At 53.0% G+C, this 141,732-nt stretch overlaps 2 protein-coding genes and 1 non-coding gene across 3 annotated transcripts in view; 2 read left to right on the top strand and 1 right to left on the bottom strand.

Moving 5' to 3' along the window:
• Positions 1 to 61,234: 61,234 nt before the first annotated feature.
• Positions 61,235 to 116,348, top strand: PMEPA1 (prostate transmembrane protein, androgen induced 1). Its single transcript, XM_036824726.1, has 4 exons — positions 61,235 to 61,843; positions 110,298 to 110,452; positions 114,989 to 115,042; positions 115,507 to 116,348. Exons 1-4 carry the CDS (start codon positions 61,732 to 61,734, stop codon positions 116,053 to 116,055), a joined length of 870 nt encoding a protein of 289 aa, XP_036680621.1. The 5' UTR covers positions 61,235 to 61,731; the 3' UTR covers positions 116,056 to 116,348.
• TRNAP-GGG lies at positions 98,243 to 98,315 on the bottom strand. The gene has a single exon. It is a non-coding gene; the product is annotated as a tRNA-Pro (tRNA).
• Positions 116,349 to 132,790: 16,442 nt separating the features above from the next.
• The window catches only part of ZBP1 (Z-DNA binding protein 1), a 10,460-nt gene continuing 1,518 nt past the window's right edge, over positions 132,791 to 141,732 (top strand). The window contains exons 1-7 of the mRNA XM_036826717.1: positions 132,791 to 132,871; positions 135,781 to 135,990; positions 136,588 to 136,650; positions 137,062 to 137,235; positions 138,424 to 138,585; positions 139,729 to 139,932; positions 140,972 to 141,184. Coding sequence (XP_036682612.1) covers positions 132,838 to 132,871; positions 135,781 to 135,990; positions 136,588 to 136,650; positions 137,062 to 137,235; positions 138,424 to 138,585; positions 139,729 to 139,932; positions 140,972 to 141,184 — 1,060 coding nt within the window. The 5' untranslated portion in view covers positions 132,791 to 132,837. The remainder of the gene's footprint in view (positions 132,872 to 135,780; positions 135,991 to 136,587; positions 136,651 to 137,061; positions 137,236 to 138,423; positions 138,586 to 139,728; positions 139,933 to 140,971; positions 141,185 to 141,732) is intronic.

The following is a 141,732-nucleotide window of genomic DNA, read 5'->3' on the forward strand; positions in this document are numbered from 1 at the left end:
CATTGTCACACGGGATCATCCCCACCCCTCCCCAGCCTCTGAGGCAAACATTACCATTTTGGTCCCCATGACAAGGGCAGGGAAACTGAGACTCAGAGAGGTTGAGTCACTCACTCGAAGCCACACAGCTAGCATGCTGGGGATTGAAAGCTCGCTCCCTCACACCCTGCCCCTGGGCCCGTGTCGGCCCCGAGTGCTGCCTCCCACTGGCTCACCCCTGGCAAGGGCCCTAGGCTGGCCAGACTCAAGTTGTTCCCCGGAGAGGCCAAGCCACGCATCTCTTAGAAGCAGCCCCAGAGCGAATATTTCCAACTGCTTTCTTGTTGGGGAGGTGGAGTGGAACGCCCCCAAACCTTTAAAGTGGCCGCGAGCTAGTCCAGGAGGGATTCAAGGGGGTGTTGCTGGAAGATTTTTCAGAACCTGGGAGAGATGAAAGTTTGTGGGAAGGGAGGGGGATGCAGACCAGGGAGAGAGTGCCGGCTCTGGATCCTGGGGTTGAGGAATGTGTGTTCAAACCTTGGTCCCCCTGACCTGGCCCTTCTAGAACGGACTGGCTTGTCCCAGTGGATGCGGGGATGCTCTTCTCCGATGAGAAGGCCAGCTCATCAGTGCAGGAGGAAAGAGAGCATTAGCGAAGTCACCATGTGCAACTCCCGATAAAATATTCGGCAAAGGATCATCAGTGGATACTAAAACCAGGAAGTGAGAGGTTGTTGGGAGAACAGAGGCCTTGCGAGGGGCCAAAATAATCCCCTTCAGAACCATTCAAAGCGAAAAGAGAACTCATCATTGTGGAAACGTTAGTGGCCACCATCTTCTCCAGGCGACCCCACTTAGCATTGCTGAGAGCGGGACAACCTTCCGTTATGTGTTTATGGGAAATAGAGGAGAGAGAAGAACAAGAGAAATCCAGAACATGGGATAGTCCACAAGATAGCTTGATCTGTTCACTTCAAAAAGTCAATGACATGGGGAAGAAAGGTGGAGGGAAAATGTTCTAGGTTTCAAAAGACTCAAGAGATGAGAAAACTAAATGCAATGTGAGAACGTTGTTGGATCCTGGTTCAAAAGCAAAACAGCTAAAAGGATATTTGGAGGATAACCGGGGAAATTTGACTGTGGCCTGCTCGATAGAGAGTACTAAGGATTTATTCTTAATTTTCCTGGTGAGAAAATGGTGGTGGACATAAAGGAGGATGACCTTTTTCTTAGGAAATGCAGCTGAAGTGTTTAGGGGTGAACTGTCACGATGCCTGCAACTTTTAATTAATTCACACATATGCATGTGCACGTGCGCACACACACACACACACACACACACACACACACAAAGATACAGCTAACTTAGCCAGAAGTTAACTTTTGTTAAATCTAGGCGGCAAACATATGGGCATTCACAGAATTATCCTTCCAACTCCTCTGTGTATTTGACAATTTTCATAATAAAAAGTTGGAGTAGAAACCCAGCCCCATCTCTTACTATGGAGTGACCTTGAGAAAGTGAGTCTAGGGCTGTGACTCTCCACTTCCTCATCCATCAAATGGGGACGATGATAACCAAACATTCATCAAGCTCTTGGAAGCATTCAATGAGACAATCCATGTAGAAATCTTGCTTTTAAGGCTTGGCCCCTAACAGCACTCAGTAAATGCTAAATATTAGCATCATTAGAAGGCAATTAACCTAAATAGCCCTTGCTCTAACCCCAAGACCCTAATCCAAATAAACTCAGAAAGCACAGAATAATCCTCCAGGACAGGAAACCAGTGTTTTCCGTGGTCTCACCCAACCAGTGCATTGACCCAAATTCAATACTCCTGGGAGACAGGCTGCATAGGACCACAGTAGAGCCAGGCCCCCTGGAACCCATCCCTCTTTGATCATCTCCTAGGATCTTGGTTTCTATGTAGGGAGACAAATGTAGGGTTATACTCTTTGCAATAACACACTGTGGTTATGTGTTCAATCAGCAAAGATGGAAAAGGTTGATCACCTTCAGGGTTGGTGACAAGTGGGCCCTCACACCCACTCCCGGTGGACGGCAGCCTGGCACAGCTTTCCTGAAGGGTAACTGGCACCGTGCAGCAAAATCCCTGGGAACACGCATGCCCTTTAATGCAGCGAATTCAGTTTCCAGGAATTCATCTTAAGGAATGAAGGAGACAAGCCCATAAAAATATACAAGGACATTCATCCCTGAGCCCATTTGTAAGAGCAAAAAGCAGAAACTACCTAAATGCCCATCAATAGGGAAACGTAAAACAAAATAAGATCCATCCAAACCATGGAATAATGTGAAATCACTACAAACGGTGATGTGAACAAACATGGATTAACATGAAAAGATGTTCACTGTAGATTAAGGCGAAAAGAAAGAGTTAACAAAGTCATGTGCGTAAAATAACCTGACTATGGCTTAAAATGTGTATGGGGTTGTGTTTTTGCATGAAAAGAAGTATTAGGAAGATTGGTTAAATATGTCATGGGCAACCATGCGATGGAATATCATGCAACTATTTTTAAAAATGGGGGACCTCTTCTAAGTGCTGATGTAGGAAAATCTCTAAGACGTAATGTTGGTGCGACCAGTAAGGTGGACAAAAATATGCATAATATTACACTTTCTGTGAATAAAACAGGATTAAAGTACATATTTGTATTTGCCTGTAAACTATGTACAGATCCTTACCACTAAACTTATAAAGGATGTCACCCGTTGGGTATAAGGAACTGGGCCAGCGGGCACCAGGCAAGGAATAAAACTTTATAGTACATGCATTCTGTGTTGTTTTTGTTTTGAACCATAAGAATATATTATTTATTCAAAACTTTTTCTTCTTCTTTAATGTATCATAAAATAATTCTATAAAGACATATGTTAAAATGATGTTAGTGGTTGTTTCCAATTAATAAGATTCCTAGTAATTTTTATTTTCTTCTTTACGGCTTTCTAAATGTCTGCCTCTTTTTTTCACAATGAGCATGCATTATTTTCATACCTAAAAACTTCTCAGACATTTCCATTCTAAAATAAAATTACAAAAACAGCCACACTTGCTTTTGTTTCTCCTCCATTTCCCAGTTTTAGCAAGCCCCCCATCCAAATCTGGTCATCAAACCCTCCCCTTAGCACACACAGGCACGTGCACGCACACACACACACACACACACTCACACACACACGTTTTCACAGCTTTATTTCCTGACCCCTTCAGCTCTCTATTTCAGGTCTATTTATTTATTCTCAGGATTTGAACAAGACCCAGCAAACAGCTGAGGGCTCCCACACCCAGGGACAAAGCTAGAACCATTTCACAGCACAGGGCGGAGAGGGGGGGAGCCAGACTAGATGGCCACAGGCCTGCAAAGTAAATAGGAAATGATCTTCTCCAGACAGAAAGTAAAATCAAGTCCAAAACCATGACAGCTGTGTTCCAGAAACTAATCACAATGGCAGCTTACTTTAAAAATAGGAGAACGACTTTTCTCCGTCAAAGTGAAGAGCAGCTTCCCCTCAATACTCAACCACCATAGATGGAGTCAGAGAGAGAGAGAGAGAGAGATGTTTGGTTACCTGTCTCATCTAATCCTCACCGCAAACAAGGAAAGAGTATTAGAATCCTCATTAAAAAAAAAAAGAACAGTAATAGCTAACATGAATATGGTACCTAGTGTGTGCCAGGCACTAGTCTAGTGTTTTAAAATATGTTAACTTTTCTAATCTGGACAATTGTGATTTTTCTTAATGTATAGGTAAGAAAGCTAGGCACAGAGAGCTTTAGTAACTTGCCCAAGGTCACACAGCAGCTGAACAGCAAAGCCAGAATTTGGCCCCTGGCCGTTTGGCCCCTCTTCCATGCTGCCACCACTGACCCACACTACCCCACTGCCCTGGGGAAGGAAAATGGCATGAAGATAATCTTCAAAGCTTGCCCAAGGTCTCAGAGCTGCTGGCTCATGGGGCAAAGATGCAAACCCAGGCCTGTCTTACCCAAAAACCCAAGCACCCTCCTGCCACATTATCCCCCCTTTCTGGTCCCAGTTCCTTCCTCTGTTAAGATATGGGTGACAAGACCAGTTCACTTCACAGGTGCACACAGCACCCTGGGATGTATTTGGAATTGAGATCACTCAGTTTTATACTCTCTTCCCCTATTGCAACAGTACTGAAGAAAACCTGTCTTCACCGCTTTTAAGTAGGGTCAGGCTCTGTTTCTGTTTCTCTTTGACAGGACCCCTTTTTTTTTCCTGAAGGGAAAGCTCATTGCCTCGTCCACTGCAAATACACTGGAATTCAATCACCCAACAAGCAGGCAACCTCCCTGAGGGCAAAAGACTGGAGTGAAATTTGTCTCCCTGGGCTGAGAACACCACTGGTTGCAGAGGGACAGGTGCATGGATTGCACTGAGGCCAGAGCAGATGGGACTCTTAGGAGGGCATCGTTTACCCACCCCGCCAAGGGCCACGGCTGCTGGCCCAGGGTGGGAGCCTGAGAAGCTTGTCCTGCTCTGTCTGTCCCTCTTGGCCTCGTCAAACTCCACGCCTGGGTCCGTCTGTCCATCTGAGAAGGCAGCAAAGCCCTAAAGCAGGTTTGAAGAGGTCCTTGTCACCAGCTGGCCAGGTGGAGCATCTACACGTGAAGTCGACACCCTCCTAAGATCCATCCTGAGCTCCAAGGGCGTCCCACTGGGACAGGCCCTGGGGAAGGAGAGAGGCAGCCAGTGGCACAGACTAGAAAAGCCCACGGCTGCAGAGCAGAAGGGCCCAAGTTCAAATATGAGCTGCAGAGCTGATGCCCATGAGCCCTCACCTCAGCTCACCGCTCTGAGCCGCTGCTGCACGTGCAGAACGAGAGTCCACACATCCGGGCACACCTGTCCCACCCCAGCGATCCCTGGGAACTCCTGCACTCTTCAGGCCTCTGGTTCTCAGGGTCTGGCCCAGCAGCGTCAGCATCCCCTGGGAATTTGTCAGATGACACAAATTCTCAGGACCCACCCCAGACGCCCTGAATCAGAAGCTCCGGGGTGGGGCCCAGGAACCTGGTTTGAACAAACCTCTAGGTGATCCTGATGCACAATGGAGTTTGAGAACCACTGGTTCAAGGAACCCCTCAAGAAGAAAGAAGGTGAAAATGCCAGCTCTGCACCGTCTGGGCAAGAAGAAAGAAGATGAAAGTGTCAGATGTGTGCTGTCCTGAGCAGACACCGTACATCTATCCATCCTCAGTCTCTGTATCCCACCCCTCCTCTCAGTTAGGATGATTTTGGATGCAAGTTACAGGGAACCCGGACTCAAAAGTGGCATACATAAAAGGACCTGGGGTTCTCTCACCTAACAAGAAACCCTGCGGCAAGGAAGCTCAGGACTGGTCAATATGGCATGGTTATGAAGGACTCGGGTCTTATCCAAACTCCCTGATGCTCCATCTACCGTCACACATTGGCTTGGTCCTGGCTGGTTTCCTCCTGGTCCCAATATGGCTGCCATTGCCCCAAGAATCACATCCAGGCATGACTACATATAATGAGAGAAGGGAGACTCTTCCTCTGGTGCATCTCTTTTTAAGAAGAAAGATAACTTTTCCCAGGATGGATCCTCTTCACATCTCATTGGCCCCAACTGGGCAAAGCCCAGCCCCAGGGAAATGGGACTACCTTGATTGGTTAGGCTGCTCAGGACCAGGGCTGGGGCTGGGGCTGAAGTACAGACCACTGGGAGGAGGGTGGATTCCCTCAACAAAGCCAGGGCTCTGTAGAAGAGGAGGAAGGGAGCAATGGCTGCTGGGAAGCAGACAACCATGGCTCTGCCCCCTTCCATTTACCAATGGGGAAACTGAGGCCAAGAAGGCGAAATGAGTGCAGGGATCCTGACCCCCGCCGGCACGTTTGTACACCAGCCTAAGCCCAGCCAGCGAGCTCTGGTGTTGGGTATTCCAGGCGAGTGGTCTGGGCTCCAGAAGATGACAACACAGTGGACCCCTCCCCCTGTGGCCCCCTGGACAGGGCGGGGAGGGGCTGGGCTGGCTTTCCATGCCTGCAAATGCATACAGGGCACACACATGTCCCCGGGCCATGGGGGCCCCCAGTGCCCTGGTTTCATGCCCTAATTAATCCGTTCTCAATCAGAGCTTGCAAGGATCTGATCTCAATCCGATCTACTGGGGTCCAGCCTGGGTTCCCCCAAATTACATTGTGTTTTTTGTGCACCTGACTTGGAGGCTAACAGCGAAGAGGCGGAAACGGCCTGTTTCCTGAAGGTCAACAGCATGGCTAGAGGACGGTGGCTCTGCTCTCAGTGTGCCGGGCACCACGTCCCCCTTTCTTTCACAGCAGAGACACCCCAGAGAGCTCCCTTTGCTATGCCGGTGACATGGGCATCCCAAGGCACCATCCCTCTGACGAGGAAAGGCATCGTGGCCTGAGGTTGGACAAGCTGGACAGTCCAGCGCAGGCTCTCAACCTCTGACCGTCTAGAGGAGACGTTGCCTCCGGCTGGGCCTTAAAAGATTCCGTGAGGCACTGTACCATCTCCAGGTGGAGGCTGGGACTCAGAGTCAGGCCCTGCTACTCCCCACTTCAGCCTGAACTAGGACCCCGGTACTTTTCACAGCCCTGTCGTTTCTCAGCACCCCACACCATCAGAGTTACAGACCCCGCATTCCTCCTTGTCTCCCCACACGTGTCCCGTGTACCCAAGCATCTTTCAGGCCCAGCACAGGGCCTGGCACGTACAAGGATCAATATTTGCTCCATCAAGTGACTAGAAAAATGAAATAAAGAGGATTTTGAATCTCCACTAAGTAGGGAGTGGATGCAGTAGCAAAGAAACTAGGCCACGCCATGGGCTCTGATGGCCGTGGACCCCCCCAAGCAAGCCCAGTCCGGCCCCCTCGGTTGTGAACAAACACCTTCTCCTCGGGCTGCTCCCGAGTGGAGTCAGCTGGAAAGTACTCGTGCCGGCCCCTCCCAGTGACTGACATTGGAATCACTTTGGCCTTAGAGTTTTGAAAGAGGTTGATTCTGATAAACTGACCTGAATGTTAAAGGCATGGGAGTTTAATTTGTATTCAGACGGGAAGAGAATCAGCCACTCGGAGGAGACGGTGCTGTTTAATCAGGTCTAGTAGTTAACTCAGAATAAAGGCAACGTGCCGCCGGGAACCAGGAAGGGAGAGGAAATCTCTCGGGAGCTCACAGACGTCAGAGGAGCTGCAAAATAAGGAGCTAGTGGTTTAGAAATGATGGATTTGCTTCCTGAAAGAAGCAGGCTCTCAGTACAGCGCCGAGGGTGCTTGCCCTCCTGGCTGCTGATTCAGCCAAAACTGAGGAGAAAGTAACTAAAAATGTGCAGGTCAGGACTCAGGTGTGTGTGCAGGACATACGGGTCCACGGGTCCAGTTTTTAATACCAGCAAGACAAACCCCTTCTAATGCTCACAGCAGCACATTTGGTTCATAATAGCCAAAAAACTTGGAACACCTCAAATGCCCATCCACCACAGAATGGATGAGTCATACGCTAGACTACTATGCAGCAACGAAAAAGCACAAACTCCCGCCACGCACGAGAATGTGGACGAAATGCAGACAAATAATGAGGAGTGAAAAGGATGCCACCAAAGGTCATACACCGTGTGCTTCCATTAATACAAAGAAGAGAAAATACAAGAAAAAGTAATCTACAGTGCTGGGAGGTAGACGAGCCCTTACCTTGGCAGGAAACACAAGTGGGTGTTGAAAATGCTCTTATCTTGGTCACAGTGGAGGTTAGACAGGCATGCGCGTGTGCAAAGTTCAACATGGTTACATGCGAGGTGCAAGAACGCTTTGAGCCGCGTGTTTGGTAAGACCCGAGCACGGCGCTGTATGTATGTTAAACCTCAATTTAAATATGTGTATATTTAAAGAAAACCCTATTCTAAGTAACACGGCAGCTAAGGCGGGCTTCTCTGCCATGGCTCTGCTTGGTGTCACACTTCTGACACGTGCAAGCTCGCCGCCCTCGTCCCTCCCCACGCAGCCGACAAGCACGGTTCAAGTAATGGGAGCGATTATCCTCACAATTATAGGTTGAATCCTTTGCAGTTGTCTCTCCAGTTTACAAAATATATTATACATCTTCCCTGCACTGTCTTTGCCCACATGGTTTAATCAAGTGGGGAGACTTGGCACTTCTTGCTTTTGTTTAAGGGCTCCAGGCGGCAGGGAGACAAGAAGACACTGCAGATTATGAACTGCTTTGCTCCTCGTGAAATTATACGGTAAGTGTGAAGCCGTCCCCATGGCCACGCAGGCGCAGGAGGGAGAAATGAATTATGCCGCAAAGTTATAAGATGTGAAAATTGATTCGGGAGTGCTAGCTGTTTTCAATTTTATATTGCCATTTATTTTAAGAACGCCCGGGCTCTCCCAAACAGGAGTTTATAGGCGGATAGAAAACATAATTAACACCTAAAGTGACACTCCAGGTCTCGGGGAGGTGGCCGTTTATGCTCTGATCTGCATAGCCAAGGCAAGTGGGATTCCAAGCAGCCTTAAACGAGGAAACTATGAAACGGCGAACAATCAATAAAACATTAAAAATCTGCTGCCTTTTTTCAGTTTCTCCTCCCTATTCTGTCTCTCTCTGAGCTTTTATGTGGCAGCTTCTCTGAGAGGGGAAGGAAACAGTTGGTGAGACAATTCCAGGGACTTTCAGATTCAGCGTTTGAGAGGAAACGGATCTTGTGAAGCTGAAGTGCCCAAGAGAGACGATTTTGTGTGCGCATCTGCAAAATGGGATCACGGAGTGGCAGGGAGGTCATGGGGTTAAAGACAGAAAGATCTGCATCCCAGGATCAGCTTGGTCATGTTCCAGCTTGCACACAGCACTCCATCTCTTGAGCCTCAGTTTCTTCATCTGTAAATTGGGGGTAACAGCAGTGCCCGTCACCTAGGGTTGTTGGGAGGATTAAACGAAGTGATTCATGCTAAGCAATAGCAGGGCATTGGGACGAGCAGCCAGTGCTGGCTCTTTTCATCATTACATCCTGTTGCCTAGTTTCCAACAACAAACAGGTCAGGGGCCTGGTCACAAATGCCGAAAAACCAGGGCCCTGCTTATCACCTGGAGCAGGGCAGCTACATAATTTGTGGGAGCCAGTGGAAAAGAAAAATATGGGGCCCTTCTTCAAAAAGCAGGGGAAAAGCGCCATTAAAATTACTACGCTACCATCCTTTTTCCTTCCTTCTGCAGTCTCTCTACTTGTTGTGGTGTTTTCTATTTGCCATTCGTAGTCATCCTAAGTAAAGAAAAAACTGTTACATCATTAGCATGAATTTTATCATTCACCTTTATATTATGCAATGCCAGTTTCAAATACAAATATATGAGTGTTTAACTCATAGGCAGCCTCACTGAGGTGACACAATTTGTATTTTGTAGCTCGTACAGCACACGTGTTTTGTTCTAACCAGAACGGAAGAAACACTGCACAAAACTAACTCGACTGTTCTCACTTCCCTTCTTGGTACGCACGTATTCTGCCGACACTCCGTCTCTGTCTGGCTGATGAGAAAGGAGCTGGGGTTGCCTTCTCTCTCCCTTTCTCTCTGCGGTGTGGTTTCCAGCCTACGTGTCTGGCTGGTGCAGGGAAACAGCAAAAAAAAAGGATATGGTGGGTCACTGGTGTCTCTCAGAGCCACGTTGCCTTCTCTCTGCGTCAGGAGCAAGTCCTCGTTCAGGGGGAGAGCCTTCGGGTGTTTGCCGTGGACGGAACACGCTCCCCTTGAACTTGCTGAGTCTCGCTGAGTTCGCCCACATCTCGGGCCCCCAGAATCCAGCCTTGTGTGGGGGTCACCGTGAGGGCTACGTGTGGACGGGGCGGCAGGAGACGAGGACTCACGGACCGTGCGTGTTTCCTCTACTCACACACACTCTCCATTGCCCCACGGACTTCACTTACAAAACACAAGTTCCAAGATAAAATGATTCCACATGTTGAGATGGCAACGACAGCAGAGCGTTGATCCAGGGTGTGATCGCAAGGGGTCCCCGCCTGTGAAGGCCCCTGTCCTGGGAGGCTTGATTTGCACTTGAGCGAAAGCCTCAGACTCCAGACCATTGAAGAGCATGGATGCTCAGTGCAAGGGCCGGGGCTCTGGGCCCAAGGTGGGTACAATCATCATCCCCAATTTACAGACAAGCAAACTGAGACCCCGCAGGTTGTCTTGCCTAAGGCCCCACCTCCAATAGGGCTAGAAGTTGGGCTGGAACCGCGAGTGTGCATCCAGAGGCCCTGCTTGGCTCCCCTGGTCCTTTCTTCACATCTTGGGCCCCGTCTTGAACGGCCCACGTGTAACACAGACATTGGCCCTGAGGTCAGAAGACATGCTTCCTCCCTCCCTCCCTCCCTCCCTCTCTCCCCAACTTCCTCCTTCCCTTGCTTCCTTCCTTCCTTCCTTCCTTCTAGGGTCGGGATTTGGCGGGGACAAGGAGAGGGGGCAGGACGATGTCACAAAGGGCCTCAGACATCCTGTCCTCTGGGACCAATTGGCTCATTCTTATGTGGTGACGGGTTCAGCTCCTCCAGGCCCTGGTTTGGTGTTTCCTTTTCTCCTGCACCTTCCGTATGTGAGTGAAGGGAAGGGAGGTCTCCCCTGTGAGTGGGCCCATTTAAAGACATGGGACCTCACACCCTGCTCCCCAGTAACTCCCCCCCTTGGGGACCCCTGCTGCCCTTGTCTGGGGAAGGAGTGGAGCCTGCAGGACGGATCTCAGGATGCGCCCCCCCCTTGCCTCCCCATCTGCCTGGACCCCTCCCATTTACCACCCAGCCTGGAAGAGGAAGGAGGCTGGGGTGACAGGAGCCCTTGAGCCCCCAGGAAACAAGCCCAGAGACACTGCACTCTGTGCCCCGCAAGCCAGCCATGAACCCCCAAATCAGTGCTCACTCCACCCCACCGGTCCCCCTCACTCCTGGAATTCTGCTCATGAGCTGCCCTCTGGGGAGAACAAGATAAACCGGGCCTGCCTCGGCCGTTCATCTGCACGACCAGCTCCTGAGGACGCAGATTCTGTTCCCCATTTAACAGAGGGGGAAGCCGAGGCCCAGAGGGGTGAAGTCCAGGCTGGAAGTTCACAGCCGGGAAATGGTGACGGGAGACTCACTCGGAGCGGGGTCTCTCCAAACCCTCGTTTCTCTGCTCTGGCACCAACAGAAAGGCATGGATACGCTTTATTTTCTACACCTCATGCTGCTACTTTTCCTGACTTGAAAAATCCTAAAATCCTGTTGTCACAATTTCCCACTGCTGTTCCTTTTGCTCATCTTTTTTGAGGTTGTATTATTAAAAAAAACAAACAAACACAAACCCTTTTCATCAAAGGACTGTTATCCAGAATGCATATAAAAAAATCAAGCCAATAAGAAAACGCCAACCAATTTGTAAAAACTGGGCACAGTATTTGGATAGACACTTCACCATAGAAGATACACAAGTGGTTGGAGAACAAACAGCCTCTGTTCCCTCCTGTGTAGGGGAAAGCTGGCTTCTGGGGTGCCCTTCTTGCAGTCTCACAGGGTCCCGAGATAGGGACCCACACACTTGGTTTAATGTTCAGCTGTTGCTCTCTTGAAGTTCTCAGTACATTTTGAACAAGGGCCCCAAGGTTTCATTTTGTGCTGGGCTCTGCAAATTCTGTAGCTGGTCCTGGTGTGGCGGCTTGGCCACAGTGGGAAAGACCTTTGTTCCTGTCTGTGTGGGGATTGACCACAGTAATAACGACCTCTGCTCTTGGCCAGGTCATAACAACTTCCATTTATTGGACTCACTGCCTACCAGGCCCTGTGCCAACAGCCCTACAAAATCATTCACTGCATTCTCACAACATCTCTGGGATAGATGGCATCCCCATTTTATAGATCAGGAAACTAAGGCTAGGATTGGTGAGAAACTTGCCCAAGGTCACAAGGCCAAGAGGTAGCAGACAAGATTGGAACCCAGATCTGGTTCAAACACAACAGGATTTTGAGTTCTGTTTGTATTCCATCACACCATCAACATTCCTGATGTGATACTGAAAATTAAGAAGCAGGACACCCGTGTAGGAACTAGAAAAGGAGCCTAATGAGGGTGGGGAGGCAGTCCCTGGAGGCCTGATCAAGCCATTCCTGAACTCCCACTTGCACAAGTTGTGCCCTAGGAGTCTCCCCAGTCTTATTCCTCAGAAGAATTGCTCCCAGGTGCTCACAGAGGAAGCTGGCAGGGACAGTCAAGTAACCCATGATGGGGCTGGCACATGCTGGGCTCAGCCTCAAGCTCAACCCAGAGCCCAGGACTCATGTCTTTATTTTGGGAACACATGGGAGAATCACAGAGAACAGCCAGAGCCTGGGTCTGAAGCTGGCAAAATCAGGGTTTGCACCTTGGCTTTAGTGCTTAAGTCTGTGGTTTGGGGAAGTTTCTTTACCTCTCTGAGCCTCAGCTTCCTCATCTGTAAAATGGACTAGGACTTCCCTTGTGGAGCCTTTGGGGGGATGAAAAGAGTATAAACAAAGCCCTCATCTCTTGTCTACCAAATGCTGATCACTCAGTCCTATGCAAGAACTCCTTGGTCTCGGGAGCCATGCTGTTCTCAGAGGAGAGGTCTGGGGCAAAGTTTCTCAAAATGGGAATGTGACACACCCCATCCCTGATGACTGACAGCATTTTCCTGCTGATAAAAAGATCAGTTCAAGGCTCAGAGACTGACTTCTTGCTCATCAGGATTCTTTTGTTTTTCTCTGCTGAGGAATGTTTTGCTTTCCCCTCTTTCTCCTGGGGGCAAACCCACTTCCCTCTCCATATCGCAGGCCACAAACCAGAAGGGAAGAGAAAAGCATGCTTGGTCCTGGGGGGTCCAGGACCTGGGGGTTTATCGTTGTAAATGCACAATTTAATTATCTCCAGTTGAAAACTGGCAAGCTGTTCAGGATCTTCCCTCGTTGAATGTTAATGATGTTTTAGGAAACCTTTAAGCCACGCTCCCAAGGAGAAAATGGCTCCATGTGGTGGGGAGAGAGGAGGGGGGGGCGGCTACCTGGGAAATGATGGCTGGATTCACCACTGTGGGTTCTACACCCTGACGCTGGCTGAGCACGCACTCCCTGCAAGGCCCTCTCTCAGCTCCTTGCGTGTCCCAAGCACCCTTCCCACCCCAGGGCCTTTGCACGTGCTGTTCCCATGGATAGAGCACTCTAGTTCCAGATGTCCTCAGAGATGCTCATCCTCATCTCTTCAGGGAAGCCTTTCCCAAGCCCCCTCTCTGACGATGGCTTCCCACACCCTCATGCACACACGTTTGCTTGTTTGTTTCCTGCAAAGCACTTACCTCAACCTGCAATAATTGTAGGTGCTTGACCTGTTTACTCATCTTGCCTGCTATGATGTGAGTACTTGAGGTCAGGGCAGGGTGTCAGCCTCACTCGGTGCCCCTGAGGCATAGCACAGTGCCTGGAGGTGGGCGGGGCGGTGGCAGGTGCCCAATGAATGAATGAAAGTTGAATGAATGAACAGATAGACTCAGTGTTTGGGAAAGAGAGCGACAGGGCAAAGAAAGAGTGGGCGCCTTCCCCAGACCTCAGTGTCCCCCGGGCTCACCTGCTTTGCGCCAGCTACTAGACGCCGTGCCAGTGTCCTCTTCCCCCACCACAAACGGCCTCCCCGCTCCTCCCCAGAGTGTGGCTGGATGGGCGGATGGGTGGATCCAGGGAGGGGTACGTGAGTGGGGACGGGCTGCGACTTTCCTGATTTGGTTTCCATGGGGGGAGACAGGCATCCCCGTGCCCAGGACAGTCACACAGCAGGCATCTCCTGGGCCCTCGGCAGCTGCTCACACTTCCTCCCAGCCACGCTGCAGCCCTGCACTCGTGCCAGGACACACTTCTACCTTCACTGTTTCCTTGCTGAGGTTTAATGTCAGTGTTTCCTCCAGTAACCTTTCTCTTGCCTGGGCCGAGCCCCAGACAGCTCGGCTGAAAAGGCACCCTCGGGGCTTCCCTGGGGCAGGGAAGCCTGCTGAGGCAGAGCAGGGAGGGGCGTCGTCAGGCCCTTCTAGGCACATTGAGGCTGTCCCCGGGTTACTGGTTCTCACTTCTCTCAGGCCAGAAACCCAGAGACAGCTTTCCAATCCTACAGGCAACCAAAATTTCTGAGCGAGTAATCTGGGGGAGGGCAGGGCTCAGTGACTTGCCTTTGGGCTGCAGGAGGTCTCTTCATTGAAGCTGTGACTGAAGCATCCTTATCAGCTGAGTTAACGCTAAGTGCTCTTGCTAGGTTTTGTTCCCATCTCCGCAAAACGGTTGAGATTTTTCTCTTTCCCATTACAGATCAAACAAAACTTCTGTTTTGCATTTTATGCATATGATCTCATGCACTTGGTCACTTTCTTCGAGCTTATATCAGCTGCAAAACCACTGGGGAGATGGGGCTGGGGTTCCCCGCCTTTGCGGTGTTACACTCACAAGTCGCAGCTCCACAGGTAAGGCCCACAGGTACCCCCAGGTGGCAGGCAGCGCTGCCCCCAAGAGAGGGCTCGGAGCCCAAGGGCGGCGCCCTGAGTGTGCAGAGCAACACGCCCTTTCCAAATTGCCACCCCGTCACCTCAACTGCTTCTCACTGCAGCCCAGGAAAGGAGGAGGGACATTACACGTGAGGGACAGTGGGGCGCCGGGCGGAGGGGGGAAGGCAGTAAGCATTCACATCTGCTGAGCGCCGGCCCTGGGACCCGCCACGCGTCCCCGCCGTCGCAGGGTCATCGCTCATCTCCTCTCCGCGCATTCACGAAGCACCAACTGTGCGCCAGGGCTGCCTGCACGGTACCGAGAACGCAGCAGAGAGCAGAGCAGACCAGAGCCCCGCCCCACAAGTGTTCAGTCTCCAGTGGTGAACAGACGAGGAGCTCCGGCAAACCAACAAAAAAAGCGAGAAACCCCAAAGGGAAAATGGACAAAAGATATGAACAGGCAATTTGCAGACAAGGAGACTCAAAAGCTGATAAGCACAGGAAGAGATGTTAACATTCCTCAGCAGTGAGAGCTATGCAGATGACAGCAAAGTCCGGCAAGAGTTTAAAAGGCAGCCGAGGGCTGGAGGGGCACACAAGGGTGGCCGGGGGCATGCAGTATCCAGTACGCTTCATGGCATTTCAGCAATTCTGGATTCTGGGTGTAAATGTCAAAGAAATGCTCGCCAAAGTCCAGAGAATGAATGAGTTTTTCATCACTGCCTCGGTGCAGGGCCCCTGGCGACCAGCTGGCATCCTTTGTGAGGGATGAAATCCACGGGCAGACAGGAAGCATCTAGAAGCAGCAGCCCGGATGTACACGTAGCAGCATGGATGTGCTTTACAGCAGGATGCTGAGAAAACAGAAGAAACAGTGAGATCCACAGGCTTCTATCGTTTCCATAAAATAAAACACACACACTCAGAACAACAAAAGGACACACATCAACACTGAATGACTGCGGGAGGGGTGGGGTGGGAGCGCTGAGTAACTGGAATAAAACAAATAAAAGAGAGCGTGACAATGGTGTTAGCTATTGTTACACATGCTGCTCAAGGCTGGTCCAGGGTACCGACTCGCCTGGCTGGGAGGGGTGGGCTTTCCCCAGAAAGCCTTGACTTTGGTGAGGAGGAATGTCAGGGGGGCACATTCTCCCCACCTCAGCCAGGCTGCGTGAGGGCCGCACTGGGAGCCTCGGGGAAAGAAGAGAAGCCCACTCCCCTTCCCACCCCGGCACAGCCCACCCACCTGCTGGCAGCAAGTGCCTGAGCATCGTTCCTCTGTCCACCCCCAGGCCCCGGGGCGCTGAGTTGTGCACGAAATCATATATTTGGACCAGCTAGGCCTGGAGTCAAACAGCCCCCGAGCCTCCTGCCTCAGAAGTGAATCATCACCTCCCAGCTCTGCCATCTGGACACCGGGTCTCCCCTGCCACCACCAGCTCCTGGGCCCCCAAGGTCTCTCCGTTTCCCCTTTGACTTGTCCCTTCCTTCCCTCTCCACTGACCAAGGACTGAGTCATTGTGCATCCAGGCTCCATCTCCACTCCATCCTCACACGACCCACACTTACCGAGCACCTGCTCTGAACCCCAGAAGTTTTACACTCGGCAAGCTGTCCTCAAGCTGGGAGGTTCTTGTGTTATGATACCCACTTTGCAGATGAGAAAACTGAGGCCCAGAGGGGCACAGAAACCACCCCAGTTCACAGAGCTGTGCAGAGAGGAGCACAGGCTCTGTCTTCTTCTGCCGCTGGCGACCAACAGAGGGAGTTTGTGGGGCCAGTGTGGAACTTTCCAGAAAAGCAGCCCCTTCTTCAGAGCAACATCCCGACAGAGCAAATCTGTTCTTTCCTGGCGTCCCCTCCACTCCCGGTCTGACCTCCCCGTTGCAAGTCTGAGCCACGAAAGCCAGCTCACGTTCAGAGGATCTGAGGTTTCCCAAACACCCCTCAGGCCAGGAACTCCTTAAGGACCAGCCTGGGTCTAGTTCCCCTTTGCCTCCCCACACTCAGTCTTGAGCAGAGGAAGGTGTCTGGAGTCAGATAGACTGGGCTGAAATCCAGTCCCCCAGGCTGTGTGACGTGGATCAGGTCCCCTCACCTCTCTGAGCCTCCGGGGTCACGGGGGTCATGACTTCTGCCACGGGCCTGGCCCCCAGCCGGCGCCCACGTTCCACTTGTCAGCACGGATTGGGCCTCATTCTGGAAGGTATTTGCAAATGCTTATCCACCCTGGACCAACAGCCCCTTGGGGAAAGGAAGGGAAGGAGAAGGGTGACATCTCCCCCACAGGCTGGGGTGCCTGAGGCCTGTGGCCTCGGTGAGCTGGCCAAACAATGCCCCAGAGGATGGAGGGCGAAGCCAGGATGGGAGACCACATTCCAGGGGGGAGAAACCATAATTCCAGTGGGTGCCACAGACTAGGTGAATGCCCCTCTGCTCCCAGCGACCCCGGTCTTCTCTTCAGGGTTCAGTTTCTTTCAATTAATCCAATTATTTCTGCCACCAGCCCCAGAGGTCTGGAGAGCTGGGGTTCCTGTCACCACAGGCCCAGAGGGGTTAGGTGCAGTCTGGCCGGAGTCACACGACGTGAGCAGAGCAGGACCCAGGGACCCACGTCCAGCCTGGCCCGGTGCCCTGCAGGACCCGCTGCTACAGCCCCTACTCCGGAGGTTAGCTCAGCCAGCACTGACTGAGCCCCTGGCACCGTGCAGAAGGGGGAGACCTGGGAGACAGAGGGCCGGTGGGCAGGCTCCCTGACCCCACCCGCTCAGTCTGGGGCAGGAGAGGCTGAACAAGAGGATGTCTGATGCTTAAGAGGCGTGGTTGATGGGAGAGCAGGGGGGTGGTTCTTCCAAGGAGGAGGCCCTGGGGTGAGGGGAGATTTGAGACCCAGACTACAGGAAGGTGACAGACAGAGAGAGAGCTGGAGGAGAGCACTCCTGGCAGAGGGGGCGGCAAGTGCAAAGGCCCTGGGGTGAGAGTGTGCTGAATATGCTGAGAGAAGGAAAGGGGCCCGCGGTGCAGGGAGGTGAGCGGGGTTGGGGGGTGGTAAAGGGGAGAGCGACGTGCAATTCGAGGGAAGGTCCCAGGGCACAGATCACTAGAGCCTTGCAGGCTGCAGTGAACAGTTTGCATTTGACCCCAAGTGCCCTCGGAAGCCGCAGGAGGGTCACAAGCCTGGCAGTGACACGACATGAGTCTCCAAGGGTTGAAGTCTGAGCTGTGCCACCCCAGGAGGCCACCATCCCCCTGGGCTCTGTGTCCCCCCGACAGGGTCCCTGAGATCAGCCTGGGGCAGAGCCGGGCTCTGAGGCCTTCAGCCTTATAGCTGTGATTGTGGGCTGTAGATTTGGCATTTTTACTTTTTCCAGCATCTTCTGCATTGCTTCCCACATTGGCTGTGCCCGTTTCACTCCAGCCACAGTGGGAGAGGGTCCCACTTTCCCCACACTCTTCCAAATATTTCCACACTTGCCCGGGTGATGGGAATCACAGGGGTCCCTGCTGCCCACTCAGCCCCAGGCCTGTGCTCCTCGGGGGTCCTGCTGAGGGGGCTCGTGACCTCTGCAGGCCCCCAAGAGCCCAGGTCACAGAGAAGCCGTTGTCTGAAGTGCCCATCCCCCCACTCACGGTGCATGGCCAGCATCTTCTTCCCTTCCCTGTTCCATTTCTATATAGAAAAGGCATCGACAGGAGCCCACCGTGGCCGCCTCCCACCACCCGGGAGATGATCTGGACAGCGTCTCACCCACACAGATGGGGGAGACCGAGGCCCGGGGGGGCAGAGACAAGTGTCCAGGGTGTGCGGGTAGATAAGTGCCCCTTCAGAGAGTGCCCCTGGCTGTATGTCGCTGTCGGTTACTGTCTTCGTGTCTCGCCATCCCCCTCCTGTCCCGGTGCTTTAGCTCCACGACTAAAACAGGTTTTGGTGAAGAGGGGCCTGGGACCCAGGGGCCAGGAGGCAAATGTTCAAGCCTCCCTGACCTCCTGAGTGCAGCGGAGAGATGACCACAGCTCTCACCCAGGAGCTGGGAAACCAGGTGGAGGTCCCAGCTTCCCCCAAATGCCTCCACAGGACACTCAACTCATCATAAACTCCCAGGGCTATTCCTGCTCCATGTTAAATTGGATAATAACTCCAGCTCTTCAGCTGCATCATGGGCTCTGAGAGCCTCGAATGAAATACTGGATGATGATAATGAGAGTGGTGATGATGATGATGGCGATGATGGTGAAGGCAGCGATGCTGATACTATGCTGCTGCTGATGGTGGTGATGATGATGATGGTGAAGGTGGTGATGATGATGATGATGATGACGATGGTGAAGGTGGTGATGATGATGATGATGGTGAAGGTGGTGATGGTGATGATGATGATGATGATGATGGTGAAGGTGGTGATGGTGATGATGATGATGACGACGATGATGATGGTGAAGGTGGTGATGGTGATGATGATGATGATGATGATGGTGAAGGTGGTGATGGTGATGATGATGATGACGACGATGATGATGGTGAAGGTGGTGATGGTGGTGATGATGATGATGATGGTGAAGGTGGTGATGGTGATGATGATGATGATGATGGTGAAGGTGGTGATGGTGATGATGATGATGATGACGATGATGAAGGTGGTGATGGTGATGATGATGATGATGATGATGATGGTGAAGGTGGTGATGATGATGGTGATGATGGTGAAGGTGATGATGATGATGATGATGGTGAAGGTGGTGATGGTGATGATGATGATGATGATGGTGAAGGTGATGATGGTGATGATGATGGTGAAGGCAGTGATGCTGATACTATGCTGCTGCTGATGGTGGTGATGGTGATGATGGTGATGATGATGATGGTGAAGGTGGTGATGGTGATGATGGTGATGATGATGATGGTGAAGGTGGTGATGGTGATGATGATGATGATGACGATGATGAAGGTGGTGATGGTGATGATGATGATGATGATGATGATGGTGAAGGTGGTGATGGTGATGATGATGATGATGATGATGGTGAAGGTGGTGATGGTGATGATGACGGTGAAGGCAGTGATGCTGATACTATGCTGCTGCTGATGGTGGTGATGGTGATGATGGTGATGATGATGATGGTGAAGGTGGTGATGGTGATGATGGTGATGATGATGATGGTGAAGGTGGTGATGGTGATGATGATGACGATGATGATGGTGAAGGTGGTGATGGTGATGATGATGATGACGATGATGATGATGGTGAAGGTGGTGATGGTGATGATGATGATGATGATGGTGAAGGTGGTGATGGTGACGATGATGGTGAAGGCGGTGATGATGATGACGATGATGATGGTGAAGGTGGTGATGGTGATGATGATGATGATGATGATGGTGGTGAAGGTGGTGATGGTGATGGTGATGGTGATGATGGTCTTGCATTTGAATGAGGGGATCGTGCAGACGGAGGCTGACTTTGCCTAGGGTAGCCTCAGGGAGAGACACCCCACCCAGCCTGGGGAGAGGCCCGCAGCGTACTCTTGCCTGGGGTGGATGACTCATTTTTTAATTATAAAAACAAACTGGGTGTAAGGTGTTTGCCTGGGCCCAGCAGCAGCAGCTCTTGGGGGGTGGGGAGGGGTGGTGAGCAGGGTGATGGCCGTTAGGGGCGTGAGGCGGGGGTCCTGGCCTGGCCGCTCGGGTCCTCCTGCATCCTGACCACCCGTGAGTAACCGCCCTGCGGCATCGCGCCGCTTCCCTCCCAAACAGCTGGTGGAGAAAAACAGACACAGGGAGGTTTCTTCTCCAGTGATTTCTGCTCCCTGGAGCAGAGCTGGCTGTGAGAAGCATTCCGATACAAGCCTCGGTGCCCGGGGAGGGTCTCTCCTGGACACTGCAGTGGCCTCCCCTCGCCTCCCCCCACCCTGGCCCACTCCATCTGCACCCCCGCGGCAGCCAGCTGAGCTCATCACCCGGCCTGGGTCGAGCTGCTCCCGGCTTCTATCCTCCTGGTCTGAGAACAAGTTCCTTGCGTGGTCTGCAAGGCCCTGCAGGTAGGGTTGCCAGATAAAATACCGGACACCCAGTTTAATTAGAATTTCAGATAAATAACGAATAAGTTTTAGTATAAGTATGTCCAATACAATACTTGGGATATACTTACATTTTTTTCAAATGTATTCGGCATTTACCTGAAATTCAAAGGTAACCGTGCATCCTGTAGTTTTATTTCCTAAATCTCAACCGTATTGCACACCTTTTAACGAACCCTCCCCATCCCCCTTGCAGCACCTCTCCCAGTGTCTGTTCTGGAACTTACCATGCCCCACCCACCACAGGGCCTGTGCCCAGGCTGCTTCAGCTTCTCCCACTTGGCCTCATCCTTGTTAAATTCCACTCATCCTTCAGACCTCAGCTGAAATGTTACTTCCCCAGGCAGCCCACCAGCCTCCCTGAGCAAATCAAGTTCGTGTCTTCTGCACACACAGCTCCCGCCCCGTCCATACCCTTTGCACATCTGTGGTTTACACGTGGGGATGTGATGCTTGGACTCACGTCCAGATCTCTGACCAGACGCCCATCTGTACAGGCAGGATCGTGTCTGCCTTGTTTGCTGCTGTGACCCTGGCACCCCGCACAGGGACCGACACACCGGATACTCAGTGAACAAGAGTGCAAAACACAAATGGACCAGGGCCGCAAAGGTCGAGTGAAAGCCCACGCAGGCCCAAGGCCTGATCCTGTCACCGTGGTGTCCTGCATGGGGGTCGCGGTTTTGCTGCATGCCAGCGGGCAGTCCAGCGCCCCTTGTTTGCGTGGATAAGGACTCAGGAGCAGTGTCTACTTAGCAGAGCTGGTTTGGGGAAATAAAGGGTGGAAATTCTGAATTACAACAAATTCTGAATTACTGCAATGCATCATTTTTTTTTTAAGTTTTGTTTTCCTGGCAGGAAAGAAAGATGACTTTTCCAGAGTTAATATGGAAGAACTGACAGGGCTTGAAAAACTGGCCAGCACCAGCTTTGTGTTCTTCCACGAGCAACAGAGAGATGCTTGTGAAGATAACCATGAGACCAGCCTTGGGCTCAGCACTGTAAAAATACACATATTTTCTCATTTACCCAATGACCCAGTGGCGTAGGGCTTACAGATTAAGAAACTGCCCGAGACATGCAGCTAGGAAGTAAGAGAACCAGCTAGAAACCAGTGCTAGAAACATCTGTCTTCAAAGAACCAGGTAGGAGATAAACAGACACTCACTCAAAGGACCCCAAAATTCAACCAGAGGACTTCCACTCCTGCTAAGGACTGAACGAGTCCCTCACAGAACCCAATAATAAAACCAGAGCCTGATGCAAGTACTTGTCTTCGCAGCTTTCGGCCTGAGGCTAAGTGCAGGTGGCACAGTACAGCCACAAGGCAACAGGACACCAGGGGGACTCGGTCTCTCTGGACCAAGAAACCAGAAAATGGAAGCTGGTAAACCATGACTGTTGACGAGAACAGGGGATTCCTGGATGGGAAAGATTCAGAGGAAATCCCCCCCAGTTCTGTCTACCCGCACCTCTGACGGACCCCTGACCACTCCTGGAGCAGACCCAAAGCAGCCCAGGTAAGATAAAGCTGTGAATGGGGCCGGAATTGCCACCCCAGATACAGAATTTGAAGTTCAAATTCGGCCAACATCACTGCTTGCTAAAACACAAGAAACAGCACTCATGGGATAAAAATAACAAAATCTTTGAATCTTCAAAATTTAACATTCATTATATCCAGGTGTATTCATTTGCTATGATTTAACAAATTCTCGGGAATTCCCTGGTGGTCCAGTGGTTAGGACTCAGCACCTTCACTGCCAAGGGCGCAGGTTCGAACCCTGGTCAGGAAACTAAGATCCCCATAAGCCTCGCAGCATGACCAAAGACAAACAAGCAAAAAACAAATTCCCACAAACTTCGTGCCTTAAAAAACACACAGTTATTATCTCACAGTTCTCTAAGTCAGGAGTCTAAATTCGGTCAGCAGGGGCTGTGCTCTAAGGGGAGATCTGTTTTCTTCTGCTTTTCAGCTTCTAGAGGCTGCCTGAGTTCCTTGGTTCATGGCCAAGGTAAGTGAGGAATAACTTTTTGTCATATTAAATCACTGCAATTCTGGGATTATTTGTTACCACAGCATAACCCAGCCTATTCTGACAGATACACCCTGATATCCATGTTAAATAGGTCATTCTGGATGCTGTTTGAAGAGAAGATTGAAAGGTGGCAGGACCTGTTAGGGGAATCTTACAGCCATTCAGGCAAGACCAGGGCAGAGGGAGTGAGAATCAAGAAAACTGCACTGATTTGAGGGCTTTTTAGGAGGTAGGATGAGTGGGGTTGGGGGCTGGATTGCATGTGGGGTGCCTGGAGGAGGTCGATGACACCCAGGTCTCTAGCTCAAACACCATGAGGACATAGGAGGGGACCGTTCACCACGAAAGGGAACACAGCAGACAGTACCGTGGGGGCTTAGATAAAGTAGCCAGCCGAATAATGGCCCCTTCAAAGATGCCTGCACCTTAATCCTCAGCTCCTGGACTGTGTCAGCTCACGTGGGAAAAGAGACCTTGCAGATGTGATGAAGGGCACAGACCACAGCTGGAGAGAGCAGCCTGCATCAGCTGGGTGGGCCCAGGCCAATCACAGGCACCTGAAAACCAGGGGACCTCTCTTAGCTGGGTCAGAAAGTTAAGATGATGGAAGAGGCTAACAGATGCAGCTTGAGAAGGGCCCCAGCCGTCACTGCCAGCTTTGCAGATGGAGGAAGTGCCATGGGCCCAGTAGGGCAGTGGCCTCTAGAAGCCGGAAAAGGCGAGAAATGGCTTCTCTCCTAAAGCCTCCAGAAAGAGGTGCAGCCCTGCCGACACCTTGATTTTAACCCACTGAGGCCCTTGTGGGACTTCTGCTCTCCAGAGCTGTAAGATAATGAATGCGTGTTGTTTTAAGCCACCGAGTTTGTGGCAAGTTGTTACATCAGCCACAGAAAATGAACACAGAAGGCGAGTTCACATTTGGACACGCTGAGCTTCAAGGGCGTGGGACCTCCGGTGAGGGATCAACTGTAGTTAAGTGAGGGATTTGTCAGTGCCCTGCTGACCCCTGGGGACACCTTGCGCCGCTTCTGTTACCTGTGGCATCTCTACAGCGCACTTCCCCTGGGCCACTGGAGCCAAAGTGCCTGGAAGTTATGGTCCCCTATGCAACAAATCATCACCAACGCCTGGCCGGTGCAGGGGGACAAAAGTCCAGCTCTGCGCCTCCAAACAGGACAAGCTCAGAGGCACGATTTACACGCCAGACCCCCAAGGATCAGGCCGCTGGTCCTCCCCTGGGGCTGCACCTTTTCGCCTTGCTTGGCGTCTTCTCCTGCCTGTCCTGCTGCCCCTACCCATCCCAGTGCCTCCTGGGAGCGCTTCCCTAATAAATCATGTTCACGTGTATCCTCACTGCTGGGGAGCCCCACGTAGGTCCAGGTACTTGAAAAGGAAGGTCAGGGACGCCACTCTGCAACACGGTCGCCACGAGGCACACGTGGCTGTTTACACTTACACGTAAATGACTTAACATTATATGAAACTAAAAATTCAGATTCTCAGCTGCAAGCTCTCAGTAGCCTCACTGGCTGGTAGCTACGGTATCAGAGTAGAAAGAACGTTTTCATTGTCAAACGGTTCCATTGAGCAGTGTCGGTTTAGAACTTAGGAAAGATGTCAGGGCTGGGGGCGGGGAGGGGTGGTCATCGGGTCTGTAGATGGAGAAAGAAGCCGAAGAGACAGGTTGAGCTCCCAAATGCACACAGCGCAGCACTGGTTGTTCCTGGCCATTCTGGACGTGAAGTCCAGCCACAGCGCGCCTGTCTCTCTCTGTGAGCTTGGTACCCCTGCTTCTTGCCAAGATGAACTAGATCACTGGGTGCTCCATGGAAAACCGGGAGGAAAGATGTATCATTTCCCCCTTCGGCCTGTCAGTCACATCGTTAATATAGAGGCGGTGAACGAAGGCAACCTCTTTCTCGTTGCCTGTGAGCTGCTTGAATACGCATCCGCAAGCTGACAAGCAAGTGCTTTCCCGCTGCTCCCCGCACATCTGCATCCTGCTAACACTGTCAATCGGCACCAAGTCACAGCTCCAGGTGATGGGTGACGAGGCCGCCTCGGGGATGACGGGCCACGAGCTGGAGTTGGCGTTTGTTGATCTGCAGTTAGAAGCATGGGGCTTGGGTCCAAGGCGACCTGGAGAGAAGTCAGTAGCTGCAATGCCATGGGCTTATCACCTGATGCCTTTGAGACTCAGTTTCTCCTTCTCTGGCAGGGGTGGAGGTGGTTCTAGAAATCCCTACCTCCCTGGACCACTGCCGTGAGGACTAGATGAGATGATGCAGGAAGATGGTCTCACAGGACGTCGTACAACATAAGCCCTTAACAAACAGTAGTTGTTGTCAACATTGTTTAAATATGGAAGATGGTCCATGAGTGGCCTGTCCCCTCTCGACCCCCTGAAGTCAGAAATATAACAACACTACTTTGAATCAACAAGCGCAAATCTTCTAGGAGATTTTCCCCTAACCAAGAACTGATGTAAGAGGGAGGGCATGGGTTTAGTGTCACACAGACCAGGGGCCCCTGGGTGGGCCATCTCACCTGTGGTTCCCACTTTCTTTGGTAAGAGTGACAATGCCTCCTCCGAATCGGGTGTGGGGATCAACGTGCAAATCACTGGGGAAAGGGAGGTGCTTCATTAAAGGATTTCTCCAGTGCTTTCCTGCAAGCAAGAGTTCCCTACTGGAGAGGAGAGTTGGCCTTTTGGCGAACGTGCGTAAGAAACTCTCCTGGGGGACCCCATGGAGGGTCTAATTCAGCAGAGGTGAGATGTGGCAGAAAACTCCTCAGCCCAGAGGAAGTGCTGGGCTTGTGTGAAGGCTGGATGTGTGTGCCAACACCAAGAACATGCAGATCTGCTCCGTAGACTTCAGCATGGAGAGAGTTGAGAGGTGAAGAGTCTTGTGGCTTTAAAGTATGTCCACAAGTTCTCCCTCCTTCAAGAGGTGGAGCTGCGTTCCTCTCCGTGGGGTGACAGCTGGATTTAGGGACTTGCTTCTAACAGCTGGAACATAGAGGAAGTTACCAGGGCATAAAAGGCACTGCAGCATCCTCTTTGCTCTTTCTCGGATGACTCAGTCTGGGATAAGATGCTGCCATGTCCTGAGGACACTGGAATAGTCCTACAAAGAGGTCCAGGTGGCAAGAACTGAGGCCTGTGCCCACCTCCGTTGTGTGAGCCAACCTGGAAGCAGGTACTGCGGCCCTGGTCAAGCCTTCAGATGGCACAGCCCCAGCCAGCATCCTGTGTGCAACCTCAGGAAGGACCCTGAACCAGACCTACCAGCTCAGGGTGACCATGGAAACTGTGAGATTAAAAAAATGGTCATTGTTTTAAGTCACTAAGTTTTGGGGAAATTTGTTACATAGCATTAGATAACCAACACAGGCTTTCACTTGATTATTTGAATGAATGGATGAATGTTGGTTTTATTCTTACTTGGTAATGAGAGACAGGACAAAGAGTAATACAGTGATACTATTGGTTGCCTACAAATAACCATTGCCCTTTCCTTCTTTCCCCCCAAAATTTTAATTTTGTTCAGGTATCTGCCCTTCACAGGCACCTCTGTAACTGGGGAAAACCTGACTCCCTCCTAGAGGTAGTAATTGGCAGGTCCCTGATTAACCTACCTAAGCCAGTCATGGTAATCTCATCTGCCTTGCTAGGAGTTGGTTCAGTTTAGCCAGTCAGTTCATAGCAATGCCTAGGCAAATACTCCCGTTTAAATAAGGGGCATGGGATTTAAGTTAACCCAATGAGACCCAAGAAAAGGGAGGCTTATATGCCATAGGTTGTTATGAACAAGGAAGCCTGCTGCTGCTGGCAGCATCTTGTGATGTGAGGGAAGCCAGCCTGAGAACAAAGCAAACACATGGAGGAGGGCAGAGCCAAGAGACTTGCAGCACAATGGAAGCAGAGCCTTGATCACAACATGCCTGAAGCCCTCCCTCTGGACTTCCTATTATGTCAGATAATAAGTCTCCTTTTTTAAAGTCTTCTTTTTCAGAATTTCCATTTTTATGCACGTTGTTCACCTGTTTCTTTCCATCATTTAATGAAGATTTATTGAGCAACTACTCTGTGCAGGCATGGTGATATTCATCACTGAAGAAAACAGACTTAGGGCCTGACGTCAAGAACTTGTAGTCCATGGGGTCCTAGCTGACCTTCAACCTCTTCAGATATAATGGAGAGTGGGAGACCAGTGATGGTTATGAGGATGACCTAAGACCAGAAACACCCTTATTCATCTAACAAGCCCATACTGTGGTGGAGTTAGGGGCATAGATGTAGACAGCCCCTGAAAGCCCCAAAGGGAAGGATGACAGTGGAACTGTGAAGGCCCCAGACCCTAACATCTGTAAGATGAAGCTAATATTAGGATCGACCCCATAGGGATGTTTGGAGGATTAAATAAACAATTTAGTTGAAAGAGAGGGTGGAAAAGTGATCTGTAGAGCCTGAACGTGGGAAGTGGGCTTGGTCTCCCACCAAGACGTATAACAAAGGGGGTCCCTAAATGTAAGAGAGGGGTTCAGACTCCGGGTGGCCAAAAAGTGACACATGCCTGCAGCCCAGGTGTCTGGGACAAAAGCTTGCGCATTGAAACATACTTGTGGCCCAGCCACTGAATGGCTAAAATGAAAAGGACAGACACTACCAAGTGTTGACAAGAACATGGGGTAACTGGAGCTCCATACAAGGGGTGAGGGTGCACGATGGCACGGCCACTTCGGAGAACTGCTTCGCAGGATCCACTGAAGCTAAGCCTTCACCTGCCAACAATTCCACTCCCGGGAACACGCCTGGGACAAATGCACCACAATGCACCAGAGATGTGTGCCAGGTACTCATAGCGGCACCATTTGTTAGAGGCGGAAACGACCCAAATGCCCATCAACAGCAGGGGGATAAATGAACTGTAATCTACTCATACAATGAAACACGGTAGAGCAGGGCTCCCAGCTTCAGCACCGCTGACATTTTGAGGTAGATCTTTCTTTATTACGGGGGCTGTCCTTTGTATTGTCCTCTACCCACTAGTTGCTAGTAGCGTGTTCTCCCCAGCTGTGATCATCAAAAATGTCTCCAGACATTGTCAAATGTCCCCGGGGGCTAAATCACCCCCAGTTGAGAACCAGTGCTGTAGAACAATAAGAAGAAGGAAGAAAGGAAGGATGGAAGGGAGGGAGGGAGGGAGGGAAGGAGGGAGGGAGGGAGGCACAATCCCACGTGCAAACACAGGAACACATCTTCAAAACATTGTGTTGAGTAAAAGAAACTAGACACAAAAAAGTGCCCAGGGAGCATGTGGTTCCATGTACACAAAGTTCAAGAACAGGCAAAACTAACCAATGGTGATTCCATCAGAGCAGTGGTTATCTAGGGGTCGCTGCCAGATGGGCTTGAGGGAGTCTTCTGGGTTCTGGGAGAGGCTTATACAACGGACACTCACGTACAATTTCATCAAGCTGTACAAATAAGAGTAATTAAGTTTACTCTAGGTTTGTTAGATCTCAGAAAGTACTTGAAAAATAGATGTGCCACTCTAGCCATCTGTCTCCTAGGGCCCCCTCGTCATTCCCAAGCCCTCCCCCTGGCAGAGAACCCCGGCATCACCACCATCACTCTAGCTCCTCCTCTCCCCCTTCCTCACTCCCGTCTCCCAGGGAGCCGCGCCCCCTACACACACACACACACACAGCAGCTCAGGGCTCCCACCTGACACGGGTGCCGCGGCAGGGGGTGGACCACATCTCCAGCTGCAATTCTCTCCCAGGAAGCCAACAAGCTCTGTAGAGCCCACCTTGGGCCTCCGGCTCCAGTCCGCCCTCCTGGGGGGCGAGAGGAATTTCTCCCTCTTGTTTCACAGTCCCAGACCAACCCACAGCTGACCCCGACCCTGACGGGATCCAGCAGCGTTGGAAGAGCCTCACGCTGTGGCCTAGGGGTTGGCAAGCAAAGCGGGCTCTCTGCATTAACCGAGGTGCCCTCGCAGAGTCTGGGATCAAGGGCAGATGGCCCTGTAACAAGACTCGCCCACCCTGGAACGTGAGGGCGTCCAACTGCTTCACTGGACGCATGGAGCCGCAGGAAGATGCATATCCACAAGGAACCCAGCCTGGACAGAGGACCAAGAAGAGCCCTGGTTTACGCCCCCATCCTTCCAATTCAGCTGAGAGGCGTGGAGTCTGAGTCCGTACCAGTGTCCGTAGGAGGCGCAGGGGATGCAAAATTAGTCACTTCTCCAAGGTAGGTATGCAAATAGCCAGTGAGCACATGAAAAGATGCTCCATGTCGTTAGTCATTAGGTTAATGCAAACCAAAACCACAGTGAGACACCACTGTACTCCCGCTAGGATGGCTGGAATCAGATAAACGGGCAAGAACAAATGTTGGTGAGGATGTGGAGAAACCAGAATTCATATGCTGCACTGGTGGGAATGTAAAATAATTCAGCTGGTGTGAAAAACTGGGGTGGCGATTCCGCAAAAAGTGAAGCATAGAATCACCACAGGATCCAGTAACTCCACTCCTAAGGGTATACCCAAAAGAACTGAAACAGGGACTCAAATATAATGTGTACAGACGTTCACAACCACATTAGTCACGAGAGCCAAAAGGTGGAAACAACCTAAATGTCCATCGGGAGATGAATAGATAAGCAAAACGTGGTGTATCTATATGGTGGAATATTATTCAGCCACAAAAAGTTATAAAGCACCGACCCAGGCTACAACATGGAAGACCCTCCAACACATTATACCAAGTCAGAGAAGCCAGCCACCAAAGACCACATATTGTACGATTCCACTGATGTGAGATGCCCAGAACTGGCAAATCCATAGTGACAGAAAGTAGATTGGTGGTCGCCAGGGGCTGGGGGAGGGGGGAGGGAGAAATGGGGAGGGAGTGTCTCATAGGCACGGCTTTCTTTTGGGGGTGATGAAAATGTTTTGCAACATGTTAGAGGTTGTGGTTGTACAACATTGTGAATGTATGAAACGTTGCTGAATTGTAGGATGAAAATGGTTCATTTTATATTATGTGAATGTTGCCTCTGTTTTTAAAAATCAATGAGATAATCCCTGTTCTGAGGAATCCCAGAGGAGGCCGACTATTTGGAAGGCAAGGACACATAAAAGCACATTGTTCTGATTATTTATTATTATTACATTATTCTGATTATGTATTACTATAATTTGAGTAAAAAATTACCCAAAATCCAGCGGCTTAAAACCATTTTACTTTGCTAACAATTTATGGGTCAGAAACTCGGACAGGACACAGCAGGGATTAGTTGTCTCTGCTCCACTATGTGCTGGGACTCAGCTGAGAAGACTCAAATAGCCAGAGCATCTTCTGGAGGCCTCTTTACTCACATGTCGGACACCCAGGCAGGAGTAATTCGCAGCCTGGGCTCAGAGGGGAGCCAGAGCACCTTCACTGGACCTCTCCACGTGGCTTGGGCTTCCTCAGAGCATGGCAGCCTCAGAGCCCAGGCAAACCAGGCAGGAACACTATGGGCACTTCTAACCCACCAGGTAGTCAGATAGCATCACTCCCGCCATACTCTATTGGTCGAGGCAGTCACAAGGCCACCCACCTTCAAGGGAGGGAACATAGACCTTACCTCTCAGTGGGAGGAATGTCAGAGCATTTAGTGATGTGTGTTGAAATCTCCATGCCCATCACTAGAGTGTTAGATAACTTATGCCCATCTATATAACGGAATACCATGCGCCTGTCAGAAAGAATGAGGCAGCTGTATGATGTACTGATAAGGAAGATCATTCGAGGTGCAGAGATAAGTGAAAATAAGCAAGGGGTAGAGCAGAGTACCAAGAAAAGAGGGATGTAGTTACAGTAACTGCTTCTACATGCACAGACTCTCTAGGAGGATGCATAGGAGATTAGTAATAGGCTTGCTTCTGGGGAAGGGAAATGGGGGCTGGGGGCATTGTCAGGAGATGGAGAGACACATCATTTTCACTTTCTATCATTTTGCACAATTTTTTTTTACTATGTGTCTGTATCATAGGTTCAAGGGAAATATTTATAAAAATTAAAAATAAAGGAATAAGTTAGATAAGCAGTGCCGTGGAAACACGCCAAGACATTGTTTTCAAATTTACTTGTTTTGCTTAATATGCATAGTACAATCACTTTAATAGACAAAACAAAATGATACACATACACACACTCACAATCACCCTCCTGAAGGTCAGGAAAGACACGCACCAAACTGTAAGGAGAGGTATAGGATTGGGTGGGGTAAGACTGCCGCATTTTACTCCTGATGCTTCTGGATTTTTTTTTTATCTTTTATAATAAGAATGTTTGCAAAATACTTATGAAGATGTTTTAGGGAAAGTTTACAATTTTAAACAAGAGACATCACCATACAGGGATTTCCCTGGTAGCACAGTGGTTAAGACTGCACGCTCCCAATGCAGGGGGCCTGGGCTCAGTCCCTGGTCAGGGAACTAGATCCCACATGCATGCCACAACTAAGAGTTCTCATGCTGCAACTAAGGAGCCCACGAGCCGTAGCTAAGGAGCCCACCTGCTGCAACTAAGACCAGGAACAACCAAATAAGTAAATAAATAAATAAATATCAAAAAAGAGAGAGAGAGAGACATCACCATATGGCATGATGTGTGCTAAAAGGGGAGCCTGGGGCAGCAGAAGGATAGAGGAGGGCAGCTAAATGGAGCTGGCAGTCAGGGAAGGCTTCCTGGAAAAGGAGGCATCTGAGTTCTCAGAGACTGTTGTCTCTCCCTGAGTCAATGGAGGAACGGTCCTAGAGGGAGCCCCTCTGCTTGGTCTCACCTGCTTCTCATCCAAGAGGACTAAGTCCCAGTAGGACCTGCCTCTCCTTCCTCCGTCCAATGCCATTGGGATTTGCTGGGCCAAGACCGAATGCCTATAGACATGGGAGCCCCTGCTTCTCTTTTCCCTCTTTTCCCTGCTCTTTATAATAATAATAAACTCAGATTAATTAATAATCACCACTTTGTGCCAGTTGTTGCTGAAACACTTTATTTGTCTTAACTTAAAGAGGAGTATTATTATGATCAGTGTTCCAATTTTACAGGTAGGAAAATGGAGGCACAGAGAGGTTAAGTGACTTGCCAAGGTCACACAGCTGGAAAGTGGCAGAGCTGGGATTTTGAACCCTTGATGTCTGGCTCCTCAATCCAGACCCTTACCCTCTCACTGGGCTGCCTGGCCTTCCGGGTACTCACTCTGTCCCCCAGTGGTCCCCAAATCCCTCTTCCTCCCGTAAGTTTCTCCCTCTCTCCTCTCGTCTCTTCCCACCTTTCCTCCCTCACGTCTGCTGCCAGGTTGGCCTTGAGGAAGGTCAGCTTCCTTCCACAGACACAGCGCATTTCAGCCAGCTTGGGTTCCTGAAGGCGACCCTCCTCCCAAACTCTTTCAAGTGTATTTATCTAATTAAAAATCTCTCAGCGGCCCAACGTGCCGGGAGATTTCATATTTAACCAACACACGTGGTCAACTCAACCTGTCCGGGCAGGGCAGGCCCATCCCAGGAGCATCACCCTGCCAGGCCTTGGGAGGCCGGGGACGCCCAGAGCAGCCATCCGACCCGCAGAGTCAGCGCCAGCCAGCTGCGTTTCTGGCCACTGAACCTGCCACTCAAAGCCCCCTTTTTAATTAACTCCAAATCTCAGGGGGCCGGAGCACGTGGGCAAACTTCTGTCTGACTTCACTGCAAAGCCCAAGCACATCCCAGTTTGCTTTCCAAGAATAGAAGTGGGAGATGGGGGAGGGAGGAGGCTGGGATCTAAAAATGAATTTGCAGCCCAGAGCAAAACAACCCAGCCGAGGAGAGGGGAGAGAAAGCAACACACATGCATGCAGCCCAGCCCAGTGGGGGCTGTCTGCTGCCATCCCGGGTGTGAATCGCGGACCTGGCAGTCTGCCCAACTGTCTGGCAGGGACGGTGAGGGGGGGGTGGCGTGGCTCATGCCAGGAGCAGGCAGCTGGGGACGCCCATGGGAGTCTGGATGTTTTCTGGGCTCGTTGGTTTTCCCCAGTAGACAGAAGTGACTCAAGGGCTTGCAGGCTGGGCTCGGGGGCTTCATGAGTGCCCCAGATGTCGGTCGCACGAGGTTTCAGGCGTTCAGGAGCCAAATGCCTGAGGGGCAAGGGACGAGATTCCACCACCAGGGATACACTTACCCCCACCGGGCCCCACTTAGGAACTGACAGGGGTGGCATACTTACCTGCAAATTATAACAAAATCAATAACAACAACAAGAATAATAATAACAGCTTCTATTTATTGAGATTTCACTCTGCCCATCGCTGCTCCAAATACTTTGCCTGAAACATCTCATTTGAGCCTCACGACAACCATGCGGGGTATGAGCTATTCTTGCCCCCATTCTACTGATGAAGAAACTAAGGCCTGAGAGTTTGTCCCATGCCCAAGGTCACATGCTCAGGAAGGGATACCCTAGGATGGGAACCCAGGTGGGCCTCTTGCACGGCCCGGGCCCTTCACCTCTCAGCGGCAGCATCTCCCTGACAGCCCGCCTGCCTCTGGTCGCCCATGGCCTATGGCAGTGCCGCCTAGGCACGGCCTGCATCCCTCAGGAGGCTCTAAGGGGTCCTCAGCATCAATTAACAAACTACACAGAAAGGGCTCTTGCCTTTCCATTCTCTTTCATCTTTTCCAGTGAGATCTGTCACAGAGAAAGTCTCTGTGGGGTACTAGCTTGTGGCTTGTCCTTAACACCCCCTAGCCCTTACTGGGCTCCCTTTGGGGCCAAGAGAGCAGGCTGGCACCACCTAGACGTTTATGACACTGATCTGTTCTCTTTGTGTTTATCTTTCCATCTTTATGGAGAGTGACCCAAATTTTCCTTTTAAGGTTGTGATACAAGAGTTTGCTTTTAAGATAAACTCAGTTTTAAAAGTCGAATGTTTTAGAGACAGGTACTGAAATATTTATGGATGAAATGACATGATGTCTAGGATTTGCTTCAAAATAATCTGGAGTGGGGGCAGACTCTGAGTCAAGGTATAGAAGAAACAAGATGGGCCATGAGCTGAAGTTTTTTGAAGCTAGCTAATGGGTAGTATATTGTAATAAGTATAATTCAAAATATGTTTATATATAATTTTATATAAAATTTATTTAAAATTTTAATATACCATCTAATATAGTATATTATAAATTATATATAATATATAAAAATATCAATTATATAATAAATAATTGTATAACTATATTCTATATTAATTATACATAATATATTATATTGCAATATAGTTTATATTTTATGTATTACATATTGTGGGTACCTTGTATTATTTTATTTAGGCTACTTTTGTATGTATTTAAAATTTTCCATAGATACAAATGTTTTTCTAATTCTATATAAAAAATTCTATTAAAAAATACTTTTAAGTAAGTTGTTTTAAAGAAAAAGTTGAAGTAACAGTGTAAGCGGTACCCAGAGATAACAAAAACTATGACCGGAAAAAGCAAACAAGCAAGGCGTGCAGAACACTGGCACGCGACTTATTTTCAACATTTACAAGTTTATTTTCCTTCCCAGGAAATGGGGAGGGGGGTGTACTCCTCCCCCTCCCCCAGGACTGTCTTCCTCTGGCTGCAGGACGTGGGCCCCTGGTGAGGCCAGTGGTCTGATGTCATCCTTGCAGAGCTTGGGAGAAAGGGCAGGAAGGAAAGCACCGCCTTTTTATCTTTCCCCTCCAACGATATAAAAGTGCAATATTGCTAAGATGATCCCATCTGGAAATCCAAATGCATTAGGAGCAAACAGGCCTGGCTCGTGGAGGGGGGAGTGTTGCAGGGCTCTGTGCTGAGGGCATCCGCAGACCACACTGCAGGCCCCACCCAGAGGACCTCGGCTCGGAGCCTGGGGGAGACAGGCCATCTGGTCTACCCAGAGCCCCGCCCCACGGAGGCTGCAGCCCCTCGGTGGAGCCGAGCCAGACCCTGAGCGGAGCGGCTCTGGGCCCTGGGAGTCGGCCCAAAGGGACCTCACAGAGCAGAGACCATGAGGCCAACAGACAAAGGCAGGAGGGGCCTCAGAGTCCCCACCCAGAGTCCCAGATCTGCACCTTTCCCCCCTCGGGCCCCTCCCCGCAGCAGGGCTTCAACTGTAGCTTCAAACCCCAAACAACTACACAATGCCCCCCTTCTCATGGACATTCATGTATTCATGCATTAGTTCATTCAGTTATTTAACTAACACTTATTAAGCGCCTACCATCCACAGGACGGGGGGCGTGTTCTAGAAGCCGAAAATGCAAGAGGGATATTGACACTTCCCAGGAGTCTTAACACCGCCAAGTCAGGAGAACACTTTCATCACATCCATTCTCAGATGCGGCCTCTGGGGCCCACACACAAGGTGGCAGGGCTGCAGACAAGGAAACAAAGACGCACAAGCAGCAGCCGTGGCTGACGTCCACTGAGCCCGCGCCGGGGCCGCTCCTCCCCACGCAGCGCCGGGAAGTGTGCGGTCAGCAGGTGCCCTCCTCACACTGAGCGGAGGGGTGGGAATGAGGCTGGCCCGAGGTCCCCCGGCTGCCACATGGCCAGGCAGTGGTTCCATCGATGGCAGCGGTGGACCCCCGGCCACCGGGCCGCGCGCTCTGCATCGCCAACAGCCCCGCCAGACTCCTGTTGCGGTGACCACTCGGTGACTGAAGATACCGAGGCACAGGAAGAAATGAACCCTGGTCTGAAGTCGATGAGCACTTGCCTTGTTTCAGGAACCATGGGGGCCCCTTTGCCTGGATCTGCGTGGTCCGATGCTACAAGCCGTGTGAGATTTGAAACGTGGCTGGTCCAAAATGAGATGAACCATCAGTGTGAAATACTTGCTGGGTTTCCACTGGTTGATATGAAAAAGAAGTATAAAATATCTCAATGATAATTCTTTTTTTTTTTTTAAATACCTTCCCTTAATCCCAAGTACTCCTCTCTCTCCCTTGTTCTTTTTTTTTTTTTTTTTTTTTAGAATTTTTTTTTTTAATTTTATTTATTTAAATATGGCTGTGTTGGGTCTTCGTATCTGTGCGAGGGCTTTCTCTAGTTGTGGCAAGTGGGGGCCACTCTTCATCGCGGTGCGCGGGCCTCTCACTATCGCGGCCTCTCTTGTTGCGGAGCACAGGCTCCAGACGCGCAGGCTCAGCAATTGTGGCTCACAGGCCTAGTCGCTCCGTGGCATGTGGGATCTTCCCAGACCAGGGCTCGAACCCGTGTCCCCTGCATTGGCAGGCAGATTCTCAACCACTGCGCCACCCGGGAAGCCCAATGATAATTCTTTTATTTGCTAACATGTCAGAATGGTAAGATTTTGGATATATCAGGTTATACATAATTTTAAGTATATCGTTAAAATTAATGTCACCTGTTTCTTTTTACTTTTCTAATGTGATTACTAGTAAATTTTAAATTACATATTTGTCTCAGGCCGTTGTATAGGTGGGGAGACTAAGGACACAGAGCGGGGAGCAGAGTCAGGGGAAAGAAATCCGCCCAGTCACACAGGCCCCCGGCTGGGAGAGGTTATTGCCGTCTCGAAATTCTTAAGAACCTAGGAACGAGGGGTTGGGCGTTTGCATCTTGCACTCGTGCACACACAGAGGAAGGCCAGCTGCCCACACTGACCGCAACGCGAGCGTACAGCAGAGCCAGCTTCTAATGCAGCGGCCCAGGTGCTAACCCTCAGCACTCCAGTGCCGCCGTCCGGGTTTGGCAGCTGAGCGCAGCCCAATGGGTGCAGCTCCGTAGTGCATCCATCCCAGACGATGTGGCCTCTCGGACCCCAGAGCCCACACCCCCGCCCCCTTAACCATATTCTTGGTGTTTCCTTGACCAGATTCCTCTTCCTGAAAATCTCTCCCATGTCAGGTATGAATGTGCATGCATACCTCCCGGCCCTTGCTACTTATTTTTCCCAAACGGGCACACCTCCTCTCTGCCCCAGAAGGCTCCAGAAGGCTCCATCTAGCCCTCCAGCCGACTCCTCACTCATTCCTTGGGTAAAGAGACGCAAAGAGACCTAATTGGGAGCAGTTTATGATAGGCGGGAATATTATCCAGGCACTGAAGAGGTTATTAACACCTTTTATGAACCTCATTGTTTAAAAGCCTGCCATGCTTAATCATTTTAGCACCATTAAACCAGTATTAACAACAACCCCACGACTTGTACTCCGAAATGTCACCATTTGATAGCACTCATGAAACGCAACGCCTTGGAAAATCTGAGCAGGACAGGTGAATGCTCAGCTTCCCTGCAAACATGTGTCCTCAGCTTGGTAGGCCCCAAACTAAAAGCGGGGGGGGGCTGCTACCTGGGGTCTCAGGATCTGTCCCCTACCCGGCTGCTTCCCAGTCATTCCCCCTTCACTAGAGCAGGCCTGGGATCCTTCCAGGAGACCTTCCGAAAAAAATCACCCATGAGCCCCACTCAGAAGAACACCCTGGGAGGTAGGAGAGGGCCTGAGATCAAAACGGTACGTGATTGGAATTGTGTAAACCCTATCACTTTTTTATTTTTTTCATGCTTGCCCAACGATATACACTTTTGTAAAGTAAAAAGTGTTTGCCCTTCTCCCCCGCACTCAAATCCCAGCTCTGCTACTCGAGAGCTGTGTGACCTTGGCCAAGTGACTTCACCTCTCTGTGCCTTCATTTTCTCATCTGTACAAAGGGCATCAGGATAGCACCTACCTCCTGGTCATGTTGTAAAATTAAGTGAGAGACTCTGTGGCTTCAGCACAGTGCTTAGTACCTAGTTAACGCTCAGTAAAGTACACGACCTCTTAAATTCCAGAGGTAACATTGTCAGCAGATTGGGGTGTACCCTTTCAGACTTTTGTGTACCTATAAAATACATCTGCATGCATATTTCTAGAATTTTTTTGTTTCATTGTTCTTTCACTATTCTTTACAGAACTGAAATCCTCCTATTTATGCTGTGGTACATCTCCACCCCTATTTAGGTATTTTTCTCATGTGACAGTAAGTCCTGGAGAGCCTTCCACCCTGATGTTTATTGATGTAGCAGTTTTTCTGAAAATGGTCAAATAGTAAATACTGTAGGCTTTGCAGGCCATCTGGTCTCCATGGTAACTACTCAACTCTGCCATTATAGCTTGAAAGTAGCCATAGAAAATATGTAAATAAATGGTGTGTTCCAATAAAACTTTACTTACAAAAACAAGCAGCGCACCATCCCTAGCCCTCAGGCTGCAGTTTGCAGAGCCCGACTCCAGCCCCGCCCTTGTGGATAGCTCCCCGGTATCCCCATGCAGTTGTACTGTTACGTACTCAGTTCCCTTTTGTAGGGCATTTAGGTCATTTCCAAATTTGACTTTTCAAACGATGCTTCCAGGTCTCACACCCAGGTTCCTGGGCGTCTGTGGCAGGAGGATGCATGCCTCCCACTGGGATTGCTGGGTGATGCAGGAGGCGCCCCTTGAACGTTACCAAGGAGTATTTTAAATGCATGAAGCACACCCCTGGGCAAAGTGAAGGCTGAAAGCACATTGAGGGATCAATTGTTTCCACTCTTGTTTTCTGAACAAAAGCAGGGCTATTCTACAAACTTGACCTCTTCAAGGTCACTGACAAGGTGGTGGGGAGTAAGGTGATAGGGACCATATTTCATGAGTGGAAACTCAGCCTGGGCTGCAGGACACAGCCCCCTCCTGGAGCTCTCACTCCGATAACCGTGACCGACCTGTAACAATCCTACAAGGTAGGGACCAGTGTCGTCTGCACTGTTAGCTTAGAGGGCAGAGGTTCAGAGAGGGGATGGCAGAATACACTTGGTTTTGCCCCCAAATGTATTCGGATCTCTGTATAACTTATTTTAATTTTTTTTAAACTGGTTGCTAAAATGTACATATCAGGACATTTCCTATAAAAATCAGGATTTGGGCTTCTCTCGAGTATTCAGACAGGACTCGTTAAGGGCACAGACTCGGGCAGAGGACCATCTGTGTTGGAAGCCCAGCCCTGTGAACTTGGACAAGCCACTTATCTCCTTGTGCTTTGGTTTCCTCTGAGTTAAAACAATGATGCGAAGAGCACGTGTTCCCTCCCTCCTCTTGCTCCAGAACATGCCTCTCTAGTTTCTCAAACTCACCAAGGTCCTGTCCTTAACAGGCCGGACTGTTCCTTGCACCCCAGCCTCTTTCCAAAAAGAGCTCCTTCTCGTCTGGTCTTTCTGGCCTCAGCACAGAGGTCTCATCCCCAAGGAAGCCCTCCCAGACCTGCAAATCCAAAGCAGGTCCCTCCCCTCCTCCTGCTCCCTTCTCATCTCCCCAGGAGTGCCAGGATCTGCCATCACTTGGTGTCATTTGCTTGTTTGCTCCTTTGCTGTCTGTCTCCTCCCACCTCCATCACCCCCTCGATGAACGCTCATTCAGCCACTCAGCGCTCAGCCCCCGTAAAAAGGCGGAGTTGGAATCTGAACCCAGGCTCCTCTGACCACAGGGGTTCTTCCCTCTAACCCTCACACCCCCCTCCAGCATCGTGATAAGAGATCCTCCACGGTGGACATCGAGGCTCCAGAACCACACCACTGCAGAGTCTGAGTCTCCCTCTCTGTCGTTCATCTTCCTCAGCTGTAAATGGGAACCGGTGCCCAGCTCCCGGGCTCGTCTGGGCATTAGGTGAGTCTGTAAGGGTTAGAACAGTGCCCTGTGTGGGGTATACACACAGCGTGAGCCATCACTATGTCATCATGATTCTCCACTTCTCAGCAGGTACCAAGGTCCCCAGAATCCCTTCCCAATAGCAAATCCAAGCTGTCCTGGCTTCCCCGAGGGGCCAGCCAACAGCAGTCCTAAGCACTTTCCAACTCATGCACCCCTCCCAGCAGCTCCAGGAGGTGCATTCAGTTCTAATTCCCATTTTAGAGATGAAGAGACAGAGGCAACGAGAGGTTATGGAACGCGTCCCAGATAAAATGGTTGGTGAAGGGAAGAGCCCAGATTCGCCCTCATGCCCTTGATTCCAGGACCCACTGTTATAATCGTATACACACGAGGCACCGCCTCTTCGGAACACTCTTTCAGATATCAGTTCCACTGATGGGAATTTATCCCAAGGCAAAAATCAGACAATTACACAGAGGATGGTGTGCAGGGGTGCTCTCTGCAGCATCACGTAATGATGCAACACTGTAACGAAAAACCAGAAACAACCTAAATGTCCATCCACCGGGGATTGCTCAAATCACAAATACTACACCCAAACCTGGGTGCTCTGCCACCACGAAAGGTGATGAGAAATCTCTGTTCATTAGCATGGAAAGCTGTGACAGCTAAGTAGAAAAAAAGCAAGCCACTCAACAGCACTCGTAGTGCAAGTCTATTTTTGCTTCAATATATATTTAAATATATATATTAAATACATATATATCCCCATGTGTGCAAATATGCATAGAAATGAGATTGGAAGAAAATGCATCAAAATGTTAGAAGTAGTGTTTGTTTCTGGGCAGTAAGATTCTGGATCCTTTCCACTTTCTTTCTCCTTATAATTTTCTGTTTTCTCTATTTTTTGCCATGAGCATGTATTGCTTTTATAATTGGGGGCGGGTGGAGATGCAAAAACCGATTTAGCTCTTTTCATTTTGAAAAATGTACAACTTGCTTTCTGTACTTCAAGATAAATCGTGGGCACCTCTCTAGACCTACAGATAGATATCAAAGCCTTCTCTATGATCGCTGCCCTTGTTCTAGAGTATGGAGGGATCACACTTATTCAACCAGTCCCCCAGTGACAGTCAAGGGTATGGGGTGTCACCCCTGCGATCACCTCACGGCACACGGCAAAGCTGATGGCGTGTCACTCCCATGCTTACATTATGCTGTAAGGACCGTCTTGCTGCCAGACTCCCTCTGGACGCTTGGCTTCCTCACGGTCTTTGAAGAAGCAAATGGCCGTGAGTCCCACAGCCACAAGGGAATCAATTCCACCAATAGCCTGAGGGAGTGTGGAAGCTGATTCTTTTCCAGCCTCACACCCTGATTTCAGGTGAGACCACAGCGCCAGTTAGTACCTTGATCTCAGCCAGGGGAGATCCTGAAGCCGAGGCCAGCTAAGCCATGCCTGGTGTCCTGACCCACAGCAACTGTGAGATGATGAATGTGGACTGTTTTTTTAAGTATAGTTGATTTACAATATTATATTAGTTTCAGGTATACAGCATTGTGATTCAGTATTTTTACAGATTATACTCCATTAAAAGTTATTACAAGCTAATGGCTGTCATTCCCTGTACTCTACAATATATCCTTGTTCGTTATCTATTTTATACATAACAGAGTGAATGTGGATTGTTTTACACTGTGAAGTTTATGGTGATTTGTTATGCAGTAATAGAGAACTAAAACATACTCGGTAATTCATTCACCCAACTCAGCTTTGCTAGATAGGGGTGTCTGATTTAGGAAATAAAATACACGATGCCCAGTCAAGTTTGGATTTCAGTTGAACAATGAAGAATTTTGTAGCATAAGTATGTCCTCTGTAATATTTGGGGCATATTTATACTAATCAATTATTCATTGTTGAACGGAAATGCGAATTTACTGGATGTTCTTTCTTTTATTTGGTGCCCCTACCGCGGACGTCATCGGTAGAGAGCTGGGCATATACCCGTACCTTCTGCTGGGAAGCCCTGCACAGCAAACCCAGGGACACCCTGCGAACAACCCTACAAGACCAGATAGGCGAAGACAAGGACCTAACCCCAAGTTCCTCTTTCGTAACCCCAGATGTTCAGCACCATATCTCTGTCCCTAAATTGAAGCGCCCTGCCCTGCATTTCAGCTCTCCTGGGTCAGAACACACCCAGGACCCACCTCCAGGACTCCTGGCCCCAACAGCGAGGGCTGGTCCCTTCACACGTGATGCTCTCCCGTCCAGTGGAGACAGCCCACCCTCCACATAGCGTGGCCCAGGGCCTGCAACTCTTGGCACCAAGCTACAAAGGTAAGTAAGATATAGTCTCATCCCTCAAATGGGTCATGGCCTAAGAGGCAGAGAAAGAGAGGGAAAAAAGGAGGGAGGGAGGAGGAAGGGAAGGAAGGAGGGAGGGAGGGAGGAAAGAGATTCATACGTGCAAAACTGTCCGTAGATGCATTATTCATTATGGCCAAATACTGGAAACAGCTCCCGCGTGCCTCCACAGGAGAAGGGATAAACACACATCGGAGGGCTACTCAGCAACAGAAGAACAAACTGCCGACACAAGACAAGGACAACGTTTCAATCATAATGTCGAGTGAAGAAGCCAGATACACAGAAAAGAACATCTTGTATGATCCATTCACATGAAGCTCCAGAACCATCAGCTTAATCTATGTGTTAGAAACAGGCTGGGGGCGCCCTTTGATGGGAGGCTGGGACTCGAACGGGCACGGGGTTTCCAAGCTGCTGCTCTTGTCCTGCTTCTCCATCTGGATGTTAGTTGCAAGGGCGTGTCCACCATGAAAATTCACCCATCTGGTCACACAGGATTTGTGCACTTTTCTATATGTATGTTATACGTCAGTAAATAATCTCATTGTAAAAAAGAGGTAGGTTGATCAGCAGGTGAATGGAACTGGGGTCTATCCACACGATGGAATACTATGCAAAGATAAAAAGCAATGAACTATTGCTACACACTGCGACATGCCCAAATCTCAGGCTAATTATGTTGAGTGAAAAAAGCCAGACCCAAAAAAGCACATACTGTATGATTCCATTTATATAAAACTCTAGAAAATGCAAAGTAATCTATGGTGATAGAAGCAGATCAGTGACTGCTTTGTGGGAGGGGGCGAGAGAGATGGCCAGGGGGCACAGGGAAACTTCTGGGTAGTGACAGAGATGTTTGGTATCATGATTGCGAGGATGGTTTCGTGGGTGTGTCCCTAGATCAAAACTGGTCAACTCACACATTCCAAATACGTGTAGTTTATTGTTTGTCAACAATGCCTCAATAAAGCTATTGTTTAAAATAGAGGTAAAACCCCAGGATCTGCCAACAGATGGGACGTGGGGGGCAAGGGGCAGAAGGGAGGTGCCAGAGGGATCCCAGACTCATGGATCAAGGTATGGGGGAGAGGTGGAGCGCCCCCCAGGACAGAGAGTTTTCTGGCCCCAAATGTCAATAGCAACAACTCTGAGAAATCCCAGTCTAGAGGTAGACCTCCAGGGGTTGAAATTCTGGATCTGCCGCTGTGGGGTGAGAAGAGGCAGCAGAGGGAGACCTAGGCCAGCTCACGCCTCCCTTGGGAAGCTCACAAACGAGGAACAGAGAGCACCAGCCCCCCCACCCCAAAAGAACAGGCACATTGTCACATGCCCTGAACGCGTGTGTCTGACGGTCGAGTTTGTCAGGAGGGTGTGTAAAATGATACACAGGGGTCTAAAAATAAATAAATAACTGGAGAGGCCCGAATTAGCCGTCTGATGGTTTTAGCATGGAGATTTGGTACAGCTTGCTCCAAGCATCCTGGTTTCCCTGGATACGTTGGCCACGCATTAGCTGTCTCAGGCCAAAAATAAAAGAATTGCAAGAAAGAAGCCACGGGACATTGTCGCTGCCACCGCTGCTGTCAGGATCGCTCGTCATTTTAAAAACCAGACACCCCAGGCTCCTGGGACAGACGAGTGCCGCACTCTCTCTTCATCCTGACGGCAGGACAGTGCAGTGCCTGACGAGGCGGACCCTGGAGCCAGACTGGTCTGAATTCAAATCCTGACCCTAGGACAGCTTGTAAACGTATCATTTGACCTCCCCCAGCCTCTGAGAAGTTGCCTTCTCTGTTCAGCAAAAGGGAAGATGTTCCCACCTCATAAGGCGGTACGGGGCGTTGGCACAGAGTGAGGCCCTAAATCTAGAAGCCACTTTCATCACTTCCAGAACAGCCGGCACAGGCGGCCAGCATGCAGCACGCGGAGAGGGGGCACCATCAGACGTGCTCTTGGCCAGCCAAGGAGACGCATCCCTGAACCGGCATCCCCCACCCCGTCCACCCTGGCTGGAGCCCAGGGAGATGGCCCTCAGACAGGCCTGCCCTGCCCCCTGCCCCAGGGCTCAGTCTCTCCCTGCGGAGCTGGCCCTGGTCTTGCCGCGGTGTTCTGATTCTCTACGCACGCTCTGCGCTGTATCGACAGCAAAAAAGAGGAGTCGTAATTAACGGCCAGCACCTAAAGCAGTGCTCTCGGCCCTGGCTGCCCATCAGAACCTTCTGGGAGCTCTTAAACATCCCTATGCCCAGGCCACTCCCTGGACCAGTCGGGATCTGAGGCTGGGCCCTGGGCCTCAGCGTTATTAAAGTTCCCCCAGTGTTCAATGGAAGTTGAGACCCAATGTCCAGACCAGAGGTCGGCAAACTTTTTTCTTAAAGGGCCAGAGAGTAAATGTATTCGGTCGGGCAGGCCCTGAGGTTTGTCGCGACTACTTACCCCTGTCCCTGTAGCAGGAAAGCTGCCACGGATGACTCGTAAACGATGGGCATGTCTGGGTTCCAATAAAACTTTATCGACAGACACAGAGGCTTGAATTTCATTTTCATGTGTCATAGAATATTTCTCTTTTTGTCTTTTAACCTTTTAAAAATGTAAATACCACTCTCAGCTCAAATACAGGCGGCAGGTTGGATTTGGCCACAGGCTGTGTAGTTTGCTGTCCCTGGTCTAGAGGAACCACAGTGAATTTTTAACTTGAGTTATTTCATTGAGCATCTACGCTGCACCAGGCACTGAGCCAGACTCTGGGATACAGCGGGAAACACAACAAAGTCTCTTATTTACAAATCAGGGGCACAGAGGGGACCACATTTTCACCTCTTAACAGCCCCAGGAGGGGAGGCCCCACAGCTGCCAATCGAAGCCTGAGTCTAGACCAGAACTCGGATTCTGTGAATTGACACCGGAAGCTGCCCTCCTCCTCCTCAGTGAGGGGCCCGTGTGCCCCCTGACCCCTGTGCAGGGTGCCAGGAAGGGCCACACAGGAAATGCGGTCCACTCCTTCCCTCCAGGGGAGGGGAACCAGCACTGAATCTCAGCCTCACACCTCTATATCCCAGGGAATCATTTTTATTTTCCCACCCATTTTACAGATGAGCTAACTGAGCCCAGAGAGGTGAAGCAATCTGCCCCAGGACCTTAGCCGGGCGGGTCCAGCTCTCAGGAAACCAGCCCCACAGAGGGGGTTGAGATAAGCGAAGCTGTATCAGATAAGTGAAGTTTCAGATAAGCTGTGATGAGACCCAGGCACCCAGCAAGCTGCCCCCACCCCGGGGCTGGACTGACCACTTCAAACCGCCCCCCCACCCCATGGCTTCCCCAAGCCTGGCATTTCCCCAGAACCCACCATGGTGCTCTAAATAAGAATAAATATTCTTATTTATTTCCAGCATGGGGACATTTCACCAAGTTGTGCACGTATATCGATATTTTCTTAAGGGTTTTTGTTTGCTTTTTTTTTAAACTGGAAATGTAAGCTCTCTTCTTCCACATTTATCCCCGCAGTCTCCACCCCACAGGCGCTCCTTTAGGACAAACATACTTGCTTCTCCCCTCCCTCTGAGTTCCTCTTTGCTGGGTCAATTTCAGCATCTCTAAACCTACCCTCAGGCACTGGGATCCTGAAATTGCACTAGCGTGAAGCCAGGAAATGGGATTTTTCCAAGCTCACCTCATCCCAGCTTCTCCATAACTTGCCAGGGTGGGTCCTTGCAATATCCCGTGCTCCTGATGAGGCCAAGGAAGGTGGGAAAGGTGTTTCTGGGCTAATGGGTGGCAGAGCCCTGTGGATCCACCCAGACCTGGGTACTTGGGTGGGGTGACCTGGAGAGGTGAGCTCCCCCATGGGCAGAACTCACGGGCTAATATACTTTTTTAAAGGGCATGTGAGGAGACCACCATAGGTTAGTAAATTTTATTGTTTATTTATTTATTTGGGTGCAGGATCTTAGCTCCCCGACCAGGGATCAAACCCATACCCCTACAATGGTAGTGCAGAGTCTTAACCATTGGCCCGCCAGGGAAGTCCCTGGTTAGTAATTTTTAAATTGCCAGCAAAGAACATTTTGCAAGTTACTTTCTGCGATCAACATCATCTCACCGGAGAAAGAACTCGTGAATATAAACAAAATGGAAAGCAGACTTATCTCTGCAAAAAGTTCACACATCTCCCTGTTGGTCTCATTTCACAGTGGCCTGATGGAAATGTCATCCCGGACCAGAAGCAGTCCCTAGCCCTGAGAGGGACAGTCACGGGACAAATTCATTTCTCTGAGCCTCAGTTCTCTCGTCTGCAAAATGGAGATAAAAATAACCACCGCCCAGGGCTGTTCAGCACACTGGCAGACTTATCTCTAACGGCACCCTGCACCTTGCGCTGTGCTGCCCGCGGGAAACTGCTGGAAGGCTGTAGAAAGGAGCTGCAGGCGGCTCTTCACACAGGGCTCGGCTCAGAGCCGGGCTCGTCAGTGGCCGCTGCCCTGGCTGGGGCTGTAGCACCGTGGGCGTCACCATTACTGCTGGAGTCGTTGTTGCTGCCCTCGTCATCCTCCCCCCGAGCCCGGTCCTATCTTCTAATTCCAAATCTGAGTCCTTCCATTAATCAGATCCCGTGTCTGTAAAATGGGGACCCTACGGAGGCCCACGTCGCAGGGTTCTTGTAAGGATCTTGTGCAATAATGCAGGTAGAGACCTGAGAACGGTGCTTAGCACGTCGCAGGAACTCAGACTGAATTCACTGCCATTATTGCTGTGGCTGTAAGACAGCCCGCCCAACTGCAGACCCCACGCTCTTTCCACGACGCCATCTGCCCTTCTCTCTCCCTCCCTCCCGAGTCCATTTGACTAAAGATGTCAGGACCCACAGGCCAGAGTGCCAGGCTGTCCTTGGCCATGAACCCAGGAGCACTGAGGGGCCCTGCAGGCAGACGCAGTGTGGCTTCTATACTGACCAACTGAGACCTTCCCCAGAAGGAACCAGACCCTCCAGGAAAAGGAAGTCTGGGCCACCTGTCCTTGCAGAACCCAAAAAAGTCCCCCAAATGTCAAACCAAGAAAGCAGTTTGGCTGTTGGTTGGCTTCTGAACTAACAGGTGAGGCTGGTCCCTGCCAGAGGGGCCCATGTGGCCCTGCTGACCTCAGATAGGTGTTTCCCATCCCCCCAATCAGGCTGCCTCGGTCGCCTTGAACCCTGATACCTCACAAAAGCAGCCAAAGCAAACGGCACCCTAAACGGGGCACCTGATGACCCACCCCACAGGAGAACGCAGCAGGCTCGGACATCTCCGAGGCCAGTTTGCCTCTTGGGGAGGCAGCCCGAGTTCATCTGACACACGTTCATTCAGCAGCTCTGCTGAGCTTTCTCTGTGCCAGGCAGGAAGCTGGGGTCATGCAGCAAACAAGCCAGACAGGCCCCTGTCTTCGCAGCGCTTATAGTTTGTGAGGCAAAGACATGAACAGCAAACAAATACACACGTTCGTACTCAGGGGTTCTTGCTAGGGGCCCAAGGGAAAGAAACAGGGCGATGGGGTAGGACACAGCAGGAGGCCGGGGGGAGGCTTCCAAGAGGAGGTGACACTTGAGCTGAGCCCTGAACGACAAGACGGAACTGGCCGTGAGAAGACCATTCTCAGCAGAGGGAACAGCAAGAGCAAAGGCCCTGGGCTGGGGTGGGTGGGGAGGTGTCACGTCCAAGGTCGTGCAGCTTTGGATACGGAGCAAGAAGCAGTGGGAGGAAACCAGGCAGGGCAGGTGACGGGGCAGGTGACGGGCAGCTTGAGTGCCACATGCAGGGATGTGAAAATACAAGAGGAAGCGTCCAAAGATTGCAGCTGCCCCTGCCAGGTGGCTCTCCTCAGCCAGAGCTCCTGAAGGCATGGCTGACAGGAGGCCTCATCTGTCTCAGGGATTCAACCTGAGGTGGGAGAAACGTGATCTTCTCATCCAGGGGCAGCACGTTTGGAATTGGATTGCTCTGTCAGGCTTTGGGTGAGGAGGAAAGGGGTAAGAGTTGAAATCTGGTCCAGAATGGGCATTTGTGGTTTTGCCTGTTTCCCTGACAACATCTGCCCTCAGAGGCATGAGCAGAGTGAGGGGACTCAGGTGTCCTTTCTGATCGCTGGACCACAGGCTGCATGAGGTCAGAGACTGCGCCTGTTCTGCTCCGAACCAAATCAGCAGAGGCCCGGACATGGATGAACAAATGAGAGAAGGAACAGGGAAATTCTGGTAGCTGTTTTGGCTGCACCTGAGTTCTTCGAAGCAAACTTACAGAGGCTTTCCTAGGGAGCAATCAACACGCCGTGGATTCAAGAACACCTTTTCCAGGAAAGGGAGCCCTGAATGAAACATGCCTATCCACTGCAACTTATGTTCCGCTTCAGAAAACGAGGACTGGACCTCCTGGAGAACAGGGTGGTACCGGGTTGAATGGCAGCCCCAAAATTCGTGTTCACCTGGAGTCTCAGAATGTGACCATATTTGGAAATAAGGCGGTTTCAGATCTCATTAGCTACGATGAGGTCCTACTAGATTAGAGTGGGCCCTAAATCCAATGACTGGTGTCCTTATAAGAAGGACAGAAGAGATTGGCGTGGCATCTATAAACCAAGGATGTCAAGGGTTGCTGGCAGCCACCGGAAGCTGGAAGAGAGGCCCCTCAGAGCCCCTAGAAGGAACCAACACCACTGACACCCTGATTTTGGACTTCTGGCCTCCAAAACCATGAGAAAATAAATTTCGGGTGTTTGCAGCCCCCAAAAGACAAGGACCCTTTTGCATCTCCCTTACCGTTGCCCACAGCGGCTGATGACTGGGGAGCCGTGTGGTCCAGACATTGGAAAAACAGCATTCCAGACCTTCCACATTCAGTTCCTGGGGCTGCCCAAACAAATTATCACAAACTTGGTAGCTTCAAACAACAGAAATTCTCACTCTCACAGTTCTGGAGACCAGAAGTCTGCAATCAGTATCACAGGGCTGAAATCAAATTCTAGTAGCCATCAAATTCACAGGGCCACGCTCCCTCCAGAGCCTCCGGGCGAATGCATTCCTGCCTCTTCCGGCTTCTGGTGGCCGTCGCTGTGCCATGGCTTGTGTCCGAATCACTCACTCCGATCTCTGCCTCTGAGGTCACATGCCTTCTCTGTGTGTATCAACTCCCCCTCTGCCTCTTGTGACACCTGTGATTGCCTTGGGCCCACCTGAATAACCCTGGCTAATTGCCCCATCTCAAGATCCTTAATTCCATCACATCTGCAAAGAGTGGATGGTCAAGTGACATAATTTTCAACAAGGTGCGTGGTTGGCTTTCCTAATCAAATGACCGTCCTGGAATCCCCCCCAGTCACATTCTAGAACAGATCTGTGAGAGGCCCTGCCTCGAAGGCCCAGAAAAGAAAGTGATTCCCAGGGGCTGGCAAAGGTCCACTCGGAATAAAGGTCACTTCCATTTTCCATCAGTAGACCCGACAGGCAGGCTGTGGTGATGTTCTCAGGCCAGGCTGGGAAAGTGGGGAGCGGGGAAAATGAGGCAAGCTAGGCCTGAGGTCCTCACCCCCAGGACACAGCACCTACTCAGCTCTCACCCCGTATGGTCTGATCTTTTGATTTATCAGGAACAGCCAGAAATGCAGATTTGTTAAGGTGAAATTTCCTCATTAAGTAAGCAACTAATTGTAAAAATTTAAAGTGCTCTGTAGATCAAGCAAGACACATCCAGTGGGTGGCCAGTTCCCAATGTCTGCTGTTGACTGAGGTCTATCAGAACCCAGCCAGCATTTAGGAAGGTCTTCTCTGGAGCAGTATGGGAGGAGGGTCCACAGCTGAGGCTCTGGGGACAGATGGACTTGGGTTCAAATCCATCCTTCACCAGCTGTGGAACCTCAGGCAAGCTACAACTTCCAAGCCTCAGTTTTCCTATCCGTAAAATGGGGTGATAAAATCAACCTGCCTGGGATTGGGATTGACATATACACACTACTATATATAAAATAGATAACTAATAAGGACCTACTGTATAGCACAGGAAACTCTACTCAATACTCTGTAATGGCCTATATGGGGAAAGAATCTAAGAAAAGAGTTGATATATGTATATGTACAACTGATTCACTTTGCCGTACAGCAGAAACTAACACAACATTGTAAATCAACTATACTCCAATAAAAATTTTTTAAATTTAAAAAATAAAAATTAAAAAAAATAAAATCAACCTCCCTGGGAAGTTCACATTGAGATGCTCCAGGCCCCCAGCACAGGGCCTCCCATAGTGAATGTGCTATAAGGGCTGGGCGTTATTATTATTGTTGTGTTTCTGAGATGCATTCTTTTGCGTATATTAATCATTCATACATTTGGCTGCAACCTACAATCACTGTGTACATTTAACATCTGTTCTGCCCCCTCTTCTCCCTTCCAAAGATGTCCTTAAATAGATTGTGTGACTTTAAAAAGATCGGATACCTTCCTGCTCAAGGTGTGGAAATGAAGTGCACGATGATCACGTCGGAAGAGATCAAAGACTCGAGATCCAGGTGGGGAGGGAAGTGTCCAGGAGGAAGCCGGGGCTCTCCCTGCACTGCAGTCTGTCCTGTTCAGAGTTTCATCAGTCACTTAGATGAAGTCCATGCTTGTGAAATTTGCAAGTGACCCCAAGGGGGAGGGGGAGCTCCAGGGCTGGTGTGTGAAAGTCCAGGGTTCAAGGTCTCGGCAGCAGTCAGGAAGGAAGAGCAAGCGTGAGTCGCGGCACTCGGCTTCCTTAGGTCAGTTCCGAAAGTCAAGAGTGACATCACCAGAATAGCTGTGATTAAAACAGTGGCAATGTTGAGTGTCGGTGAGGCTGCGAAAGACCAGCAAGGCTCACGTGACTGCTGGCAGGAGTGCACACTGGTACCACCACCTCTGGAGACTTCGGCAATACCCACTAAAGCCAAACACAGGCCGACCTCTGACCCAAAGCCCCACTCCCGGCAGTGACCCCAGGATAATGAGTGCACATGCACGGTGAGCACGCCGAGACAGTTCCAGGATGCCCGCGGCAGCCCTGCCTGCAACGGCCAACAGCTGGAAACAACCAAAATGAACAGGAGGATCCACAGGAGAATCATGGTGCGTCACGACCGCTACAGAGCAACGAAAAGGAACAAACCACGATTATAGCGACGAGGATGAGCTCCCGGAGTTAACAGTGAGTGAAAAGGTCAGACACAAAACAGCACGTACTGTAGGATCCTGTTTATATAATGTTCAAGAACAGGAGAAGCAAATCCGCGGCGAAAGAAGGTAGAATGATGGCTACCTGCAACTGGGTGTGGTGGGTAGTAGCCGGGAAGGGACTGGAGGGAACTTTCTAGACTGGTGGGTGGTGGTTACATAGGTGTATACAACGTAAAACGTCATCCAGCTATAGATTTTGGATCTGTGCACTTTACTCTAGATATATGTTCACAATGACAGACAAAAAGTCGACTGCGGAGAGCGCCAGCGGCTGTAGGGCAGGCGGCAGGGTAGGATCTGTGAACCAGGACTCCCGAGGAGGTGTAGACCATGCCAGCAGGTGCCTTTCCCTGGGCCCAGCTGGAAACCCTCCTCACTCCGTCCTGGTCCAGGCAGACCTCTTCCAGCAACGTGCGGATCTGGAGGACATTACAGGGCCAAAGATCACCCATGGGAGCAGGGCCCATCCATGGGGTGTGACATGGGCAGTCACATGGGTCTCTGCTCTCAGAAGGGGCTCTGAACTCTGCTGTCACCACCTTGACATTCTTACTAATTTTTGAACCAGGAGTCCTACATTTTTAGTTTGCACTGGGCTCCACAAATGATGCAGCCGGTCTTGAATGGGAAGCCGTGATGTGTAGCTGGGTCCTCAATTTCTGAAGGGCTATTCTATGGAAACAGAAGCACATTTCTGGTGGCAAGAGCATGAAGTTATGGAAGTTATAGAGCAACTGGACCTCAGCTTGATGTAAGGAAGAACTTCCTGCCGGTGACAGTGCCTCCCAAAGAAAGACCAGCAGCCCGTTTGATGAGCGCCTGCTGTGTGCCAGGCATCTTCCCTGCATCATCTGACTCTTCACAATAACCCTGAGAGGAGGGACTGTTGTTATTCCCATTCTGCGGAGGAGGAAATGGAAGCCAGTTTTTATGGTCGAGGATCACTCAGCTGGTTAGCAGTGAAGCGGGGATTTGAATCCAGGTTTAAATGAGTCAGAGTTGGCATCCACCAGCAGAGTTTTCAGATATTCCAGCGAGGGCTGCACAACTTCAGGGGCCAGTGGAGGGGCTTTCAGCTTTAGGAGGTGCAGGACTTCAGGGCTCAAGGTGGAGATTCTGGGATTTTAAACTCAGACAGGAGGCAAGGTAAAGAATGCCAGAGCACTCACCTGAGTGCCAGCCCTGAGGAGGCTGGTCTTCAGGTGCCTGGCCTCACCTGGGAGCTTCCTTCATGGTTAAACCAGGGGACAGAGACACTCAGGTGCTGGCAGGGACACTTGAGTAAAGGTAGGCATGTGTGATACAACAGGGAGGGGGTGGGGACTGTGGCGACTTATGCTAAAAAGTTTAGAAAAAGTGTAAACATTAGGCAGGCAAAACCTAAAACACTTCCGCAGGCTGCCCACAGGTCACCAGTTAGTGGTTGCTGGTTTAGGCTGCCAGCCCCATGAGGGCAGGGATGGATCTGTCATGCCCATCAGTGTACCCCTGGCCTAGCCCAGCACAGGGCCTGGCACGCCCCAGTGGCAGCCCCTCTGTTCACCCCTCTTTGACCTCTGCTACCCAGCATAGCTGGGCAATGTGGTGGGTGGCAGGACCCCAGCTCACCTGGCTGTGCCACACCCACCTGATTCCTCCCTTTTCTCTGGATTCCCAGGAGCACAGGGCTGATTTACGAGAATTTTCTTACAAAAGAAAAACAAGTACTGGATAAATATTGGGATAAGGCAGTGGTTAAGACCAAGGCCTCTTGAATCTAACCCCACCACCTCCTAGCTACAGGATCTTGTAAAAGTTACCTGGCCTCCCTCCACCTCGGTTTCCACAACTGTGAAATGGGAATAATAATGGTACTTAACCTGCTTGTTGTAACTCTTAAATTAGGGAAGACTTGAATCTTGTGACTATTAAGTTTGATATGTCATCTTGTGACTATTAAATGAGGTAATACATGGCAAGTGCCCAGAACGCCTTGCACACAATAGGGCGTTTAATCAATACTAGCTATTGTTCTTTATTGCACAAACAGCTACCATTTATCAAACCTACTACCTGGCAAGCCCTGCGCTAAAAATCGGTCTTTGAAATAATTACCTCACAAGTACATGTTGAACACGAACTATGGGGCAGACCCTTCACAAGGCACACGGTATTCCCGTCACTTACTCCCCTGGGAAGCTCACATCTTGGGAGAGGAGCAGAGTTAGCGCTAGAGAGCAGAGCAGGGTGGAGGTAACGGTAAGACACTTGCTGGTCGTTACACACGAGCGTGGATTCTCAGGGTACCTCTCGTGGGTTCTACCTTATCCCACCAGGCCCTCCTTGGCACACAGTAGAGGCTAGCAAACATCAGTCCGATGAACGAATGCCACTGGATACTCACAACACCCTATACGGTACCTGCTGATACAAACAGGTGCGGTGAGGCTGAGCACCTGGTCCAGGACGCAGGAGGCGTGGAGGATAGCACCCTCGCACACCCTCCAGGGCAGAGGACTCTCTCCCCAAAAGGCGCAGCCGCCGCCGCCGCCCCGCCCTTCCGCCACCATGTGGGTTTAAAACCCACGCTGCCGCCGGGCTCCTGCCCCTCTTCTGCCATTGGGCGAAGCCGCCCGCACTTGTGTCCAATCGAATGGCTGCTCCCAGAATGCAAACTTGGGATTGGCTCTTCCGCTGTGTCATTTTGGGCTGCTTCTGACGTCAGTGGTGTCTGGCACCCCCGCCTCTTCCGCGTCTTGACTGGAGTTAAAGGAGCCGCAGGGGGGAAGGCGCGCGAGTTGCTTCAGAGACACCTTTAAGTAGCCTTTAATTTTTGTTTTTTAAAAATTAACGTTCATTGTAAAAGCTACAACAAACAGTATAAGAGAAATATAAGTTTCATTTAATCCATTACACAAAACTAACCACTGTTAACATTTTGGCAGTTATCATTTCATTTTTTTTTCTAATAATATAATTTTATTTGTACAAAATTCGGATCAGTTCTGAAGCCTATTTTAAAATTTACTTCATGCAGGACTTCTCTCTGTATCGTCAAATAATCTTTGAAAACGTGTTTTTAAATAGTTGCATTATCTTTGACCTTCTTTATTCAACCAATCCCCTATATTTTTCTTAATTTCATTGAATTTTGCTTTTCCAAATGAAAATAAATATTTTGTCCTTAAAAATCAGTTCTCTGATTATTTCCTTAAAATATGTTGTAGAAATGGAACCAGAGGGTGAGGACACTCATCCTTTAAGGCACATTGCAAAATTGTCTTGCATTCATTCATTCAGCAGGTACATACTGAGCAATTACACCTGCCAGTTGCTGCTAGGAGCTGTGGATACAGCAAAGAATGAGACATGTGTAGCCCACGCCTCTTTCAAAAATGCTGCTCCAGTTTCATCACCTCTGAAGCCAGCTCTGTGTTCCCAAACCCCTTATCTGAGCCCAGGGCTCTCTGTGCAGAGAGGAAGAGGTTGTATCTCCAGCTCTGGCACAGGGACCGCAGAGAGAAGGCATAGAGCATATGCTGGGTGCCACACCCCTGGGGGGGGACTGTTGGGGTACCATGATGCCCCATTCCTCTGGATTCCAACAGTTCCTGTCTGGCATTCTGGAGGCCCTGGGGACATCTGAGCATCTGTTCCTGGGACTAAACACTGGGGACATGCAGGGCACAGTCCAGCAAGAGACACTGAACAAAGCAACTCACAAATTTATTTAAAAATTACGGTTTGGGCTAACATCTCCAAAGGGAAGGAGGGGATTTCTAGGGTTCATTTGTGTTTTGTATGGAACACAGAGCTCCTGCAGCACAGAGCATGCAGTAATAACAATAATGAACTTTTTGCACTTTTGCAGCTTTTTGCAAGAGCTTCTTCCCAGCCAGCCCCTATGCTACCTGCCTTACAGGAGTTTTCTTATTTAATCCTCCCAATAGCACTCTAAGTTCCTTGATGATCTCCATTTTAAAGATGATGAAACTGAGGCCTGGAGTCATTAAGTTTCCCAATCAAGGCCATGCAGTTAGAAGTGGTGGCCTATACTTGTGTGAGGTTTTGGCATGCAGAATTCAGCGTTTGGGAAATGAATCACTGAATGATTGAGCCCCCAGAGGGTAAACTTTACAAAGGCAGAGGCTGGCTTGCCACGGCTGCAGTGTGGAACAGTCTGTGTGTGCCAGGTATGGTGCCCGTCGCTGGCCCAGCCCAGCCAGGCGGACACAGCCCTCCCTGCACCCTCTGTGACTAGCCTGGCCTGTAACCTCATAGCCACCTCCTTCTTCACCAGCCCCCCTAATCCCAGCAGCAGAGTGCCACTGCCCAGCCTGGCACAAGTGCCTTTTATGCCACCAAGTATCACAGTTTTACATTATTACTCACTCCTGACAACAGTAAAATGTATCGTTCATGAGAACAGAGACACAGAACATTTCTGCCCCAGTATTTCTGGTCCATGAAATCAGCTTGAATGACAAACAGTTCTTTCTGGAAGTGTTTCAGACATGAGCTGAACATCTGGAATCTTCCAAACCCCTCTCAGGCTCAGCCTGTGGCAGGAAAGTCTGTATCCTAAGCTACTTAAGGTAACCAAAGACCCTGCAGGGCCTGCGCCGGGAGTCAGGAGCAGGATGCTGGCTCAGCTTGGCCTTTCTCCAGGACCTTGACCTTGGCCAAGTCATGTCCCTGCCTGGGCCTCAGTTTACCCATCTGTCAGAAGACAGGATTTAGCTGAAATGCTTCCTTCCGTCCTTTCCTTCGGTCCACCCCTCATCTCCCTGCCTTGGTCTCAAAACCCCGTCTTCTCTGTAGAAACCACTTCCCTGATGGAAATGAGAAACTACACAGGAGAGAAGGAGGTGACTCCCTGGTGGCATCTGTGACCAGTTTAGCAGGGCTCCTTTGCTTGTTGCTGGAGAGCTCAACCATGTGACATGTGTCCAGGAGCTAAGCTCCTGCGTCAGCACCTAAACACACACAACACAACCAGCAAAACACACAACACACACACCCCACACCCCCCCACAGCACGAGTGTGTCTCAGGATACAGCCCACACACGTGCAACACATATATGCACACACACACACACACACACTCCTCGCATCTTTATGGTTACGACTTCTGGATCTGGTTCTGGTACGAGGCAAGCACTTGTTCTTGGTAGGCACTGCCCAGGTCTCTGGCTTCTGGACACTTAGAAGTTTGTCATTAGGTGGGCACAAGGAGAGCGGAAGTGGAGCGAGTGAGCCAGCCGGGAAGACAGAACCGTCAGCCAGTCAGGAAGGTGGCCCCAAGTGTGACTTATCTGTTTACGTGTGCAAGTGCCACTCATTTACTCCACGGAGGTTTGCCAAGTGCCCGCTGCATGCCAGGCCCTGCTCGGTGCACTCACCAGGGACGCATGGGGGACAAGCCGACTGTCCTGCCCCCGCGGGGTTACCACTCAAGTGGAGACAGACGGTGAACACGCAGACACGCGTCTGATGCTGCTGGTCACTGTGTCGAGGCCTTGAAACGCTCTCCCCACCCCACCCTATGAAATCCTGTTCCTGCCCCGCTGAGGGGTAGAGGACACGTGGCTTCCGCGAGGTGATGCCGCCTGCCAAGGTCATCTACGGGCAGCAGGCGTCCGGAGGTGCCTCTCCGAGTTTGGTCCTCACCCTCTCCCCTCCCTGCAGAGGTCAGCTACTCTTAGTCTTCGAAGGTGAGGTTGCACAGACAGAAATCACCAAGCAGTGGGGCAAATGGTGGAGCTGGGGAACCTCTGTGGAGCCCAGGACCAGCGGGAAAGGCAAGGCGGACCCAGGCAGAGGTAGTGGGGATGGTGCAGGGGAGCAGAGACACCATTTGCTGAGGTCAAGCCCGCGGGCTCGGGGGCTCTGCATTCACATCCTGCACCGCCTCGTTCATGGGTTCCGGAGCCTCAGTGTCCCCATCCGTCCAATGGAAACGCTATTAGCTTGTACCTCACAGGGCTGACGTGGGGATCCAATGAGCTGAGCCCTGGCTCCCTGTGGGACCCCGATGCATATGTGTTGAATGATTAAATGTACAAATATGAAGTGGCTAGAACAGGGCCTGGCACACAGGCAGCGTCCAATAAACATTAGCTCTTACTAGTGTTTAAAAAGGAAAACAAGACAAAAATAATAATAACAACACAAAGTCCAAAGATGCTAACTTGGGCAGATCAACAGGCCCATGAAACCACCAGTAGCACTGCGGGGTGGAGGAGCTGGGGGAAAAAGTGACTCAGCCGGAAGGGGTTTCCAAAAGCGGTGAGTCGGGAGAAGAAGTGGTTAAACCACTTCAGGCCACCAGAGACTGTTTCTGAAAAGGCAGCTCTGTCCCGCAGGCCTGGGGATGGCATGAGGTGAGGGGGCAGGGCTGGACCTCAGAGGCCGGGGTCTGCTTTGTCCCCACTGGCCGCTGTCAAAGCAGGCCCCAGAGAGCACAGTCAGGACACGGCCAGCCATCCTCGACCACAACCAGAACCCACGCTGTTTTCCCTGGTCGCTGACTCGCTGCCGACGAGGGCCTGGAACCTGAGCGGGACCATCTGCAGGATTTGCAGGGCCCATGGTTCAAAAATTATTAATTATGAAGAATTTCAAGATGGTGACAATAGAACATCAAACCAAGCAAGGGGCCCTTCGGAGCCTGGGGCCCTGGCGTGTACCTGGGCTGCACACCAGTGAAGTCGGCCGGCAGTGCAGCGCAGACGGCAGGCCCTGGCAGGAGCAAGGCCTCCTTACGGGGCTGGACCGCAGCGTTTCTATCTAAAGATTCCCCTGTGGCAGATCCAACCCCTGCTCAGGGCAGACAGCCGCATGTGCTGTCTGGAGGCCCAGAAAGGCCTGTGCCAGCGGTCGTCTGGGGACACACACCCATTTCACAATCCCACGACCTGTAACCGGGTTGGGAAATGTATTCCAAGTCCCAGATTTCCTTTAGTTCCTCTTCCACCAAGGGCTCTGGCCTGGGCATGTGCTGCCCCCAGCCTGGGGCTCCCTCCCTGCCTGTCCCACCTCCCCAGAGAGGCCACCTGACCCCTTGGGCTCCAGCTGCATCCAGGCCGGGTCCCTTTGTTTCTTTCCAACTCTTGTCCCTCTGAAACCATCGCTTGGACTTACATGTTTACACATCTGTTGTCTGTCTCACCCGCAAGAATCCGAGCCCCAGGAGGGCCCTAGGAAGATGCTCAGTAAATACGAGTTGAATGAAACACCACCTCCTCGGAGTGGGCTGCCTTGATCAGCAACCCAACCTCTAGCTCATCATTACCGTGTCTGAAGTAACCCGTAGTTTAGCTACGGGTTTTCGGGCCTGTCTCTAGTCTCTCCTGACCCCCACGATGTCACAGGAGGGTGGGGAGTTTATTTTGGTTGCTGCCCTGTGTCTAGTACCCAGCACAGAGCCTGGCACTGAATAGAGGCACAACATTTACTGAGCGAAGGAAGGAAATGTCTTTCCCTGACTTTCGGTCTCCTTCCCACGGACTCAGGCTGGCCCAGCAGAGGTGGGCCGCCTCCCAGTACCCGCACTGCCGACAGAGTGAGCTCTCCCATCTCAGCTCACATCACCTCTTCCCGTGCCCAGCCTGACAGCGCGCTCTGTCCCCCATCACTGCGTTCCCAGCACCACATAGGGTCATGCCTGGCACACATAGGGTTGCCAGATTTAGCAAATAAAAACACAAGACATCAAGTTAAAATTAAATTTCAGGTAGGCAACACATAAATTTCCAGTATAAGTATGTCTCAAATACTGCACAAGATACACTTATACTAAAAATTGTGCATGGTTTATCTGACATTCACACTTATCTGGCAGCCCTAGGCACACGTGAAGCCTCCCATGAGTGTGGGTAGCCAAGTGTATGCTTCTTCCAAAGCATCTTTGTCCTTTCCTGCTACCCACTCAGCCAGGGGCCCTGTCATTGCGGGAAGGCTTTCCAGTTGTCAATATCCTCGTCTGCAAAAGAGAAAACAACATAATGCCAGAGACTCCCCGGCCGGGGTTCCATGAGGATTAAATAGCATAACTGCTAACATATATTCAGCCCTCTTCTTATGCACTTCCAAGGCACTGCCCCCCTCACCCCCTCACAATCACCCCAGGCAAAGTCACCTTTAGCATCCCCACTTTGAAGAGGAGGAAACTGAGGTCAGAGAGGTGAAGATACTCAACAAGGTCACATGATTGTGTCCCACTCATCTTTGGAGGTGCAGTTGCCACCACCATACTGAGACCCTGCATTAGGCCTCCAGGCAGAGCTAACTTTGGATCCAGGACGGAGACCACTAACTAGTCCCAGGTGTTACCATCAAAACAGTGGGGTCACATTGTAGGTGCTCATTAAATGTGACCAGTGCTGTCGTTCCAGACGGATGAACCAGAGGTCAATGTAGTGGGTTTGCTTTTTAATCCACTGAATTAACTGGTTATTTTTGCCTGCTGGCAGTTTAACCTGAATTGTGTAAAATGTTGCCTCATTTCCAAAACAATCAGCGGTGTGTGATTCTTGCTGCCAGACAGGCCAGATCAGCTGCAAGAGAATTCAGGAGCGCAGGGGCTGCCCCTGGCCTCACTGAATTCCTGGCACTCAGGGCTAGCTAGAGCTCAGTGAAAGTCTGTTGATTGAATGACTAAAGGAATGGCTGAAATGAGGGGCAAGGCTGGTGGTCTCCTTTGGGACATGAGTGGGATTCAAGGTCATCCCCAGGCCCTGATAACAATTTCAGGGACCCCCAAGGCATGTTCATGACTCTCCAGCTTTTCCTCCAAGCTGCTGAGGTCAAATTGCAGCCAGACCTCCCCTGTTCCTTCCTTGGACCTGCTGGTGAGATCGACCCCTCCTTAAGGTAGGGGCTGAGACTGTCCAGCCCATGGCAGGGGCGCCCTCCCCCGTAGGCCCTGAACGCTTCCCCCTTCCTGACCCCTGGGCTTGGCTCCCTCACCAGTCAATCACTCCTGAGCTTGAACCCTCTAGAAAAAGTTCCTGGGCCTGCCCTCCGAAGAAAGCAAGAGGCATCACTGTGCCCCGTTGGGGAAGAGACCTCACCACTTCTTGGGCTGGCTTTCAGTGAGTTCTGCAAGATACAGCTCTGGTTCCAGTCTATTAAAAGGAAATGTCAATAACTTTTAAAACCTACCCCTCCCCAATGCAAAAGTAGTCTCTGCTCATTAGGAAAACTCCAGGCATTACAGGGATATGTGGATATTTAAAGAACTAAAAATATTTGGGCGGCGGTCGGGGTGGGGAGCTGACCTGGGTTCAGCTTAGACTCCTCCATTGTGTGACCCTAAGCAAGTGACCCCCCCCCCCGCCATCTTCCGTGTCTGTAAAATGGGGATAATAATACTCCTGCCCCTCAGAGTAGGTGTCAGATTGCGTTCATGTTGGTAAGTTTCTGGCGCACGGTAAATAAGTACTTGTTAAATAAATGGAGATTTCGGGCAGGGTCTAGGAGAGGACACACCGAATTGCTGAGAGGATGTGGAGATGGGCCAGGGAGGGGGCCTCTTATGTAATATTTTAATATCTTTTTAATTCCAGGAGAATGTGTTCTTGCAGCACTTCTGTAATTAAAACTTGAAATAAAAGTACACCCCCGCACTTCCTCCCCCGTCTTTAGAACTCCCGAGCCGTGCCCCTTCCCCCCCCCCCCCCCCCAGCCGGTGGCCCCTCGGGCAGCAGACGTTGGGTGTGGATTGCCCCGGGCCCCACCGGCTGGGAAGTTACGAGTCCCGGACACGTATTTACATGACAAGGGCTCCCGGGCGTTTCTCGGAGCTGTCCAGGGCGTGCCTACGCGAGTTCCAGTTTTCCCCAGTCTACCTCCTCTCGGTCGGGTTAAAGTGCGCGGGGGGCGCAGTGGGCTTGGGGCCTCCTGGGGCTGCAGATCTGGAGTCGGGGAGCTTACTGCAAAATCAGGTAATGGGTAACCTGGAGGGCTGCCCCCTTCCCTTAATTTCCCCTGCCCCGAGTCCCAGGGACATCGTGCTTCTCTGGGGGGGGGGTGGGGGGCAAGCTTCCCCCCCCCCCACAAAGCCTCGGTCGAGGACCCCGGGGGCCGGGTTGGGAGGAACGCACCCGCAATGGCTGGGACCCAATCCCGCTGCCCAGGGCCTGGTCTGCGCCGGGCAGAGCTTCCTAACTGACCCCCGTAGGGGAGGGGACGCTGTGCCCTTCCTCCGCCGCGCGGGTCCCGGGTCTACGCGGGCCGCCTTGCTCTGGCCCTTTAAGAGCCCGCCCCCTTCCCCGTCACCCCGCCCCGCGGCCCGGGGAAGGGGTGCGGGGGAACCTCGGCGGGGATTGGCGCAGCGCGCGCCCCCTCCCCGGCCCCCGCGCGGTGGGAACCGGCAGCCCCGTCTAGCGCTGACGTCAGACCGTCTGCCTGCCTCCGACCGCGGTCTCGGAGCGAAACCCGATCTCCTTGGACTTGAATGAGGAGGAGGCGGCGGCGGCGGCGGCGGCGGAGGCGCTCGGCTGGGGGAAGCCAGCAGCGGAGGCTCAGCCCCGGCGGCAGCGCGCGCCGCGGCTGCCAGCCCATTTCCCGGACGCCACCCGCGGGCACTGCCGACGCCCCCGGGGCTGCGGAGGGGCAGCCGGGGGGCGCAGGGGAGCGCGGCCCCGAGCACTGAGTCCCGCGGCGCCCCGGGAACTTGGCGGCGCCCCGAGCCCGGCGAGCCGGGGCGCGCCTTCCCCGCCGCGCGCCTCCTGCATGCGGGGCCCGAGCGCCGGGCGCCGGCCGGAGCCCCCCCCGGCCGCCCCCGAGCCCTCTGCGCCCCGCGCCGCGCCGCCGCGCCGTCCATGCACCGCTTGATGGGGGTCAACAGCACCGCCGCCGCCGCCGCCGCCGGGCAGCCCAATGTCTCCTGCACGTGCAACTGCAAACGCTCTTTGTTCCAGAGCATGGAGATCAGTGAGTGACCCCGCGCCCCCCTCCCCGGAGGCCCCGTCAGGCTCGGACCCCGAGTCGAGGCGCAAATGCGGGCGGGGGCCTGGGCCGTGCGCGCCCCCTCGGGCCGTGCGCCCCGCGCCCCGGCTGCGCCCGCCGCGCCCGGGGCGCGCCCTCCCGGCTCGCGGCAGCTGGCGGCCGGCCCGGCTTTGTCCCGCGGCGCTGCGAGCCTGGCACGGCCCCCGCTGCCTGCGCCCCGCCCGCCGGGACTCGGACCCGGGGCCGAGCTGCTCAGAGGGCGGCGGGGCGCCCGGCGCGGGAGGGCTGGGGCGGGTGGATCCGTGAAGTTTCCATTTTATTTCCCTAAAGGGCAGTCGCGATGGAGCAATTAGGCCGGCTCTTTATCAACTTTGGCTTGGGGGCAGGGGGGTGTCAGGCGTGTGAGACACTGTCTGGCCTGCGCGGTGCCTGGGGCTCCGGGTGTGTGTGGCTCTGTGGCTCTCGGTCTGTGTGAGTGGGTTTCCGTACGTCTGTGGAGTGTGCGTGTCTGTGTGTCTCGGTCTAGGTCTCGGCGTCCCTCTCTGTATGTCTGTGTGTCTGGCTCGCGGGCTGCCCCGGGAATGTGTGTGCCCGAGTCTTCCTGGGTCTCTGGGTCTCCCTGTGTCCGGGTCTGGGTGCCTCTCTTGAGTGTGTGCATCTCCCTGGGGGTCTGGGGACCATTTGTGTCCAGGTGTCTGAATCCAGGGCTCAGCGCTGGCGGGTCTGGCGAACGTGGATCCTGAGTGTGTGTCATTGTGTGATTGTCTGTGTCCCCGACGCACCTATAAATAGCCTCTGTCTGGACAGTTTGGCTCAGTCTGGCTGGGACGGTGGTTACAAATGAGTCAAAGTTTGGGGCTGTCTGTATTTGGGACTGCCTTGCTCTGAAGGGGGAGGTGGACCAAGGGTGGGGAGGGGAGGGTTTGAAGCTTGGCGCTGACTCGCCCTGTGCTCGGAGAAGTTGAGACAAATAAGCCTGGACGTCCGTCACACGTAGCCCACCCAGGTGGACCTTGGGGTGGATGGGCATTTGACTGGCACCCCCCAGGGGACTGCCTTCTAGCCTATACCCCCTGCCCCCGCTCACCCTTTGGAGACCCCTTGTCTCTCTGAGCTTCAGTGTCCCCATGGTCTCCCCTAATCTCCCCAGGCGAGGGTGGCACACAGCCCTTCCCTGCTGGGGCCAGCCTTCTTCCATCTGGGACCAGGAGTCCAGAGACAGCCGCCGCCGAGCGAGGGCAGTCACTGGGTGACTCATAAGCCAGTTTCCGCAGGCGGCTGCCACAGTTTTCGACCCCTGAGCCTGTACAGTGAGGCGCAAGAGGTAAAAATAACCCATGACCGGCCCTGCTGGGGCAGGCTGGCTGGCGTTGGTGGTGGGTCCTTCCATCTGCCGGTCCCCACTCCCTCCAGTCCTGGAATTGAAAGCCTTGCTCTCCCTCACCACCAACCCCCCCCCCCGCCCCCAGCTGCCTCTTGCCAGGCCAGCGAGATGCCAGGAGAACCTGCCCAGAGCCAGCGTTTGCGGAATTGAGTTGCATTAAACCAGATTGCTTCCCAAAGGCCCTTTGTGAACTCCGGAGGCTAATGAAATGCAGGAGGATATTATTAAAATATGTTCGCACATGTTTGGAGAGTCTCGCTGGTGCTAAGTGGATTGGTGCTCAAGTACTCTCTATGCCTTATTCTCCCCCTTCTGTAAAACTGCCTTAGGGAGCTCCCCGCACCCCACCCGGGTCCACATTGTCAGGTTGAACTTATCCATTATGAGGGCTGGGCATGGCCGGACGTTCTGCTCTTCTTCCTTTGTGTTCAGGACTTTTTAAAAAATTCATTTTTATTTCTGTGCCTTCTTGGGCTAATCAGCCCTGACAATATTTTGACGGACACCAAGAGGCCGTTAAGTCCGATGCCTGTTTTGACCTGTGTGCTTCGGCATCTGAGTGGGACCCTTGAGGTTATTAGTGCCTGGAACCCTGGCCTGCTCCAGCTGGCCCTGAGGTGGCCCATTAGTCATCCTGCTCAGTGTATTTTTTACACACGGCCCTCTACTCCCTGGAAGAAAGCCCAGGGCAGGGAGGGAAGCGGTCTTTAAAGCGCAGGTATAATATAACAGTTTGTTGCGGGTGCTAATCAGATTTCCCGGAAACAGTCTGATGAGGACGCTTTAAAGGCCTGGAGTTTCTTTATACAAAAATAAGGACGGAAGGAGGGAAGGGAAAATTGAAGGAGGAAAAGAAACGGACAGTGGTCGCTGTGCATTTCTCATGATCTGAGCTGGGGGTTCAAGTAGAACGTTGAAGTTGGATTTGGCGTTGGGCTGCAGGGCAGTGTTCAGGGGGCTCCTCTTTTAGAAAAGAAGAGATTGCCCTTGGTAGGTCCGTTAAGCCCCCTGGGCCTCAGTTTCCTCATCTGAAAAACGAGACCATGATGGTTGAAATAAAAAACTCTACCGTCTTTCAAGATGAGACCTCGCTCTCTCCAAAGTCTGGCTGGAGGCATCAGTGCCGGAACTGGCTCCCTGCCCCTCGAATAGTGCTGGGTCCTTGGTGTGGTCTTCAGTGGCCCCAAATATCAGACCTGGGTGGACCCTTGGCAAACTCGGGGTTCACGCCCTCGATTTATAGATGAGGGGAAGTGGCAATGGAAAGCTTTGTCCCAGGTCCCCAAGCCATGCTAGACTCAGACCCAGGGTTATTTCTCATGGAACGCACACACCATCTTGAAAATGGACCAGGGGCCCCAGAGTAGGTCCACCTTGAACTTGGGGGCTGGAGGAAATCAGCAGCATCTCCTTTGCACCCGGAAGAATGGGAACTGGGTTGGCTCTGAGGAAGCCAGATATCTGGGATGGTCTTGACTTTGACGAGACACTGCCAAGACTCTCCAGGGGCTCCCATCTCTCCTGAGGGTCGAGGGGTGTGGGCTGCTGTCTGATGGGACTTTGCTGTTCTCAGAACTCACCCCACGGAAAAATACACCATTCTGGGAAAGAGCCAGGGTTCTTGGAATGGAAAACAACCAGCTCAAGTGACAGCCCACCGGAGATGACAGCCAGGGAGTTCGATGTGGCAACTTTTGAGGAAAGGATTCCTCTTGGCACACACATTTGCATTTTTCTTGGCATTCTGTGACCTCTTTTCAGTTCTGCTGCATCTCTTAGAAATTACCCCCTGTCTTTCTCCTCCAGCTTCTGCTTGAGACTTTTGGGGGCAGACAGATGCTAACTGTCTTTTCTGGACAGACCAAATTGTAGGGCCAGACAGCCGTTGGCCCTCGTGGCAGCATTTCTGGAGGGTCCTGGGAGGTGCCCCTGCCCTGGCTGCGCCCTGCACCTCTGCAGACGGTGTCTATGGTGGTGGCTTTGTTTTTTAACACAACCGGAGCCATTGAGCCTCGGATTCCTCTTCTCCGACCTCTCCTCCGATTCCAAACAAATATCCCCAAGCACTCGAGACTCAGAAACTCATAGGAACCCAATTTTCTGGTGGTTTGTCTGGCACATGTGCTGTGCACGTGTAACACTGGAATCCAGGGTATGTCACCCTTGGCACTAGGACGCCTGGGCCAGATAAGTCCCTGTTGGGAGGGAAGGGAAGGTTGTCTTGCGTGTTGGCTATTCAGCAGCACCCCCGGCTCTACCCTCTAGGTGTCAGGAATAGGGTTGTACTCCCCCCAGCAAGTTGCAGCAACCAAAAATGTCTCCAGACTTTGCCAGATGCCCTCTGAGGGGCACATTGTCCCTGGCTGAGAACCACCGTTTTAATCAGTTACTGGTTTTTCCAAGGGGGCTGGAGGGGGCGGGAGGGCAGATCTCAGTGGAGAGAAGATGATCCTCAGTTCCTTTCCAAAATCAGTCCCTGTAAACGCCCAAGGTGGCACCTGCCACTCATCCACTTAGCCTTTATTGAGCGCCTCTTGTGTGCCACGCGCAGGGAGGATTGGGGCTCCTCCTTGATGAAATTTCCGGTTTTCGCCTTGGATTTGCATTTATTAGGAGGAAAGACTCGGGCACCCTTGAAAGCTGATATTTCAGGTTTCCGGTTAAACTATGGACATCCAGCCGGCACCAGCTTTTACCCCTGTGGACCCTCTCAGCTGGGACTTTTAACCCACATGTTTTCTGACTGTCCGGGTTTTAGGTTGAGGTGTCGTAGGAGGCTGAGTTTTGACTGGATCTCAGGTCAGGCCGTTGGCCACAGCTTCCCAGGAAGTCTGGGTTAAGCCAGCTACACCGCCCAGCACGTCCTGGGGTCAGGGGTGAGCTTAGTGTTTGTCAAGACACAGAAGAACTAATGGCTTTTGTGCACACACGCATACACAGGTACACGCATGCGTGTGCACACACACCCATGCCAACACACACTTACACATATGGGCTCACACACTCAGCTGCTACCCCTTTCTGCCTTTCCGGCCAGCTTCTCTCGAGGATGGGAATGGTTACAGCTTCTTCTGGGCATGTGAGACAAATACAAAGGAAAAAAGTGCACACACACATACTTTCTCCCCTGTAAGTTGTGCAAATGTATGCACTCTCCCTTTGAAAGAGAGGAAGGGAGATGGAGCTGTGTGTGAGGCTGCCTGGGAGAGGAGGCTGGCGGGGCGGGATGGGGGGGGCTGCTTACCTTCGGGACAGTGAGATGCACTTGAGCCCCAGTAACCCCAGAGCGGCCAGCTCAGCTGTGCCCGGGTGCCACCTCCACGTACCTGCCCCACCTCGTCTCAGGGTTTTTAAACGTCCATGGTTTGGTCAATTGTTAAAACATAAGAAAGTGTTGGAGAGGAGGGTACGGGTGGGGGGCCCCAAGCCAGAGGGCCCGCGTGGCCTGGTCTCCAGGTGTCATCACCCAGAGAGAAGTTGGCAGGCGGCTTGGCACCTGGGGTCCCGCGCAAAGAGAAAGAGCTCTGACACACTGAGTTTTGGAGACTGTACTCCTGCCAGCCTTGGGCTCTTGTATGGCGCACGTGCTGAGGAGGAGATCAAGGCCGAGGACACATTCTGTGCTTTTTAAAAGGTGGCGCGTGCATGCCTGCGTGTGTGCGTGTGAGGATGCTTGGTTAGGGGTGGGGCTGGGTGCCGTGGGTGCCACCTGCCCCCTCCTCTTTGTGTGCCTGAGTAGCAGAGAGGATGTACCCCACTGCTCCGGGCCTTCAGAGGCCTGCAGAGCACGGTTCAGGGTGGCAAACTCAGTGTCCTCTGTTCTGGAGGGGGGAGCTGCAGAGAACGGTGGACGGAAGTCCTGCCTAAAGGGACCACTGCCAGTGGGCTCACCGTTGTCACGTGGGCCCTGTGAGGCCAGATCTCTCAGTTTCAGGGACCTGGACAGCTAGATTTTGTTGTAAAACTCCTGTGTTTTAAGTACTGACAATTCCTTCTTTTCTCACCCGCTCGCAGACCCTCTCTCCCGAGGGCTGAAGTGGGTTGAGAGCGTGACCCAGGGCCAGAGGGATGGAAGCTCTGCCCCGCTCCCAGACTTGCTGGCTGTGTCACCTTTCACTGTCACTTGGCCCATCTGTAGGTCTAGGTGACAGCAGCTCCGGTGTGCTGGGGTGTCGGGAGGATTCAAAGATGATTTTCGGGGAGTGGTCATGGGAGCTGGCGGTGACAGTGGGATGAACTAAGCCCAATGACCCTCTTGTCCTGTCCCCTAGCGGTCACACTCTGGCACTCTGCCTGTTGAGAAGGGCTTCAGAAGAGGGTTCCTCCAGCCTGGGGCTGGGGTGCCGGCACTGGTTGGGGATGTTGGAACGAACAGGCCCACGTGGGTACCATGACCTTGAAAGTGGAGGTAATTGAATATTTGTGTGAGTTTCCTTGTCCCTGGCTGGCAAACCTCCAGCACGTCCACCCTTGACCCAGGAAGGCCCACACATCTCTTAGGGTCCCCCGCTGGGTCACTGGAATCCAGAGCCTGCTTTGGAGGCAGAGACTGGGCTCTGGGGGTGGAGGGTATGCGGCCATGAAGAAGTCAGCACCACCCTGACACCAGATACCCCACTGGGTCCATTCCTAAGACGGTTGGGAGCACACAGCCCAGAAACTCCGAATGGTTTGAGGCTCTCACTTTGAAAATTCATTTCCATTTTTAACAAGTGAGGGTACAGGGGTGGAGAGTGAGCCGTCAAAAACAGACCCTGATCTTTTTTCCCCCGGTGGGTTTCACTTCTCCACCTCTGAGCACCTGCGTCTTCGCTCCTGCCCTTCCACCTCCCCAGGTGGGCTGTACCCTCCATGAAGTCACGTCGACTTCACTTTCCTTTGGGTGGCACCACAAAACCAAACCCTGACATTGCGGGGTCTTGCCAGGGCCTTGTCAGGCACTGGTAGAGGTGTCTGTCACCAAGCCGGGAAAGGTCCCAGCATGGCTTGCCGAGAGGAGCAGGGGCTTCAGCACCCAGGGATGAGCTGAGAAAAGGTTTAGGGCATCCCCAGGCTTTCCAAGAGCCACAGAACAGCTTCTGTCTTCTGTTTCCAGGGTGACTGATGGGTTTTTGTTTCCACTCCCTTTCCTAGTTGGATATGAAGAGCTTATTATGTGCCAGGTACTAGTGACGCATTTTTCTCAATCTTCAAAACAACTCTGTGAGAGAGCTGTTGCTATCACCAATTTGCAGATGCAAAAACGGGATCAGAGAGGGTAAGACACTTGCTCTGGGTCACACAGCCAGGAACTGATGCTCTGTTGGGATTCAAACCTCAGCTCCCTGACCCCACAGCCTATGCTCCCGTGATTTCTTCCCCACGACACCACACCGACTCCCATTCATCAGGCAAAAGCACTAACAAATCTCAGAGCACGCAGTCGGACAGCACACTGGCTGACTTTCATTGGAAAGGTCTCCCCCAAACATGTGTCCCGCATCAGACTGTCTCTGTCTCTGGCTCCTTCCCGCACCCCCAAACCACCACCATCCGATCTTGTGGCAGGGGCTTGCTAAGTGGCCCAGGGCTGTTCCTGGAGGGACCATAGCTTAGCTTTCCTAGGATTTCCAGGCCGTCCAGGGTCTGAGCACTGCCAAACTTCTGGCCAGGGTGAGATGATGAAGATCTAGACTTTACGGGGGACCTACGTGGGGCAGAGCATCCCGTAGGTGCTGAGTAATTCAGCACTTCATCCTGCACCGAGGGTGCTGTTCCAAGTGCTGTTCTGGGCACCGCAGAACATCAGGGGACAACTACACAGATAAACCTACCCTCCGAGGGCCGCCGTTCTAGTCAGGACAGGGACAAGAAAATGAGTTCATTTCGGGGAGGAGGGCTGAGAGGAAACCGAAACAGGGGCAACCTCAAAGCCTCTTTCGGGGAGGGCCCCCGGGCTCCCTGACTGGTCATTGTGTTTGGGCTCGAAGAGCACCCCGTGGGTCTCCTTCCAGACCTGTCACGTGGTATTGAATATTGTGTAATGAGTTGTGTCATCTCTCTTCCCTCTGGTCGCTGAGAGGTTGGGGTCCATTTTGTTCATTATATCCAGGAGCCTGGTTGGTACCTTGTGTATGAGGGGCGAAGGGAGGGGGCAGGGCGGGCCAGCAGGCTCCTAGAAGATTCCAGGCAGGACAGGAGGTGGTCAGGATATAGACTTGGAAAACCATCCTTTTGGGGATCCCTCCTAAGCTTCCCTGCTTGCCCCTCTGCAAAACAGAGGGGAGATTAACACCTGCTTCATAGCTTGTCAAGACAATTGCCCAGCAATGAAAAGCACCTCGGCACAAAACATTTTGAATGCTCCAGGGACGTTTCCACTGTTTGGGGCAGGAAGCTGTGCCTCAGCCTCCTCCCCACCACCTCTCCCTCGGGGGCAGGTACCGAAACCCACGCAGAAAGGCCCCTGCCGCTGCCCCCGGAGGTCGGGGTCTCTCAGTGTCACTTTAGTGCCACTAAGAGCTTAGAAATGACAAAGGTGCATCGCCGGGCCTGCCCCATGCCCCCGAAAGGGGGATTTCTAGGGCGATTCTTATCTGCACACAGTTGTTTCAGACTTGGAGTGTTTTTTGATCGCTCTATCCATTTGTTACCCCAGTGGAGCTGGCGTCTGCTCGGATGTGACCGTGAGACCCACAGGCTGCAAGGGGTTAGCCAGCTACTGTGACTCACCTTCCGAGGTAACCAGGTGGTGATCGGATCTTCCTGACGTTCCCGCAAAGTCTGATATGTATTTGTTTTTCACTGGAGTGGGAGGGGGGAGGAAGGGGGTGGTCACTTGGCTTAGAATCGGTGCCTCTGCAATGCACTTGTAGGATGTTGAAAGCATTGGGAAATGTGGAGTCTGATCTTCCTTACCTTCAGATGTATTTTAACTATAGTCATTTATTATTGTATCCGGTGGGTTTGGGAAGTGGTTCTCCTGGCAGAAAAGAGAGTTTTAATTATTTGGCAACAAGTGTTAAAATCCCAGGGGCTCTGGGATCTGAATGTTGGGTAAAGTTCGCTTCTGGCCTCCTTGAGCCAACTCTTAAAGTTACACTGTCCTCTGGAAACGGCTCCCGGTGCCCCATGCCTGGCACCAGCGCTGGGCTCCCCGGGGCTGGACAGATACAACTTAAACCACTGAACAGTCATCTGAGTTCAGGACACCAACTTGCCTTTGATGTTTGGAGAAACGGTCCCATATCTTCTATCCCTAATATGGACTTCGGTGGTGATGGGGATGGGGGCAGCTGTGCCAGGTTCTACTTAGGACGCATACAACTTTTGCATGATCTTGGCACAGAGCAGATGTTCAGTAAACAATGAAGCAGTGAGTGAAAGAGTGGATTTATAGTGTTCCTTCATCACCCCCGTGGCTGCTGGGAGCATGCACTGAGGTTCTGTAACTGCTGGCATTTGATCTGTCACCTTCTATCATTGCAGTCACGCTTCAGGGATAGGAGAGTCTCTGTAGGTCCTTAAGGTCTGCAGGAGCTGATGTTTCCATCCCTGGCTTTGCGGTCGCGGGCAAAAGTGACAGATCCAGCTGTGGATCTGTGTGGGTGTCAGTGGTTAAGAATACAGAAATATGTGCTTTAATACATTAAAACCACATATCATTGGGTATAAAAAATACATACATATATAGACTTATATTTATAATATAAAATATGCAGAATATTTTAAGACGTGTGCATTCCACCCAAGGCTAGGAGACTTCTCTGAGGTCCCCCGCCTGGAGGCCACAGCGGGAACCACATCCCCACCACCCCCGCAGGTGTGTTTTGCCCTGGGCTCCCCCAGGGAGGTGAAATCAGGGTTCCCAGGCTCTGTCCTCAGAAGCAATGGAAACGAGCAGCTGAGTCAGTTTTCCTGCACATTTTGGGCAAAGCAGACTGCCCTTTCCCAAAAGAGGTTTTTTCAGCCCCGCTGGTCTTGGGTACCTAGTTGCTGACTGCTCATCTGGAGTAGGTTCCGCAAGACGGCCCCGCCGCCCCCCTTGCCTTGCTTTGCCCGAGAGGGTCCAGGCGGCTGCTGGTAAGTGGGGCTGCTGCCCGAGAGCGTCAGCCAGGCGTGAGCTCAGTTGTGTTCTCGCTTATGTCACTTTGCCCACCAGGGTCAGACATTCCTGACGGGGATGCTTTTAGACTGGCTAAAGCTGCCCTATAATGTTCAAATGCCTGGCCAACAAGCGTCAACCCAAGCCCTGTGGGGTGATTCGTCCCAGAGGCCACATTTCCACTGGGGAGGCTCAGAATTTGCACGTGGCCATAGCAAGCGCTATTTCTTCATCTGCCTAAGCTTTATAGCAGGTAGAGTAGCTTTGCTCTGATATCCCTCCAGTGGACGTCAGTTGAGAGATGGTGGAAGAGTCTGGCAGTTGTAGGTAATGTATTTCAAAATCCCGATCACAGAAGGGAGAATCTGTATGGTCTATTGTGGTTGCTGCACTTCAGGAATAAAAAATAAAAAAGTCAAGACCAAGACGTTTAGCAAAACTAAGTGCGTACATGCTTACTTCCTTTACATAGCTCATGTGGCTACACAGAAAGACTTCATCAAGGTCTCAAATAACCCTCCAAAAGAAAGTAGAAAGTGAAGGAGGCAGGGAGGGTCCATTCAGCCTGGGGAGCCCTGCAGGAATTTGGTATCTGCCCCTGGCCCACTTTGCGAATTCCCAAGTCTGAGAATTCAGGCTGAGGTGCTGTAGCTGGTCACGGGTCTAATTGCCTTCCTGAAAATAATTTAGTCGGTAATAATTCTGTAAACCTATGAATCAACTTTGCGCAAACACCCTGAGTGATTTCTTTGTTCTTTTCTTTCTACTTTGTAAATTGGTGTCTGTAAAAGCCAAAGGTTTGGTCTCTTGGAAGGCATGATTCATTTATTGGTGTCTGTGCTGCCCCGTTGCTGTCCAGTCATTTCAGAACCCGGTTGCGGTGAGCCAGGAGTGATTCACACGGGGCTGAGTTGAGCAGCCGATGGGGGTCACGGCCACAGGGGAAACAATTTTTTCTAGTCTGTTTATGGTATGGGAGAAAGAGGTGGCTGTATCGAGATGATGGAAAGGGTGTCAGTTACATCGGTGAGTATAACCGATGAAATGACACCAGCCAGCCCTTTGAACACCCCTCCATTTGCTGCTGTTGATCGTCCTGATGGACCACAGCTAAATGCACTCCTATCTCGGGTGTATCTTTCCCGTGTTTGTGGATCCCAGTCTCTGAGCAGGCTGACATGTAGGGACACCCCCAATCAAACCTAGAGCCAGAGTTTCAACCCCAAAGCCACAAATGCAGAGAACGTTGCCTTTTTAAAAAGTCTATCCACTAGGTTCACCACGGGATAGTTCAAATATCCAGGCTTAAGGGTCAAGGGCCACTCCCGTCCCCTCTCATTTCTCTAACAAGGACAGTTATTAGATGTTTGCAGTTGTCAAGTCTCTGCATTAATCTGTAGTGTGTGGGGACTTACACGTGGAGCTGCTAATTTTGTCTAATTTTATTAGTTACTTTTGGCCCTAAATAAAATTGTCAACGTCCTCCCATCTAGAGGGTAATTAGACTCGCCTGCTACATGGCGCAGAGGTGTAATTATGAGTCCAACTTCCAATCATCCACATAAATCTAGGCCCTGCCTGCAAGTGCATAATCCAGAAGTTGCTTATGTTTAGTTAAGGAATATTTCTTCCCGTGGCCATTTCTCTTCTGAAGTCTCCTTGTCTGGTTGATTCTCCATCTGTGTGACTTGCTCCACTGTATCCTGTCCTCTGCATCACTGAATGAGGTCCTGGCTCGGGTGGGTATCTGTGGATCCCCAGTTCCTATAACTCTTTAGTTAGAGGAGAATTTAGCCGGTACTTATGGAGCCCCTTTGTGACTTTCCAAGTGTGGATCAGGGATGAGTGCATGGCATTTGAGCCAGCACTCCCCTTGCTGCCCGTGACAGACATTGCTAATCGATCCCAGCATGGGAGAGTGGCAAGGGCTGCAGAGCTCCTGGAAGGGGAGGACTGCTCCTGCATGCAGCCACCGGGACTCCCCATCTGCTCGTCATGTCACGTGGAGGCCCTTGGGCTGCCTGACAAGTCGGGGACAGTCCCTACTATGAGTTCTAAGGCTGTGCCACCACTTTGATATGACCCAGGCCCTGGCTTCAGCTGTCAGGCCTGGGTCCCTCCCAATCCTCTGGGCTCATTCATGGTGAGATCTGGAGTAAGCCCCCTACCCATGTTACTCTCAGCCCCCCAATATTACTTCATTTGTCTTTCTTTAAAATCGGGGTCACCAACTCAAATGTCACAGAAGCCTCCATTTTTACCTGGGATGCATGTTGCGGCATTCTTTTGCACTCTAGTGAGAATGAGCTCTGAACCCTCTCCTGGAATAGACCCAAGTGAGTGGGGTGGGCTTCAGGAAGAAGAGGAAGAAAGGAGAGAAGCTGGGCAGTCAGTATTCGGGCAGTGAGCCCCCAGTGTCCAGCAACTTTGTCTGTTTCCTTGATGATTGCCTTAGTCGCATTGTGGCTTTTCGAACCCCGGCCATTCCTGAGCCCCAGCCATTCCTGCCGACAGTCACAGATGCTCACCAAGCACCTTGTACGCCCTCGGGGCAACCCCACTGGCACAGGAGGAAGCGGAGCTAAGGCACGTGCCAGGGTGCGGAGATCACCAGCCAGGAGCAGAGCAGGATTTGAACTTGGGCTACGGGACTCCAAAGTCTGTGCTTTGCCCGCTGTCCCCCCAGCTTCAGAACCGCTTGTCACCCGTGTAAGGCTGTGGCCGACTCCAGGCCTCTCCGCCTTTGCCCTCGGGCTTTTGCAGCTGGGCCTGCGTCCTGTTCATCCCTCCTCCACACGCTCCCCTTCTTGGAATGGTCACCGGCGACGATCCCGGGGCTCCGTGCCAGCAAGAGCAGGAATCTGTCCCGTGTCGGGTTGCAGCTGACGGGAGAAAAGGGTCATGGTGACCTATGGGGCGCTGGGCAGGGCCTGGGCTCCCCCAGAGGGGTGCCTCAGGAGAGGGAGCGAGGAGAGGGTCCAGAGAGCATTAAGACTGAGGTCCCTTTCCAGCCTCCTTCTCAACAGCCTTTCTCCATCCTGCCGGACATGGAAGCCCCGGGGGGTCTGCAACCCTGACCCTCAGGCGCACCCCAAGGCAGGAGCGGAGCTTCTTAAAGCTCCCCGGCTAATTCCAGGGTGTCGCTGGGGTTAAGCTGTGCGGGGCTGCCCCCCCACCCCGTGCTTACAGATGGAGAAACTGAGATTCAGTCGAGGGAAGGGAGGAAATCCGGGCCAGCTTTCAGCCTGAAGCCTTTCTGTGGCTAATCAGAGCGCTGCCACCGGATAACGTCGTCATCGTAAGGACAGCAGGCTGGCGGGACTCTGTGCGAACCAGGCCGCAGCTCACACTTACACGCGTCACTGTGCGTTGGGCAGCAGGACCGCGGGGCCCGTGAGCCCTGGCATCGGCCTCATCTTCCAGCGCCCGTCCTGTCCTTCCAGGGCAGGTGCTCGAGCAGCCGAGCGACCCCTGAGGCCTCTGCCAGCTGCGGTGCAGGGGGATGGCCTGGGGTCTGGTGAGTGGAGTGGCGGCCCGGGGCCCGGAAGTTACCGTCTAGTTCAGGGAATGGTAGGGGCACCCGGTTTCACCAGGATCAGGCTGGGCACCCAGGGCCCTGGCTTCCTCTTCTCTCCCTGTGGCTGCCGGACACGCCTTAAACCCACCCTTCAGCTTGAGCTGCCCCTACCTTTGCCTTCTGGGTTCTTGGCTACCAACGTGTGGCTTTCTGCTTCACCAGGGGTGGCACGTCTCTTCTTGAAGGATATCTTTCCCAGGGGGTGGAAGGGAGAATCACACAGAGGCGGGAACAGGGCACTGGTGGGCTTGCAGTTGAAGGCGGAATGTTCCAGACACAAGATTTTCTCATCACTGAAGCCCCCGGTGAGCCCTGCTCATACCTCTTCCCCTACCATTTCTTGCCTTCTCCTCCCTTCTTAATTTTGTTCTCTGTAAAAGGGGCTTAATTGAACCCTGAGGCTCTTGTGAGAAGGAAGGCACTGCAGAGACCCGGTCACACCTCACCAGCTGTCCCTTCCCTTCCCTTCAGTTGTTAAACTTCCTCTGCGAACCTGCACTTCCCCTGCTGTGACGTGTCTATTGAGGTATAATTCATAGACAGAAAGTGCACAGACGTACGTGTGCACTGTGTTGAGTTTTGGCCAGTGTCTGTGCATGTTACCAGTGTCCAGATGGAGACGAGGGACCTTCCGTCTCAGCACCAGGCCCCCTGCCCCTCCCAGTCTGTACCTGCCCCTCCCAGTCTGTACCTGCCCCACCCTGCCCCTCACCGAGGCAGTCACTGCAGATTCAATCACAGAATCTCGGAGATTTAAACTTAATCTCAGAGATTAAATTTTCTGAGTGGAGAACTTTGCATAAATGGAGTCACGCTGTATGTTCACTCTTTTTGATTGGCTTCTTTCACTCAGCCTCCTGACTTTGAGATCCATCCATGTTGTGTGTCTCAGTAGTGATTCCTTTTGATTTCTGAGCAGCATTCAATTGTGTGGATGAACCACAGGGCTGCCATTCAAACAGGGAAAAGCCCTGTAAAAGGGGCATGTGGACCCAGAGGAATGACTATCTAAGGGTGGAATTCCAGGCACCTTCGTGGGGAAGAGGTTTTTTTTTTTTTGAAGATTTATTTATTTATTTATTTATTTATTTTATTGGCTGCGTTGGGTCTTCCTTTGCTGTGCACTGGCTTTCTCTAGTTGCAGCGAGCGGGGGCTACTCTTCATTGAGGTGCGAGGGCTTTTCATTGCAGTGGCTTCTCTTGTTGTGGAGCACAGGCTCTAGACACGCAGGCTTCAGTAGTTGTGGCTCACAGGCTCAAGAGCGCAGGCTCAGTAGTTGTGGCGCACGGGCTTAGTTGCTCTGCGGCATGTCGGATCTTCCTGGACCAGGGCTCGAACCCGTGTCCCCTGCATTGGCAGGTGGATTCTTAACCACTGTGCCACCAGGGAAGCCCAGGAAGAGGTTTTATAACCTGAATCTGAGCCCCATAAACGGGCACTTGGGGCCTGGGCATCTGTCCAGCCCTAGCCAGGGAGACTCAGGGTGGTGGCAGAGGCTTTGGAAACTCAGCAGGCTACACCTCTGCCGCCACCTGGCACGGCCCCGCCAGCCACTGATGCCAGCCCGCCAGCCCGCCTCACCTGGCCCGCATTCCTTTGCAGGGAATGAGGATGTGGGTGACCCCAGACAGGTATGAATCATGTCTGGGGGAGGTGGTTACTCAGGCAGAGAGCACCCAGGCTGACTTCCTGCCGGCTGACGGACGGCTTGGACCTCGGGATGGAGCTGTATGTCCTGGGGGTTGGGGCATGCCTCACTGGAGAGTGTGGGGCTGGCAGACGGGGTCCCCGACACTGGGACTCGAGCATTCCCTGAAGAAGAAAAGGATACCCACAGAGTGGCTTCAGAGGCAGAGTGCCAGTTTAGAATCGTGGCTACGCCACTTACCAGCTTTGTGGCCCCCAGGCCTCAGTTCTTCGTCTGTAAAATGGGGATGTTGGTAAGTGTTCTGACTTTTTGGGGCTGTGTGTGACAGCACATAGCTCACTACAGGTATTTAGTGAATGCCAGGCACCATGCTACAGGCAGTTTTGCAGGAGCCACCGTTACTAGATCTGTTTTTCAGACGGGCAGACTGAGGCTCAGAGGACAGAAGTCACTTGCCCAAGGGTACACGAAGATAATTGGCCGAGCTGGATCTGGAACCCCTTGACACCACTTGGGTCATAACCACCTGACCTTGTAAGTTCAAAGAAATCGGCAGACCCAAAGCAGACTGGCAGCCCATGAGAAAATTTTAGATGGCATGTGGATGGGTATTTCATATTTAATAGTTATATTCTTAGGTTAATGTATGTTAAATGTAAATAAGGAAGAACGGAACAAGCAAAAAAAGCACATCATTGATTTCATGAGTATTGTTCAAAACAAGGCTAAGTAGTAAAAGTGAGTCGATTGAATATTTATTTTTTTAAAATATCAAGGAATTTAAATTCCTTTAACGGGGTATTTGGAAATGGCAAAGGTCAGGAAGGCTGGTTTACGTGATGTTTAAGATGCGCGCCCCAAGGAGTCCTCGGGGGTCTTTAATAAGCAATTACAAACTCACGGCACCTCCTGCAGAGTAGAAGCACTTTGCTCTTTGCCCCTCTAAGGTCACCCGGCCGTTTGAAGGTCGGGGTAAACTCAGTTCTAATGAGATCTAGGTCACGGGGTCGCGTCATGGGCGGGAACCCGAGGGAAGGTTCATGGGTAGAGAGTTATGGATGGAGGGGAAACTCTCATCCTTCCCCCAGACAGACAGCTCTGAGCAGCTTCCGGCAGGTGACGGGCCCCAGCTTTATCCTCAGGAAGGTGCTAGTGGGGAGAAGCAAACCCATTGCCCCGCCAGATCTCGGGGCCGCCACGTGGTTTGCAAAGGAGTGCCCTGGGACCGGGGTGTGCACGACCTGCCCTGCACAGCTGTGTGTCATCCGGATCTCGGTGTGTGTTTGAATCAAGATTTCTATGTTCCTTCTTTGTAATGGGAAAAATCTCCTTAACTTAATTGCCCTACGGTGCCTGAAATGATTTGATGTTTTGCAGAATAGATCTGTGATTTATTACGTAGCCTCCTAATGCACCTTTTTGGCTCTGGGGAGAGTGAGACACAGTGGGAAGAAAGGGAATCACAGGGCCCGGTGGGTTCAGCTCCGGCTGGGGCCTCGCAGGGGGTGTGGGCTCCTGATGGGCACCTGCCATCTGCTGGACACTGCCCTCTGGCTGAGGTGCCCCCAACATCACCTGGTCACTGCTGGGACATGTCCCATCGTTGGGGGAAGTTCTGCCACCTGTCTGGCTTGGGGTTTGGCAGAGCTGTGCTTATTTCTACTATTTTCCAAACAGTTTGCATGTGGAAATCCCCTAGTGGTCCAGTGGTTAAGACTCCGCGCTTCCACTGCGGGAGGCGTGGGGTCCATCCCTGGTTGGGGAACTAAGATCCCGCCTTGCCACGTGTTGCGGCCAAAAAAATAGAAAAAAATCAATCAATCAATCAGTGTTAAAAATAGAAAAAAAAACAGTTTGCATGTGACAGACGGTGGCAGGAGCTGTTTGAAGACCCCACGTGAGACTAGAATTGAACCTCTTAGTGGTGTCAAGGTTCCCTGGGGGCCTGACCCCGTGAGGCTGCTCTAGCTGACGTGTGAGCTAGGCTTCTTCCCAAAGAGCCCCTGACTCAGAGACCTTCCCGCACCCGGACCCCAGGTCTCAGATCCTGGGCCTGGGTCTGGTCCTAAAGAACTGAGAGGAAAGGGCAAAGAGGTGGCTCCTTGAACCCACTGACCCTACTCGTGGGGCAGAGGAGAGCGCACGGCCCTGGTCCCGGCCCTCCCTGCTCATCTGGGGCCGGCCTCGTCCCTGACTACCTGTCTAGGAATTTTTATTGCAGGCCACAGAGGCATTGCAGCTTGGCTGGAATGTGAAAGATCCTGGCTGTGCGGCGGGCATCCGTAGGTGCTGGCCCCTGGGCGGGAATGCAGGGGCGGAGGCACCTGGCTTGCTCACAGGTGAGCATGGCCGACGTGGTACCGCTGCTTCGGGCCCCGTCTGGCCTTGTGCTGCCTCTTTGGGCCCTGATTCCCCTCTGGGTAGATTTTGCTTTGACCATTTCCCCCGAGACCTCAAACCACAGCAAGGACTAAATCAACAGTTGATTATGACCAAGCGTGAAAGCCGGGAAACTAGTCCTAAGAGTTACAGCACTTAGGCAGCCCCACCGTGTCCCCAGGAACGCGGCCCGGGACTCTCCCTGCGATGTGGAATCCTCCCGGCACCCCTGGCAGGCAGGACGACGATCATTAGTCCCCGTGTACAGACGCACACGTGCTGAGGTTGAGAGGGCGCGGGGCTTCGGGCTTGTGGCTGCTGAGGGGCAGGGCCGGGACCTGAACCCCGGCAGCCTGGCTTCAGCTCCACTTACTTATGCGTGTGGGCTACGGGCTCGGCCAAGGGACAGTTATGGCCCCTTGTGGATCCCATCAGCCTTGCCGGTCAGCACTAGGAAGGAGGGATGGTGGCCTGGGGTTCCCAGAGCTCTGCCTTTTCCCTCCACCCTGGAGAGTGTCCAGGTGAGCCGACAGTGGACAGAGGGGCCCCAGACTCCAGGCTTCCGCAGGCCACCCTGCCAGTGGGTGCCGAGCTAGCGGTGCCAGCCGGCGTGGGAGCGCCGTCCTGCCTCTTCTCCATCTGACAGCCTCAGCCCTCGAGGAATTCCTCCTGCGGCCAGGAGTGGCCGTGTCATCCCCTGCCGGCCACAGGCCAGGTGGAGACCGGGCTTCTCTGAAGGAGCAGAGGAGGGGGCTTCCGGGGGGCAGGACCAGGCCCTTTCTCCTGGCTGCCCCGTGGTTATCCGCCCCGCCCCCATGATTGCACGGGCACATCTGATCTGCCCTGAAGCGGCAGCAGCAGCATTGGGAGTCCTTGGTGAGGCCAGGCCCAGCGTGCAGGCAGTGAGGGGTCACTGAGGACCCAGACCCAAGGAGGAGAAGGCATGGGTCTGACCGTCGCAGCTTAGGAGAGGGTCCTTGGGGCCGCTCCCACTCTCGGAGCTTCTGCTTCCTCCTCTGCACAATGGGGATGGTGAGAGTCACCCATGCTATGGGGTCCTAGTGAGGATTACAGGAGAGAAGACATGCTTAGCTGAGCGATGGGCGCCTCGTAGATGCTTAGGAAATGCAGCCTCTTCTGTGGTTTAAGACGTGGCCGGTATTGAGGGAGAGATGGCTACACCAGCCGCAGGACCTGCCTGTGAGAAGGGAGGGGAGAGTGACGTGGAAGCCCTTGGCTCCGGTGGGTAAAGTTAGACAGGACCTTGAGGCATGAGTAGGAGTTCTACCCAGGGAGAGGTTTCTCCCGTGAGATTACAGGTACCAGCCCCTCCCAGGCGCACTCAGGGTTGTGTTCAGCCCATGCGCCAGAGGAAGTCGAGGCACAGGTGCCCACGGCCGTGCAGTCGGGGCGGCATTAGAACTGAGGCTACGGGCACCGGCGAGGTGAGTCTGGGCCCCTGTGTTGTATGTGTGTCAGGGACGAAACCTAGAGCAGGAGACGTGGACCTGGCCCCAGCTTGCTCTGCAGCCTCGGGCTGGTTTCTCCCCTGCTCTGGGAGGGTGGAGGGTGTGGGCATCTGCCCATCTGCACTCTGACCTTTTAGTTTTCCACAGCAGAGGAGTGATTTCTTTGGGGGGGAAAGTTCGCCCTTCCCCCTCCCCTGAGGGACCAGGAGAGGAGTTCTGGGGAATGGGAGGAGATGTTGCCTCAAGGGGGCCTCTCCAGACCCTGCCCGTGGGCCTGCCAGCCTGGGCTCCCCCAGCACCTCCTTCGCCTTCGCCTCTACCGGCCCAGAGATCCTTGATGACTCAGCCCTGCGGCACCGCTGGGGACCTTGACCCTCCTGAATCCGCCCCTTCCCCTTGAGAGCCTACCCAGGGCTCCCGACCAGCGCCCCACTCAAGGCATCTGTGGGGCGTCCATCTGTGGATGCAAGAGCCCTTGGCCCATCCTAGGGGTGCTGGAAGGCTGGATGGGGTGGGTGTGTCATCTGTAATTTTGTGCTCATTTAGGAACCTTACTGACGGGTCGTTTGCCTGAATATTTCATTCCTTCATTCGTGAATTCATTTGACACATTTACTGAGAGCCTACTATGTGTTGGGCCTAAGGCTCTGGAAGTTCACAGCCATGAAAAAGGCAGACTCACTTGAGTGGGGCAGACAGGAAGTAAGGAAACCAATGCAAGTGTAACAGCTTTTCCAAAGTCTCACAGGAAAAAAGAGAGAGGCGGGCCGGGGGGCCGGGACCGTCTTCCTCTGTTTCCTCTGCTTTTCCATCAGCCTTGTAAACTGGGGTTATCCCGTGGGACCAGTGCAGCCCGTTTTATCACATGCATTTGTTCTTAACTCAGATATGGAGCTGAAAAATAGGAACTTCGTGACTTTCCCTCTGGGGCACTGATCCAGAAACCTGGGGTGGGCCAGGAATCAGCATTTTTGTAAGTTTTCTTGCAGGAGATACAGATTCAAGAACACAGAGTCCTGGATTCTGATCAGCTGGGGCCCCAGCAATGCTGGCGTCCAGGGCCCATCCCCAGGGGTCCTAGTGGCTCAGGGCTGGCCTTGAAGCCTTTGTCCCCTCTCTGAGGTTTCCTAGAACAGATAGATGCCAGGCAGTGGAGTCTCAGGGCTAACCCGTGTGCTTGTTTTTCAAGCTTCTGCTCGTATTTCCAAAAGGACCCCTCGGAACGCCCAGAGCAATGTATACCAGCCCTAAAGAGAGAATGCTGATTTCACAGTGAAAATAGCCTGGTTCTTCTGATAGGAAAAAGTGATATGTGCTCCTTATTTAAGAAAAATTCGAAGAATTTGATAAATGACAAAGACAAAAGTCTAAATGCCCACAGCCCCATCACGTGGAGATGAGTTTACTCCGCAGGTCTGTTTCGAGGCATCTGCACTGCAGGCTGATGAAGGGCAGGTAGCAGTGGTTGGAGGGATGGGTGCAGCCCCCTCCCCTGCAGCGGTTTTTGCGAGGGGGAGGAAGACGTCCCTTCCAGCTTGCCTATGCCTCGTCTCCTCCCTGAGACATGGGGTCTGAGGCCCGCCTGGGGACCTCCTGCTGATGCTGGCTGCCTGGACAGCAGTCTGCGCCTTCACCTCTGTAAAATGGGCTGATGCCCATTGGAGGGGCCGGGCCAGCGCCCGGTGGACCTCAGCTGCTATGGGAGATGCAGCCTCTCACCTCTGGGGCTCACATCAGCCGAGTAGCGCTGCTTCTGTATCCATTTGATATCGCAAAGCTCCTGAGTCAGACTTTCATTGAATTGAAGGTCCTTGCTGGTAAAACATGGTCTGAAAAACCACAGGTCTTATTCGAACCTCTTTTTACAGACAATGTGTCTCAGAGGCCCAGAGAGGGTGAGTAGGAACCTGGAGTCACACAGCCAGTGTTCACCACCCAGGTGTCGAGGAACACGTCCCCTCCCCTACTCGGAGCAAGGCTTTCCAGATGCCGGAAGACGCCAGGGTCCCTGCTGGGGACTCTCCACCCTGGTCCCCTCAGCCCAGAATACGCGTGAAGCGTCTAAACTGATCATGATAAACAGCTGACATTTATGGACACGCCTGGATTCAGGCGCTGCTCCGAGGCCTTCCTTTGAATTAGCTCCTTGAGTGAATTAATTTTTTAGTGACGGGCTAAGGAATTCCCTGCATTTCGTTTGGAGATGGCGTGTCCAGCCTTGGCAGCCACCCAGGCTGGGTCCTCGGGGCTGGGCTCTGGCCACATCTCCGTCCCAGGAGGGACAGGCAGCGAGCGCAGGGGACCCGAGAGGTGTCGGGCCTTCACCACGCCCCTCCCGGCTCCCCCCCCCCCCAACGCCCCAACCTTTCCGCCTGGGAGGCCAGGCCTCCGTCCTGGTCATACAATGCCCCCTTCTCACATTCAGACTGGCGGTCTAGACGCTCACGCTCCCTTTTGTTCTGGAGGGTCAGGGGTTGGGGAGAGGCCCCAGAGAGTGGGATTTGGGCCGAGGCAGGAAGAAATCTTCCCCGAGAGAAGAAAGGGGTGGGGGTGGGTGAAGAGACACCCATTTCAAAGGAGACAGCCCATTGTCTCCCCTGCTCGCCAGTGACCAGCCTCCCAGCAAAACATGCGCCGATTTATAATGATGGGGGCAGCTCCCATGGAGCTACGCCCACTTGGGCCTGTGCTCCCGGAGCTGCCCAGCGGACGCTGTCTAAATAAAGCCCTGCGGCCCATGCCAGGAGATCTGGGCCAGGCTGCCAGCCAGATTCCAAGGGCAGTGCTTGGCCCGGCCCGAGCCCAAGAAACCCCGTGGGAAGAGACACAGCCATACCACGTCCCCCGGCCTCCAGCCGCCACCTTCTCGGGGTGCTCCCGATGTCTGGGTGCTTCGTCAAGGGTGGGGCCGACCAAAACATCACTAAGATGCGAGCCCAAAGCCACCTTGTCCTGTGGCCTTTGGTGACAGGAAGCTCATTGCCTGGGAGCTGGCACTGCCTGAGGAGAGATGCAGAACCTCCAGTTTGAAGCTCAGGTTCCAGGCCTGGTTCTTGGCTAGCAAAGTCTGTAACCACTTAGAGCCTCGGTCGCCTCATCTGTAAAATGGGGACACACATAAGATTGTCCACATTCCCTGCCTGGCGCCAAGTGAGTGCCATCCCCCTTGCTGTTGGCGATTGTGACGTTGTTCAGTCTTGGGATGAGCCCCCTCCCCTGGGGAACTCAGAGGCAGTAGGCAGCCTGGGCAGAGGCCATCGCGGTTAGGAAGAGAAGCATCTTCGAGTGGAGGATGGCACTGGGAGGTAGGGACAGCCGTGGAGGCCTGGGGCTGGGGTGGGGGGCACATGCCCAGGATGGGAGGAGTCAGGCCAGTGGTGCTCGGCTTGGCCCAGGACTTGGCGCTGTGTGGTGTAGCCAGTCGCTTGCCCTGTCTGAATGGCGTGTTCTCACCAGGAGGCCCCTCCCAGCTCCGCTGTGCTGGGGAGAAGCCCCCAGAATCGGGGTGCCACGTGCCGCTCATCACCCACTCAGGCCACAGTACCTGTTGGCCCAGCCTTGGGGAAGGAGAAGCAGGATTTCATCTCAGGGATGAAGATTTCCTGCTGAAGCCAGAAAACGTGTGCAGTGCCTTTGGGACCTTCAAAGCCACCATGGTGGCTGGAGCTGATGGGTGAAGAGGGGGCCGTTAGAGCTGGGAGGATGGGGTCTGATCTCGCCTGGTTTCAGGGGAGTTTGGGGAGCCCTGCAAGGGTTTAGAGCAGGGGAGGGGAGCGGGTAACAGGGTCCAGTGGACGCCCATCTCCAGCTGCAGAGTGGAGAACGGGCTTGAGGCAGGGGGGGCAGCGAGGGGCGGTCCTGCCGAGGTCCATGATACCAAGGATGACGGTCAGACTGGGTGTAAGGGGAGGGAGGATGGGCTCGAGGTTATGGTGAAGACAGAGGTTACAGAAGGACCTGGACCACTAGGCTGACCTCAAGGTGCTCAGAGCTGAGGGCAAGACAGAGGGACACAGGACCCGGGATGGTCAGGGACAGAGGCTGTCCCTGAGCCTGGTGAGGAGAACTTGGTCTCCGCCCCTGGGCACTTTCCTCCACTGGTGGAGAGAGCTGCTCCAGCTTCTCAGGGGCCTTCTGGGAGGCCCTGGGGGTCTGAGATGAGTTTGGGAAAGCAGGACAGGGTGGAGAGAGGCAGGCAGAGTAGGAGCCCGTGTGGGCAAAGGTGTGGAGAGAGGCTGGACATTTCTGTGGGTGTTTGTGATGAACCCTGGGGCCCAGCCCATCAGTGGTCCTCCCAGCTGCCCTGGACCTTGTCCTGCAGGACTTCCCCTAGTTCCTCCCTGTATTGTATCATTTCCTTTCAGGTCAGAGACTCGCCACGACTATGTTTGGAAAAGAGTTGGCAGAAAACATTTCACTGACTTCCTGGGACACTGGGGACAGGAGGCTCCCTGAGGCCTGCGCTGGGCTCGGGGAATGTGCAGTCATTGATTAGTAATGTCTGCTGTGGTTGCCAGATGAGAGTGGCAGCAGGTGTGTGTAGGAGGGACTCACCAGTGCACGAAGTATCTGGGTTCTTTCTAGTCCTGGCTGGGTCACCTGGGCAAGTTGCCTCCCCAGTGGCCCTGGCCTTGGGGCCCAGCTGTTAAATGGCACTGCTGACCCAGCTGGCCTCCGCCATCCTTCCAGAGCTTCAGCCGTGTCCCAGGCACAAGAGACCACGGGCTCCCGTTTCCCGTTGCCTCGGTTGAACCCCTTGACCGAAGACAACACCTTTCTTTTTTTTTTTAATTTTTATTTATTTATTTATTTATTTATGGCTGTGTTGGGTCTTCGTTTTCTGTGCGAGGGCTTTCTCTAGTTGCAGCAAGCGGGGGCCACTCTTCATCGCGGTGCGTGGGCCTCTCACTGTCGCGGCCTCTCTTGTTGCGGAGCACAGGCTCCAGACGCGCAGGCTCAGTAGTTGTGGCTCACGGGCCCGGTTGCTCCGCGGCATGTGGGATCTTCCCAGACCAGGGCTCGAACCCGTGTCCCCTGCATTGGCAGGCAGATCCTCAACCACTGCGCCACCAGGGAAGCCCGACGACACCTTTCTAAACCCCGGCGTCATATCCCCCGCGGCAGTGGATGCCTTGCAGAACCTCCACATCCGTGTGTCTGGGTGAAACCAGAGGTTCTGCCCACGGACGGCGGAGCCTGTGGGCTGTTCACTGTGGGAGAAGCAGCCTCTGGAAAAGCAGTTATTAAAAATGAGTCTGGAAACCAAAACCAAAAAAGGGAGGAAACACTCCATTCATTAGTCCTCTGACATATAGCCCACAATCAGTCCCCCCCTTGATTTGAGTGGATCGGGGTCCCTGTAAGGACCAGCGTGGGAGGCTGCTGAGGCTTTATGTCACCGGCACGCTGACCTCCCTGGTGGACAGTGTAGACAGCTTTCACTGGTGAGCCTCCCAATCCTGGCGGTGTTTTGTTTACGGACCGTGTGCCTTGTGTCCTCACTTTCTCCTCCTCCCAGCGTGTGAAGGAGGCCGGTACCCACTTCACAGATGAGGGCAGCAAGGCCCGGACCTGGGACTGGGCCTGCGGGATGCTGGGCCAGTGGCGGGGGCATTTAATCCTCACGACAGCCCTTCAGGGCAGGTGGCCAGGACCCCGCTGCACAGGTGGGGAAACAGAAGCTCAGAGGGGCAACCTGCTTTGGGCCACGTAGCCTGAAAGCGGTGGAGCTGGGGTTTGCTCTGTGTCCGTCTGGCTCCAGGGTCTGGACTTCGCACATTTGAGAGAGAAGGGAGGACAGAAACCCAGCACCCTGGCAGAGAAGGCAGTGAGGGTTGATGGAAAGAATGACCCCGCATTGGGCACCCAGTGGGCACCAGGCCTTCCTCTAGAAGTTGGCAAATCTGAATTGAAGAGACAGGAGACCCCACATCGGGGACCCGCCCCATCTAGCCGCCTCAGGTCCTGCACACGCCCTGGGCTGGGGCCCATGAGCTTGGGTGCAGTTTCTCCTCCCTCTGACCTGACCTGGCTGAGTAGAGGCACATCCCTCTGGTTTTGGGGGCGTTTGGGGTACACTGAACGTGTCCAAAGGATGCACCCCTGAGGCCGGCCCACCCCCGACACCGTCCTTGCCTGGGAAGGGAGGACATTTTGCCTGTTTTGCTGCGACTCTACAGCAGGGGCAAGGGCTGCTCCTGCAAAATGCACAGTTGGAGGTGACACCGAATTCCTCCTCTCCATTTATTCTCGGTGTCCTTCCCCCCCCCCAAGAGGCAGGTGGAGACAAGTTCTCATCCCACCCACAGCCCCCGCCCATGCTTTTTAATGTAACCCTGCCCAGGCTGGGTCTTAGCAACATTTCAGCAGCCGGCTTCTTAAAACAAGAAGAGAGAGAATTATGCGCCTGTGGGCCACGTACAGTCCTCTTCTCCAGGCAACCTGGAGGGCGGCCCAATCAGAGATGATGTGTTTTCTATTTCTCCGGGGCGGCCCAGGCCCCTCCCCGCCCCGTCCACCCGCAGACCCCAAAGCAGACCGTTAACTTAGCATTTTCATTGAAGTCCATCTGACAAATGGTTTCGACGGAGAAAGCAATACTGCGTCTTTAAATGGCGACTTTGTCAGCGCGTCTCTGGGCGCCGTAAAAAGTCCTTTGTTATCTGTGTCTAGACAGCACGCCAGCGGGATATTTGGTCTGCGTGAGGGAGAGAGATCTGACAAGGTTGAATTCATTTACCGGCTTATTTAAAGCAGAATTTCCAAACACTTGCTCATAAACTGTTTTCGGCCCAGACTCCCCTGGCCTCCCCCTCGCCCACGCTGGCTTTTCTTGTTTTTATAATTTTTCGCCTGTTTGGGCGGTGAGCGGGTTGCAGCCGGGTGCCCTGGCGAGGAGGAGGTGAGGGGTGACCGGGGGCTTGCGGCTTTTTTCTTTCTTTAATTGTCCTCTTTATGACTGTCTAGACGCCCTGCAGATGTACGTTCGCAGGGAAATGGCTTTTCCCTCTGGTTACGGGACACTGAGTAGGAAGGTTGCAGAGCTCCCTGCCCCCCACCATCTGACTGCCCTCCCCCTGCCCAGAACCTTCTCCCGCCATCTTCCCTCCCTTAACTTAAGGCACTTCGCCTTCTGGCAGCGTCTTTGTGTTTATAACACATTTACTTGACTGTGCTAATTTTATACCGTCACCAAAAAAAAAAAGAGAGAAAGTGACATCCAGGTTTTCTCCTCTCTGAAGGGTGGGCCGAGACCCCTCCCATCCCTTCCCCCAACTTCCCCCTCTTCTTATCACTCTTTCGCATTCCTTCCCCCCGCCCCTGGGGCATAGACTAATAAAACGAAACATATAGGCATAGACTAATAAAACGAAACACCAGAAGTTAGCTTTTTAAGGATGAAAATATCAGGGCAACTTGAATGGGGTCCTAGGTTTTAGTTACCCGAAATAGATGCATTCATTAACCTCGTTGCCATAGCGACTAGGTGATTGTTGCCTCAGTGAAGAAGGAGCAGCCTGTGTGGCTGGAGGGTCTCCAGCCCCCAGACACCCACCGCCAGCCCTGCAGGACCTGAACCTGCAAACAGGCGTTGTCCTGCCAGGACGGGAGAGTGGGTGCTCTGGGCAGTTTCCCGACCCTGCAGTGCAAGTTGGGCGTGGAGGCGGGCCGGGGGGGGGGGGGGGGGGGGGGGGGGGAATCCTTCTCAAACTCCCCTCCCCTTGGGGGCAGCCGCAAGGCCCTGGCGTTAGGAAATCGAGTTGCGTTGCAGTCCAGCTATACGTTAGGCTTAGGCCGGGAGGGAAGCAGACACCAGACCTCCCGTCTGGAGCGGGGGAATGTAGGACGGAGACAGGGCCGCGCTGCCTCCCTGCCCGCCCCCCCAAACCAAACGCCACAACTTGCCCCCCAGAAAACTATTGTCATCGCTGTTGACCTAGCTGCAAAGCCATAAATTTCCACCCTCCGCCCCGCGGTCATCAGTCGGCCCTCTGGGTTTTACATGGTAGGGGGCACAAAAGGTGGGGAGGGGGTTGGAGGCGTCTGGCTGACCAGATGTCTCCTGGGATCCCTGAACTGCATCTCATTTCTGCCAGGCCAAGCAAATCCAGCATATCCATCTACTTCCTTGAGTGGTGGGGGGATTGGACGTTTCATCCGCAGGAGATGGGAGATAAAGTACTCAAAACACTCTGGGCTTCTCGGCCCGATCCTTTCATTTCTTCCCCCAAACAGACAAAACCAACAGGCAGAGGGACCTGTGACACTGCTACTCCCATTGTTCCCCGGCCCTGGTTTATTACCGGCTTTGTGCGGGCAGCTAAACGAAGGCCGAAGGAGAACTGGAGCGCTCCAAGCCTGTCCTGGTCATCGTCTTAGCCTGAAAATCTGTTAAGTCCAGGTCTATCAGTTCTGACTTGTGACTGAATTGTAATATTTTGAGTTCCACGGTCACTGGGGTCTCTCCCCGCTCCCACATTACTATAACGTACGTCTTGAAGGAGAAAAATCCAAAATGAAGGTCAGGGACCTTTTTTAAAACTAAACGAGAGAGCCCAAAACAGCATCACCAGGTCTGTACTGCGTGCAGACGCACCGCTGACCCTGCTCCCTCCTCCAGGCTCCCGAGCAGGGATGGTCCTTAAGAAGGATGGGCTATTAAATACCAGATCCTCAGGCTGGCAGACGTGTCTGTGCTGTAATTGGGTCTGTCTTGGAGTAATTAAAGGAAAATGATTATATTAACCCAGTCACCAAGCCATCGTGGCATAGAGAAACGAGTGCCACCGGTATTGATGTTCACTCCAAAAGTTGGCCTTTTTCAGCACATCAAAAATGCACTCTTGGCTTGAGTTTGGGGGGACCTTTTTTTTTTTTTTTTGCATTTTTTTTATACTTGATCATATGTCTCCTGGTCTTCTTTTTCCTTTTAAAGCGCAGCGGGATCCCCATTCCCTCTAAGACAAGCAGCTTCGGTTCACACAGGGAGATGTGAGCTTTGAAAGCCGAGCTTAAGGATGTGCGTGGCACAGATGCCCCAGCTTGAGAGATGAGATTGAAAAAAGTCTCGTGTCTAAGTCTCAAATCTGGGAGGCCTGGCCTTGTTTTTTTCTTCTTGGGGAAGCTGCAGTTTCAAGACGGCCTTGGTGTGCTGCCTTATTTAGGAGGCGAATTGCTGCTCATTTGTCAGGCAAAACAGATGTGGTAGCGAGACAACATCTATTTTCATAATTCGAAACAAATCTGGTGGCCGCCTTTTCAGTGGGGCCTGCTCATCTAGAGAGCCCAACTCCCCGGCAGCATTTAGCAGAAATATTTATAGCTCATCAATGGAACCTTTCTTCTTCCAGGAGAAGTTGGTTTCTGCTGGCGACTGGGAACACTGACTCTTGCAGGCAGTGGGTGCTTGGCAGGGATTTGTTTTAATGGAGGATCGGGGGTGCCAGCCAGTCAGAGCAGCTGTGCTTCACCCCATCAGCGGGTCTTCTCAGAGTGGGCTGTTCGCTAAGGAGCCCTGCTTTCCCGTCACTGTTGGCACCTCTTTGTCAGGAGGGGCAGTTGGAGGCTGGTCTTGGGGGACCCCTCTGGGCAGGCAGCTGGCACCCCCGACAGTCCAGGAAGACCCAGGACCTGGGCCTCTATCAGTGGGGAGTTCGTGCTTAGGTTTGCAGGGTAACTTGGGTGTCATTGCCCCATTTTATGGATGAGAACACTGAGGCTCACAAGAGAGAGACAGCTCGCCCAGGATCATGTGATGCGTTGATGGTGGAGCTGGTCTCCTGGCTCAGGGGCAGGGTACAGAAATGACCCGGTTTGTTCAAATTCTGCTCAAGCATTCATTCCCGACTGCAGCCTTCCGGATACCATAACCCCCAGCTAAACATAGCCCGGTGTCTGCGTACATGCAGTTTATGGAGGGAAAGAGGGTGGCCCCAGGGTTTGGGGAATTGGCCGTTGTGTGTTCATCCATCAGATTGTTGAGCTCCTACTGTGTGCCACTGAGGCAGCTGGTGATGGACAGTGGTGACCGAAAAGGGTCTGTGCCAGTCCTCGCGGAGCTCAGGCGCTCACGGGGAGCAGACTGTACTTTCAGGCGCTGGTAATGCCAGGGTCACGTGACCGTGCCTGGGGGCGTGTGCTGGGTGGGAGCTGAGAGGCCTCTCAGAGGGGCTGACACACATGCTGACATTTGAGGGATGAGACCCAGCCAGCAATGGGAAGATGTGGGGCAGAGAACCTCAGGGAGAGGGGAGATGGTGAGGGCGTGGGGTCTGCTGGCCGTGGCACCTGGTGGAGGGAGAGATGGGGTTCAGTCCCCTCGCCTGAAAAACGAGCGTTGACCAAAAAGTAGGGGAGTTTCTGATTCACCTGGGAGAGCCACAAATGATGCAGTTCTGCAGGATGGTAACCACTGGGGACACCTGGACGAAGGGTGTAGGGAGATCTCTCTATAGTATGTGAATCTATAGTTATCGCAGAATAAAAATTGTGTTCTAAAAAGCGGAAGATCTGACAGGACCCCTTCCCTTCTCGTTGCTGGGACCACCCTGGTGCGGGTCCCTTAGTATCCTTATCACTGTAGCCCAGGAAGAGAAAACATGGATAGCTTCTCTCTCGTGTTCACCTGCAAACTGTCGGGTGGAGGACTGGGGGCTCTGGGCAGCTTGCACACTGCCCCTTGTTGCCCTGGCAGGAAGGAGTCCCATGCAAGGGTCAGGGTGACTTCTGGGCCTCACACGGGCAGCTGGTTTGGAGGGCATGGTGGAACCCAGTGAGGCAGGGTTTCTCGTAACCACCAGAAGTTGGAAACACACACATCTCTTGTCTGTCCTGCCGGCACCTGGGGCAGACATCACTAATCACTCACAGCACCCTTTGCTGTGGGCCTGGACACAGCCTTACCCCTGTCGGTGGTAGAACCTGGGGTGGATGAGTAGGGTCTCGAGGCCCAGGAGGACTGCTCGTGAAGATGGCCATGCAGAGGGCCATCTTCCCAGCCAGTCAGAGGGCCCTGCTTTGCATCTGGAGGCTATCCCCCAGGCCACCCGGGACATTGCAGCTGCCTGTAAAGACTGAATGAAGACACTGTGTTTCTTTGAGGTCCCTGAGCTTATGGTCTTTGTGTTTGGGCAAAAGGTCCCTCAGATAGTGACTGCTGTTTGCACAAAACGCAGAAGCCAGAAGTTGTCATAGACCCCGGTTTTCCTGCAGATTGACATCCCGTTCCAGAAATCCCCTTTATCACTGACCTGGGCCCCGCCCATGGTTGGTTCCTTCTCCTTCCTGCAGAGAAGGGCCTGCAAACAACGCTGGGGCTGCTTTCCCTCATTTTCACTCATTTACTCCTTTCACAAGCACTTACGAAGCACCTACTGTGCGCCTGGGACAGGAGATGCATCTGTGATCAGGAAGCTGCTGCAGCTCCAACCTTCAGAAATTTACAATCCAAGTGTTCAGTGAACAAGTGCTTTTCCCTCATTTGTCTGCGTTCACATCAGATGTTTAGACTGGGCTGTTGATACTCTTTAAACCAGCCGTGTGTAACTTAAGCCCTTGACACTGTCTCCATCCTGAGCCTAATGAGGACTCTCGTGTTGCCTGACTACTGTTTAGGGAGCAGGTTTTATGTACCAGGCACTGAGCTTGAGATATTACCTATCGTCCAGAGTTTCTCGACCTCGGCGCTAGGGGCACTGGAGCAGGATAATCGCTTTCTGTGGGCGCTGTCCTGTGTGCTGTAGGATGTTTAGCAACATCCCTGGTCCCTTTACCCACTAGGTGCTAGCAGGACCCCCTTCCAGGTGGGACGACCACAATGTCTGCAGGCATTGCCAGATGTCCCCCGGTGGACAAAATCGTCCCCGGGGAGAACCGCTACCTATACCCTCAGGGCCTGCCCTTGAGGTGGCTGTGTGAGTGAGGGCAGGCTGGCAGTCTGTCTCTTCATCTGTCAGATTAGGCGCTGACAGGACATCCTGTCAGTGGCTGGTTGGGAGCCTTGAACGATAGAATGCACTTAAAGCTTGCAGCACAGCCCAGCCAAGCCATCGTAACTGGTGTGTCTGATGGGCAGAAGTCATGCCTCCCGTTCACTCATCCAGCCAGGCTCCCTGGGGCTTTCGGTGATCGTGAGGCAGTCTCCACGCCACCTGGAAAAGACAGGCAGGGTCATGGTGCGTCGTGCTGACCCCCACCAGGTAATGCCGGTGTGGGCGGCTGGTATCCAAGGGACTGGGAGGCTGGCGCCGGCCCCTCCGGCCTTGCCCAGGTAGCTCTGTGACTCTGAGCAACTCTCTTCCCCTCTCTGGTCCACCCTTTTTGTTTCTGACCCATGTTGGGGGTTTCCAAGCTGCTGCCTTCCCCAGAGGCCCAGCATCTCACAGGCTTGTCTTCTGCCCAGCCTCGTTCCTGACCCCGGTCACTTCAGGGTTCTCTGAACAACTCAAGGTCCCAGGTGTCCACCCCTTCCTCTCCCTTTCACCTTAATTAGTTTAAATATTAGGCTCCGGCATTTGCTTTTACATCCGGGACTTGAGTGTAAGAGTTTATTTGAACAAGCGGATCCTCCACTAAAGGAGTGAAAAGCCTGATAGAAATCGACTGATCCACAGCAGGGTGATTGTAAAACACACCAAATCCTGCAGGTCCCTGAACGCAGCACCGGGGGAGGTCGACTCAGTCGTGGACGTGGGGGCCGTGTGCTGCGTTTATGGAGCTTCCACGGCGATTCTGACGTGTGGCCGTGTTCGGAAAATCACGCTGGAAAGTGGATCGTTTCGAAACTCACACTTTCTGTGCTGCTTCTGCGTGCACGCACACACCCAGGCACCCCAGAGAGGCTCGTGTACTTTGCCCGGCCCCAGAGCAGCTCACTCCACTTCATGCCCTCACTCCGTGGCCCAGAAGCATCAGTCTTCTTTCTTCCCCTTGAATGTGGCAGACGTTCCTGCCTCAGGGCATTTGCACTGGACATTCATTCAGCCAGGAGTGTTCTTCCCCCAGCTCTCTTCATCTTTCAGGTATCGGCTTGAAGGCCACCTCCTCAGAGATGGGTCCCTGACTCCCCATCCAAGGAGCCCCCCCCTTCCCAGGCGCTCCCCCATCACCCTCTGGTGCTGTCTTCCTAAACACCCTTAGCTGTTGGTGCTTATTTGCATATTTATAGCTCAGCTTTGGTCCCTCCCCAGTCGACTTGAGCCCCGTGGCAGCGTGGGAGCAGGCGTTGCTTCTCCTGAGCTAGCACAGGGCTGGCCTGGACCCCCAGACGCGGAGGGACCAGCGCTCATCACAGGTCAATTCCGGCTCCGGTCAGGTTTCCTGAGTAGACAGGTGAGCAGTATTTGAGAGGACACTCAGGTGTCTCCAAGACGCCCGTGTTGTTTGAAGATCCCTGCAGCTCCTGACTCTTCTGTGCCCGAGATGGCGACTGGCAGCAGTTTGCAGTCACTTCGTCATCGGCGACACGTTGATACTTAACAACGATGCTTTGTCGTATTGGGGTTATTGGGTTGTATTGGGGATGCGGTGGTACTTTGGGGAACCCAAGCTGCTCTCTCTCCCTTTGGGACAGAAGTGGGAGGTGCTTTGCTCTCTGCTGCGGGGGCGGGGGGAAGACAATGCTTAGAGGTTACTTAAAATCTTTCTTCATTTCTAAATTTTAAACGGCATGTTTAGAATTTAATCTTCAAACCTGGGAGCCAGACCTGCAAGTTGAGAGATGACAGCCGAGAGATGGTTTCGTTTGGCTGATTGCAGCAGCCAGATGGCAGATGCTGTGAGCGGGAGACGGAGCGAGGCCGGGGCAGGGGGGCGGGGGGGCTTCTGTTTCGGCTCTTACCCTCCCCCCGAAGTAAGCCATCCTCCCAGCACCAGACCTGGGCCGTGCGTGCCCCAGGGATCGCTTAAAGCAGCTGGCATTACCCCCTGCCAGGGTGATGTAGAGCCCCAAGAAACAGGACCCCCCCATACTCCTCACTTTTCTTTTTAAACTTTTTATTTTGAGATAATCGTAGATTCGCATGCAGTTGTAAGAAATGATACAGGGAGAGCTCTTACACACGTCCCCCGGCTTCCCCCAGTGCTAACATCTTCTATGGCGATGGCCCAGTATCCCAGCCAGGAATCGGCATTCAGTACTATCCATTGACCTTGCTCCCATTTTCCCCATTCTCATGCACTCATTTGAGTGTGTTTGTGTGTACCTGTGTGCATGCTTAGTTCTACGCAATTTTATCAGATGAACCACTGGCAACCGGTAATCTGTTCATCTCTATAATTTTGTCATTTTGAGACTGTAATATAAATGGAATCATACAGTAGGTAACCTTTTGAGATTGGCTTTTTTTCACTTGGCATGACTCTGAAGAGCCACCCAGGTCATTTTGTGTATCAGTATTCATTCCTTTCCGTTGTTTCTGTGCCACGGAGGTACCCCAGTTAGTTTGACCACTCACCTGCCAAAGAGCATCTGGGCTGCTTCCAGTTTGGGGCCGTTACGAATAAAGCCCCCGTGAACATTCACGCACAGGTTTTTGTGTGAACGTAAGTTTTCGTTTCTCTGGGCTAAAAGCCCAGGAGCGTAATTGCTGGGTCGTATGGTAGTTGCATGTTTCGTTTTGTGAAAGACCCTCCACTTTTCAGCAACACGCATCCATCCTCTGGCCTGTGGGGAGAGATGTGAGTCCCGGCGAGTGGACCTTGGACGTGAATTCCTTCCTCCTTCAAATATTAATTGAGGGCAGCGTATGGTGCCAAGCATGGTGTTACCCTCCAGGGATTCAGTGAGAGCAAGGTAAACAAGGGCCTTCGCGTGGCGCTTTCTTGCTGCTGAGGTGAAATCAGCAATAACAGCCATCAAATCAATAAAGAAGATAGTTACTCTTACACGGTGCTATGCTACATGCCAGGCACTCTCCAGGTACATTACAGTCCTCAAGCAGGCCAGTGAGCGGGGGCTAGCCTTTGCAACGCCCCTCACTGCAGATGCAGATAAAGAAACAGAGCCACAGAGAGCCATGGGACAGAGCGGATAATCCAGGCTCCTAACTGTGCACTATGTTGCCCCCCATGGCCAAGACAGGCCATCAGGAGATGCAGAGTGTGGTGGGAGGTGAGTGCATTTGGGATAGGATGACCGGGAGGCCTCCCTGAGGTGGGAACATGAAACCTCCCAGGACACAATTGCATGTGCAAAGGTCCTGGGGTGAGAACAGGAAAAAGGCCAGCATGGCTGGAGTGTGGTGAGCATGGGAAGGAGACCAGAGGTACAGAAATGAGGTTGAGTGGGCGTTGCAGGGCTTTAATCTGAGCGTGAGTCAGGGATTCAATTGGTGTTTTTTAAAGATTGCTCTGGCTGCTGGGCACAGAGTAGACTGGGGAGGGGTGTCAGCGTGCAGTGGAGGAAGCAGGGAGATGAGAGAGAACACGTAGGCAAACCTTTTGCTTTTGAGGGAGGACCCCTAAGTCTCCTCCAGCCTCAGCCTGGGAAGACCCCCGCAGGCTCCCCGTGAGGGTGGTGTGCTCCCTCTGGAGCGCAGCGTAGGGCAGAGTCTCCCCGTGGCTGGATCTGCATCTGATGAGCCGTGAGGGCAGGAAGAGGACCCCCGCCAGCCACCCCCTCGAGCATCTGGACCTGGACCTTGGACTCCCCTGTGGGTCTGTCTCCTGGTGACTTTCCTGGTTTCTCTCTCCTTCTTGCCTTTTTCTCTCCTCCCTCTGTCCACGCCAGTTGTTATCCCACAAATTGAACTTGCCTGTTCAGTATCAGTCACTCCGGATCGCTGACGAACATGTGCGGACGCTCTCGTGTCCCTCACACCTGGTCAGGTGGGGCTGCCCGCTTTTTAGTCTAATGACGGCCACCATTTATTATGCACTTGCTGTGTACCAGTTAGTGTTGGGAGAGCTAGGACACGTCTACTAGCTCAGTTAATCCTCACCAGTCCTGGGAGGTGATACTGTTACTGATCCATGCTTTACGATGGGGAAGCAGAGCAAAGGGGGCCAAGTAGCCACCCAGGGTCACACATACGGGAAGTGGTAGCTCCTGGACTCAAATCCAGAGCCGGGCCGCTTGTCTCCCACGGCTTTGCTGTGGCCCCATCTCAGTCCCCATCATGAGCTCTGCTTCCCTCGGAGAACAGTTGTTCAGAACCTTGGTCTTTCCATTGTTTGGGATTTTCTGCTGCTGGAAGATGTTCAAAAGGAAATGATACCAAGTGCTGGAATAGCCTCGCCCGTGGGGTGGGGACCAGGAGAGGCAGCTGGCGTCTGGGAGGCTTGTAACTGCCCTCTGGGAATTTGTTTTGCTTGTCGCCTGAAAAGGAGAGAGGAAGGGACTCATAAGAGTCGCAGGGAAAGACTGGACAAATTTAGACCCCAGACAGTCTCACACACACACACACACACACACACACACACACACACACACACACACACGGGAGACACCCAGAAAGACAAACAGCCCGAGAGAAGGCCATACGAACGCATACAGTCAACGATGCGAGACAGACACACAGACGCCCTCAGACAGACCCAGACTCGCAGGCCCTCGGAGAGAGGCAGAGACAGACGCTAGGGCTCCCACCTGCTGGGGGAAGGGGGGGGTCCTGCCGTGGTGACGTCACTTCCCCCATCCGAGCTCTTCCTGGCCGTGGGCCCTGCCCAGCCAGGGAATCTGTGCAGTGGCCGACTGTCAGTGTGTCCAGCCTTGTTTCCTAGAGCCCACGCCCCCGGCCCCTGAAACCTGTAAATAAACTCCTGGGCCAGGGCTCTTCCTCGGGACCTGAGGCCCACTTCGAGGTGATGCACCACCTGCGTCCCCAGGCCAGCACGTTGGCACGCGTGTCACCTTGCAGCCCAGCCTGGCTCCTGACGGACTCGGCCTTTGCCGGCCGCCGCTCTCTCTACGAGATGAGAGGAGGTGAGAGAGAGTGAGGGACCACTTCAGCCTGGGGCTGCCGGGAGGCGGCGGTTTGTGGTGTGGCTTTGTGTTGAGTTTCTTGTCGGGAGAGGGTGGCGGTTAGGACACCCGGCCCCGCGTGGAAACCTGTGTGAGCGTGAGCGTGTCCCTCCCTGAGCCTCAGATTCCCTGTGCCTATAACAGGGGGCCCATAAGACTAAGCCCCCCGCCCAGCCCTGGAGCTGCTGGGAAAGCTCCATGAGATGAAAAGTCGGACCCGGGAAACACAGGGAGTGGGGGCCACACCTGTTGTTGTATGCGTGTGTTGTTAGAACGGCCTTGGGAGAGTCCAGACCATTGATTTCCTGTCCCAGAAATAAATCCACCCAGGTTTCTGAGGGCACATGTTCGAATCCTTTCGCCACAGAGAGCAGGATTTATTTACCGCCCTGGAAATCCTCAGCTCCCGGGGCCTGGCTCTGAATCCCCGGGGCCTGGTGCACAGTAGGTGCACAGTGAACGCGTGCCCCTGGAATGAACGAGTGGGACTGAAAAGTCCCTGAGGTTGGATGTGGATGACAGAAGAGAACATCCCTCCTGGAAAATAAAATCACATGCGCCCTGGGAGATTGCGGGCAGGCTGCTGGCTGTGTTTCTGTCCCCGTGGGTGCACTTGTGTCTCCATAGGCCCATCCCCACCTCCCCACCCAGGGCAGGTTTCCTGCCTCCACGGCTTGTAGTTGATTTCCCTACATCATCTCCTACTATGCAAGGTGCCAGTAAATTGGGTTCTGGTGAGGGCTTCCTTCCTTACTGGTAGACGGGCCACCTTCTTGCTGTGTCGTCACATGGCCTTTCCTTGGTGTGTGTGTGCGGAGAGAGAAGGTGAGCTCTCTGGTGTCTCTTTTTTTTTGGCCACACCGCATGGCTTGCAGGATCCTAGTTCCCTGGCCAGGGATTGAACCTGGGCCCCGGCAGGTTCCCAGTCCGAGTCCTAACCACTGGACCACCAGGGAATTCCCACTGGTGTGTCTCATAAGAACACTAATCCTACAGGACCAGGGCCCCACCCTTATGACCCCATTTATCCTTAATTGCTTTCTCGGAGGCCCCATCCCCAAATATAGCCACACTTGGGGGGTTAGGACTTTAACATACTATTTTTGGGGGACACACATTCAGATTCAGTTTGTAACACAAGGTACCCTTCTGCTCCAAGCAGAGGATTTGGGAAGGCAGGTGAGAACTGCCACTCCTTGTAAGTTGATCAATTAGCACCAGCCCCCATAGTAGCTATCACTTTAGGGTTTGCTATGAGTCTGGCACATCCAGGTCTACACCTCAAGCCTCTGCACTGCTCTGGAGGTTCCAGGCTCCTTGCTTTTTGGCTGACTGTGTATTGACCAATACAAGTTTCTTTGCTGCCTGAGCACCGTGGTGGACCAGACACCAGCGAGAGACCAGAAAAGGGGATTCCCTCTTCCTTGGAGCTGGGAATCCCACATGGCAATGGCCTGGGCTTGGCACCATAATAGGATGTAAAAGTTGCTGTGGGACAACCACAGGTGGGCTTTGAGGGTTGAAGAGGAGTGCGCCCTCCCCAAAGACTGGGCAGAAAGGCTCCTGCTTGCCAGTCTTATGCTGGCTGTGAGGAAGCTGCAGGACAAGGAGACAGCATCGTGATGGTGTGGACAGACTGACAGTGGCAATAAGACACAGACCAAGGGAAGGCTAAGTCATGACACATACATTTTCTTGGAAGTCATAGCAGATATCCTGGTTGGTATTTACAAAATTAACCACCAGTGATATGGGAGAGCTTAAAACTGCCAGAGAAAGCCAGGGAAGGAAGTGACCGCGGGGGCTGGGGCAGTGGGAACTGGGGTCAGAAGCCAGAACAGGAGGAGGAGGAGGAGGAGAGGGGCATCCCAGGAAGGTGGACCACCCTGGGCAAAGGCCCGGCAGAGGGGAAGAGGAGATTCTGCTCATAGGGCAGCAGGGATGCCGTTGGCTGAGAGGATCGTGTAGCAATCAGGAGGCAATTAGCAATGAAAGTAGGAGGCCGGGGGCTCTGAGCCGAGCAAGTAGCCCTCGTGAATGGCAGATGATGTTTATGGGCCACTTAAAGTGCTCCGGGCACTTGATACGGATTCAGCCACCCCATTCATCTGCATGACTTAAGCTGGCTGCTCCTGGTGCCCCGCTCCTCCAGATGAGGAAACTGAGGCGCAGAAGATGAAATAACGTCCTCAGGTCACATGTTTGGCCATAGGTAGAGCTGGGGTTTGGATCTAGGCAGGCCAGCTCCAGGGCTCCCGCTGATGCCGCTCTAGGTGTTTGCTGAATCAAATTCAGTTCCTGGGAGCCCGAGGGTGCAGGGGAGCCTGTCCTGCTCTTATAGCTTCTCCAGCCTCTCCTGACGTCTGACCTTGGCCATCATTGCATCTCCTGCCGCTGCCCTGGGTGAGACCCAGAATGGCTGGGCCCTTCATGGTCCTAAAGGAAGGGGCACCCGCGGCCAGCGCTGAGATCCCTCCTGATGGAGCGGGTCTCGCCGACCCCGAAGCCTCCAGCACGCGGCCGGGTTGATGGAGGAGCTATTGAGAAGCGTCTCAATACCGGCCGCATTGTGGGCCGATTCAGAGCTGAGCTCTTTGTCCGAGAGGCTTGGAAACGGAGCTGCATTCACTTCCCCTCTCCTGGCACTGCCCTCCAAGCCCCTCGGAGCTCATGTTGGGAAACACCAGGCTCTTGAAAATTGGTAATTGAGAGAAACATCTGCTGGTTTCCAAGGAGCACACGGTGACTCCTGAGTGGTGAGGGCAAGCGTGAGTCGCGTTGTCACCGCGTGCTGAAACTCACACACACACACACACACACACACACACACACACACAGGCACACATGTGCCTGAGTCTCTTTGATATGTTAATTAAGATGGATTAAATTAAAGTTGTCAATGCTTGTTATAAAGATACAAGCAATATAGGCATACAAAAAGTAAAAAGGATAGACTTCCTCTTTCAGAAGTAGCCATCACGAACAATTTGATTTTTATCCTCATTTTTGCTATAAAAATGGGTCCATATTATATATACTGTTCCAATTTCATTATTTCTGCTCAGCAGTAATTGCAAACAGCCAGCCATCATCCGACCTATAGATCACCCGTTCTCAGCCAGGGGTGATTCTGCCCCCCAGGGGACATTGGGCGATGTCTGCAGACGTTTTTGGTTGTCACAACTTGGCAGTTTTGGTGCTACTGGTATCTAGTGGGTAGAGGCCAGGGGTGTGGCTAAATATCCTACAATGCACAGACCACACCACAGAGAATTATCCAGCTCAAAACGTCAGTAGTATCAAGGTTGGGAAACCCCACAATAGATTTATGTATCTTTCCAGTGGCCCCATTGTATTCGATAATGAGATAGACACCAGGATTTGTCTAGTGGGATTTGGATGGTCTCTGGTTGTTCACGTTTACCAAAAACCCTGCAGAGGTGTCCTTATACGTATATGCTCTCAGGTCCTTCTGCGAATTTTTCTGTTGGATACAATCCTGGAAGCTAAAATTGCTGGGTGGAAAGGTAGTGTGCATTCCAGATGTTGGTAGGTACTGCCATGGTGTCCTCCGAAGTGATTATGGCCATTGACACTGCCACCTCACTCACCCATGCCTCCCCTCCTCAATTAACGAAACGCATTTCATTTATTTTAAATAACTTTCCATTGCACCTCCTCGTCCATTGACAGAAACGGCTCTCTCACCGCAAATTCACTCCATCCTGCCAATAACTCTCGAACGGTGATTGCTATTTTGCTGACAGTGGGTGTTTAAAGACGCTCGATATCAGTGACAATAGAAAAAAGAAAGTCCCATTAGTTCTTTCCATTTGGATAATAGCAAGAAAGATAAAAGGCACTGCTTTGTCTTTCCTTATTGAAGGAGCATTTAATCATGAGGTTCTAAAATGATTATACAGGTCTTCTCTCCCTGGAGTTGATTTCACCACCCCGTTCCCACACGCACTTTGAGACCCAGGGCTCGCCCATCACCCAGCTGCAGCCCCTTCCCAGGCCACCTCCCCAAAGGTGACTTCGGGATGTGTGGGGTGAAGTCCCAGAAATGAGCGAGGCTCCGCACGCTTCTGCCACTCGGGTACAAGAAGGCAGTTCGCCTGTAACCAGGACAAGGTATCTTACTAGTTAAAAGGAGACGCACACATAAGCAGGTTATGTGGGGCTAATGATTTACCATCAGCACCCTTTAAACCTGGCCCTGTATTTATTGTCTAATTAATGAACCTTGACTGTAGGGTCCCCTGGGCTTCCGGATGCTTCCACCGCCACTGGGTCAGACTAGAATGGACCTTCTCTGTTAGGCTGCAGCTGTGGGGGGGCTGTAGAGCTGCGTCCGGTGCTCCCATCCCGTGATGCTCTAGACTAGAGTAGATGAGTATAAGAGTTGAGAGACTGATGCTCACGTGCTTGGGAGCTCGGTGGGGGGTGGGGGGGCGTGGGGGGCAAGCCCAGCAGGCAAGTGCATGCGTGTGTGTGTGTGTGTGTGTGTGTTCGTGTTCATGCATGCACATGTGCGCGGGTGCAATCCGGGGGGGAGAGGGAAGTGGGGGAAGGGGTCAGCCGGGCAAGGAAAGGCTGGAAGTGGTCGGGCAGAGGTTGTGGCTCAGGTGTGAGCATGGACCATCCCCTGTCGTCCCATTCGCTCTACAGCACCACACACTTTCATCCCTGGAGAGGCCGTCAGTCCAGCCGGTGTTGGGGAGAGACAGGGAGCCACAGTCTCACAGGGCAAGCTGTGCATTCATCCACACACATCTCCCCTCTCCAGGCGAGGGGAGGCCAGGCCCGGGGACTAGATGACCATCTGACACCTGGGTATCACCTTGGGCTCCTCAGCCGGGGCCACCTGGAGGGGCCATCAGGCCCTTCCCTGCCCCACCAAGGGCAATCTCAGTGCAGCACCTAATCTCCCAGGGCCAGTCAGAGGCTACCCGATGCCTGGGCTCCACTGCCCTCAATCCCAGGCTGAGAGGCTTGACCCAGACCTGCTGCCAGACCCAGGATGACAGCACCTCTGCCAGGAGACACCTGGGAAGCCCCATTACGGGGAGCAGCTGCCTGTTTGGATACTGACAGATGCTTCTTAACATCTTTGTTTTTCTCTTTTATTATGAATGTAATTACACATGCTGAGTGTGCAGGAGTGTGTGTTACAAGGAAGGGGCCGTCCCCTCTTGGCACCCACCAGGGTAACCACACCTGTCCCCTGGTCTGTGTAGACGCATGTAGTCACGGGCATATGTATTTATCACAAGATTCGCTTTTGTTTTAAAATACACACGTTTGTGCTTTTCTAAACAAAGATGGGCTCGTCCTATCTGGTGGCTTCTCCTCTTTCTCATGGGGCATCTTTTTGTGTCAGTGCCCACAGATCTGCTGGCCGTGCCTTCCTGGTTGCGTCGGCCCCTTGGAGGGACGTTTAAGTGGTTCCCAGTGATTCTCCCTTTTCGTGCAAACCTGCAGCGGGTCTTCCTGACCCTCCTCTGTTTACCTGAGAGCACTGCGATCCTTTATTCCACACATTCATTGTGCGTCTGCTCTGGGAAAGGTGCTGCGGACACAGAATGCTCACAGAGTCACTGGACACTGGCATTCGAGGAGGGAGAGGCAGGAAATAAGCGGTTAGACAGGCCGCATGTGGCCTCTGATTAGAGCTGCAGAGGAGAGTGAAGCCGGCACGGGACACGGGGTCCTGGGGACTGGGGCAGACACTGGTTCAGACAGGATGCTCAGGGATGCTTCCTGAGGAAGTGACATTGGAACAGAGACCAGAAGGTAAGGAGGGAGCAAGCACGTGGATGTGGGGAAAGATCATTCCAGGCAGAGGGAGAGGCACATGCAAAGACCCTGAGGTGGGCTGTGTTGGGACCTTTTAGAGAATACAGAACAGAACTCTTATTAGAGCAGAGAGAGCCAAAGGGAGAGAGTCCCAGGAGAAATGCACGTGGAGATAAATACCCAGGAAGTGATTTGCCTGGTCAAAGGTTCTCTTTTGGAAGTTCTGAGAGATTGTTATTTTGCTCTGCGGAGATGCCCCCAGCTTGCACCGTCCATCAGCTACCGCACTGGCAGAGGGGCCCGCTTTGATGGACCTTCTCCAGCTACTGTGGATTCCACAGCTCAGGTCTGCGTAGGGGCAGGGGATAGGTGTGGCCCAGGGCCTGGAGTTCTTGGTTCCCCGTAATGAGGCTTCCCAGGTGGTCTCCTTGCAGAGGTGCTGTCTTCCTGAGTCTGTGGCTCCAAATTAACTCATGTAGTTCTCACCACAGCCATGTGAAGTGGGGACTGGGTGATCCCCCTTCCCCCCCCCCCCCCCAGATGAGGACACTAGTGATATACCAAAGATCACAGTTTAAGTGGTAAAGTTGGGATGCGAACCCAGGAATCTTGGGGGCAGACCTCGTGTTCTGAGTCTGTACCCTAAATTCTTCCATGAGCAGCAATGCGGGAAGTCCCAGGCCCCTGTGCAAGGCCGGGTCCCCCCGCCCCAGCCAGCCTAGAACTTGTTTGCCCCTAACCCCCAACACCAGACAACAGTGGATAGTATCTCACGGTTATGTGTTCCGGTATCAGGTGCCCGGAGCCCAGCCGTGTGCTTGGCGCAGAGTAGGTGCTGGGTAAGCGGTGCGGTCTGTCTTTAAAAAAGAGAAAACTGGCCTAGATTTGCCGCCCACCTCCCAAACCTTAAGAGAAAGATCCATTTTTTACTTACGAATGGTCTTACCCTAAGAAATAAATGTGCGTCAGGGGTGTTTGAAATGGCACCAGGAGCGATCAGAAAGTTATTCCTTTGACGTCTGGTTCAATTTTATTTGAAATTCCAGGGGGGGAAGGAGCTGGGTTCTTATTCAAATGCAGTGGTGGAGGAGGGGCAGCAAATGAAGTGGCAGGAACCCCAGGCAGGCTAGGGCTCCACTGAATGACAATGAGGCCTGCCCCGGCCCGTCGCATCCAGGCAGGCCTAACGAGATTAGATTTTCATAAATTTCAGACAGTGCCAATTCCTAATTCCTCGGTGTACGGCCGGGAGGCCAGACAGGGCTGCCTGCACGGGCTGTTTGTTAACCAGGAAGCACGCTGGCTGCCCCGCCGCCCGGAGCAGACGCGATGGGGGCAGGCGGCGGGGGAGGGGGGAGAGTCGTCTGGTCTGGAGACCTCCCGTGGGCTGGCAGGAGCTGGGTGGACTCTGGCCCAGCTCTCCAGCCAAGGAAGGAGAAAAGAGCTCCAGCACCGGGCTGCCACTCCGATTATTAACTGAGAACCCAGTGACAGTCGTGCCCACACATCGCATGGTGAATTCTACACCAGCCCCACTTACAGCTGGGAAGTGGCCGGACAGGGGTTTGAACCAAGGCTCCTGCGTTTGGTTCAGGTTGTGGCTCCATCACCAAGAACAGGGGACCATAAGCTTGGATGCAAAAGAACTGCATCTTTACCTTAACCAGCCCGAACAGGAACATGGGCACCAAACCACAGGGCATCACAGCACCTGCGATGTGGTCGCCAGCGGAAACCACAGGCTGCCTATCGCATCGAAACCTGCCGGCTTATATTTAATGTGGTAGTATCCCCGGGTCACACGTGTGATCCTGTATATTCTTCCTATGTCGCAAGTCTGGTTGAGAGTTTGAGAACTATTTTGATACAGTTGGCTTCCTTTCAAAGCCTGACTTGAATTTTTATTCGGTTTAATTTTATTTTAAAAAATCTCATTGTGAGAGCGCGTCCTGGCTCCCCCAGGTGCCGGAGGAGGAAGCCTCGGAGTCAGGACTGTTCTCTGACTCCTGGTCTGACCGACGATGCGGCCCCTCGGGGGTTTGTGGGAATTAAGAGGGAAGGTCCTGTTCTGGGCGGGTGCTTGGCACTCAGGTAGCAGCAGAGGAGAACGCAGCTGTGAGTATCTTTATGCAGTTTCGTGGGAGGTGCCCAGAGCTGCCCTGAGTGCCTGGCACGAGGTCCTTCTCCCCATCCTGCGACTTTCCTCCATGCTGGTGGGGAGGCGGCGACCGCTGGCCACGATACTGGCTTCGAGGACCACATGACAAGTGATGCTGCAGCCAGTCCTGACGCGGCCTGGCGACCAGCCCCACTCCACACAAGTGCCTGGCTTGAACCCACACCGTTCCTGACATTCCGGGGCCACGGCACTCAGGACCGTTGGGTGTGGGGCATCAGCCTAACCTGGCCCTAAAAGTATGGGCTTGGGGGGTCTGGGCTCTCTTGGGCTGTGTGGCCTTTGGCCAGTCACCTCCCCTCTCCCAGCCTCAGTTTCCCCATCTGTAAAGTTGGCGGCGGGGGTCATGTTAGTATCTACTTCACAGAATGCTGGTGAGGGTTCAATAAGATGATGCCCGTAGGGATTCGGGCTGTGCCTGGCCTTGAGGGGGCTCTCGGCGACGCTGCCTCTCTCACTAGTGTCAGAGGGGCTGGGAGAGGATCAGAGATGCCCGTGCACACGTCTCGAAGTGACTGCGTCTGTCTCTGGAGGAGAAGACAAAAGGAGGGTCAGGCCGCTCCAATGAGGCAGACAAACCTGTTAATTTGAAATTATTCACGAGGAAAGAAGACACTCAAATTAGAATGACCTTACTTTGCATGTGGAAGATGGGCTTGGCCACCCCCAAGAGCCTGCCGCATCCATCACCCACCCCAAGGGGGAGATTATGAAGAAAAATGGCAGGATGTCTCCCCCACCCCCACCCCCCAACAGCGAGCGGACTTGACGCCCAGAACACAATGAGGGAAATGTGATGTTTCCTCCCCAAAGGCTCCTGTCCTCGGCACAGGTCCTTGGAGCAGAGACCAGTGCCCAGAAGTCCAGCCGCCACCCTGGGTGACCTTTCTGGACTGACCCTGGGGCAGAGGCCCGTGAGGCGTGCTCAGTGTTTCCAGGGCATCGGCCTGGGTGAGGGGTGCCTGTTGTCCCCAAAGTCATGTTGGGAATTGTGACAGGATCACGTGCTGTTTCCTGCCCCGTCCTGAGCTCTTGACGTCTATTATTTCATCCCCCCGGGAGCGCACAGGGGTGCATACGCCCAGGGTCACACAGCTAGTAGCTGGCAGGTGCAGGAAGACAGGACTGGGCATCCTCAGAGGTATTCCCAGCCTGGGAAGGGGAAACTAACAGGTACTTTGGGAAGGCTGGGAGAATTGAGCAGAGTTTCCCCTTCTCGCTCCCTGAGGGAGGCTCTGGGTTCGGGACCGGCCCCGCCCTTTGACCTAGAGCCATTTCTCCCTATGCCTCGGTTCGCCCATCTGCAAAATGGCAGTGGTGATGGCTGGCACCTCACAGCCTTGGGGGAGGCGGGCTCGAAGCAGGGCCGTGCGTGTGTCGTACATGTTAGCATGCTGACTGCTGTCCCAGTGAGTGGTCACCACGACAACGGGGAGCTTGGGCTGTGGACCAGCCCACCATCTCCTCTCGCTCTAGTCTCCCTTTGTCTGTGCCCAGGCTTTGCTGTGAGTCCCATGGTCACAGGACACTTGAGCTGAGTGGGGAGCGGTGGTTGGACCCACGCCTTCCGCCACTGTGCTGGGCACTTGGCCCCATGTCCAGCAGGGTCGGTGTGGCTCCACATCTTGGGGGCTCCTCCCTTGGCTGGAACTCCCGAAGCCGCCTGTCCTGCAGGCTTTGGCCTGCTCGGTGCTTTCAGAACTCTTGAATGTGTTGCCGGCGTTAAGGGCCAGGCAGTTTCTAGGTTCTGGGGAGATGGGGAGGTGTGGCCGCACTGGGCCAGCCTGCCTGGGGGCTGTCCTGTTTGGCCCGCTGGGCTTTCAACTAGCAGTGCGTGTCCGGAGTGCCCTGTGGACCTGGTGAGGAGGAGCTCCTGCTCGATTAGTGATGCCTGCTGTGGGAGCAGGACTGAGGAGTTGGGCATGAATGCTGAAACCCAGGCTGCCCACAGGGGCCAGGCAGATGATGTCAAGCAGGATGGGGGCCCCGGTGGAGCTTGGGGCCAAGTGGACAGCACAGCCTGTGTAGTGAGGGTGGCTGTCTGCAGCTCCGTTCCTTTGAGTGGGGGCAGGGGACTGCGCACGCACGTGCCCTCAGGTCCCCAGTTTGCCATCGTTCGCAGCAGGTCCTTTCCGATGCACTGCCCGGAGAGGTGGGTTCCTGTCGCCCGAGGCAGTGTCTCCTGGAAGGAGCACCCTGAAAGTGAAAGTTCACTGTGGTGCTGTCGGCGGAACCAGAGCCCCCTCACCCCGTGGCCAAGGTCAAAACACTCAGCCCAGGGTGTTCTCTGCCTCATGGGTTGGGGTAAATCACCTGCCGGCCGAGGGGGCCTCTCCTGCACCCCTCAGTGCCCCCCACCCCCCCACAGCCCGTGTCTCTGCACGGCCCGGAATACACAGCTCGGTCCTGCTCGACCCTCTCTATTCCGGCTTACGGGTCGGGCCACCCTTGTTTTGCCTTGGCTGGAGTGCTGCAGAGCCCCCCACGAACCGTGCTTGCCTTGAGGGAGTGCTCCCTGCGTGCTGGGCACGTCACCCTCGCACCACCTCCTCCTTCCACACGGAAACTGGGATGGATTCAGTGAGTCAGGGTCCCAGAGCCAGCCTGGGGGTCCCCTTGGGGACCTGCCAAAGGGTCTCGGGAACCCGCAGGAGTCTCCCTCCTCCTCTGGCCAAGACCCCAGGCCTTTGGCTTCCAGAATAGAGCCTAGAAATGATTCGTGGTTTCTCTTTTTCTGAGCGTTTTCCCCTCTCTTCTCCCACGTTGATGTGCACAGGGCTGTGGCCCAGGGACCAGGGTGGTCACGCTGGCGCTTTCGGCACCCGTGGCTCCTTCCTGGGGGTGACGCTTCACTCTGGGCCCCGGCCCCCAGGAATCAGGTCCTCCTGCCCTTTTGGGGTCGGGAGAGCTGTGAGGTTTGTTCACACCCGCTCAGGCTGCTGGGGCCTCATCCACTGCTGTCTTTCAGGCCCTACCAGGCCTGCTGCCTCAGCCGCTGGACAGCACCGGGAGGAGGGCAGAGGCCTGGCCAGGGCCCCGCAGGCCGCCGGGGACAGAGACAGAGGCAGCGCACACCTCCTTTCCTGCAGGCCCGGGCGGGCAGGGCGCCTGGAGATGGCGGGGGGGGGGGGAGGGGCAGAGAGGTGCCCACCCCCAGGTCCCCGGCGGGGTGAAGAGTGCAGGGCCTGGGGGGAGCGGGCGCAGGCCTCTCTGAGGGGGGCCGTGGGTGTCGCACAAAGCCAGCCTCTGTGTCTCCTGAATGGGCAGCTTTATCCCGGGCCCTAGCCGACAGGCCCTGGACCAGCCCGTCTGGGGAGGCGAGAGGTGTGGCCGCGGTGATTGGGGCTGAGGCCAGAGACCTGGGCTTCGCCCAACCCAGGCCCTGCCGTCCTCCTGGCGGGAAAGCGAAGGAGCCCCTCAGAGGGTTTGAGGCTTGTCCGATTCCCCGCTAGGCGGGGCACGGCCTTCTGGGGCTCGGGAAGGTCTCACCAAAGTCCCTGGCTACTTCCTCCTCCTTCCTGGGCCCCCCAAGGCGAGGGAGGAGTGCAGCTCCACACAGGCCAGAGCCAGGGCCCAGGCTCCAGATCGAATTCCCGGGTGCAGAGGCGGACGTCCAGGGGGTGGTCGAGCGGGGGGAGCCACCAGCGCTGGGCCCTTGGGCTACACGAGTCGGTCACTAGGCCTGAACCTGGATCTCCTCACCTGCGAGACGGGATGATAAAAAGTACCCGTGTGTACGCTCAGCCCTGAACAGAGGTCCTCAGCCCCGGCACACTCTTTGTGGCGGGGTGCCCTGTGCCCTGTAGGATATTAAGCAGCACCCTGGCCCCGCCCTCTAGGTTCCAGGAGCGCCCCCAGTTGTGACAAGCCACTAGTGTCCCCAGACATTGCCACGTGTCCCCTGGGGGTTAGACTAACACGACTCACTGACGGCCCCAGGCAGACATTGGCACAGTTGGGCAAAGGTTTGACGTGGTGGAGGAAGGTGGGTGTCCTGCAGAGCCCGGTGTGGGGGAAGAAGGGGTGGCCGGGGCTTCGGAGAGGACGTGCGGGCGGGCTGCGTGTGGAGGAGCTTCCGCGGCTGTACCGGCAGGGACGGCCACCGGGACGCATCCATCTCCCGCGGGACACCGAGGCTGGCGACAGGAGGGCTTGCCCTCGCCGGGTTTGGCGGGGCCCCGCTTGAGCGACCCACAAGCGACTCGGCCCGCTTTCCAGGCCCCACCTGCGGCCCGCCCCCTCTCCCCCAGCTTCCTTGCGACTCTCTGGGGGGAGGAAGAGCTGAGTCAGTGGCCCTGAGCTTGAACCTGTGCCCCTGGGGAGCCCTCCGCTAATTGCTTGTTAGCGGGGGAGGGGGGCCTTCCTGCCTGCCCTCTGGGATGGTCCGTGGGCGGCCTCAGGCTGGGGGAGGCCGGCTGCGCCCCCTCTGCCGCCCTGTCCCTGCCCAGGTCCCCGGCGTCTCGCCCGCCGCTGCTGGGGACTCTGCTGGCACCGGGCACGGCCAGCTGCCGCGCCGCCCGACACGGACCCGCTCGAGTCAGCAGAAACCGCCCCGACTCCGGCAGGATCAAAATAACCTCCTTCCTTTTCCAGCACTTGAGGGTTTTTCCGCCTTCTGGGGGAAAAACAAAACAAACCCGAAAAAAAGAAATGAGAGTTGCAGTGTTCGCAGCCGCCCGGAATGTGGTTTTTCTGAGGCCTCTTCCCGGCGGTGGCCCGCACACACTCTGTCCCGTGGAGGGTGGTGTGTCTTCGTGCGTCTCGTGCGTGTGACAGACGTGTCTGGACATGGGTGTGTGATCTGTGTTCGTTTGTGTTGGTGTGTGTGGGGGGCTGTGTAGGGGTGCTGGGCTTTTTGTGTATTAGGTGTGCATGTGTGTTGGGATGTGTGGACGCTCGGATGCCCTGAGCCTCCGCCTGCACCGGGGTCCCCGGGGTCTCACGTGTCCCCTTGGTCTTGCAGCGGAGCTGGAGTTCGTTGAGATCACCATCATCGTGGTGGTGGTTATGGTGATGGTGGTGGTAATCACGTGTCTGCTGAGCCATTACAAACTGTCCGCTCGCTCCTTCATTGGCCGGCACAGCCAGGGCAGGAGGAGGGAAGACGCCCTGTCCTCGGTGAGTGCCCGCCCTCCCTGAGCTTCCGGGGGACCTGTGGACGCCCCTGCTCAAGTGCCCACGGTGTCAGCGTCGGGTGCTCACAGGAACTGACAGCAGGGAGACAGTCTGGGGTGGGAGGGTGTGAGGGGGAAGGCTTCTAGGTATAGGCAGTGACCCAGATGGAAGGGAGCCGGTGGACCAGTCCATGCCGTGGGGCTTCGGTCCCCAGACCCATCCATCCATCCATCCACTGGACAGACATCTACTGGGCACCCTCTGTGTGTCTAGAACCCTGCCAGGCATTGGGGGGAGATAGCTTCGAGCAAGTCACAGGGGGTTGCTGCCTGATGGGCTGGATATAGACAGACAGGAGCACCGGGTGCTCTGACGGAAGCTGAAAGGAATCACCGGGAATCCCAGAGTGGCTGCTTTACCCGGGACAGCCGAGGTGAGCCCCTGAGGCCGAGCTCTGAAGGGAGAAACAAGGGTGGGGTGAAGAGGGGGTGAGTGCAGGAAGGGTGAGAAGGACAAAGGCGGCACGGTCCTTGCTGTCCCTACAGAACTGCAGTTTGATATGTTACTAGAATTGTGTGCCCTGTTGGGCGTTCTGGAAACCCAGGAATATCCCCACAGAACTCCACAAACTGGGGCAGATGCAGCAGCTCCCAGCGGTTTGGGAACTCGCCCTCCTCCGCATCTGAGCACCCACACTCCCCTCATTCACCTGCACCTTCGGTGCCACCCCTGCCCGCCGCTCCGTGTTCCTCAGCAGATGGGCCAGGGGGCGGTGCAGAGTCCGTCACTAAACAGTTCCCATCTCCACGCCTGTGAGGTGTAATTTAACAACCTGGACAGGAGTAGCTGTCTGAGGGACGGGCTGCAGATCACAGGGAGAAGGGGGCCCGGGGGCGGCCCCGGGGCTGTGCAGGGAGCACATCTCTGAGCCCGTGTTCACCGGGCGCTGGGGGGAAGCGGCAGCGGGCACGGCCTCCCGGCTCTGGGGGACGCCTGGGGCCGGTGCTGGTGCCCAGAGTCTGTGGGACTGAGCCGAGTCAGGCTGGCAGGCCTGTCCCTAGCAAATTTGGGCATCTCAGCTTGCGTCAGGCCTCAGTATGTCACCAGCTTGCCAGGGCAAGGAGCATCCGCTCTGGTCCCTCCGACGGGAACACTGGGTGCCCCAAACCCGAGGCCTGGTGTGTCCGGAGGGCACTTGGCAGCTTCCTGCAGGGCTTACCTGCGTGTTTATTTGCTGTCGCTGTTGCCTGAGTGACGGTGCCACCAGCTGCACTGCCACGTCCGCGCTCAGTAATCCCTCCCACATTTTACAGAGGAGAAACTGGGGCTCAGAGAGGTGGGAACATTTGCCTAGGGCCACACAGCTTCTAAGCGACAGCTTGAAGAGCCCATGACCCGTTTTGTCCCACCTCGGATGCTGGGGCAAGCTTTGGACAAATGAGAAGACATCAGACTGGTAGCCGTGCTCCAGGGTGGGGCATCCTACCCCCTCTGAGCCTCAGTGTGTACGTCTGTAAAATGGGTGGAGCGAGCCTTTCTCCTTCCTACCCTGCATGGTCACAGGGAGGGTGAAGTTAGCCGAGGGAGCTGGGGAGATGGCAGAAGTTCCGGCGTGAAGGACTCTTGCCACCGCAGGGGGGACAGCCCTGTGGGCAGCATTGGGACTTCGTGCCCAGATGGAGGTCAGGATTCGGGCTCTGGTTCCTGAACATCTGAGGTTAAAAGAAAGTCCCCCCTGCCCCCGCCCCCGGCCGACTTCTACCAGCCACCTGCACGGGCCCCCGGGGATGCCCAGCTGGGTAAACATGGAGGCTTGTTAGACCTGAAGTACGTGTGGCGACTCCCCTGGGGCCCCTGCCAGACAGGGCGCGTCTGAGGAGTCTAGGGGGCCCATGACCTCCCAGAGAGACCCAAACGCAGCCGCCGTGTGCTTGGGGCTGGGCCCACCCCTGGCCATGTTTGTCCTGCCGTGGCCCCTTTTCAGGGTGAACCTCTGGGAGTTCATTTCCTCATCTGTCAGAAGGTGGGGCTCAGGTGCAGGTAAAGCCCTGTGGCCCTGGGACCTCACTTGCCCGCCTGATGCTGCTCCCAGAGAAGCTAGAAAATACTGCAGGGGTACAGACTGTGGCTCGGCGTCTGCAGCTGAAGGCAGGTCGGGAGTCATCCAGGTCTAGACAGACCAGGGCCGGGTGCCCACTCTGTGAATCAGGTTTTCTGGGCTCATTCCCATGGTCTCTTCTGTGGCTGCAGTTGCCCTGCAGTAGCCTTCTTGGTGGTGTGACAGACCGTCTGGCCCTTCACGGAGCCAGTTTGCGGACCCCTGGTCTAGATGGGGAAGCCATGGGCAGCTGGACGAACTCTCCAAGGAAGCTTTTAGAAAGAGAAGGAGGTGTCGGGGAGTGGAGCGGGGGTGAGAGAAGGAGCTGCCAGGAACAGCCCTGTGGGCACTGGCACCTGGAAAGGCATCAGGGCCATTCACTGAATTAGAGAACAAGGTGAGTTAAGACATGGCCTGTGGGCAGGTGCAGTGCAGCCAGCTGGACTCCGGGTTCCTCACAGCAGGGCCAGGCTGATCCAGGAGCTGAGATGCTGTGGGAGCCTGGGGAGGGGCATCTGGCAGGTGGGAGGTTCCTGGAGGCCTCCCTGGAGGAGGAGGCGACCTCCAGGTGCACAAGTTAGGGGTAGTCAGGTGACAGGGATGGCAGTGATTCTGGGGTCTACGGTGGGGCCTCCCAAGCAGTGACTGGTATTTTCCTAAGCACTGTGGGTGGAGACTCCCCGGGCTAGGGCTCGATGGAGGGCTGGGGGGTGGGCAGTGGTGGGAAGACGTTGTGGGGACCTCGAACAGAGGGCCTCCTAGGGGGGTTTTAGGCAGGGGCCCGTCTGGGTCACATTTATCCAAGCTGACCTTGGCTGCTTGCACCCCTCCCCAGGACTCCCGACTTGAATGGGGAGCAGGTAGATGTCCCCCCATCTGCTTCCTGGTGCTCATTTGGACTGTGCCAGGGGCCCGACTGGGGGCCACAGAGCCTGCCGGGGTCGGCTTAAGCCCGAATGATTCTGGAGGCGGTGGGCGAGGTTTGGATCCCAGCACCGCCCCCTACCAGCTGGGCCAGCTCGGCTGAACCACCTGACCTCAGCCTTGCAGGTTTTGTCAGGAGTTGAGTTAGTGCTTTAAAGAGCGTAGCACAGTGCTTGGCACCAAGGCGTTCCTAATATCAGGAACAGAATGGCCCTTGATGACCATATTAACAGTAATAGTGTATGTCTGCCCTCTGTATCCCCACGCCTGGAATAAACTGGACCCCAGTGAGTCTTTGTAAGGGTAAGTGCTTTCCTGATGGAACAGTTTTGAGAGACACAGAGCTCCCCTAGTGGCCATATAGGAAATTGCAGCCCTCCAGGCAATTCCTCCCCAGACTGCAGGTGAGAATCGTCTTACAAGGGAACCCTCAAGAAAACATGTTCCCAAAAAAACTTTGGGGTGATAGATATGTTCATTATCTTGATTGTGGTGATGGGCTCCTGGTATATACCTATGCCAGAACTTAACCAAATTGTATGCTTTGAATATGTGCAGTTGATTATATGTCAGTTACATCTCAATAAAACTATAAAGTTAAAGGAAGAAAGGCATCCCTCCCCATAGGCCCGGGCCTATCCATGCGTATCACCGGAACAGAAGTGGTGCTGCATGATTGCATGATTAACTCTCCTGTATTTCTTCATCTATAAACTGGGCTCACAATAACAAGGGGCAAGACAGACTATAGTAGTGCTAAATAAATACACGGACAAGGTGATTACAGATATGACAGATGCTTTGAAGGAAATAAGCAGATGACAGGATGTTTAATGGGAGAAGGCCCTTTAGATAATGGTGCTAGAGAAAGCCTGCAGCGGGCACTGGAATTCAAAAGCGAGAAGGAGCCAGCTGTGCAGTGGGGCAGCCAGTGCAAAGGTCCTGTGGTGCACACTTAGCACTTCCATGCACTAAATAGCAGGTCAGCGTGACAGGAGGGAGAGTGGTGGTGGCACCCAGCACTGTCACAGGCTCACTGCAGGTCGCGTGCACCCCAGGGGCTTTGCATGTTCGCCTCCTTCAGTTCTTCGACAGATACTGCAGTTATGCACGTTTTCAGATGCAGTAACTTGCCCGAGGTCACACAGCAAGTACCTAGGCTTTCTTAGGAGCCGGTTCACCAGTTCATTTGGATGTGTTCTAAGGCCCACGGAAGCTGCTGGAGGGTTTTGAGAAGGAGGGACCCACGAATCAGATGTATGTTTTGGAAAGTGTGAGTTCGGAGGATGCATTTTCGGGGGGCAGCCTTGGGAGCCGGGAGATCAGTGACAAGGCGATTATGTCATGTCCGAGAGAAACGTCCAGGCCCGGGCTGGGGTCACTGCAGTGGGGCTGGAGAGGGAGATGGGTGCAGCATCCCACGCCGAGTGGAGGCTCTCAGAGTCCACGCCAGGCCGCCCCTTTGTTCTGCCATCTCTGCCCGTCCCGCTGACCCTGTCCTCTTCCTCCCCATACAGGAAGGATGCCTCTGGCCCTCGGAGAGCACGGTGTCAGGCAGTGGAATCCCGGAGGTGAGACCCAGCACCGCCTCCCCTCCACCACTACCCTCCCCACCCCTGCCCGCCTGCCCCCCGCCCCAAGGCTGCTGTAATGGACGCCGAAGGCCCCCTGCCCAGTAGCTCCCCTAATCCGGACCGGAGGCACCTCCTCTGCTAGTAGAGTGGCTACAGGAGGCCCACACCTGCCCTTCTCTGAAGAATCCCCCTTGGTTGCTGGGATCGTCCCTACTGGGACATCATACGCTCCCCACCCCCAGGGAGCAACCCTCAGTATCTGCGACACCGAAGGACAAAGGCTGCCCTCTTCCAACTGTGTGACGATGCTCACAGGCCAGGGCTCGCCAGTCATCAGGGGGCTGGACCCGGGGCTTGGCTCCTTCCCCCCGCCACCCGGCGGCCATCTCCCCGTTTCCCCAGAGAGCGGAGTCACAGAGGCCCTGCTGCTGGGGGACCCTCACTCTGCTCTTCCCCTCCAGCCGCAGGTCTACGCCCCGCCCCGGCCCACCGACCGCCTGGCCGTGCCCGCCTTCGCCCAGCGGGACCGCTTCCACCGCTTCCAGCCCACCTACCCGTACCTGCAGCACGAGATCGACCTGCCGCCCACCATCTCGCTGTCAGACGGGGAGGAGCCCCCGCCCTACCAGGGCCCCTGCACGCTCCAGCTGCGGGACCCCGAGCAGCAGCTGGAACTGAACCGGGAGTCGGTGCGCGCGCCCCCAAACAGAACCATCTTCCACAGCGACCTGATGGGCAGCGCCGCGCTGGGCGGCCCCTGCCCTCCCAGCAGTAACTCGGGCATCAGCGCCACGTGCTACGGGGGCGGCGGGCGCATGGAGGGGCCGCCCCCCACCTACAGCGAGGTCATCGGCCACTACCCCGGGGCCTCCACCTTCCAGCACCAGCAGAGCAGCGGGCCGGCCTCCTTGCTGGAGGGGACCCGGCTGCACCCCGCACACATCGCCCCCCTGGAGAGCACAGCGGCCTGGAGCAAAGAGAAGGATAAACAGAAGGGACACCCCCTCTAGGAGTCCCGGGGGGGCCAGGGCCGGGGCCGCAGTAGGTAAAACAGCAAAACACTCCGCACTTCTTGAAAGAAAAGAGAGAGGAGGACGGGGCGACACACAGGAGACTGCACCGCATGAGCATATTCTCCCCACCTCTCTGTGTATAAATATTTACATGTTCTGTCTGGTCTGAATGCACAAGCTAAGAAAGCTTGCAAAAAAAAAAAAAAAACCATGTTTCTTTGTTGAGCTGTGTCTTGAAGGCAAAAGAGGAAAAAAAAAATTCTACACTAGTCTTTTCTGTTTCTAGTTGAGCTGCGTGCGTGAATGCTTACTTTCTTTTGTTTGTTTATGATGATTTCACTTAACTTTAAAGACATATTTGCACAAAACCTTTGTTTAAAGATCTGCAATATTATATAAATATAAATATATATAAAATAAGAGAAACTGTATGTGCGAGGGCAGGAGTATTTTTGTATTAGAAGAGGCCTATTACAAAAAAAAAAAAGTTGTTTTCTGAACTAGAAGAGAAAAAAAAAATGGCCATTTTTGAGTGCCAACTCAGAAAGTGTGTATTACCTTGTAAAGAAAAAAAAACTACAAAGCAGGGGTTTAGAGTTATTTATATAAATGTTGAGCTTTTGCACTATTTTTTAATATAAATATGTCAGTGCTTGTTTGATGGAAACTTCTATCAACGTCTGTCGAGACTTTTAAGGGAGAAATGTTGGAATTTCACGGTGGACGTCAGGCAGAGGGTGGGCTCCACGCTGAGTCTGGAGAGAGGCTCCCAGAGGGGCTGATTTCCTGCAGAGTGGAAGCTTCTGTCTAGTGATAGGTTATTACCTCGTTATACATTCCCTCCCGAAGGAGACGCATTTTTTTCCCCTCTGGGCCAGGACAGCCTTTGGATCGCAAAGAAAATAGGAAAGTTACTCGAGGCCCCAAGTTCCAGGAGGTGGGCTTTGCTCTTCCCAAAATGAAGATAAACTGTTACTGAAGGAATCTTAGTTTTTTCTCCTCTTTTCTGAACCACGAGGGTCCCTGTAGGAAGGGGCTCGCTAAGGTGCTCCCTGCTCCCTGCCTGCCTTGCCAGGGCCACGCCAGAGGCGGTTAGGTGGCCCGTGCGTGCAGGATGTTTTGGCATTTCAGCTGGCTCCAGACTCTACCGGCTGAGGTGGGTGCAGCCCACTGGCGCATAGGAAAGGCCCAAAGGAATAGCGATGTGACCTCATCCCTGTCTTTATGTATTGATTCTCACGTAACAGGCCCATAACCAGAAGACCAGAGATGAAAAAGTGACATGCCCAGGTTTCTCCCAGGACACTGCAAAAGGGTTAAAACGAGAAAGACAGTCAAACCAACGCAAACTCGAGCTTTAGGATGTAGAAGCAGAATTCTTTCCCTTCTCCTCTCTTTCGCATTTCATTCCCTTCCCCGTGGAAACCATCGTTTTTGATGTGTTTATGTATCTGTGTTTTCATAAGCGTCCTCATCAGATACAACTCTTGTTTACCAGGGTTTTACGGAGTAGATGTCGGCGGGACCCCCTTGCTGGTGGTGTGCGCGTGTGCGGGTAGAGAAGGCGGGGAGAGAGTGGAGTCGGGGTCCTCCCTCCCACCAAGGGTGGGCTAATACTCCATGGGGTGACGCCTTTAGCAGGAGAGCAGGCCACCCTGCCCCCTGCCCCCTGCCCACCTGCATCCCACGGAGGTGTCTTTTCATCTTCGGCAGAGTGCCAACTAGCCGGTTAACATAAGAGAAAGGTCTAAGAGGCAATAAGTATTGATTTTAAACAACTTTTTTATTACTTGAAAAACAAAAACTCGAGAACAGTTTTGAAGTTCTGACCATTTGAACTCTATTTCTATACGTACCTTTTAAGACCATGGTGACCAATAATAGATGACCGAGGTGTCTGAGTGCCCGCTTACCAGCCTGGCAGAAAGTTCTGGTACCTTGACAATAAAACCTGCCTCTCCGTGGGGTCTTCAGCCTAACCTTTGCCTAACCTTTGCTTCTCTCTCAAAGATTCTTTGAAAAGGTCATTTCGTGCAGAGACATCCATAGAGTTTGTCCTGAAAGGTACAGGGACACATTTATAGATGAAGCTTTTTTTAAAAAAAACAAAAACGTATCGTTCCTTTATGTGAAGCGTCTCCCTAGTGCCTTACTGAGAAAGCGGTTGACCCCTTTTGTCCCCCGGCAGCGGCGTTCCTGGACGGCGCCCTGCTCACCGGGGCCCGGCCTTCCCGCTCGTGGTGGACAGAGAGCTGCCGCTTCTTTGAAAACATCCCCACGGCCTCGTGCCGTGTCCCGCCCACCTGCCCTCCACCCTGGCTGTGCCTCCCTTGGGTCAGGCCACCCCCCTTGCCCCGCCAGCCTCTTGTCAGTACTCGTTTATCTCCCACCCGGGTCAAAAACCTAGACGTGGACCTTGTTTGTGTGAGTAGCGTAGCAGCAGACGAAAGCCAGGCCGAAGTGTTCCCGAGGTCCTCGAACCAAACCTTGAATCTCGCTGCTGGGTGGTGCGGTCTGTCATTGCCGTATGAGCAGTGAGGTAGAAGAAGGAAGCAGGGGAGGGGGTTACTGACCTCAGCTAGCTTGAGGGCAGAGCACCCTCCCCACGCCCCCGTTACGCCCCAGGATGGCAGTCCAGGCCTTAAGGCCGCTGCATTGTCCCTGGGCTCCGTGCCTAGCGGATGACAGTTGCAGAAGTTCAAGGTGGAGCAGCTTGTCAAGGCCAGGGCACCTCCCAAGAAAGCCATGGGGTGTGTTTCTGCAAAGCTCTTGGTTCCTCTGCTGGACCCAGAGCCCTGAGGGTACACTCCTTCCTCTAGGTGTTGGCTGTCGTGTCCTTACCTTCGAAAAGCCTTTGAGCATCCCTCAGGAGGCCCCCTTTTTTCAGTAGAAAGTTGGGGGGGTTCGGCCCTTGGCAGTGGCTGGTTGCAGGGGGACCAGGCTGGGCTCAGAGAAGGTGGCAGAGCTTGGCTTTCTCTAAGCCTCTCATTGTTTCCCTGCTTGTCAATCATCACATTTCCTCCGGAGGAAAACTCTTTCCCCCGCCAAGCCCAGGTCTACACGGACGGACTTAGCAAAGTGCCCTAAGAGCCGTCCACGTCCCCGTGTTTTTGCCAGGAGCTGAGAGCGACACCTCCCCACGGCTAGCAAACCCCGGGCCAGGGCGAGGACCGAACCATCCCCAGTCCTTGGCTGTCTGCTCTGTGAATTGTACTTTTCAGAGAATTTTCTTTTCTACGTGCAACACCAAGCTTCCAGATCCATAAAACATCCTGATGACAAAGGAGAGAAAATGTTTCGTTTTGTTTGGTTTTCCGGAAACTGCGCTTCAAATTCCGCTGTACTATAGAGCTCAGAAGGACCTGCTGCGTTCTCGTTTGCCTGCCTGTTTCCATGGTGGTTGTGCTGATGGTGACGCTTTCACGTTGCTCCCTTGGCGTTGGAACCGCTCTCTTTCGCAGCCCTGTTTCCCAAGTTTTGTTCAAGTTACACGTATGTAAACTCTCCGTGGCACGCTGGGTGCGGCGCCCGCGTTGCTGCTGCGTAAGACTGTATTTGGATGCCAATCCACAGGCCTGATGAAATCGCTTGTTGTGTATCAATAATCATTAGTGGCAATGACGACATTCTGAAAAGCTGCAATACTTATACAATAAATTTTACAATTCTTTGGAACGAGGCTCTTTCGCTTTCTTGGGCTGCATTGCTTTCCCCCCTACCACCGCACCGCCCTCAGCACCAACCCTTGGATGCCTTTAGTGGGAAGGAAGCAATCCCTTGGAGCTGCTGTGTGGCCTTGAGCAATTCCATCAACCTCTCTGTTTTAATTCAGGCAGCATTCAGGGAGCCCAGTGAAAACACTTGCACAGGCAGGGGGTGCATTGGGTGACATTGGGGTAAAAGAGTTTGCAAAACACGGCGTACTTTTCCCGCCTCTTGGGATATCATCCGCCGTGGCATGATGAAAGCTCTGGTAAGGGCTACAAGAAAGAAACTGTCTTAAATGGGGCTCTTCCAGAGACGTGGACTTGTGTGAAGGGATGTATCCAAGTTCTGCTCCCAGGGGAGACAGCGAAGGGAGCTGGGAAAAGGACAGAGGGAGGAGAAGTGCGAGGGGGACTGTTTTACGCCAAGTCCCAGCCTCAGGCTGATCCGCAGGGAGACCGTGGGAAGCTCTGGGATGCAGATTGCACCCGGGAGAGGCAGGCTCTCAGATGTTCCTGGCTCTTCCTGCCTGAGAGTGGGGCAGAGAGGGGTCCCCCAGGCCCCAGGGTGGCCCTCTGAAAACATCCCCAGATGCCACCCCTTAGCAGCGACCCACATGGAAGCAGGGAACGGGAACCCAAGGGTCTGGGTGGGACACTCACAGTGCCCACTACAGAAATTCTTGTTTATTTCTCTAAATTGAACCATTTTTCATGTCTGGTCAAGGATTTTTTTTTTTTTTTTTCCAAATCAGCCAAAACAGAGCTGATCCCCAGAGATGAACACTGTTTGGCCTCATTCCCCGAGTCTTGTAAGCTTCTGGGCCATAGAGCCCTGTGATTGGGGCAGAACCCGACACACATCTAATCTGCCTTACCTGTTCCCCTCTCTGGTGAAGAGATTACAGAGAATTGGGGAGACACCAAAAGAGCTCATTGCTCTTGGCTGGTGAGAGTAGGGACCGTGGTGCTCTGCCCTGGCCTGGCTCCAGAACCCGAGTGCCTCTTACTGGCGGTCACTCCCCTTGCTGACCCTCAGTCACCTGGTCTGTAGAATGGGTTGACAGCAGTACCTGTGAGGTGGTGTCTGATTCAATAATGCCAAAGGGTGCCTGGCAGACACAAATATTAGCCACTCTCATTAATAACAGGCTCCCTGGGACAGTTTCCATATAATTGAATGTCCCTCGAAGATTCTGGATGAGTTTGCAGGTCCTGGGCTGAGCACACAGACAACACCACCTCCCCAGGTGGTGGGGTCGGTCGGAACAGAGCTTTTCCCCGGTGGAGAGGGGAGTTGCGGGTTCTAACCAAAAAGATGACACCCCTGCCCCACTTTGAGTTTAGCTCAAGCAGATATCGCCGTATGGGTCCAGAATAACAACTGAAATCATTACAGCTGATACTTATTGAGCATCTACTAGGTTCCAAGCACAATGCTAAGTTCTGAGTGAAGGTGGCAGCTCCTTTCGGGAGGCCTCGCTTTGCACTCACTCCCCCCACGTTTTCTGAGCCCTGCTGGGGGATGCTGGCGCATCAGACCCAACCCTGACCTCAAAGAACTCACCTTCTGGTTCTAGAGACAGACTCGCAGCCTGGGACCACAGCCCAGTATGGTGAGGGCAAGGAGAGTGTGCTGTCAGGAGCTAGGAGAGGTTTGTGAAGGCTGGATTTGGAGCTCAAGGATGTGAGGAAGGAAGACGAGGACAGCAGAGACCGAACCAGGTGCTTGCGTGAGCAGAGGCCGCGAGGGCACTCGGCAGGGCACCTGCGCAGCCTGGCAAAGCCATGCCCTGGAGGGGAGGCTGAGCCCCTGGCAGGGTGGGAGTGGGGGCACGGAGAAGCCCAGCACGGTTAGGAACACCAGGAAGATAATCATGTGACCAAGAGAAGGGCGTAAGTTTCCTTTAGAGCCGATCTGATAAGCAGGTATTTCACATCCTCTGTACGCCTGTGCCAGGGACACAGGATGACAGGAAAGACCCCGTCCTCCCTCCACAGCCTCCAGGCTGGTGTGTGCTGCAGGTGTTGGGAAGAGCCCCTAACTGGCCTCCCGCAGGTCTGACGTTGAGATGGAGTAGTGGGGGACAGCCTTAGGTAGCTCTTTGTGAGCCCAGGGCCTCAGCAGTTACCTAAAAATCAACAGGCCAACTGGTCTCCCCCATCACCCACCATTCCCATCACCCAGAGCCAGTGCCTTCTCTACTCTCCTATGACCCATGGACCAAATCCCCAGCTGTCTGGTTTTGTAAATAAAGTTTTATTGGCACAGAGCCCCACCAGCTTAGTTACACATCATCTATGGCTGCTTTTGTGCAATAACGATAAAGTTGAGCAGTTGCGACAGAGACCAAATGGTCCACAAAGCCTAAAATATTTGCTATTTGGCCCATTACAGAAAAGTTTTCTGATCTCTGCTTTAGAACCCCACGTGGCTGCAAGATGGCTGCTGCAGCTCCAGGCATCACACTCAAAGATAAAAAAGAATCCCATTCTTTTTATCTTTTTTTAAAAAAAATAAACCTTAAAAAATAAGCTTTATTTTTAGAACACTTTTATGTTTATGGAAAAATTGAGAAAATAGTGGGCTTACCATACACCCAGTTTCACCCATTATTAACACCTTATACCAGTGTGGTATATTTGTTACAATTAATTAATCAATGTTGATATATTATCATTAACTAAAGTCTAAACTTTATTCAGATTTCCTTAGCTTTTCCCTAACATCCTTCTCCTGGTCCAGGACCCCACCCAGAACACCACATGACATTTAGTCATCACAACTCCTGAGGCTTCTCTGGGCTCTGACAGTTCCTCAGACTTTCCTTGTTTTTGATGACCTTGACAGTTGGGAGTCCTGGTCAGGTATTTATTTTGTAGGATGTCCCTGTATTGGAATTTGTCTGAGGTTTTTCTCATAGTTTAGACTGGGGTGATGGGTTTTGGGGAGGAAGAACCCAGAGGTAAAGTGCCCTTCTCATCACATCACATCAAGGGTCATACATTTCCAAAGATATTTAGGTCAGCACCCTTTCCCCTAACCCCTTTCCCTGAGGCAGTGACACACATTTGTAAGACAGTTACAGTGTCTTGTCACATTCTGCCTTCTATCCTGGGATCCTCTGACCTTCTAAATGTTTTTTAATTTACATACACCAAGGTTCATCCTTTGTGTTGTAAAGTTTTGACAAATGCTTAGTGTCGTGTATCCACCATTACAGTATCATACACAAGAGATTCACTGTCCTGAAAAACTCCCCTGGACTTCACCTGTTCCACCTCCCCTCCCTTCAAGGTCCTGCAAACATGGATTGTTTTACCAAACCGAGTCCTGGTTTCTCCCGGGAAACAGGCCTGGGAGGTGAGTCCTGCCCCATGGTTCTTACTGAGAGCCCCACTGAGATAAGCAGGACGCTGTCCCTTATAGTCTGTAACAGGCAGGGATGTGTGTTTTTTTGTTTTTTGTTTTTTTTATTGTGTGTATTTTACATTCTTATCAAAGTAAAACAGCAGGTCCAAAGCGACAGCCCCCTGCCCTGTCTTTTCCAAACCCACAGACCAGCCCTTGGAGGCAATAACAGTTCTTATACCTCTTCCTTCTGAGAATGACCACTTCATCTCCAAAACAATAATCTTCTACCTCTAGCCTGCGGTTTCCCAAAGTCGAGACGTTACCTACTGACTTCCTGCTTTGACCAACAAGGATTTAGCACATTGACACGCCTCCTTACTTCCCAATAAAGAAATGTTCTTACTTGGGTTCCTTTTATGATTGTCTTTATGACTTCAAGTACTGTTAGCTACACCTCTGTTTTGTGTTCCCTCTACGGGGACAGTGTTTCTGGACTCCCCACCTGGCAAGTTGAGGAGACTGTACCCCTGGCCTGGCTGGTCTTCAGCTCACCCCCTCTTCCCAACCTCCTTTCACTTCCTTTCTACCTGTGTTCTCTCCATTTTTACTTCCAACTTATCAAGATGAGTGACATTTCTATTCTGCCCATAGTATAATTCAGTCCTCTGTGCTTTATCTGTGAGTTGATCCTAAAACTGAAATTCAATAAATGCTGTTTACATTGTTGTGACTATGTGGATATTGTTCATTGCATGCAAAGTCCCATTCAATATAAAGAACTGAGTTTTGTTATTATTTTTTATTACACTGTGCTATGGACTGAATTGTGTCCCCCAAATTCATATGTTGACTCTCTAACCCCCAATGTGTTGGTATTTGGAGATGGGGCCTTTGAGAGGTAATTAGGTTTAGGTGAGATCATGAGGGTGGGGCCCCATGATGGGATTAGTGCCCTTAGAAGAAGAGATACCAGAGAACTCTCCCAACCCCCCACCCCGTGCTCTCTCTCCCTCTTTCTCTCTCTCTCTCTCAACCATCAGAGGGCACAGTTGGAAATCAGCCATGTGTAAGTCAAGAAGAGAGTTCCCACCAGAACCCAACCAGGTTGGTATACTGATCTCAGACTTCCAGCCTCCAGAACTGTGACAAAATTAGTTTCTGTTCTTTAAGTCCCCGGCCCCCTGTCTTCTGTGGTATTTTGTTATGGCAGCCCCAGCAGACAAGATACACAGGTAATCCACATTTATTGTAGAAAATGTAGAAAATTATAGAATACAAATTATACACATTATATTGTAGAAAATATAGAATACAAATCACCTATGTATTGCTAAGAGATAATCCATACTCTCTCTAGGCATTTTTCTATGTTATATGTAATCACATATATTTAAAAATGGAATCATCCTCTAGCTTTATAAACATCTTTCCTTAATATACTATAAACACTTTTCTTTATCCATAAATACAGTTCTATATGGCATTTTTTTCATAGCTTCAGAGAATTCTATTGTACAGATTTCCTAATTTACTTAACTGGTCCCCCTTAGTTGGACATCTAGGTTGTTTATAATTCCTTCACCTTTATAAACTATCTTGTGATGAACAGCTCAGGCATACGTCTCAGTACACAGGTGATATTATTTCATCAGGATAAAAGAAAGAAAGAAACTCCTAATATTAATGTTTTTACAGAACACAGTGGTTCAAACTGAGGGTGAAAAAGCCGAGGCCACATGCCAAGCACATGGCAAAAGGATTCTCTCCCTCTCTATCCTCCCTCAAAAATGCTTTCCATTCCTAGATGTCCACCAAGTAGCCTAGAATCAGTTCATCCAGTATTTTAGTCTTCTGTCTGATAAAAGTGTATGTTCTTGTTAATTCTTTATATAATAAATGACCCAAACCAACTGAGACTGGCTTCAGCAGAAGAGGGAATCATTGACTCTTGTAACTGGTTGGGAGCTGGGCTAGATCACATGCCCTCCAGGTCCAGATGTGTACACCATGATTTTAGGAAGGTGTCTGTCTCCATCAAACTGCTCATCTCGACTTCCCTTTCAAGCAGATTCTCCTCTCCCGCCACCTTTTCTCCAGGTTCATTTCCCGACAGCTCTAAGTCAAGTGGGAAGAAATTAGCTCTCAATCTTCTATCACAAGTCTCAGAATAGAATCCCATTGGCTGGCTCAGGTCATGTGCCCATCCCTGAGCCAATCAGCACAGCCAAAAGAAGAAAGTGCTCTGATTGGCCTGGTTAGAGTCTCATGCCCTGCTCTGGACCTAGAGGTGGGGTCATCTTCCTCCCATCCATGTGGATTGAGAAGGGGGTGAGGTGACTCACCAAAGGAAAATTGGAGTGATTGTGCCAGAAGAACGGGGCTGGGTGCTGGACAGCCAAAACCAGCAGGTGCCATTACACTGGACTAGTAAAGGCATTAATAATGAAAACAGAAAGCTTTTTATAAACACGGCAACACTTTTGCCATGTGTAGTCCGTGCTGCCTCCTTTGCACCGAGCTGGGGAAGGCTGCGGTGCCTGAACCAGCCCTGCCATTTTGACTACTTCAAGTTGGTTTAAAGTTGATATTTGTTGAAATTATTTCAGCATGTGTGTCTGGCTTCCTGTCTCAGTCGCGGGCATAGATGGAACGTTCAGAGTGAGGAAGGATGTGTGAGCCAAACGGGGGAGACAGAACACACAGGAAGTCTGTGCCAAATCAGCATCGCATTTTCTTTAACACGTTGTACAGTTGTCTCGAAGTAAAAGAACTGTTTCTAAAAATAAAACAAAATATTATAAAAGCTTCACAATTAAACGATTTGGAACAAATGATGGGTTTAAATGTGCAAATAAGTTTAAAATAAATACCCACCCGTGCATGTGTGTGTGTGAGTATGTGTGTGTTCACGCCCGTGTGTGTGGGCTGGCATGATTTGCCCCTCCCCCTGCCCCACGTCCCCCCCCCCAACTCTCCCCTCCCCTTTGTGGCCCCTCCTTGCCAAGACTGATAACCCTGAAAGCAAAACACTGAGACCATGATGTTCAGCTTATTAAAAGGCTTTTATTGAGCTCAAAATAATTAAATTTGCCTTTAAAAGCATCTAACTTGATTGAGTGAGCAAATGTAAAAATGAATTTTTAAAATTCATGGAGTTAGACTCCTGCCTGCTCTTTACAGGTGTGGGCAAATGCAGGGGAAGCTGCAAAGGATGGACTCAGGGCCCGGCTCTGTGATCATTTGATCTGGATTCAAAGCCACCCCTTGTCCCTCTCCAGCTAGTTAAGCCCTGGGGCCTCAGTCCCAAGAGGAGTTACTTGTGCAGAGAACTGTAGCAAATGCCATCGGTATCCCCATCATATCTCCTTGGCCTTTTCCATTTCTTTCATGTGAGTCCCACTGCCCACCATGCTGCAGGCCAGACAGGCTGGGGGATTGACACGGTTGGGAGCAGCCTCCTTCAGTGATGGGAGCAGAGGGTAAGCACCCCATCTCCCTCGACCTCAGCGGGGAGCCCTGAGAAGATGTTCCCCATGCTCCAGCATTCCTAGCGCTCCCTGCGGCACTGAACCCCAGGTGCCCCCAGGGGGCTTGCTTGATGGCAAAGCCCTCCATTAGCTCATCATTCCCCTGTCCCAGGTCCCCACCACCCTCCCAGGGTTTCCTAGCTTCACCTCCCAAATAACTACTTGCACTCAACTCTGGGGCACCCAGCCTCAGACAACAAACTCTAAAGTGGTGGTGGGTGAAGTCAGAGATCAGAGCATCTTGGAGAGAAGAGCTCCCTGTGAGGAAGGGACGGGGGGGCTCCTGTGTGTCTGCTCAGGTGTGGACCTACAGTCACCAAGTCTTGTTTTTAACCCAATATAGCCAAAATATCATTTCAATCAATCAATATAAAAATTGTTAATGAGAACAAAAATCTTAAATATTGGACTCTTTTCTACTAACTTAGGTTTCTGTGTCTCAGAGGACTTAGGACAGGGCTCTGCTCATATGGACACTGTTAAGAACTGAATATTTGGGTCCCCCCACCAGCAAATTCAGTGTTGAAACCCTACCCCACAATGAGATGGTGTTAGGAGGTGGGGCCTTTGGGAGGTGATTAGGATTAAATGAGGTCGTGAGGGTGGAGCCTCCATGATGGGATTAGTGCCCTTATAAGAGTCATGAGAGAGCTCGCTCCCCCTCACCCCCACCATCTGAGGACACAGAGAGAAGACAGGCATCTAAGAACCAGGAGGTGGATCTCACCAGACACAAAATCTGCTGACGACCTTGGACTTCCAGCCTCCAGAACTGAGAGATACATATTTGTTGTTTAAGCCACTTGGTCTATGGTATTTTGTTACAGCAGCTAAGCTGACTAAGACAGGTACACTCAGTCAAAGGAACTTTAGAAAAAAGAATAAAATATCAACTTTTTTCCTGCTAGATCTGATAAGTCACACCAGGCAGCACTAAGTTGTCCAGCATAGAAAGCACTGCTCCTTATCCTGTGGCAGGATGACAACATACCTGTTCAAAACAATAGAAATAATTGCTAAGAGCTTGGCTTCTAGAGCCTGATAGCCTGGGTTTCAACTCCATCGATTTCACCCACTGGCTCCATGATCTTGCCCAGGTTACTTAGTAATCTTTCTGTACCTCAGTTTTCTTATCTGTAAAATGCAGATTTAATATTACTTGTCGGATTGCTGGAAGAATTGAATAAAATAATGTAAAGCACTGGAAATAAGGTCCATAGTAAGCTCTAAATAAATCAGTTGTTATCCAGTTGCTATCCAGCTCTAAATAAATCAGTTGCTATAAGTCTTTTAAGAAACATCTTCGGGTCAAATTTTAGAGTACGTTACCCATTTAAAATTAAAAGAAGTTATGAATTAATACATAAAAGTATTCTGTTGGTGCCCATCTTCCATCCCATACTCGACAACACCCTGGCCACAGCTCACCTTGGGCCACGATCCCCAAAAGACCAGGAATCCTGGCCCTCGCAATCTGTCTCTCTGCCTTTCCCCATTTTATCTTCCAGGTGTAGAAGTCTTAGCACCTCAGGCCTACAGATGCTTCAAGAGCTTTTGAAAATGTTTGAACTCCAAAATATGGGGGGAAAACCTTGCAAAATCAGAAGCAATAAGTGTTTAATTAAACATCTAGAAGACATAACATTATGTCAAGTTCATTAACTGTTCCATTTAGTCGTCAAAAAATTTTCGTTATACTTCATTATATTTGAAACAAATTTATAGGTGAGATCTCTTCATTGTGCAAGAATTCCCAAGAATGCTGGACCCTCGGTGGAGGAATTGTGGCCAATTGTAATTAAATGAATTTCTTGTAGGCAAAGAATTTTGGAAGCAGCATTATCAAAAAATCTTTTGATTATAAAAATAAAAGTTGTGAATTCATTTCAATCTATTTTGGGGGATGTGGGGAAGGACTTCTAAAAAGAGTTAGTGCGGGAAGGAAGGGTGTGAAAGCAACCTGATGCTGGCCACAGGTCCCTCCCCTGGGCTCCACACTGCCTCCTTGTGGCCACAGCCCCTCTCCCCCGTCAACCTCCTGCCAACGCTCTCTGGCACCCCTGGTGGCCTCTCCCAATCCCCAACCCACCTTGGGTGAAAATCTTCCAGGAACTCTTCCTTTGCCCCGAGGGAAGATCACAAATTTCAATCACGGCCTTCGATGCCCTGGCCCCTGCCCAACTCCCTGACTCATGAGACCCCTGCCCAGCTCCCCTTTACCAGCCAGCACTTCTGGGAGTTGAGGGAGGGGACCCAGGACTTGGCCTGAGTCACCCGTCAATCCCTCGATTGGGTAGTGTGGCCTTTTCTGCAGCCAACATGGGAAGTAGAGCCAGGAACTAGCAGGGGGTTGGGGCTTTCTCCCCGCCGTGCCCTCACCCCCCCCCCCGCCCCGCCCCCCCCCCCCACCACTGGCTCCAGCACTTAGCCTGGGCACAAGGAATGAGTTGGTGCAAGACCAGATGAGTAAATGGGACTGCTCGTCACTCAGAGAGGGATAGGTGGGTCATACCATGAAGATACGACAGCTCCTGTTTATTGAGCACGTGCGTGCTCCGTGCGCGGTGCTCTGCTGGGACCTTCCGGAGCAAGATCTCAGGTTAGTTTTGCCACAAGCCCAGGGTAGAGCTGCTGTGATCCCCTTTTACAAAAGGAGAAATGGAGGCTCAGAAAGAGTAGTGACCGGCTCGAGGCGCAGAGGTACGAGATCGGGGCCCGGGGATCAGAACCCCAGGCCTATCTGACGTGATGACCCAAGGAGGCTCACTGAGCTCTGCCTTGAAGGTCAGTGAACGGAGCCCGGGCAGATGCCTTTGGGGGCTGCACTGAGAATCCGCTGCCCCCTGAAGCCCCTGGTTGGGTCTTTGCCCCTCGCCCTCCGCTGGTAGCTCTTGTGATCTTGTGCAGTCCCTGTCTCTGGCCACCACCTCTGGTTCTCTGCCCTTTGCCCCTGGCCAAAGACACATTATTGTCCCCAATTGGTGCCTTCAGACCTTTCCACTCCCTCCCCCCGAGGTGAATTCACAGAGGAACCGTGATCATAACATCCAGGCTGCCGGGTAGAAAGGAGACTGGGTTTTGCCAACACAATGTGCAGTAAAAATATCTCTCTTTTAAAAGAGAGAGAGAGAGAAATTTAAAGACTAGAGATCAGTAACGTGTAATTATCATCTGGTTTGGGCGGAGAGTTCTAATAGTTTCCAGAAAAACACAAGCCATGAAAAAGCAGTGTGCTTTCCAAGGCAAAAAGGGATCTGGGCCCCAGCACGCAGTAGCGCCATCTTGGAACTCCTGTGGGCTTTGAGGTCCTTCCCAGGCAGAGTCGGGTGTCACCAGAGTCCCTGTCTCCCTTCCTCTCCCCTTTTGTCTTCCATGCTGGACGGGAGTCTCTGAGAGTGTGGGAACTACCTTTGAACTCAGCCTCGGGCCTGCTCAATACATAAGCTCCAGCGAACAGATATCCTTCAAGGCATAGAAGAGGTTTCCTCGTTCCTTTCTTGGGGGGAAAACAGAGCCTCGTAATGGCAGGGACAGCTAAGTATCCTCTGATATCTGTTGTCCCCTATTTGGAAGTTAATCGATCTCCTAATTTTAGCTAGGTGCATGGCGGCCCAGAATAAAGATCTTTCCTAGCCTCCCTTGCTGGGCCATGGGACTGATGGATGTCAGGGGAATGTCTGTGTAACTTGTGAGTATTCTTAAAGGAGAGGTACTTACTCTTCTTCCCTTGCCTCCTTCCTGCTGTAAGGAATGCAGTTGTGATGGCTGGAGCTTGAGCAGCCATCTTAGAACGTAAGGCCACAAATGGCAGAGCAACAAGATAGAAGGGGCCTGGATCTCAACACTATGGTGTGCCACACCACACCTGGACTGCCTACCAGACTGTTTTAGGAGAGAGACACAAGTTTCTGTATCGTTTAAGCCACTGATATTGCAGTTAAAGCAATATCATGGTCAAAATTACCTTGAAAGTCTCTTAAATTGAGACGAGGAAATACAAGCTAGTTAAAACTTTAAAAGTGAGAATCCCACTCAGTGTGGTGAGATGCTCACAGCAGGTTCATGACTTCCATGAATTCCAAATGTGCCACGGAATGCTATGGAAGATGGAGCCCACCCACATTAAATTGGTTTTTCTTTCTCTTTCTCTCTTGCTTTTCTTTTTTTTTTCCCTAATGTCTAAAAGTTATATTATGGAGTTATGGAGACCCATCATATCACATTTTCTAAATGATGCAAATTTTGTGAACACCAACTAAAGGGCAGATAAACATGCTTTTTCTTATCTATTATCTTTGTTTTATAATTAAAGAAACCAAGGCTCAGGGAGGTAGTGACACACAGCTAGGGAGGGGATGATGGGGACACAGGGGCACCGGAAAGGGCCATCCAAACATGTCCAGACAGACACGGGCCAGAAGCAAAGTTGACCCTCAGATCAAGCTTGAGTTCCTCAGCCGGACCTGCAAGCCCACCAGGCACCCAAGTCAAGGCCTAGGTCGGGGTGTCCATACTAAGAGGTCAGCAGCACGCAGGGAAGGAGCCAAGGAGCCTGTGTAGGAGAGGCATGGGGAATGGGGAGACGCTGGGGTACAGCCAGATGGAGTTGGGGTTTTTCTAGGGTAGGGGACGGGTGAGAGGCCCCTTAAATCAGAGGGACCGGACGAGGGAAGCCGGACGCAGGCTGGTGAGCGGGCGCCACCTAGTGGCTAGTCCAGGCACGGCGCCTCCCTTCCTCCCGCAGGGGCTCAGCAAGAGCCCGGAGGGCGCCCCACAATCTCCCCCAACACCCCAAATTACTTCGTATTTAAAATTAAGACTGTCAGTTTACATAAAGGTACACGTTTCTTTGGTTTTACATTTAAAAAGGAACAAAAGCATCATCGTGGCTTCCTGTTTTTATCGAGTTGTCCAACACTCCACATTTGGTTGGAATGAAATCACCTGGGACTCTCGGCCCTGCCTACCGAGATTGGGATTTAAGTGGTCTGCGTGTGGATGGGGCATCAGGATTTTTCCTGCTTGCTCTGCAAGGACAGCTTTGAGTCAAGTCTCCAGGGCCCTTTCCATGGCTATACTTGTTCCTGAGCTCCTCCCTTTGCAGAAATGCTAGGGATGGGGTCCCCCTGGGAGCCTGGGCCTGGAACCCCCTCCCCAACTTCTGCAGCTGGGACCCCAGGCCCAGGGGTTTCCAGGGCTGAGTTCTTGACCCTCTGGGCTGCCTCACACAAAGCCGTTCACCTCTGTAGGCCTCAGCTTCCCGTTCTGTTACCTGGACCAGAACAGTGGCTCTGAACTGCTTGGGGCAGGGGTGGGGGGTGTCAATGGCCCCTTTGAGAATTTACAAAAGCGATACATCCTTCTTCCAGAAATAGGTAAGTGGGTGTCCAGCTGTGTTCATGACTGTAGAAGGCATGAATTAACCCTTTTAGTCCTCACCACCACCTCCTGAGGTTGCTACTTTATTAGCCCATTTCACAGACGAGAAAACTGAGGCATAAATAGGTTAAATAACTTGCTCAAGGCACCACAGACAGTAAATGGTGGGGCCGAGTTAGAGCCCAAGCATCTCTGTGGCCTTGGACAAGTGGCCTCACTGACCCAAGCTTCAGTTTCCTAAGAAAAGAGGCCAGTACTGGCCCCTACCCTGTAGATGATTCAGGGGCACACGAGATTGGAAAGCACATAGTAAGTACTCATTAAAGAGGGTTGTTGTTTTGATATGCACAAACGCAGGCACCCACCCATCCACCCACCCAGGTGTCTTGGCCTGAGTGTGGGGCTCAGGGTGGGCAGCGGTGGGAAGTCCCCTGGCCCCAGAGGAAGCTCTGGTCTTGCCCAGCTCAGCTGCTCCTTACTAACATCTAGTTGGAGGCCTAACTGTGTCTTGCTTATCAATTCCGGTTTCGATTTTGTTTCCTTCAAAAGCCACACACAGAAGTTTCATTTTCTTTTTCTCCAGAATCTGATCAGCTTGAGCTGACTAGACATCTGTTTCTGGGGTGTGTGCACAGCTGACAGCTGGCTGGGTGAAGCTGGAATCTCTCCACAGCTGCCAGAAGCACCGCCAGGACCACAAAAGCATACCCAGCCTCGACCGGGCCCACCTTCTCCAGGCCACGGGGTCGGGGTCGGGGTCTGGGAGCTTGCCGCTGCCCTCAAGTCCCCTGGGCTCCCAGCAGCTGCTGCCAGCATGGCTGAGGCCCCTGCCAACCCAGGAGACGCAGGTACGTTCTTCCTTCTAAGGAACAGTGGGAGTGCCCGGGTGGGACTTGCACGTTTTTTCTGGTTCCTTTTCTTGGTCCAGATTACAGCCACGAGAGGACAGTATCTGAAAGCACAACAGTAGTAAGAAAGAGGGAGAGAGGGCATCGCATCAGGTTCAGAGCCTTGCTCTGCCCAGGCATCTTGCAACATACTTTGTGTGCATTTTGCAATAACTCACAGGGGCAAGCCCGATGAGGTTTCCATCTTACGTGTGAGATCACTGAGGCTTGCAGGTGAAATGACTCAGGGGACCACGGCTGAGCCTGGGGCCTTAACACCCATCTTCACGCTCATTTTGAGGAAGAACAGAAGTTGTCTGCTAGGAGGGGCAAGTGCATGTATGTGGTTTTCCTCCTGTTGCATTCTTTCCTCGGATAGCACTTTATTCCTGGAAACACATGATGCAAGTTAACTGTTATTGAGCAGTGCTCTTTTCTAGGGTCCCCACTGAAAGCATGAGGGTTGTGGGCTGGGACGCTTTTTGTTTGTCTTTGTTTGGTGATTGTTAGCTATTTAATCCTCACCACTATATCTGAAGTAGCTGCTATTACCACCATTTCACAGATGGAGAAACTGAGGCCCAGGGAGGTCACATAGCTAGTAGGTGGCAGAGCTGGGGCTCAAAACCAGGAAAATAGGGTGTGCTGGGGAGGGGTGCCGACTGGGTGTGGCCCAGGACCCCAGGCTGGTTCCCAAGCTCCTGTTGTACTTCCCCAAGGAGACATGTCGGGGGCACTCGGTAACTGAATTTAACTTGCCCCCCGGCAGATTCTCCTTTTAACCGACGTGTCACTTACACCTCATCCGTTTCACAACTTCCAGTTCACCAGCCTGAAGACTCAGCAGGTGACGCCAGCCCCGCCTTCACTGCACGGACCCCATTTCCCCTTTGGGGTCAGGGCACTGGAGGAGGGGGAAGAGGCTCACCCAGGGGCAGGTTTTTTGTTTTTTTTTTTAATTTTTTATTTTTATTTATTTATTTATTTATTTATTTATTTATTTATTTATGGCTGTGTTGGGTCTTCGTTTCTGTGCGAGGGCTTTCTCTAGTTGCAGCAAGTGGGGGCCACTCTTCATCGCGGTGCGCGGGCCTCTCACTATCGCGGCCTCTCTTGTTGCGGAGCACAGGCTCCAGACGCGCACGCTCAGTAGTTGTGGCTCACGGGCTCAGTTGCTCCGCGGCACGTGGGATCTTCCCAGGCCAGGGCTCGAACCCGTGTCCCCTGCATTGGCAGGCAGATTCTCAACCACTGCGCCACCAGGGAAGCCCAGGGGCAGGTTTTTTAAGAATCAAAACTCTTTTTAAAACTAGGCAAAGCCACAGTGGGTTGGACGGGTATCCCGGTTGAGGGGTAGTTTGGTGGGTGAAGGGGTGGGTGACCCCACGTGTTCTAATTGCACATCACCTGCACCCAGAAGGATGCAAACATTCCGACCACAAGGGCAAGGCCACGGTGCCCAGCGCAGAGTTGGCAAATGGGTTGTCCCTTCCCCCACTAGGAATCCAGGAAAAACCCAGAAGGTAAAGGATTGGGTTGCTGCCCTGGAAGGGGACCTAGGTCTTTCCAAGAAGGGCCCTGCTTTGCATTTCCCTCAGGGTTCTCAGGACAGGCATTTCCTCTCCCCAGCTCATGGCGCTGCAGGCCCTGTGTCTGACCAGTTCTCTCACTCCCCACAGGGCAGCTGTCTTGGGTTTATGGGAGCCTGTCTGGGAGGAGTAGGGGCCGTTTGGAAAGTTCCTCGTTGAGGCTCGAGGCATCTTGCTTAGGACCATTAACTCAGGTGGGGAAACAGGCCCCTCAGGAGCTACTCATCCCTTGCCCAGGTCATCTGGGCAAACACCTACCCAGTAGGGTACACTCACTTTTGCACTCAGTCACTCCTTCATTCAAATGCTATTTCCTGAGACCCTACTGTGTGCCCGGCCCCATGCTAGACACTGAACCACTACAGTGAACCTGGCAATCACAGCAGGGGATCCTTGGGGACACTCTGCAGGGGACCCACACACAACCAGCACCCCACCCGCTCAGGGCATCCAGGACATCCTCCCAACAATGGAGTCTGAGCAAGACCTGAGGTGGAGTATCCGTTGGACGGGTGGAGGGAGGGAATAGTGCTCCTAACAGAGGGAAGAGCATGTGCAAAGGCCCAGGGGTGAGTGCATCTGAAGGGAATGCAGACAGGTTGGCCCTTGAAGGGAAGCTGAGGGTGGGTGAAGACGAGGCTGGCAGAACCAGGAGTTGGTGGCGTTGCTGTCATCCGGGAGATGGTGGTGACAAGGAGTAGGAGGTAGAGGCAGCGAAAGGAGAAGAGAGGATTCGAGACAGCCAGGGACAGTGTTGCTAGGACTCCAGGATTGGGCATCAGGGTGAAAGATCCGTTTCTGAACGGCTGTTGGGTTTCTGGTGGGGATGAATAGTGACATCGCCCGAGTGGATTGTGAGCCCAAGAGGAGGGGCAGATGCCACTGGGAGGAGGAGGATGGGGGACGGAGAGCACCGGGGTGGGCCTCCCCCCTCCCCCCTCCCCTCCCTCCTGTGCTCTGCCCCACCTCCAGCATCCCGCCGCCTCCACTCCCCTCTCTCCGAGGACGCCTGAGAGCTGAGTGCTCCCACCTGCCCTCCGGCGCTCACTCGGGGCGGGGGGGACGCTCGGAAGGCCTGGCGCCGCCTCTGGCCTCCAGACTGTCCAGCCAAGGTCACTTCTGAGCAGCCCATGTGCCCCTCCCTGAACAGAGATGCTGGTGGATGTCTGCTCAGACCTCCATCCCTGCCTCTGCCCTGGAGCCCTCTCCTGGGGGGCCGCCAGCCCAGGCTGGGTAGCTGGGGGACTCAGTTCTGTCTCTGCCCCTGTCTCCCTCCCCCAGACCTTGAGCAGAGGATTTTGGAGGTGCTGAGGGACTCTGGCTCCCCCGTGAAGACGGCCCAGCTGGTGAAGAAATGCCAGGTGCCCAAGAAGAAGCTCAGCCAGGTCCTCCACAAGATGAAGAAGGAGTCAAAGGGAGTCCTGCTCGTAGGCCCCGCGACGTGGTGCTTGGCCGATGGTGGAGCCAAAGAAGTGGTTCCCGCAGAGCTGGGTAACCTGCCATCCCGGGACAGGGGCAGTTGGAGGGGGCGGGTGTTGGACCCAGCACGAGCAGTCCTGGCAACAGCCTAGCCCAGATTTGGGCCTGGGTTCAAATACAGGCTCTGCCCTCGGGGACACATGATGTACCCTCACTGCATCTTGATTTCTTTTTCTGGCCAATGGAGGTCACAGTAGGGCTGCTTTGTAGGGTTGCGAGAGGATTTGATGCAGAGGGCTGAGGCTAGTGCCAGCACGTAGTAGGTGCTCAGCAAAACGTTAATAATGATGATGATGGCAGTAACGATATGATAATAATAGAAGAGCTGTAGCATCACACGAGATCCGCTTTTCTAGCTCTGGTGCGGTGCCCGGGGGTCCCCTAGCCCGCACACAACCCCAGAGGGAGTAGATGGTCTTCCCCCCAACCCCAAGCCACACAGCTGGAAGGGGGCGGGGCGGGCTTTGAAGCTAAGTTCCTTTAACTGTAGAATCCGAGTTTGGAGCGTCCATGCGCTAGGGCCTTCTACAGAGCAGTCCACCTCTGTCCGGTAGGGTCCCCATCCCCACTCCCGCTCCGCTGACCCCTGACCGTCTTTCTTCCCAGCAGAGAGGCCCCAGGAAGATGCAGTTGCAGTTCCCCGGAAGCCTGGCCCTGAGCTCAGTCAGCGGCGTAAGTATCTCGTTTCCTTTCAGCCCCTGTTCCCTCTGACCCCAAACTCTCCTTGGCCACTCGAGAAGTTACAAGTGTTCAGGGTCCATGCCCACCCACTAACAGGTCCCCACAAAGTGTTCGGAGTCAAGACTCTGTCTTTCGGTGAAAGAAGCTAAATGACTGAGAAACCATTTGATGGGTAGTTGGCAATTACTGTGCACCTAGCATGTGCCAGACACTGTTCAGAGCCCTTGACGAACATCCCCAACCCCCAGAACAACCTCTGTGGTCCATTATAATTATGCCCATTTTACAGATGAGGAAAATGGGCACAGAGGCTGCGTCTGTCCCAGGTCACACAGCTGGTAAGCAGGGGAGCAGATTCAGCCTCCGGGGTCCTCCTTAACCACTTGCTGTCCTGCCTCCCAGAGGAAGAGATCTTCCGGTTTCTGGAAACCCATGGGCCCCATAGAGCCCTGATCATTGCCCAGGCCCTGGGAATGAAGACAGCGAAGGAAGTCAACCCAGACTTGTACGCAATGAGGAACAAGCACCTCCTGGACTTAGACCAGAAATCAAACTCTTGGGCTATTTATCAACCAGGTAGGCCCTTTACCTGCTGCCCACACCTGGACAGGGCAGAGGGCAGAGCTGTGAAGAGAAAGAATAACACCCAACACCCGGTCCTTGCTGGGCTCCCGGTAAGCTCTTTGCCTGCCCCACCTTGTCAGAAGCTTGCTGTGGTCTTGCTGACCCGTCCCTGGAAGAGGGTTCCAGGAGGGAGGGGCATGCTGGCAGGAGTAACCAGGGAGGGCTTCCTAGAGGTGTGGCCCACCCCTGACTGTATCAGTCCTGGGGCGCAGGTCTCAGCCTGAGTTTGCTAACAGTCTTCTGTAAGCACTTTGCCCAACTTGGAGTTTTAAGGCTGCTGAAGGAGTAGGCCAGGCTGGGCTCAGATACCCACAGGGTAGAGTCCCAGAACCGACTTATCCATTACATGCAGCAGGTACCGGGCCTAGAGCCCACGGTGCTTTTAGGGGGTCACAAAAATGCTCTAGTTTCTCTTAAAATCAGAAGAAAAAATGAGTATTATAGTAACAATGAATAACTAATAATGACTCTAGCCGAGACTATATTTTTCTTTATCCCAACACAGTCATAAAATGTAATTTTAAATATTTTTTATGGATGTAGGGACTCACAAAGGCACAAGAGCCAAGGGCTCACGAAGGTGGGAATGTGGCCCCGTGTGTGGAGCCCACGTGGGGCTGACACCCCTGCTTATGGTACCCAAGGGGGGGGGTCTCAGCATCCTAGGCTGGATGTTAAACACTGGTGACAAATCCAAATTCTTAAAAATGCCTTGTGAGTCAAGCAAAGCTTATCCCATGGCCAGAAACAGCCTATGGACGGCCGCCTTGCATCCTTCCCTAAAGGAAGAGAGGACCCTGGAAGCAATGGTTAGGGCTGTGGGTTCCTCGCAGAGAGAGATACAGAGGGTGGGCAAGCAGCAAGGCACCTGCCATCCTCCCAGGGTGGCAGAGGACACAGGGGTAGGGTGGCCTGCGGGACAAAGTCCAAGCAAGGCTCGTCTGTGATACCTGCAGTGTTTGGTAAACACTCCACTTCCTGGAGCCCACCTTGGACCTACTGACTCAGAACCCCAGGGTGGGCCCCTGGGAATCTGTGTTTTAACCAGCTCCCCGGGGGATTTTGATGCTGCCAACTAGTATTTGGAACTTCTGACTCCTAGAGGGATACAAAGGGATTGAGTGGAATGTTATTTTGCAGAAGGTTCTAGAAATCAGTCCACCCCAGTTATTTACCAGCAAAATCCAATCAACATGATCAGTCAGAATGGACCAAGCAGCCACATTTCCATTGAGAACTCCAAAGGCATCCAGATTGGACACGGGAATGTCATAGTGAGAAAAATGGCCTCTGGGGAAAATGGTGAGTCCTCTGAAATGTCCAGGAGAAGGGACCTGTCAGGGAATCTGCTCCATCTGGGTGGGGGCAGGGAGTGGGGGCATTCAACCTTCCAGGGAGAAAGGGCAGCTTTCAGATCTCCAAGGTCCTTTCTGGCTTTCTCAGGAATAAGGATGTCCCTCCTTGTGCCTGGATCAAACCTCTCCTGCTTTCCCTTCCTGCCGACATCTTTTGCCTCATTTTCATTGGGACCCAATATTTTCCCACAAGAAACAACTCAATTCACTCTTCCTCACTAGGATGGCACAAGGGGTCGTTGTAGCATTCTGTTTGTCCCGAGACACTATTTTTCCCCAGGTGTTAACATCTCAGAAACTGGGATGCATCCGAGCTTTGGTGAAATACAGTAAGCAAATGGGTGCCTGCTCCGTGGTGGGCACTGCGGGGAGAGGAGACAGGGCCACCCATCAGTCCAGCCATGGGACATGAGAGTGAGAGCACTGACCCCAAAGGGGGAGCGCTCCCTGTGACCTCGAGAGAGCCCTTCCCTGCTCCAGGCCTCAGTTTTCCCAACTGTGAAATGAGGAACTTTATTCTAGAATCTAGATCAACCTTTCCCCAGCTTTGGTCCTCTGAGCTCCACCTCCCTAATTTTGGCCACGCCCATGGCTGATTATTTACTCCATGTTGTTAAATGGTTTACTTTTTATTCGACTCAAATTAATTTTAAAGTAAACTTTTACAACATTACCTTGAAAACTACGAAGGTTACCATAAAAATAAATGCTGAGAAAATAAAACAATGTCAGAAGCTCTGAGGGCTCCATGTCAACAGCAAGTTAACCCCAAAGGAGACTTTCTCCTGATGGGCCCAGAGGATTGAGAACAGCTAGGAAGCAGAGGATGTGTTCATTGCCTGGGTTTTCAATGCCCCAGTGACACCCCAGGCACCAGTGGTAAAAACCCCGGAACCCCAGTCTAACTGTTCTGCCAGCCCACCTGCTCTCCAATCCAGACCCTGAAGTAATCACTCCCCATCTGATGGTGTCCAGAAAGAATCCAGAAGCCTGTCTCCTCTGTCCGGCCATGACTTAATGTGTGTGTGGGGTGGGGGATGGGGGGTCAGAGGGTGGGGGTCAAGGGTCACGTTTCTGTGTCCCCTGCCAGGCTCCACGGCTCCCCTCTACCTCCCTCCAATGGCGCCCACTGATCCCTCAACTCAGGGTCCCCTGGCTGGATCCTGGGGGCCCCAGGACATCCGGATGGAGAAGTCTGTGCTCAGACATGTACAGATGGGACACGGCAACGAGATGAGTCTTCACGGCAGCCCAGCCAAGGGCCCTGCCCACAGCGCCTGTGGCAGCCCCCCAGGTAACTGGAGAACAGGCTGCCATCCCACCCCCACCCCACTGCCTTCGGCTTCTCGCTAGATGGAACTTGAGCCAATCTTTGTGGGGAGAGAGGCATGATGGGAAATTCTTTCCCTTCCGCCAGGAGGCTGTAGAGCAGGGGGCTCTTTTAGAGTTAGCACGTGGGTTCCCATTCCCTACTACCCCCCTCAGGAAACCTCAGTTTCCTCATCTGTACAATGGGCAGGGGTCATTTCCTGGGCCAGCTGAAGCGGGAACAAAGGAGATGGCTGGGCTGGAACTGGATGGGCATCTAGGGAGCCACCTAGGCGCTGTCACCAGTGACCAGAGCGCCCAGGCCGCGTCCTCCCTGGCACCGGTCATCGAGAGACAGGCTGGCGGGTAGGAGCACAGCAGAGAGGCCTGAGAGAGAGGAGGAGAACCAGGGACGCCAGGGGACGGGTTTCCAGAAGAGGCGAGGCCGGTGAGGTCAAGGGAGGGCTGCAGGGTCCAGCAACAAGGGGTCAGTGGTGACTTGAGGGGACAGAAGTGGAAGGAGGGGAGGCGGAGCGTGGACAGCTCTTTTCTGACGCTTGGCCAGGAGAGGCAGGAGCGAGACAGCTGGGGCTGGGGACCGGGCTGGGGGCCACATGAAGATTCTAACCAAAGATGGAGAGGGTATTCCAGAGCTGCCAGGAAGCAGGCAGCAGAGAGACGGGGAGCAGGAGGTAGCGGGGGGCGGGGTTGAGTCCCAGGGGAGGCACAGAGGACCAGGTCAGCTGGGCTGGGCTGCAGGAGGAGGGGGACCCAAGCTGGCAGAGCCAGGGGCCGAGGGAGCCGGAGGCCCCAGCAGGTGAAAGGCATGTGCAGAGATGCCACGTGAGGCCACGTGTCCGCCGGCAACAGAGCACGGCGTGGGCCACTGAGGGGAGGTTCCAGGAGGACAGTCAGCCATGGAGGACCTGAGAACCAGGCTCGGGGTCAGGCCCACCGTCCAGCTGCTCTCACCGTCCACCTCCCCACCCGCCCCCCCGGCATGTCTCTCTTTGGCTGACCTGCAGTCTCTGTCCTGGGTACCGGCCCGGAAGCTTCCATCGAAATTCAAATCCCCGAACCAGGACCTCACTCCGAAGGGGGCATGGCCCAGAGAGTCCACATTCGCTCGTGCTTCCTGGAGGACACCACCGTAGGCAACAACAACAAGATGACCATCAACCCAGGGGCGGCTCATCCCGGAGGAGTCGCGAGGGCTAGTGAGCCAGGAGGGAGCGCAGGTGAGCCTGGGACACCCCTGTGCATGCTCTTTCCCTCTCTCATTCATTCATTTATCCAACAGTCACGAGCCTCCCATTTCTGGAGTCTGGGAGACAGGAGAGGGTCGTAGCAGGAGCGGGGGCTCTAGGGTAGAACGTGTGGGGTCCACCTAACCCATCACTCAGCTTGGAGCCTCTGTTTCCCCGTCTGTAAAATGAGGGTGATTAGATTAGCCTGTGGCTCCCGAGTTGTGGTGAGGACTGGATGCGTTCCCCTCACTGCTGGGACACCTGAACCGGACCGGTGACATGTCTTGTGGTGCCCAGTGCAACCAGAAAAAGCAAGGCTCCTTGTTCAAAACTTAGAAAGAATTTCAAGACAAAGACAGCAGAGCAGTAAACTGAGCACAGGCCCCTCTGAACGGGCCTGTGTGACTGCCCAGGCCACATGCCCCTGAAGCTGGGCCTCCCTGGAAACTTCTGGAACATGATCCCTCCTCGATTCTTAGTCACCCACTTCACTGATTCTTCCCCCCAAATAATGCTGTAGCCACCTTACGCTTCTTCCC

Source organism: Balaenoptera musculus, chromosome 15 (assembly GCF_009873245.2).
Source record: "Balaenoptera musculus isolate JJ_BM4_2016_0621 chromosome 15, mBalMus1.pri.v3, whole genome shotgun sequence".
NCBI classification, from domain to species: domain Eukaryota; kingdom Metazoa; phylum Chordata; class Mammalia; order Artiodactyla; family Balaenopteridae; genus Balaenoptera; species Balaenoptera musculus.

What these genes read in the sequence shown, in the direction of transcription:
- PMEPA1 (XM_036824726.1), top strand. Translation starts at nt 61,732, where the DNA reads ATGCACCGCTTGATGGGGGTCAACAGCACCGCCGCCGCCGCCGCCGCC. An exon ending in GTTCCAGAGCATGGAGATCA is followed by an intron (nt 61,844 to 110,297) that starts GTGAGTGACCCC and finishes TTGGTCTTGCAG; the next exon opens with CGGAGCTGGAGTTCGTTGAG. An exon ending in GGGAAGACGCCCTGTCCTCG is followed by an intron (nt 110,453 to 114,988) that starts GTGAGTGCCCGC and finishes CTCCCCATACAG; the next exon opens with GAAGGATGCCTCTGGCCCTC.